The sequence below is a fragment of the Cryptomeria japonica genome, chromosome 8 (genome assembly GCF_030272615.1).
Source record: "Cryptomeria japonica chromosome 8, Sugi_1.0, whole genome shotgun sequence".
Lineage (NCBI taxonomy): Eukaryota > Viridiplantae > Streptophyta > Pinopsida > Cupressales > Cupressaceae > Cryptomeria > Cryptomeria japonica.
In genome coordinates, this window is record NC_081412.1 from 6,849,986 (window position 1) to 6,994,164 (window position 144,179).

Genomic DNA, 144,179 nt, shown 5'->3' on the forward strand with positions numbered 1-144,179 from the left:
AGATATGACTGAGAAAGTTCAGAAAGACATGCATTATTTCAAAGCAACGAAATGGATAAAGATAGGGAGATGGTTGCAAAAGGATAAAGTGGAAAATTGTAATAAGTGTTGTTCACACAAATAAGAGTCACATACCTATTATGACAATATTCATCATAACCTCCCTCAAAGCAGTCATAGTGAACACATACCTGATACCATTTTAAGCCAAGAAGATATGTATGATAAAATACACTTTGAAATAGAATATAGTAGTCTATTATGCCAGAGTATAGGATATGCAAAAAGAGCATTAATGCAGTCTAGAAGGCATGGACATTGAGAAAGGGGAAAATATGAATCAAACAAATCATCACATATAGGTTTGACACAAGCAAAAATCATGAAGATAATAGCCATTCATAGTAAAAGTCTAGTGCTTTGTAACAATGAGAGAGGGGTTTTTGAGAAGTAAATCCTAGTTCGAGGCAATCCTTCAAAGATCCCAAAAGAATGATATACCCTATGATAAATAAAATACAAAGAGAAATAAGGGTTTTGAAGCCACAACATATTGATTCTCTTATGGTTCTCAAATTAGGATTGATTGTGAAATTTGAGTTTTCTTTCATTGGCAATGTCGAAGGGAACCATTTTTGCAGTCCAAGTATAGAATTGCAACAATGAGAAAACATAAGAGTATGAGGATCCACAAGCCATTCATGAAGCATAGGGACCCACAAGCAATCTTTTGTATCAGTCAACACAATCTACGTCGTCTGAATGGTGATAAGATCATACTCATAGGGGTTTTACATTGTAAAACGTTTTGTCAAATCAAGGAAATCTAAGACAACAATCAAGACATATTGAGCATATGCTAATGTAAATACAATGCAGGCTATAGTCTTTTGGTAGCCTTTGAATTTTAAGAGAACACGGTGACAGTGATCATAATAGGACCTGGGTCATTCAAAGAGGAGACAATGGAAGCAAAAGATAGAGAAAGGACCTTTCTCCATATCAAGGATTGAGAAGCAACTACAATATAAGGACTGATTTGAAGACCATTTCAAGACAAAATAGTTATAAAGGCATCAAATCAGATCAAAGACAGAGGATCTCATCAAGATATACAAGGACAACATGGAGATTATAAAGATTACACTGTATGGGCAGTCATTTAATCAAGCACAAATTCAAAAAATAATGAAAACAAACCTCAGACAAAAGACTTGCAGTCATTTAATCCATGATTGGGTTTGAGAAGTGTCTCGGTGAAGACCATATTCACATTGTTTATAACAGTCCATTAAAGATATTATAGTCATAGAGGAAAGACTCAAAGCCATGAAATGGATCAACATGGGCACTTTAGGGAGAAGCATAAAAAGACCTTAATGCAACCACAATGAGCAATATTCCTAAAGGAGCATCTATATAAAAGGTTAGAGCAGCAATGAAAAATTTATGATCCCAGCCAAAGAAGATCATTAATGCATCAAAATAGAGATAGTCCCAGGTCTAAAAACATATTAAGGAAAAGTACAAGAGACCTTGGAATCCAAAAACCCAGTCATAATGATCATGTCAAAGAAGTCTATAGGTTAATGCCAAGACTTCATAGTCATGGGAGAATGTAAAGTACAATCAAAAGCAATGCAAAATTCAGTGGTAAAAAGACAATGATACAACATTGAAAAAGGATACAAAGAACTTAGATCTATTGATAAACAGTGATAAGATCCTGAAATTCTTGTGATGAAGATGATAAGGAAGGGGCAATACATAGTGAACTATTATAAAGATAGTGTTAGGATGCATTGAGAGTCTAAGACCAATAAGTACAAGAATAACATGATTCATACATAGAATAACAATGGTAGCATCCTACCTAAGTATAAGGCAGTCACAATGTACCTCTTAGTCCAAATATCAGTTTTGAAGCCTAGAAAGGTTGGGTTTTACCCATTCTTGATTTTAGGCCTTAAAAGGAGTGAGTTTTGAAAAGTTTATAGCAATGTTAAAAAGCCCGCATGACAAATATATGAGTTAAGGGCAATTTTGAGAGCATTACTAACTGAGTTACTTCAGCTATAATCCCCTTTTCAGGCAAGTTTCTAGTGAGAGAGGGTCATCCATGAATAACATCCACGTTTTTGGGAGGATTCTAAGGCCTGGTGAGCAATTCTACACCTAATTTGGAAGCCTAAATGGATTATATATTAGTAAAGATGAATTTTGAAGCCAAGAACAACTTGTTTCACTCAGTTTGGAACCTCTTTTCATGGGATTTTCTCTCATGTACAACCGCAAGGAATTGATCCACTTTCTTTGAGCTTAATCAACAATTCAAGAGCAGTTCTTGGAGCCATATCAACATGCCTTCAACAATTACCATCCAGATCAACAAGGAAGCATGGAAGAACTTTTGATTTTCCTTCATATACCCCATTTATCAACTTCAAAAGGGTCCTTCTTTGAGAATTTTCTTAAATGTAATCAGATACAAAACACATATGGAGGCATTTTATAAAGATTTTAAGAGTTGTTTCCAATCTTTGTAATCAGATTCTTCAAGATCGATAAAAGTTGTTGCTCTTCCTTCATGTTCTCTTGTATCAATTTCATAGTATTGTATATAATCATGAGATTCATTGTGGTTTAGCATGAATCCTTTAATTTCTATGCATCTTTACTATGTTTCAAGAGAGTTTCTTAAAGTTGACCAGGTTATATGTTGTGCAAAATCTTGTTTTAGACTTTGTTATTATATGAATTTCATCATCTATGCAAAATGAGATAGGTAGCCTACATATGAAATGTTTATGGTCCTTTAAGTTTGAATAGATTGTGAATAAGGTAGTCTTGAATTGGTCCCTTTGTAATCATTCCAAGCATTCTGGTGCATCAGCTCAAGTAGTTGTAGTTTTCATTTCATACGCATACTTGTTATCCCTTTTCCTAACAAGGCAAGTAGCTTAGGTGATATCTAAAGGGAACCAACCCTTTATCTGGAGGTCGACATTCACCATAGGATACCCACAACCTAAAAGTAGTCCTATTTGTTGAACTCTCATAAGTTTGGCATTAGGTGCAATCTCTTGTGAAAATAGGAAGAGAATAAGCTAATCTTCAAGCTTATGGACACCAAGGCTTCCTTGGAGGCTACTTTAGTAGCTCTTCAAGAACCTAAAACTCAGAGGGAGGAGCATTGTTTGAAGTTGAGTCTAGTGCACTCTACAAAAAATATGCCTCTTGGGGCAACCCTTTCAGATGGGCAACAAACTCAATAGGAGAATGAGAAGATGGGACAAGGGAGTGAAGAAGTTGATGCACTTAATGGTGAAATCCCAACAAAGACATGCTCATGTGAAGTTGGTGATAGTTACCTTGAGATAAATACCCCATCTAAATTAGCTATTGAGCATGTTGTTGATCTCAAATCAACACTAGAAGACAAGGTGGTATACCCTATTAGTAACGTGGATGAGGAAAGACTCCAAGAATTGGCACTTGAAAAAGTGGAGGAAATGAAATCACATGATACAACTTGCAACCTTGAGGCTAAGACTTCAATATGAAATGCAAATAAGTTTCAGTAGATTTCACCTCTTGGTGTAGTTTTTGAGAGTATGTACCCAACAGGGGAGCCAGTTGCTCAAGCCTTAGGATAGTTTGATAAGATTGAAAAATTCATTGAGTATCTCATACAAAACAGACCTAAGGATGGACTTTTTGTTGGCATTATGCATGAATTGATTATGTGTTGTCATTGATGTCAACACTACTCCGATCGAACATGGTTTTGGCAGAGGTTATCGGAGATTCTGCTCTGGTATGTTCAAATCTTTGGATTCGGTTTTGGTAGGATATTCGTGATGATTATATGCATGTCATATTCAGTTGGTTTGTGATTTGATTCTCTGAAAGTTATTGATTATGTTCTAGTTTTCCAGTTGCTATCCTTGGTCTCGGTTGATGATATTTGATGAAATGATTAAGTGATTTTGATCTGGATTCTAGAAATGTTTCTTAGCATATTGAAGGTGTTCTTGATCATGTCCCAATTATTTGGTGGCTTCTCATTAACTAGCGTGAAGATTTGGTGATTCTATTTGGGTCTGGTTGGATATTTTGTGTTATTGACACTGAGGGTTTTTCCCGGTTGGTGTAACGTGTTGCGATTCATCTTGGTGGGATTTTTGGTGGATGTAATTGCTTAGGAATTTGAATTAGGTCCATGCTATGTAATGTAAATCATAATATTGGTCCAGTGGTCGATTTTTCTATCGTGTGATGTAGTTTTTGTAATTATGAGTTGAGGGTTGAGGGTTTAGCCAACCTTGTTATCAAGGTCGATGATTTGTATATATAGGTGATATGTTTATGTAATTTGAGTGTTGGTATTCTGTTTGCATTATCAGAGAGAGGTAATGTGCGAACAAGGATATATCAATTAGCAAAGTGTTGTGGAGAGTTTGGTGTTGCAGGGCAGACAACCGTGCTTAACTAGAACTGTAACCAAGCATTAGAGATGTTACTTTCATAGTTCATGTCCTCTGGATTGTAGTCTATTGTTTATGTAAGTCAATGAGACTTCCCTTTTCTGTTGAGGACAGTCCTCTAGGCTGTTGGTCTGATTGTAAGTGTACTCCCCATTGTAATATTTTCACATACTACTGCAAAAAATTATCTAACTGTGGGTAGGGTTTCCCACCGTGTTTTTTTTCCCTTCATTGGTTTTTCCATGTCAAAATATTGGTGTTGTGTGTTGCATACTCTCATGGTTTATCTTTCATTGTGCTGTTCTTATTTTACTCTGGTAGAAGGTTCATAATCTGCAATAATTTCTTAACTTGTGGAAAACTTATTCACCCCCCCCCCTCTCAGTTTTCCTCTGGTTCATTCCAACAATTTGTATCAGAGAAAGGTCCTCTCTACAGAATCTTAACCGCTTGAGGAGATCTAATGGCATTAAGTTCTTCATCTAATTTCTATCGAAAGGAGAGTCCCAGATTTGATGGTACAAATTACACATTATGGAAGGAGCAAATGAAGATTCATGTGAGATGTCTTCGAGTTGAGATATGGGAGATAATAGAAAAGGATTATACACCTCATGATCCTAATTATGGAACTCCGACACCTGCTGATGAATAGAAGAATGTTGATAATGATGTCAGATCAAAAGAAGCATTGTTAAGTGCCCTATTAGATGAAAAGTTGTTGAATGTCATAGAGATGGAAAATGGAAAGCAGATCTGATTGAAGCTTGAAACTCTATATGAAGGCGACCAAGCAGTAAAGATTGCAAAACTTGAAAGTTATTGAGTGAGATATGAAAATTTAAAGATGAAAGAAGATGAAAGGATAAGATCTTTTATGGATAGAGTGAATGAGATTGTCATGGGAATCAAATGTTGCGGTGGAACAATTAATGAGGATGAGGTTGTTTCAAAAATTCTAAGAGTTTTACCTTTGGCTTAGAAAATGAAAGCTACTGCAATAAATGAACTTCGGACAATGTCAAATACCCCTGTTACCAGAGATACATTACTTGGGAAATTGGCTGCTTTTGAACTTGAAGAACTTGGAGATCAGAATGCTACTAAAATAGAAACTGCATTTAGAGCACTTGCCTCCGGTAAGCAGAAGATAGATTGGAAAGAGTTATATGCTAAAGAGATGCAAGAAATTGAAAAAAAAAATAGAGAAGTTGAAGAATTGGAAGTCGTAATTGATAGAAGAATTCATAAAGGACCGATTGGAAGTAAGTATGAAGGAAACGTTCTATTTAAATGTTTTTCATGCAATAAGATTGATCACTTTGCTTTTAGATGTCCTGAAAGAGTTGCAAGGAATCATGAAAGATTTTTGAGGAATTATAAACCTAAACCTGAATATCAGATCAAGCCTAAATATAGAAGGAATAAGGACAAATCATGTTACTATGCTGGTGATGATGATTTTGGTATTACTGATGATTCTGACAATGATGAACCTATAAGTGGATTTGGTAATGGAAGCTTAGGTAGTGGAAAAGATTGGGTCTTTATTGCTATCAAGGATGAATCTCCAGAACCTGTCAATGATACAACTCATACTGAGGAGAAAGCCCTAGTTGCTAAAATTGAAGAGAAAGATGAATGGGTTATAGACAGTGGTTGCTCACATCACATGACCTATGATAAGAGGAAGTTCCTAACTCTACAAGAATTTGATGGTGGACTAGTCATATTTGGAGACAACAAAGCATGCAATATCAAAGGAAAAGGAACAATATCCCTGGATGGTAAGACTAATATTGATAATGTTTATTATGTTGAAGGTTTGAAGCATAATCTCTTGAGTGTAGGTCAAATGGTGGATAGAGGATTTAATTTGCAATTCAAGGATGGAAAATGCAAGATTATCAATAGATCTGGATTGGAAATTGCATCCGAAACTCAGACCAAGGGAAATATCTTTCATTTAAACTCCAGTGAGAAGACTTGCTTGATTGCTCAAATTGACAAAAGTTGGCTATGGCATAAATGGATGTGTCATGTGAATTTTGATTGCATAGTAAAGATCAGTTCAACCAAGGCTATCAAAGATTTTCCCAAGATCATCAAGCCTCATAATCTGGTATGTAGAGAATGTCAAATGGGTAAGAAAGTTAGAACTTCTTTCAAAAACATACATGACAAATCTAATGAAATTCTTGATCTTATTCATGTTGATTTATGTGGTCCGATAAGGACTAGAAGATTTCAAGGAGATAGTTACTTTAGGTTGCTTATTGATGATTATTCTAAAATGACGTGGGTTGCATTTTTAAAATAAAAATCAGAAGCTCTTGACAAATTCATAATATTCAAAGCTATGGTTGAGGCAAAAACATGATTGAAGATAAAATGCTTAAGATCAGATCAAGGTGGTGAATTTACATATAGTGAATTCAATTATTTCTATGAGAAAAATGGAATCAGAAGACAATTATCTGCACCTAAGACTCCACAGTAGAATGGAGTAGTGGAAATAAAGAACAAAACTATCTTAGATGTTGCAAGGACAATGATAATGGAAGCTAAACTGCTTCATATCTATTGGAGAGAAGATGTCAATACTGCAGTCTATACATTCAACAAAATACACATAAAGGTGATATCAATAAGACTCCTTATGAATTATGGTTCAGTCATACTCCTACTGTCAAGTATTTTAGAATTTTTGGAAGTAAATGCTATATTAGAAGAGATGATGCAATAGGGAAATTTGATCCTAGATGTGATGAAGGAATATTTTTGGGTTATTCTACTAAGAGAAAATCATATAGATGTTTTAACAAAAGATTGCATAGGATAGTGGAAAGCATAAATGTCAGAGTGGATGAGAAAAGCAATAATAAGACTAGATCATATGAGTATGGACTGGAAGATGAGATTGTCAAATTAGAACCTGTGATGCAAGAATCAGATTAGAGCATTGATCTAGTTGCTCTGGTAACACCATAAAATTCCACAACAACTGTTGAAGAGCATAAAGAGTCAAAAAGTCAAGATAATCCAAAGACTCCCAGGTATGTAAAGCTAAATCATTTTGAATATCAGATCATTGGAGATAAGAGAAAAGTTGTAATGACAAGAAGAAGGTTAGCTATTGAAGAAGTATGTTTAATTTCTAAAATTGAACCAAAATCCGTTAATGAAGCATGTAAAGATGAGAATTGGATGAAAACAATGGAAGAAGAATTAAATCAGATAGAAAAGAATAACACATGGGAATTGGTTCCTAGGCCTAAAGATAAAAATGCTATTGGAACTAAATGGGTATTCAAAAACAAATTAAATAAAGAAGGAGAAGTTGTAAGAAACAAAGCTAGATTGGTTTGCAAAGGATACTCATAACAAGAATGAATTGATTATGATGAAACTTATGCTCCGGTTGCAAAGATTGAAGCAGTAAGACTATTTCTTGCCTTTGTTGCACACAAGAACTACAAGGTATATCAAATGGATGTCAAATTTGCATTTATAAATGGAGATCTTGAAGAAGAAGTCTACATTGAGCATCCTAATGGATTTTCACTATTAGAGGACAAGGACATGGTTTGTAGATTGAGGAAAGCCTTATATGGATTGAAACAAGCCCCTAGAGCCTGGTATGCTATATTGGATAAACATCTTTTGAAGCTTAGATTTAGCAAAGGTCTGCATATCACTCAGACTGATAAAGGTATTTTCATTTGTCAAACTAAATATGTGAAAGAACTACTAAAAAAAATTGGACTTGAAAACTCAAAACTAGTTGGAACACCTATGATAACCGGTTGTAAACTGTCAAAGACTAATGAATCTCCTAGAGTGAACTCATCTAGATACAAATCAATGATTGGTGGACTACTGTACTTAACTCAGACCAGACCGGATATAATGAATGTTGTCTCCATTGCTTCTAGATTCTAGTATGATCCAAGAGAAAATCATGACATTGTTGTTAAAAGGATTTTTCAGATATATTTGAAAGGAATAACATATTATGGGTTAGGGTATCTGAAGGATGATGATTTCAGATTATGTGCCTATATAGACTCAGATTGGGTAGGAGATGTTGATGACTAGAAGAACACTACAGGTGGTGTATTCTTTCTTGGGAAGAAGTTAATCTCATGGCTTAGAAAAAAATAATCATGCACTTCATTATCTACTATTGAAGTTTAATATGTAGCTATTGCAATGAATTGTACGTAGATCTTATGGATGAAGCAAATGTTGAAGGATATAAGGGTAAATTATGATGAGCCTATTATTATTCAATGTGATAATACATCTACTATTGATATGTCAAAGAATTTGGTATTTCATTCCAAGTCAAAACACATACCTATAAGATACGATTTCTTGAAAGAAAAGAATGATGCAAAGGAAGTTAGATTGGTATATGTGCCCACTTAGGAATAGATTGCAGATATTCTAACAAAACCATTGCCTAAAGATACTTTTGAATATATCAGAAATCAATTGGGGGTCACCACCCCTTAAGAAGAGATGCAGAGATGCATCAATCTGGTGAATTTATCAAAAATATCTTTTGATTTGGGTTGATGAGATGGTGCTACTACTCAGGTGGAGTAGTTAGCTGATTGGTTCAACCCTTTGTCATTGATGTCAAAGGGGGAGAGATGTCCATGTGAAAAATAGAAAATCATATTCTAGTTTGGGGGAGAGATTTTTGTTGTTTCTTGGTGTTTGTTGGCATTCCTTGGCACCTGGATGTTTTTCACATTCAGTGTTTCCATCAATTACAAAGGGGGGGATTGTTGGAATTATATAGGAATTGATTATGTGTTGTTATTGATGTCAACACTACTCCAGTTGGTTGCTGACCTACTCCAGTTGGACATGGTTTTTGCAAAGGTTATCAGAGATTTTGCTTCGGTATGCTCAGATTGTTGGATTTAGTTTTGGTAGGATATTCATGATGATTATATGCATGTCATATCCATTTGGTTCATGATTTGGTGCTCCAGAAGCTATTGATTATGTTCAAATTTTTTAGTTGTTGTTCTTCATCACAGTTGATGATATTTGATTAAATGGTTAAGTGATTTTGACTCAGCTTCTAGAAATGGTTCTTAGCATGCTGAAGGTGTTCTTGATCATGTCTTAATTGTTTGGTGGCTTCACATTGGCTAGCATGAAGATTTGGTGATCCTATTTGGGTTCGATTGGATATTCTGTGTTATTGACACTGAGGATTTTTCTCGATTGGTGTAACATGTTGTGATTCATCTTGGTGGGATTTTTGATGGATGCAATTGTTTGGAAATTTGAATTAGGTCCATGCTATGTAATGCAAATCATAATATTGGTCTGGTGGTTGATCTTTGTATCATGTGATGTGATTTTTGTAATTATGAGTTGAGGGTTGAGGGTTTAACCGACTTTGTTATCAAGGTTGATTATTTGTATATATAGGTGATATGTTTATGTAATTTGAGTGTTGGTATTCTGTCTACATTATCAAAGAGAGGTAAATGTGCAAACAAGGATATATCATTCAACAAAGTGTTGTGGAGAGTTTGGTGTTGCAAGGCAGACAACTTTTCTTAACCGAAATTGTAACCAAGCATTAGAGATGCTACTTTCACAGTTCATTTCCTTTGGATTACAGTTTGTTGTTTATGTAAGTCAGTGAGACTTCCCTTTTGTGTTGAGGAGTGTCCTCTAGGTTGTTGGCCTGATTGCAAGTGCAATCCTCATTGTAATATTTTCACATACTATTGCAAAAGTATTATCTGACTGTGGGTAGGGTTTCCCACCGTGGTTTTTCCCTTCATCGGGTTTTCCACGTAAAAATATTGGTGTTGTGTGTTGTGTACTCTCATGGTTTATCTTTCACTGTGTTGTTCTTATTTTGCTCCAGTAGAAGGTTCACAATCTGCAATAATTGTTTAACTTGTGGAAAACTGATTCACCCCCCCCCTCTCAGTTTTCCTCTAGTTCATTCCAACAATTTCAATGTCAAGCTTACAAATAATTAGGCTTGCACTAGGAGGGGTTAAAGCAAATTTTTTATAGTTACTTCTAGATAGAGATAATGTATCTTCAAGAGCTAAACAAGGTGAACCATACTTTATTGTGACTAGTGAATCTAAAAGTGATGATACAATATCTTGTGATACCAGTAGCCCCACTATCACTGAGGTTGTTAATGAAGTTAACACAAGGGGAGAGCATGATGAGTATGCCTTACTTGGGTTTGGTACATCACCTACACTTAATGATGCAAACCTTACACTCCATGCTTCATGTTGTGTGTCTCCGTATACATATAGTCAAATATGGAGTCCTATAGCTGGTTCAATACCTTTGTTGGAGCCTGTTCATGCATTCCATTGTAATTACCCAATGTGGCATGCATATTCCTTTGCATTCAGCCTACTTGTTGATGACTTGATGTTGTGTTTAATGAATAAAAGTAGGATGAATAGTTGGTATGAGATGCTCCCTACTTTGGAGGGGGCCAAATCTAGCAGGACTTCTATTTTTCTGCTTTGGGTTGATCACTATTTTGGGATATAGGTTAGAGAGGTAGTGTTGTGGTAGTTGGACATTCCACCTAAAGTTAGTTTAGAGTAATAGGATATTATAGATATTTGGAAAGGTGGATGGCCTTTTTGCTTGTGGGATCCAAGTGGAGCATTCCCATGGATAGCTATGTTTCACATCCCTATGAGATCATTCTCCATATTCATGTTGGAGAATACTTGCCATTGGATGATACTTTATATTATCCAGGTTTGTAATTGCTTGTGGGCAAGCAATCTTCGAGAAGGAAGGACTATAATGTCTCCTTTCTTTGAGTGATCACTTAGAGGAGATTATTAGCCTATGTTATTCCTATGGGTTAATTAGATTGATGAAAGGAAATAAAATAATTAATTAAATGTTAACAAGTCCCAATTCTTTGGGATTATTTATATTTAATTATTTTGTAGTTGGTCATAATTTATTTTATAAAGTGACTTTATGATAATGTCAATGACAAATTATAAAGTAAAGTCACTAGATGGAGGGAAACGTTAAAAAAAGAGAGAAATAAAATAAAGTATTACTTTTGAAAAGGAAAAGCATTATAAAAGGAGGAAAAAGTTAAATGAGGATTCATTCTTGAGTTGTTATTTTCAAAGAAACTTTTCCTTGAGAGCTTGAGAGCTTTAGCTTGCAAGTTCAGTAAACCCTAGGATGAAAACCCTAGAGGTTTTGGCTATTTGTACGAAAACCTAGATCAGCCCACTTGGTGAATTCATCTCAAGATTCACAGTTTCACATCATTAATCAGTTTTCATCGAGTATGTGTTACTTGATGGCATTAGGCATTTTATGATTTGTAACAACAACATTTATTTGTAAATAACAATACATTTCTATATCAAAGAATACCATTGGCTTATTTAGATTCTTTGTATTTCATTGATTGATTTTCTTGAAAATATATATTGTTCATCTTGCATGTTCAATCTTCATGTTTGCATGTTGGAATATTACATTATTATGAAACAAAACATGAGAAAAAATGAAAACCCATATTAGTTTTAAAGTAATATATGAGTAATGGCCACCTTATCATCCACTTGCTTGGCTTCCAAATTTTTCTTGGGGATAAACCATTCCTCCCTAATAGACGTGTCTTCCTCATCAATAAACTAAACAAATCTTTCTATATCCTTCTTAGCTTTGAGGTTTTTGAGATTTCCAACAGAAATCTATGCAAGTGCCTTTCTTGTAATATGAGTCATCAAAGGGCTATTTTAAAGGATGAAAAGACCCACAACAACATCCTTCTAAGGTGAAGAATTAAGGGTCCTAGGGGATTTGGTTTTGAAAAAACTCAAAGAAGAGCTTGGTTTTATGATAACATTAGGAGAAGTTTTTGGGTTGACCTCCAAATTTCTTTTCAATGTAACCTTGACTGTTGGAGATAAAAAAAATTGCTTTTAAAGTTCATCTCAAACCTTTGTGGTAAGTGCTTGAACTGATAGTGTTCTCCACCTCGCAAATTGGGTCATGATTGCAAAAAATAGAATGCATAAAAATAAATGATGATACATGCTGAGATAATAATTATTTTTAAGTAGCATTGTGAAGTCAATATAAAATCCCCTCGTTTTCTTAAGAACATCACTTTGCAAATCTTTAGCATGTGGCTTCATAAAAATATTCTATCCATTAGTTCTAGTTACCTTCCCATTTCAAAGAATTGTAAAATAATGATTTCGATTGTAATCTTTGGGAGTAAATGTTGTTGAATCCCTATGAAAACCAAGCACACCAAGAAACTTGATTCTCCACATAAGAAAATGTTGTAGATATCCTCAATATGTAATTGTAAAGGTTTTGGGATGCTCACATTGAATTAGGATAAATATTAGTGATGAGGTCTAATTAGAGATCCTAATGTCCTTAGATGGAAGTGTTATAATTTAGGCTTGCTAAATTGGAAATAGAGCCAAAATTTTGTGCTTATCATTACGCGCTATTAGCGATTGGGAATCATTTAAAAGAATCCCATTGAAGCAAAACTAGTAATTAATAGAACATTGGTTATAGGAACCTATGTGTAGGTATCCTTTAAGAAAACTTGTGAGGAGAACTGTGTGACTTCAATCTCATTTGAAAGAAAGTACATAGGTAGTCCTTTGGCAAAGGGTGCACTTGTACCTCAAGTTAGTAAGGGGTAGGTTAATTATTTCTCTTGGTCAATGTGTGTCTAGAAGGGTATAAAATACTTAGCTATTATCATTCACCATCCATCTCAAAATGGTTGTTGCGTTGAGTCAATTGCTACTTATTATGCCAGTAAGCCTTGGGCTAGATATGACCCAAGTGTGAATCTGTAGGATATTTGAGAAGTGACAAAAAATCATTGGATTGTGCCAATGATTGGTGTATGGGTTTATGCCAGGGATTAGTTGGCATTAACCTAGTTCATAAACATGAAGTTTGTTAAGGACTCTACCTTGGATATGATATGGTAATAATTGCACATGTAGTTATCCACTTTGTATTTAATGATAACTAGAGCTAACCATTCTATTGGGAGGGTCAGTCGGAAAACACCTAAAGCATGGAGGTGAACGATGCCAAGTGCTACCTAAAACTAGGAAGAAGATAGTTGACAATATCACTAAGGTCATTGAATGGTTTAGGTTAGAAGCTACTTCTTTAGCAGATAAACTTGTCGTCAATGGTCTATAAGTAGTTAAAGTTGGAATCCATTAGACTAGGGAGGTTCACTACTTAAGAATTCTCTCTTGATCCCATATGAAATTTGGGATGGAGGGTGCATCCTCAATGTAGTATGAGATACAATGAATCCTCTACCCAATTGATCAATGTGTACTTGACCTTAGTAGTTACTTTCATCTTGATCAATGCAAAACACCAAGAAAAATATGGAATCACGATGTAATGCACAATGCATCAACATTCGTTTTCTATTGAGATGCACTAGAATGGGGTGGGAGTGAGTCCCTCTCTTGATATGGATTGGGAACTCCTTGTACTTAAACCTATTGTGCTGAGGATGAACCTTAATGCAATATGGAATACACCAAATCCTCTTCACAGTTGAGCCTTGATTAAACCAATCACCATTTAAGCCTATGACTTGGGCCCTTCTAGGATTGTTCCTAGGATAACTTGTTGGTCCAATTGCTTTGGGTAGACATGAAAATGGTTCACTTGATTAGGTTTGTTGCATCCCACAAGGATGATAAAAAGGGAACGTTGGCAACCAAGATGGTACACATGACCTTTACAATTCACATTCTTCGTCAAGTATCTGGTTATGATTCATCATTGTGGTGTTTAATTTCATGGTACCGTAGTTCAATAAACTTAACAAATTTACTACTATTCAAATATGGTTATTGTATGTGTACATGTTGATGTTTTCTTGTAAAAATAGTTCTCTCATGGTTGGATTTTTATATGAAGATTCTAAAATCAACTTATTAATGAAGTTAAATAGCTCACAAAAAAAACATTAAGAAGTCTCGTTAAGTGTATATCCCTAATACCTTAAGATAAGACTAGAAGTCTTGACTATGGCTTGAGTTTTGTTGAAGGTATACCTTATAGACCTTCAACAATGAGATGGGATGACACCCCTAATAAATTTGGTGGCATAAGAGCGCCTCAATCTTTGAAACAAAATTTCATTAAAAAATACAAACTATTTCATTTTTATTATGCCAAAGGCATCTCTTATTTGAAATGGACAAAGTTATTTTTCAAAATCAATTGCTGCAACTTACAAAAGCCCTTGCAAGACGATTGAAAATGTTTGCACCATTGATCTTTTGTCCTTTGCAAAGTGTGACATAATGTTGTCATCTCCTATCTAAGATGGGTGACCTCATTTTTACCATCGACGGTTTATATCGTCCCTCATGCAGTGCCAGATGATTGCAGTCATCTGAACCCTACACCATCGAAATGTGCCATATTTATTGGACTTAATGGCGGAAGTGGCCAACTGTTATGTTAAATAGATATTATTAAATTCCTTTGTTCTTTGCATTCCTCACAACATGTGGACAATCTTTTTGCATACTAAGGACAATCCTCACCTGTCACAGCATGTGGACAATCTTTCATTGTAGTAGGACAATCCTCATTTGTTAGAGAATGTGGACAAGGCAATAAAATAAATATTTAAGATGTTTAAAAAGAAATGGCCCATCCAAATTCCGTCAGCCAATGTCCCTGTATGTTAGGAATCACAAGCAAAAAATATCAATTATATGCAGATAAATATTAAACATTGGAATAGAAACACAAAAATAATAACATGAAAGAGACAATATTTAATGTGGTTCACCCAATCTCGAGCTACATCCACCAAACAGAAAGTCCAATATTATTATCAATAAATCAAAAACCGATTACATTATGATTACATTGTGATTAGGCTCCATATAACAACACTGTACATTGCGATGTACCTATATTGCACTCTGCGGAATGAATCCACACAATGAAGTGTAAAATGAATCATCATCATTATGGCACAAATCTATCATAGTAATAGAAGGTGTATTCACTGATAAGACATATATGGTACGTAGTTGTTTTGCTCGAAAAAAACACAATTGATTGTTCATTTAAAGAGATGTGACTTGCAAAGATGCGTGCTTTAATTTGCATTCAAGGCGGATGCCTGACCAACCTAGGAGCCCTAGAAATATCTTGTTTTCCTTATTGTTATCCTTTACTAATTTCACTTGTAATTCTTGCGCATTTTCAAAGTGTCATCAAACAGGTATGTTTCATGCCCATAGCACTATCATGCTCAGTTCATCTTCCTATAAACTATTGTGTTCATTTCTAATGTAATTTCTATGCATACCGTTTCCAGCTTTGCATTCTTGCTTCCAAGTTACTATCGTTGTTTCACTTTGTCATCACACAGGTATTTTTCATGACTATTAACTAATAGTCTCTATGCTTGTTCATGGCAAAATACTGTCAAATTTCCTTCATATTTACTGTACTGCTTACTGTATTGCTCTAGTATTTATTTTTAAGTTAAAAAATGTAGAAATAAATTGAATGGACCATAGCACAGTCAATTAGTAGACAACTACAACTTAGCTTGGCTTTGGTTGAAATAACCTAAAGCCTTATATGAGTATAATGTGAACTTCCAATGCCTACAATCTTGATCATGAATTAGATAGAAAATGACACAGAACAACAAAAACATAATTGTCTTCTATACACAACAACTTGAAAAAAAAATTTCCAAACAGTGGGCCCATTCTTATTTTGTGCCATCCAATTTTTTTTTTCGGTTGTGCTCATTTTAAGTCTCCACTGCCAGTAGAAGATTGTGAATTCTCAAGCTCCACATCCTTAATGATTATGTTGGTTTCTCCATAGCTTCCATGAAAAGAAATTTAAACAAATATCCTACAAACATCACAATTTTAAGGAACTAGTCACCAAAATCTTGAATTAGAGCAGTTGGTAAACATTTCAAAATTACCTTAGCAATTCAATGGAATGAAAGTCAATTAGGGTTCTCACTTGTACACTAAAGAAGCCTGTACATTCAGATTAATTCAGAAAGATTTGCATAAAAGAAGATCAGAACACCAAAATAATGAAAAAAAAATCGCTTAAAAAATAACCATTCCATTTACTGAAATCTTAGGCATCCATTTACTGAAATCTTACACTATGTATTCATTTAGTGTTCAAACCCTATCTTTAGAAGCTGCAAATCCAGAGTAAAAATGCTTATAATATCTAATAGGAAGACATTTATATTGTTTTAATTTCACCCCATCTATCTGTACTATTCCAAACTTTGATTGAAATATATCGTGACAACACTATAAACTTTTCCCTATAGTATTTTATGGTCTTAAGAAACTTGGCTAACATGCTCCTCCAAACATGGATTGCATGCCAGTGTTTGATATATTCTAAAGAAGTTGCCATATCTAAAGTTTTTTCTAATTTTTTGTAATTTTTTTTTGTTTTTCTCCACCTAAATTTATTATATTTTAATTGTTGTTTTTTTTGTTTTTTTTTGCCCTTTGTAGTACTTAAAATTATTAAAAACTTCGTAAAGTATTTCTAATAAATTTATTTTTTGAATTATAATAATATTTATTATATGTAATAATTTTATTTATTTTTCTTTACATTTAAAAAAAGTTTTTAATTTGCTATCATTTAATTGTTAAATAAATTATTCAACTTTTTACATAGGTAATACCAAAATTTAAAAATCTAATATCATATTTAGAAATAATAATAATTAAAAAACTAATATCACTAGCTTTTAAAAAAAAACTAATATCAATTAACTTTAAAACAAAATCCAAGGTAACCAAAATCAAATGATATCAAATTTAATATTAAAAATTACATGTCAACAATAAATTATACTTATGGAACGTGATTTTTTTTTACTAGAGTGAAAAATGAAAGGAGCAATTAAAATGAATTTACTTTATATCAGATATAATATATAATAACAATTAAAAACATATATTAATAAAATTAAAAAACTATTTAAAAAATTACTCTACACCATCATTTAATTATGCCCTTTTCTTTTAATTGTTTGCCCTAAGATGGTATAACTAATTTATCATAATTAATTTATATTGAATATAATTTAAATTAAGAAAAATTTATTAACAAGTTTAATATATAATTATAAAGCTATTAATGTTTCATAAGTTGAATAAGAAAATAGATTGTTTTTAAAGTCACAGTGTTGATTAATGAAATATATTATTTCTAAGTGAAAATGTTGAATTAAGTGAGATTTTATTCAAAAATATTTATCAAAGTTGATGTTGCTTACTTTCAAATCCAATCCTTATTTAGTTTCAATCACACCTTGGTGTGCAATAGGTAGCCTAGTATTTTCTCTATAAGCTTTAAATTATGTACATTAATATTAATTAATATAAATATTGTAAATTATATAGAATTGTCTATATTATTTAAATATGATGAATACATAATTAATTATATATTTTGAACTCTAAATTTTTCTTTAAATTTCTTATATTTGTTTATTATTTCATATCATATTACATTTAACATAATATAACTTGTTTGGTAAATACAATTTTAGTAAATTTTAAAATAGTTTAATAAGTATACTCTATATTTTGTGTGTCCTTTCTCTATAGTTCAATTTTTTTTTTTTGTTAAACTAATTGTCAATTTGAATCTTTATTTTTTTCCTATTAATTGAGTGGACAATTATGTTTTGACATTTCATAATACTTCAATTAACAAAAGACATTGTTACACCTACCAATACTTTTTCCAAGATTTAGTACTTATACTTTCTCCTACTTCACTCTTGTCAGGAAATGGCTAAGTGTACAAATAGTCATGTAGATGTCATGGCTATGGAAGTTGAAACATGTTCTTCTATTAATCAATTAGAATGTCTTGGAACCAATGTCCAAAATCTTGCTTTGATTGTGTCAAATCTTTGCCATTATATTGTATAGAAATTCAAAATTACATGCCAAACAACACCTCTTGTGGAAGAATTGGACATAGTAAAACTTCAAGAGACCGTGTCAACATTCCAACCCACTTGCATCAAATTAGAGGGACTTTGCAATTTCCTGAATGAGTTATTTTGTGATGAACTCTACTCAATTAAGGGTGCCTCCAAAATCATCCATTTTTATGAGATGTACTTGAAGAATATGTGATTAGTTATTTCAACTACTTACAATGTAAAAACCCTAAACTTGTCTTTTAACTACTTACAATGTAAATAGCCAACACTTATAGACAAACTTCTATTTTGCTACTATGAAACCTACCTATATCTATCAATGTAAATTTTTGACACAATATATAATGATTGTTTTTTTAAAAGAGATGTTAATTTAATGAATCTCTTCTTAAATTCAATGATTTGTCATCCATATAAAAGTAGTGCATGTTCCATATTCTTCCTTTCATTACGTTATTATGTATTCTAATTTCCTAGATTATTACTTCCTTAGACATATATTTTTAATGTGATTCTTTGAGCTTCAACCACTCTTGAATTTTACAAACTAGATAATTTATAAATGTTTATTATTGTATGTTTGTTTCCTTCTACCAATTCATATTGGTTCATTTTAGAAAGTGTTTCTCAACCACTCTAAAATATTGCAAACTATGTATTTTATAAATGTCAATTTTACACAGTCTGTTACATCTACAAAAAATAGAAGCTATTAATTTTTTTTGCTTAAACAAAAGAAATACATAAACATATGCAATATACTTAAAAGGAGACATGGTAATATTCAACTTTTTAAGAGAATTTATTCTTGCAAGATGTTCGACAAATTGACGTATGTCCATACTATTCCAATATTATTTTTTCACTCTTGTTTGTTCACACATACACCTTACTAAATTATATATCTTATTTTATTGCTGGGCTATCCTACCTTCCATCAAGTAGCTCTGATGACCCATTGGAATCTTCTTCTACAAAACATTTCATACCAAACATGGACCTTTTCCAAACACTCACCATTAAAACATTAACAATTTTATCATGTTCTATAAAATGTTTTACATAATTCTATTTGACAAATTCGTGGTGTTTGTAACACTGTGTGAAGTGTTCAAAAGAAAGGTATAAATGAGGAAGATGCAGAAGATATGCAAATATGTTAATTATGAATTTGCTCGAGACATTCCAAACAAATTTCAAATGTAAACCTTATGTTTAATTCCATGATGTTTATAATTATATTGTGCATTCTCTACATATTTTTTTGAAAACACTACTAGTCATTTTGATTATGTTTCCATGCTTATATGCTACAATTTGTAAGATTTCAATTTGTAAGAAATGAACTATAATGGTCTAGTCACTCGCAGTGCTGTTATATTGGCAGAAAATCTTTTTGGAGAATGAAGGGGAGGCTGTTTCTCTAGTCACTCGCAGTGCTGCTAATTTTTGGCCACCGGCTGCTCCATTCAGATTAGTTATTGATTTGTTTTCAGTTTTTGGGCGATTTTTTTTTTCCGAATTTAGGCGTTATTTTCGCGATTTTTAGGGTACAAATCCCTGCGTTTGAAACCCAAAACTCTTTCGCGAGTGACTCACGACCATATCTGGCTCGCGAGTACTCGCGATTTTTCTGTGAGTTTTGATTCAACTTTCTTCCATTCTTCAATTTTTTGATTAAACCATCATATAATTCCACAGTGCATAAGGACTAAGTGTGAAGCTACAAGAGAGAAAACCGGAATAGACCTTAAATTTACAGAAGAAATAAACTATCTTAAGTTCACAAAGAAAGAAACTATCAATATTGAAATACTGAAATTTTAAAACAAATTCTTAAATACTGAAATTTTAAAACAAATCCTTTACTTTGTAAGAGTTCTTCCTTCCCCGTCCATTCGATTTGGTAGTGACTAGTGTATTCACATTTGTTTTACTGTAAATGGGCAGTCCATCAACCAAACATGGAATGTTTCATTTGGTGGCATCCAAATTTAACCCAATCAATAGGGAGATCAATTATAACTCTTAGCGTGGAAAGAGAGATAAACTAATGGATCCATGTGACGTTAAGGGACAAGCTTCTGAAGTTGCAGTTGAAAGATCCAATAAAGCCGGTGGAGTGGGTACATCTGAAATCTCTAAATCATTTGTTAACATTGACACAACATTAAACATGGATGGTCGCTTAGTAGGAGAGCCTTGAGTGCAAAGAAGAGCATTGTGTATAACTCTTAATATTTCTCTTTGCTTGTTTTCAGATAGAGTCCCTAACTCCAGTTTTGGATCAGCAATGCTCAAGCTCTCGTTTGTTTCATATGAATTCCAAGCCTGCATCAATCGAAATTAGATTAACATCATCAGGGAGTGTTGCAAATGAAATTAAATAGTTTATTTTGTTATTTCCCAGGTAAACTATATAGGAAGATTATTGGCGGGGCAAAAAATTACATACAAAAATTTCCATTTGCAGATTTCAACCTTAAAGCTGAAATTTAATTCCTTAGTTCTAAAAACCTGCGACTCGACTATTTTCTTGGAAATCAGGTTCAGCAGAATGTGATCAAATTCTGTGTTTTAACTGTTGATCAAGAAAACGTGGATTTAGGTGTGCCTTTTAAGCTTTTCTAGTTGAATGCATTGATTTAGCTTTTATGAGTACTGGTTCAAAAGAATCTTCCTTTTAGCTCTCATTACTATCAAGTATCATGTCTACAAGGATTAAGCACCAAGATTTCCCAGAAGAACACCTATTAAGTGACTGAATTATAGAATTTCACTCACATCAAACCCCTCAGCTTGCCAATCCATTTCCAAAACCTTTAGAAAGTGTTGTCTTATAAACCGATTGTTATGGAGCTCATTAGCTCTTCCATTTTTATATGTACTGTCTTGATGCAGACAACCTCTATTGCTGCAAGTTAGATAACCCTATTGCACGTACAGGATTGAAAACAGCAGAATAGAAGACAAATACAGTGTAGATGAGCAATACCAAACAAAAGTCAAGCAGGCCAGTATCAGAAATGAAATACAGTAAAGATAAGCAATACCTGAACAACTATCAGGGAAAAACACAGAACTCTTATTATCAGAAAATGAAAAAACCAAAGGGCTTTTTTTTGTCTCCTCGCTAAATAGACCAAAGTAGCTCTAAATGGGCCTAGCAACAGATAAAAATCCTCTCTTTTAGCTCCTCTCTCTACAGGTCTATCACAGCTAGTTTCTACCATCTACCAAAGTATTGATGCTTGTTTGTTTTTCTCCGAAAAACAGGGTACTTTCTACTACTACTAATATTGATAAAAACGTCCCCTTCGCCACTCTCTCCTCCAATATACCCCCGCTTCTCAACCAAACTAACAATACGGGAAAAAATATCTAGTTACTCCTAGATTCAGTTGTGCATCATCCATCCCACATTCTAAAATTCTGAATCTCCTTGTCTAGAGTCATATTGTGGGGTTATTTTGTTGTATTTAATTAACTCAGCTTCTCCGATCTAGGTATTATAGGAATCCAGTAGGCCTTCCCATTTAACGAAATATATTTTATATGCCCTGGTCTTTTGTAGGAGCCAATTTGGTATCTAACACTCTTTCAATCTGTTCTCTTTTCTTCTTTGGCAGTTACTAGGTCCAGTTCTTGTCCTGTCATGTTGATTCAGTCGTCTTAGTAGTGTGTGAAGAAAGGTCAGTCATATTAGAGAGAGGACTGATTTCCAAATCCTCAGGAATGTCAATCACATAAGAATTGTTATTTATCCTCTTCAAAATCATGCAAGGCCTGATTTTCTTGGGCTTTATATTGTTGTAAGTGCCTTCAGAATACCTCTTCTTCTGCAAATGTACTCTAACCATATCTCTTTCCATCAATAAATTCCCCCTCTTATGTAAATCAATATTTTTCATAAATTATTCATTCATTGCCTATGATTTGTGCCAAACCTGTTGATTTATCTCTTGAATGCTCCCTACAAAATTTGTAGCATTTCAGTTTACTTGTGGGCTTACTGGTAGATCAAATTAAGTCCACAATTCCTTTAAGATCTACAGCATGCATGGTTTGAAATGTACATTTACCTATAAACCTGTTATTCTAGGAATTATAAGAAAATTCAATTAGGGGTAGAACCAGTGTTCCATGGGGACACGCTCCCCCAACCACTAACCACTACTGTTGCCTCACCATTTTCTCAAACAAACTAAAAATATGGGAAGAGACATTTAGTTAGTCCCAGATTTGGTGGTGCATCGTGTATTTACAATACATCAAATTGTCATATGACTTTTTTCGGAAGCACCAATAAAATAGAATGTAGATTGAGGAGAGAAACTAATTACATGAAAATAATTAAAACACTTAATTATACTTAAAGAAACAACACATAATAGTATCTGCTAGCTACCCTCTTGAAGCTCAGCGAGCTTACAGCTTCGCGTGTTCGACTCCAAATGCCAATGTTCTATCCCCAAGGATACTATCAATGTCTGCCTCGAAGGCAGATCATTCTCTAAATGGCATTTTTAGACTCGATCTTTGGGACACATTTCACACTCCATGATGATCAACATTGGATTGTACTTTTTAGTTAGCTAGTTTCATGATGATCAACATCGGATTGTACTTTTTAGTTAGCTGTTTTGATACTTCACGATGTTGTAGGTGATTTTTTTTTCGGTAATAATCTACTTGTATGGTCATTCTGGTCTATTTCACTTATTTGTGGACACCAGTATAAATTTTTATATTATAGAAACTAATATTATAATTTATATTATTGTATGTATAATTTTAATTCCAATAGATTCTACAACATGTCCACCAGATTAGTGCTGAACATCATCTCATTTCATATGTTGCGGCATAAATTTAAGAAGCATACATACCCATTGCAAAAGAAGCTCCATGGGATGCGGAAGTCCAGTTTTGCTGCACTTCTTTCCACTCACAATCTCTAGGACAATCACTCCGTAGCTATAAACATCTGCTTTTTGTGTTAATTGGCCATGCACAGCATATTCAGGAGGGCCGGGCTTAACCGGCACACTCGAAGCTTTGACTGCTTCGGTGTGTCAGGTCCACTGAGCTGACATTTCCCGTTCACAGCGTTCCCGTTTTCAGATTTTTGGTTTCCACCGTTTCTTTCAGTAACGACCGTTCCCTCCCGTCTGTCCGGTTTAAATAATAGTCACCGTTAACTTCTGAATTTGAAAACTCCCCGCGCAAAAGTTTGAAAGCGTTGGATGGCATTAAAGAGCGGGCACTCACATTGTTTCACCGCCGTCATGGAAGACTTTTGTCAGGTGTAAAGATTTCCATCCCTGCTAGAATGTCTATGCCAGTGGTTTCTGCAGCAGACAGAAGACATGGGCATGCTCACGATGCTGTTGATAAATGGGAGTTTTGGAACAGGGTATACGCATCCATCAAAGCATAACAAAAGGGCAAAAACTTTCAGATCTTACAATGGGAAATACTTTGATAGACATGTATCCAAAATGTGGAAGCATATGAACTGTTTGACCAGATGCCTCAAAGAAGTATGCTAGCATGGAACTTATTTGATTGCAGGATATGCACAAAATGGATTTCTCGAAAAAGATTCAACAAATCTCAACCAAATGCAATTAGTAGTTGTAAACCCAGACCCTGCAACCTTTGCCAGTATCTTCCCGGGCCATACGAAAATGGGAGCTTTACGTATGGACATCCCCAATGGGACACTGGAAATGAATTTTGTCAGATGTTGTAGCTGCAGCTACCCTGATAGAAATGTATGCAAAATGTATAAGCTTCGACAAGGTTCGTGAACTGTTTGACATAATGGCTTGAAGAATTATTTGAGAGAATGCTATCATTCAAGATACGCAAAAGGTGGAAGCATAGGTCAGGCACGTGAACTGTTTGACAAAATGCCTCAAAGAAATATGTCGTCGTGGAACACCTTGATTGCAGGCTGAGGATGTCTTCTTAGGTTTATGGCGTGCCACAGCAATTTTTGAGAATCTTAAATATTTATATTTTATATTCAATATCATGAATCTACTCTTAGTGTCACAAATAATATCAATTTAAGCAGATCTATGGCATTCAAATCTTTTGAGCGGAAGAGTACTCACACGAGCAATGTTGTCAACAATTGCTTCTATGCTATCATACTCTTATTCAAAATGTAATATTGTCTTATAGCCTTGGTAAGTTCCTTTCCACTAATGAGGGTATAGATATTACACACAAACATGGAAGAGATGTCAATGTTGACATCTTGTCAAATAAATCCTTTGATGAGATCCATGCCAAGCTCTTCTAAAATGACAACCAAGATTTCACCACCTTAGAAGAAGGATTATTTTCTCAATCTAACTTTATTGATCTCCACAAAGATGACCATCTATTATAATTCACCACGAGGGTGAATTAACAACTCCATTGTGAGTTTATACTACCACGAAGAGCCTAGAAAGGAGAAAAATAGTGAAACAAATGACTATCATATAGCTAAGGAATGAGAAGCATCTAACAAAAAATAAATAGGCCAAAACCTTCTTCAGCTAAACCAAATGTGGGAAGTATCACTCCAATATAGGAATTGATTTGTACATGATGCCAAGGAATGCTCACAAAACCAACATCAAGATTAAATGTGTTATTAGTACCATATCTTGCTAAGGCTATGCCAACCATTATACCAACATGTGAAAATTAAAGATGTTAAACTACCTAGCATCACACAAACTTCATTCAAAGTGATGTTTATTCTCTAACTAATTGAGCATCTTTTATATATACATAAAATGTTTACCATGAAATTGTCTTGAATTATTATTGTGTTAGTGATGCGCGATTTAAACAATAAGAAGCCATACAAAAGAGTTTCAACTTCTACTTCATTCTAAGATTGATTCTCTCAATTATCATAGAAGCCAACTTTTTCTGATATTTTCATGAGGAACCTCCAATTACTACATCATATGATTTGCTAATATTAAGCTTGATTATTATGCTTTTTTATTTGTATTGAAAATTGAGTAATCGATTCCATGTCTAGTGTTGATATTTTCAATGATGGATCTTTTTAAGATTAAGCTACTTTAATCTTGGGAATTTAGAAAAGGGAGCACTATTTTTAGATTGTGCTTCCTCGACTTCAAGAGGATTTTATATAGAGTGTTACAAAGGGATATTTTTTGAAATTCTATAATAGACTCGAGGGAAGCATTCTTGGGGATTAGTATAATAAAAGTACAATTGAGTTCTTCTAGCACCTTTATATCTGTACGCTTCACCACAAGTCACCACAACTTATTTTTTAGCAACATAACATTCCTAGAAGGAGGCAACATGAAATCCATTAGACATTAGGGCTTTATTTGAGCTTACTTACATGGAATCCAAATTGATCTCCTTAGTGAAAGGTTCTATTAAGATTTTTTGACAATCTTCACTTGTAATGATGATGGGAAGAAGTCTCTTATCTTCTCAAAGTTTGAATCCTCCTTGCCTCCAAGTGATTCACTAAAAAAAATATTCATTCAACCCTAATAAGTTTAGGCTTAGTGAGAGATTCCCTTCTATTATATTTCATAGGATCGATTTTTTTAGCTCCCTCTTTCCCTAGTTAAGTTTTGAAAATGTTTTATGTTCTTTTCACCTTTAGCTAGGTAAATTTCTCATGATTTCTTTTCATTCTACGTATTTGGTCCTTGCCTTACCTCTTTGTTGACCCTCCTTTAATATAAAACATAGTTTATATAACATCAACACATTTTTGAATTATCAATGTTGGCCACAATATAGTATAAAGCCCAATACCACATGTAACATGTCGTCAAACAAAAATAACATGCCTACAATTTCAAAGCATTAAATAATGAAGAAACCTCCATGTGGTAGTCAAAACTTATCATCAAGGGCTCAATAAATTCATATAAATATTATTTTATTCGATTCAAGCTATAAATCACTTGCCACATACATGAAAATAATCCCAGTTATACATAGCTATCCACTTGATAAATGCTATCAAACTAATTGACTAACTTCTTTCTCATGAAATCCTTCTCAAATTTTAATATGACACTAAAAAATCATAACTAAAACTATTCCCAAAACTATAAAATCCAATTTCAAGTTTCACCACATAATAATAACTACAACTAACAAACAAACAATTGATTAAACTAAAAAATTCCACTCTTTCATAATGATTCAATATTACTACATTGTGTAGGGATTCTCTTACATTAATTTTTCTAGAGGCAATGAGGCTCATAACATTCAAAGTTAGGATTTTCATTGTAGTAGTGGAGCCACTTCCATGTACTTTGGTATTTTTTAATGAAAATTTAGTGTAGATTGAGAACTAGATTTGATCTCTTCAATTGTGACATCTTGAACTATCTTACAACTCTTTCTTATTTTTGTTGAGAAACAAGGTGAAGAAATCTTGCAATACTAAATTTGCTATGTGATTACAAATCTGAAATAAACATGTAATTGTGCCATTCAACATAAATATAAAAACAATCATACAAAAGAGGCACTAGATTTACGTAGAGAAACCCTTTTAGGAAAAAAAATCCATCCGAGAATAAGGGCAAGCATATTATTATTTTTCAAAAGAGATAACACCACAATATAAAGTTCACTATGCATTTTCAAATGATCTCGAAACTACTTGGAAACAATGTGGAAGTATTATTATTCTTCAATGAGGCATTTGGTCAAACAGTTCATATGCCCTGTCTATGCTTCCACATTTTGGATACATGTCCAAAGTATTTCCCATTGTAAGATCTAAAAGTATTTTCCCTTCTGTTATGCTTTGATGGATGAGTATACCCTATTCGAGAACTCCCATTTATCAACAACATCATGAGCATGCCCATGTGTATTGTCTGTTGTAGAAACCACGGACATAAGCATTCTAGTAGGGATGTAAATCTTTGCACCTCACAAAAGTCTTCCATGACAGTGGTGAAACAATGGGAGTGCCTACTTTTTTAATGTCACATCCAACACTTTCAATACTAAAAATTACACAAATTGATAATCAATATAATGTTTTGTTTGTTTTAGTGTGTTAATAAGGTGATGAAATATAGAAAAAATAATAGAATGTTGTTTCTATTCAACTAGGCATAGATTTACTGAATTTACTTAAATGATGCAACTATAGCTAAACTAAAAATTATATCGTAATGAAGATCCCACAAAGGGCTATACAATTTTATTTACATAAAAGAAAACTAGGTTTTGTAGGTATGTTTTAAAAATATATAGTTTTCTAAGCTCTATTAGAGGATAGATACTTAGTAATCCTTACATAACATGAACAATTACTTTATTATTTTGAAAAGATACTTCATAAAATATTGTGAATATTTTACAATCTTCTAGTTGATTAACTAATCACAAATACATCTAGAAATGAATATGCTACAATTGGATACAATATATCAAGGTTGAATATGCACTTTGCCTTCAATCTTTAGAGGTTACAAGGAATTTATTACAAAATTCAAACAAACCCACTTGAATAGACTATCAAAATATAATACTCAAAATGGAACTTGAAACTTGATGGCTTCATATGAATACTTTCTTCCTTCTATTGGTTTTGTAAACACTCTCTATCTTTTATTTTCATTCCCTTTATAAATGAGATTTTTCACCTTAGGTATTCCCAAAAACTTACTACCAACTCGAAGGGGGCATGTGAATTAGCATTAAACACATAAGTCATTTGATTAATTTTTTGCGATAGTTGTCCACATATTTTATACATTTATTCTCCTTTGATCACTCGTACAATCATGTTGAAATACAATTCAATTTATGTGCAATGAACAAAGAATACTTTTTCACTAATTTTCAACCATTATCAATATTAATGGGGATGGGATTGAAGTATCCAGCATGATAAATCACCCATAAAATCTATAGAAATTGTCCCAATATGTTATGTGGCATTACTCCTAAAGACTATAATTGTCTTAATATAGGAGAGTTAGGTGAAATAGTAGAGTATGCCTATAGTTTACATGTTGTTGGAAAGGGTGTAATCTTCTTATGAATAGTGCTCTTGAATAACATAACTTTGTGACCTTAGAACCTTTTTCCATACAAGAAAGGGCACCTCTCTATATTGAGGGATTCTTTGAAACTTAGGCATTTGGAACCAAAAAATAATAATAAAGGGGTCTAAGATTAAAGAATTGTATTATTGATTAATTTCATAAGAGATTAAAGGCATTTAGGACCTTTCAAGGTTTTTGACAATTTCGAGAATGAGGGCCCATCAAAAACATTATTTGATCTAATATGAGTGTTGGACTAAGATAAGGCAAGAGTAACAAAGGAGATAAAACTTAAACCAATTATAAAAATCAGCAGCCTCAAATATTAATACCAAAACTCCTTAGGTTTGAATAATTTGGATACCATAATTCTCTAATGCTAATTTGTCTTCCCATATTATTACATTAATTGTGTTCCTTGATCCTCAACATTAATGATAATTCCCTCTTCTTTTGGTTATACACACAACCTCCATAAATTTCTCCAAACCTTAGAACACACACTTGATATCCATGGAGAAACTCATCTCCATTACCTCTTAATCTTGGTCATCATACCACACATTTGCTAGAAGACTATATGTTGCCACAGGTCTTGCAACTTTGCCTATTGCACTAATGGCTTTAGCTATTGGCATTATTCTTCTTACTAATTTCTTCCAATTACCTACCACATTATTCCGTAAATCAAACTTGTCATTTGTTCTAGTTTCAATATTAGCAATATTACTAAAATTTTGTCTTCAAAAAACTATATCTAATGCCAATTAATGTTGATTGTTTCACTTTTAGTGCTTTATTAACAACCCTATTCGAATACCACTGTATTAGAGGATATTTTGTTCTCTCTCAAATGCATTCATTCCAATCTAATGCAACCTCTACCAAACACACTAGTTGGAGGTTGTTCACACATGCATATCTTCTGCCTAACATTAGAGTACTAATAGACACCTGCACACTCTTTTTTTTTGTGAACCAACTCTCTTATGGGTCACCTATGGAGTCATATGCTCACAAGATTTCTTTATGAGATTTCAATAGATCATTTATATTGCAACACACCATATTTCTATTTTGGGATTATCATTTTCTCTCATAATAACTCAAGCTCTAATACTATTTGATGTTGTCATACAAAAAAATATATTAAATATTTATTCAAATACACAACCCTAACAAATAGATAAACACATGAAGAAAAATAAAGTATACAACGAATGCATAAAAAATAATATCTAATAATATCTTATGCACGATATATACATGAAGCTGCTAAACATGTATATCTTATGCATGATATATACATGAAGTTGCTAAATACACAACCCTATCTTATGTTTATATCTTAATAAAATTGTGTGAGTTTGCGACATTCTATAGTACTTGGAGTGTTAACTTGCAAACTTACGTCAGTAACTAAGAAATAAATAAATTATATTGTAGTCCGCAAATGGTAAACGAATCGCAAAGGATGGTGAAAATACAGGTAGCTTAGAATAGACAAGAGGAGCACTTAATTCATTTCCAAAGGAAATGTAAATCAGTTAGCTAATAAATTACATGGTTCCACCCACCCTAGTTGTAAGATGTGTCTTATCTTCTGGGAAAAAATTGGCTAGTCCAAAATCTGCTATTTTAGGTTGCAGGTTTTCATCAAGAAGGATGTTGGGAGTTTTGATATCTCTGTGTAAAATGGGAAAGTGAGATTGTTCATGCAAATATACAAGACCACGAGCTGTGCCTGTTATTATTTTGAAACGATCTATCCATTTGAGATAAATTCCCCCCTCCCCTGTTTGTTTCCAGAGTTTCAGTCACCATGGAATGAGAGTATGAAATATTATACTTGGAAATCAATTTTTTAAAGAAGCGACTTGAACTCATTACCAAACAAATGTTGGTCAAGGTTCCTGTTTGGCATAAACTCATAAACTAGGAATCGCTCCTGCCCCTTATTGCAACACTTAAGCAAACGAGTGAGATTTCTATGAAGAAAACCACTAACAATCTTAATTTCTGTAAGGAATTCCTACATTGCTCGTGTTGAATGTGTTACAAAGGGCTTCTTAACATCAATCTCTTTTCCATCTTTGAGTGTCCCCTGCAAATAAGTTCATGGTTCAATCAGTAAAACTGTTAGCGCATAACTTCTGTTTGCTCCATAATTTACGGTGAGATCACAAGTTCGTTGCGTGTTTTGCATTTAAGCTAACAATAGAGAATTAGAGTTTAGCTCACTCGCCTATTCCATCCACTCCAACGATTTTTGCATGATTTATGTTCATGCGTTGGTTTTTTCTTTGTATAAAATAATGCTTTGGCATATTATAATCTATATAATGGTTGATGAGTTCTTTGTTCTGATTTTCTCGCAAGTTTTGCTTTTATTTTCTAGCTAGATCTTTTCTCTATTTTGCAAGATTAGCTGCAAAATTTTATATGGTATTAGAGCCTGAGAGCTAGGAGGAAGGAAAAATTATTTGCATATAGATTTCTAAAGAATGGAAGCTGGCGTAAACCTTTGTTTCTAGAGCATGTTCCTTGCTTCCTTTGTTCATGCTCTTGTTTGCATGGCCCTTGCCTTCATCTTCTCCTTTATGACACATCATTTCAGTGGACCTATCTTGTTTCTCCTTTGTCATATTATGAGGGAAATTTTCTACCGTTAGTGCTAATGCTTCTTGGTTTTGTTTCAAATTTGATCCGTTCACTATTGGCACCTGTATTTTCGACTAGCAACTTCTTGCATGGTTGAGTAGTGTCATTGTGGTCACTCGTGCAAATTAATGTGCCATGTGCATCTTTGAATGTCAGATGTTTTGCCTTTGTTTGCCATCTGAATATTGTTCGAGTAGTGTCATTGAGGGTACTCATGCAGATTCTTGATCTTGATCATCATCTTGGCTTGTAAGGAGGTTCTTCATTCAACACTCTGGCGGTCATCATTTGATAGTTGTTCACACTTTTCTTGTATCTCAAAGGATATTCTTTTGCACTTCATATAGTTGCATCTCTTGTAATTTTATTTTTTATTTTTTTGGGGGGGGTTTCGTTCCCACTAGGTTTTCCCCCTTTCCTCTTATTAGGTTTTATCCTTTCTTCTATGTAAACACATATCTCTCCTTAGTTAGGATTAAGGAGGGGGTGTTAGCATTAGTTTTCTACACCACCATCTTCATGATTTATGGGAAACCATCAATTGCATGGTAGTAGTGCAGTTGCTATGTTTAAATTAACTAATGCAATTAATTTTCCCCATGAATAATAAAGATGCAACAACCTGTTCCACCTCTTTCACCACAAGTTTTGTTTTTTGCGGTTGTTTTGCCCTTGTTACCTCCACAATTCCTTTCTTTTGTGGTGATGGTTCTCTTTGTATAAATGCACACATTTGCAAAATGGTTAATACAATGAATTAATTTAGTTTTCATTCATATGCAAATTCATTTTTCTACTTTGTTCATTTCTTTTGTTCTTTGCTCTGTTTTCTAAGTTTTGTTTCTTCTTTGAGCTAGGTCTGTATTTTGCTATGCAGAAAATTTAACATGGTATCAAAGCGAGATTGCTAGGAAGAAGAAGCTAAACACGATTATTTGTAGGCAGATTTCTGAAGATTAACACTACCTTGGAAGCTAATGTAGATCTCTATTTCTAGATGCATGCATATTCTTTGCCTAATTTTTGCATGCTCCTTTCTTTTTTCTCATATTGATTCTTTAAAATTGTATGTGCTTTGCGAGCAGAACATGATAAAGATCTGGAAAATTTGGGGCTTTGTAAAAATTCAACTTTTAGAAAGGTTCTATGGGGTTTTTCTTAATGCAATAATAAAAATAAAAGATTAAAATTGCTATGCACTCTTCCTTCTATTGGTAGCCAAAAGTTTTCTTTGTTCTAAATTCCTGTCTACATGAGATTCCAATGTTGCAACTTTGTTTGCTCCTAGAGATTCTTTCTAGCAGGGTTCCTGACTACATGAGATTCTAGAGTCGCATCCCGAGTGCTTCCAGAGTTTCTTTCTAGTGGGACATTATTGAGCAATGGATATACAATGACATCATCCCAACCAGAGGTCATCTTTGCAGTTCTTCAGTTTGGAGCACATTTTTGCAGATTCATATCTTCCTGTCTTTAGATGATCAGTTTCTGTATTCAAAGACCATGTACCTATTTGTTCATCCATTTGAGAAATATAGAATATGTACAACTACATTTTCAAATTATCCTAGAGGTACTCATGCAGTGGTTTCTATGATTCTGATACAATCCTATCGAGTGTGGATTCATTTGTAGTTCTTCATCAACTGTTGCAACTTTCTTTTATAGTTTCAATAAATGGTTAGGATTTTTTCTCAATTGGGTTTTCTCCTATCTTCTTTGTAATTGCGTTCCTAATCAAGCATTGTTGTTAGGACCCCTATCTCTCATATCTCTCCTTAGTAAGACTTAAGGGGGGTGTTAGCGCATAACTTCTGTTTGCTCCATAATTTATGGTGAGATCACAAGTTTGCACTGCAATCAAACAGATGTTGCATGTTTTGCATTTAAAATAACAACTGAGAACTAGAGTTTAACTCACTCTGCCTATTCCATCCACTCCAACGATTTCTGCATGATCTATGTTCATGCGTTGGTTTATTCTTTGTATAAAATAATGCTTTGGCATATTATAATCTATACAATGGTTGATGAGTTCTTTGTTATGATTTTCTCTGCAAGTTTTTCTTTTATTTTCTAGCTAGATCTTTTCTCTATTTTGTATGATTAGCTGCAAAATTTTACAAAAACATCTTCTAAATATCATCGTTTACTTGAAAATTTAGCACCGCCTGCTCCTTATCTAGCAATCTGAAGAAGCAGATGTAAGAACATAGAAATTTAGAATATTTTGGTGATGTATGTGTAAGCTATGTAGCTGATGAGTGACATGAACATAAAACACTCGAGAATTACTACTTTGGAAGGCAAGAAAGAAGGAAACTGTATTAATTTCCACGAGTAATTGAAATAGGTCAATGCGATATCAAAAATAATAAATAAGGAAGAGATGGGACTCTGATTTACATTAACTTGAGTAGTTAACTAATGGGAAAACACACTAAGAAGAGTACAACCATAGCAAGTAGAAGAAGAAAAAATGAATTGTTTATATAGTCTACTGAACCTGCCTTCCAAACGGCTAGGAAGAATTGAGTAATAAAAAATTATTTTGTTTTCATGTTTTACATAGTTTTATGTACTTTCATGGTGTATGCACTAAGGTGTTATTTGCACACAACTTAGGAAAGTGGTGGAAACATATTCCAAATATGTCTACCGACTGCTTAAAGTTTTACCTTATAAACTTCACCAAATCTCCTTGCCCAAGTTTGTTTGCAGCATATAAGCCTCCAGTTGCTTCTTGAAGAACTTCATAATTGTAATTGAAATTAATAATTGCAAGCTCTATTTCGTCAGTACCACCTAAATTTTCACTTTCAAAATGTTAGAACTGACAGAAATGGCAATTGTAACTAACTAATGAACTAATATTTTTTCAAATGTGTACATACCTAGACCTGTACCTGATTTATGTCTTCTTAGCTGTCTAATGCAAAACCTGAAGAAGAAAAAGAACAAGAAACATAGGAGAGCTGCTCCTCCTATGCTTCCCAAAAATATGGGTATCAGTTTTTTAGATTTTCTTCTTCCTCCAGTGGATATTAATGTTATGCCACATGTTAGATTTGTTCCAGGGTCTACTCTATTAATTTTTTTGCATTGCAGAATACAGACCTAGCTATGAAGTAAGAAACAAAACTTTCAGAAAATAGAGAAGAAAAGCATAGCTGCAAGAATGAAATTATATTAATTCATTGTGTCTAATTTACAATCTATGGAATGCATGATTTATACAAAGTTAACCACTACTTTCAAGGAAGAAATTACGGAGGAAACAAAGACGGATCTGAAGAAATGAAGGCAGATCTGAGGAAATGAAGGCATAACAATTGCATTAAACAAATCTTGCAGTGAAAACGACAGTAATAACTTGTTCACCTTCGTGATCACCATAAGGCTACTGGAGAATCCAATCATCAGTTTATTACCATAAACTAAGGAAAAGACTGGAGTCAGATTCATGAATTATGGAGGTAATAGAAGTGGTTACACTAACACCCCACCTTAAGCCAAACTAAGGAGAAAAGAGGAAAGAGGAAAGAGGGAAAACCCAGTGGGAATAAAACCCCCCCTCAAAATTACAAAGATGCAATTATAGGAAGTGCAGAAGAAAATCCTTTGAGAGACAAGAAAAGTGTAAAAAATTATCGAATGATGATAGTCATAGTGCTGAATGAAGAACCTCTTGAAAAGCCAAGATGGTGATCAAGATCAAGAATCTGCATCAGTGCCCTCAATGACACTACTCAAACAATGATCAAATGGCAAACAAAGGAAAAACATCTGACATTCGAAGATGCACGTGGCACATGAATTTGCACGAGTGACCCCAACGACAATACTCAACCATGCAAGAAGAAGCTGCTAGTCGAAAATACAAGTGCCAATAGTGAACTGATCAAACTTGAAACAAAATGAAAGAAACTATTAACACTAAATAGAAAAACTCCTTAATATGACAAAGGAGAGGCATGACAGGTCCACTAAAAAGATGTCTCACAAAGGAGAAGACGAAGGCAAGGCCCGTGAACAAAGGTTTACGTCAATTTCCATTCTTCAGAATTCTTCTTGCAAATAATTTGTCCTTCCTCCTAGCTCTTAGGCTCTAATACCCTGTTAAATTTTCTGCATTGCAAAATACAGACCTAGCTAGGAAGTAAGAAACAAAACTTCCAAAAAACAGAGAAGAAAAGCATAACTGCAAGAATGAAATTGTATTAATTCATTGTGTCTAATTTACAATCTATGGAATACATGATTTATACAAAGTTAACCACCGCTTTCAATGAAGAAATTATGGAGGAAACAAAGGCAGATCTGAAGAAATGAAGGCAGATCTGAGGAAATGAAGGCATAACAACTGCATTAAACAAAGCTTGCAGTGAAAACAATGGTAATAACTTGTTGTTTACCTTGGTTAGGATTACATACGAGCATGCAAACATAAGATCACCGTAAGTCTACTGGAGAATCCAATCATCAGTTTATCACCATAAACTAAGGAAAATACTGGAGTCAAATTCGTGAATTACGAAGGTAATAGAAGTGGTTACGCTAACATACTCCAAGTAGCTGACAGTAATATTTGTAGCTGTCATCCCTCGAGGAAATATCCTGAGGGCTATCACATGCCGCCATATCTAGACTTATAACAGTTTCTATGAAGCCCTATCCAGAAACAATGGCAGTGTGACAGAAAGAACTGATCATCCATAACCAGAGGGAAGCCTTGAAGGAGATTGCAGAGTTGGTGGATACAAGGTCTGGTTGTTTTAGTAAGTCCAAATTGAGGTAAGACCCTGCACGTCCATACATGTAGTTCCTGTACAAAGATAAGTAACCACTAATACGGTTAATATTACAAGAGTTGGAGCCTTTCAATCATGTCTAATATGTATAAGGATCCAAATTCAAATTCCTACAGTTCTGTGTGCATACCTCCTTGTAAACCAGTTTGGTCTTTTGGTATGGATTTACATTTAAACCTAATTTAAAGTTCTAATGAATTAATTCAGAAATTTAAGTCCTAAATATAACTGAGCAAACTATGTCAGACGACACTTTCTATGCATAGGTAGTGTTTGATTCCCTTTAAACTTGAGATTATAGATCAAATTGAGTAGATTTCTACCTTTTGAAAGTTCTATAGATTATAAGTTCATTACTTTCACAATTAATTTAATTTTGTAGTAATATTGGCAACTAATGAAAATAGATCAATGAACTGCAAGTGCAAGAAAACTTGCCAAACTTAATTGTAATGGACCACGCGCATGATAACTCCTTCCATCAACGCAGGGATAATCAGTGATCGTTTGAGGAGGTATTGGAAGTCTGAGCAGTAGATGGACCTTCCCTGCAACCTTCTCCACAATAGTCTTTGGTGTTTCCATAGGGTGTAAACCCAGCTGAGGTAGATTCCCATAGAGATCATCTTTATCTATAACCAGGTAATAATTCTAGTCTAGAATGTAGTCATCCGTTGTGTTATACATGTAAAAACAATTTTGGGTGATTTTTATATCTGTTTAGTCAAGCAGGGCAAGTGAAAATATTTATTGAAGCTTTTTAATCACTTAATCAATGATACCAATCAATGATATCTTTTATTGTAGAGAGGATCTATTAATTAATCAATGATATCAACTTTCCACATTCTATACAGTTTCTTGCTTTGACTTTTAGATTTAAGTGTGTAAATTTTTGCATCAATTTTTGCATCAATCTATTAATTGAATATGTTCAATAATTGTGATAGTATTTATTAGATCAAGACAGGATATTTATACATTCAATTTTTTTACTAGCTTTACCAATCATATATAGAATTAAAATCTTTGAATGAAATTTCTATTGTTTTACATGATTATATAAATCTTATTTTTCTTTCTTTCTATTGATCTATTATATTGCAAATAGTAGGAAAAAAATTAGATTTTTTATTTTTTATATTACATTTTCAATACATTATATCATTAAATTAACCAATTCATTCAATTGTGTTAACATATGTCAATGGAACAAATAGCATAAAAAAATTAATTAAATGAAATATATTATTTTACATTTGAAGAATATTAATAAATAAATATAAAAGGATTTCACAAACATATACATTTTCCCTTCTGTACATCAACCGTGGCGATATTCATGTTTGACCGTATTTTCTAATAAATGGGTAATTGAAGTTTTTTTGTTTTAATATTGTGGGGTGCCACAAGCTTATTGGCTGAAATGGATTATATAGACATGGTCAAAGGTTTTTATTTAAGTTTTATAAATTAAAATATTTAAAAATAATTTTTTAAAAGGTTAATTTATTAATATTATTAAAATAGATTTTAGTGTTGAATTATTATATTCATGATAAATAAATCAATTTATTTAAAGGAAATTTAATTAATATTCATTTTGATAATGATTAATTTTATTTTTTAATTGATTAACATTGGGAAAGTCATAATTGAAAGATTTCATTTCTAGTTTGAAATAAATTTAGATACAATATTTTACTTATAATAGATGGAAGATTAAAGCAATGAAAAGACCTCATCCTATTTGTAGAAGAATATAAACACAATATATTAAATACCTACATTATAAAATTTAAAATTTGAAGTTAAAGATATCACCTCAATATTTGAATTATATAGGTTGAGATTAATGAGCTATCTAAAGACTATAATTATTATGAAAGTAAAATAAATTAATAATAAACAAAATGATCTAATATTTGCAATATTTATGTTGAAGGTATGAAGAGACATTCGAGGCTCCAAAAATATTGCAAACCAAAGGGTTCTATTTGATTTGCTCAAACCATAAACTTTGTTGCCATACCTCAAATCTGAAAATGCATAGAGTCCACATGCATGAATAGTTCCCTCATCCATTCCAACAAATTAGTGGCCCTTATTTTTCTTACATCCATGACTTCATTTCATATAAAAAATTTATTTAATTTTAAAGTTTTTGCCTTTTATTTAAAACCTGATAAACACTGTGAAACTCAATGGTATTCAATATGTTTTTTTTGCTTGATAATGTGTGTTTTTTATTCAAAATAGAAAGAAAGTACATCCACGGAGATTCTAAACTTCTAGACAAAAAGAAAATTTCGCATTCACAGATTCAGACATGAATATACAAATCCCGTGAAGCTACACTATTGCTAGAAGTGAAGAAATAAAAGTATACAAGCCAAACAAAACCAAACCATAAACAATTTTACTGTGATGGCCAAACTTTTAGGCAAAAATGCACCAATTTTTTAATTTTTTTTAATAACACTAAATTACTCGTAATATACATTCAATAAGATGTGATAACTTAATTAGTTTTACTAAAAAGATATCTCAAGTGTTAATATGAATGGGTCTCTAATATGAGCGATAATTTAAGTTGTTTAATTAGAAGGCTTAGAAATTTTTATTTTTTTTCCAAAGCGATTAATTAATTAGTTAATTAACAATATTTTTAATTATTTAACATTTACAATAATTCCAATTAACTAAGGCTGAATAATTTAAACCTATGAAATCAACACAACTTTAATAATTAATTATTTCGCTCAATTAGCCATCTTCAATTTTGGTTAAATTTAGAGTTAATATTGCATCCTTATAATATTTAAATAATTCCAAAAATATATTAAATTAACATTAATAAAATTTCATTGTATTAATTACGCCGAAGGCATCTCCTACTATAGAATGTACAACTTGAATTTTGAAATCAATGGTGGAAACTGTTCAAGAGGCTATGCAAGATGATACAAGCCATCTTGACCGTGGATTTTCTTTGTTTGTCATTGGTTGGTATGACCTGCAGTGTACCTTCTTTTACAGCTTCAGAACACCAATCTTGTTTTTCACTAGGCTCTTCCTATTAGCCACCCAAACAATGATCTTCTCAGCTATGTTGGCATAACAGATGCCAAGATACCAGTTATTGCTTCCATTTGGGCTGAAAAAACCCAATTCAAATGTGCCATTCTTTGAAATTAAGCTAGGTGCCCAAGGAAAGAGATTTTCCATGCGTTTGTATATTTGCTTCACTTTAACCATCAAAGAAACACAATGGGAAACTAAAAACAAATTATATTCTTCTCTTTATTTGGCCCATGGTAGATGGAATCTCCAGAGCAACCCACATTGATTTTCCCAAGATGGAGGTGAAGTAAATCCAATTTCTGCAAAAAGTGAGCATGTGATTGATTTTCAAGATATGTAAAGAATAAACAATAATGTAGTAACAATAAACATTAATTACGTTCAATTGAAACACTAATAAGGAAACAATAGTGTAGTGATTATTGTTTATATTAAAAATTAATTACGTTCAATTCAAACACTAATAAGGAAGATGCTTAGATATGCTTTCCACGTTCTAATATATTCATATCCTTCTCATACTCATAAAATCATGATATGACTTACAAAATTGAAATCTTAATAAATTTTATAATTTTAAAAATGCTATTGTATACCTTTTTTAATCTGCTTCATTCAATTAAAAAGTTTTGAAATCTTATTAAATTTCATTTAAAGCTTTTGTTTTTTTGATGAGTTATTTCAGTTGATTTTTATTGATATTTATTTAAAAGAATTTATATGATTAAAAATTATAAAATATAAATATAATCTATAATATAATATGTATTTTTGTATAATAGAAAATAAATTATCTATAATATAATTACAAATTATATACTCAACAACTAATAAAACAAACAGACAGTTGTGATTTGTTTACAATCCCTCTATAAAAAATATTCAATTCATAAGGATCAATCCCTCTATCAATGTTTTTTTACAATCTAAATCAAATATGGAGCATTAATTTATTGAAAAGACCAAGTTTGGATGATATGACAATTTAAAGATATTAAGCATATTAAAGAGCACAATGGCACACTTAACATGAGTCCTCCATATGAACAAGCTCTAGCCCTTTATCTCCCTCTCTCTCTACCCCTATATCTCTTTCTACCGTTTGAACTCATCTATAATATAAATATATACAAAACTCTAGATTTTTTTTTTCCTAATTGACCTGCCATTCCTCTTTGGCGTACCCATTGCACACTAAGGTGCAATTGCTAGAATTAATTAATTAGGCAAATAAATGTAAAGTTCTCAAATGTCATTAAATTAACTAAATCATTAATTATTTTGCCTAGTAAATTAATTCTTCCATTATTGATAACTGATCCCCTAAAAAGATTTAAATAACTATATACAATAAAATTATCCCCTTAGAGATTTAAATAATCATCTATCATTAATGAAATTCCCTCCTAAATAAAAGTACTCATTATATCATTATAAAATTACTTTGCCTAAAATCGAGGGAATTTTTCCCCATTAACTTTATTTGAATTTCAAAATAAACCCCTCTTTTAATATTATATTCTTTTTAATGGGATATCCCCTTTTATATTTTTAACTTACCCTTTTAGGTTTCTTCTAAAATGATATATGAGATGGGATTATCTCATTTCCATCCCCTTTATTCCCTTCATTACTTTGTCCTAACCCTAAAGTCGGATTAGGGATTTCTTTTTTTGTTCGTGTTACAGGGAGGGAGGCCATGGCCGAGGTCATGGCAGCCATGTTTCCACACAGTCGACGGTGAAGAGCCCAAACCCGGGCAGCAAAGTGTAAACCGTCGACGACAAAGAGAAGGGGAGAGGGGAGGCAGAGGGAAGGCCCTGTGGGCTTGCAACATTAAGGGGGTGTGGAGAGGGTTTCGGCTCCCCAACACCCATTCGATATTCATCAATTTTTTGTTTAATGTTTATTTAAAAAAAAATAGTTTATTTAACTGTTAATATGATTTTGTTTATATATATATATATATGTTTGTGTGTGTGTGTGTGTGTGTATATATATACTAGATTATTATAAATCAAAGATTAATATAATATAAATATATATATATGCATTTTCCAAATTAATGGAGGATTTAGATGATCATATATATATATATATATAAATTCAAAAAAAATTCATTCAAAAGTAACACTATAGTGAAATATCTGTTTCTTCTAAAGTTGTTTCTTCTTATTTCTAGAATGCTAATATATTTTAACAACATTGAATTCTCTTTATAAAAAAAAACAAGCAATATATCTTCATGCAACAAATGAATAAACACAATTTTAAATATGAAGAACATTTTCTATGATTTCTTTCTTTCTTATCTAGAGGACAACAAGCAAAATGAAATAACAATGAATGTATAATAATAAAAGTACGTTCCCATTCTCAGACCCTAGGATCATATTGTAGACACCTAAAATTGTCCTGTCTAATTAAATAAATATTTTATTTATTTAATTACTTTAGCCTAATTCTTCTATTAATTAAATAAATCTTTATTTATTTAATTAATTCATTTATCCTCTTCTAGCCTTATTTCTCATTTACATTTATTTATTTAAATTATCCTTTTCCTAAATTAAATAAATATCTTATTTATTTAATTGGTCTCATTTCTTCTATTAATTAAATAAATCTTTATTTATTTAATTAATTCATTAACCTTTTCTACCCATGACACATGTCATTCATCTCTTAATTCCTACACTACCTACCTCTTTCATTATTTTATTATTTCTTCCACCTACCCTCTAATCCTAGCCGACCTCCTTTTTACACCTCTCAATCTTATCCCTCCATTTCATATAGTGTCTTCTATTTAAGGAGATGCTTCCTTTATTATCAAACCCTAATTAGCTAATCGACAATCTTGAGGACTCGGCTACACTACGATCCTACTTGCAACCACATTCCGTTCTTTGTTGAGCTCTTGTGCATATAAAATCTGAGAGCAAATATATCAAGCAAGATCAATGGAGATAGGAAGAATGGAGATCAAAACCCTATTGGACATGTGATGGTATAATCTTTGTGATTTATTTGATTTGCATTGTCTTAGGTAATCTTCATATGTTATGGTGGATCTTTGTTGTTGTTAGGCTAGGGTTTGGTGGTTGAATTCATTTAGCCTTTCAATATTGTTATTATTGTTATCCATTTTCACCATATACATTTTGGCACCCCCGGTGGGACTCTTGTCCCTTTGCATTTAACCTCCTTGTTGCAGATTTTGCGTTTTTGAAGTTGCAGATCGGACATTTTTGACAATATTTTTTGTATTTCCGCGTCTATGTACATTCGGATCGCGTTCCTGATTTTCTGGTGCGTCTGCAACAACCTAAATTGCGTCTGTGTTATTAGCGACATTTTGTTTTGCAGGTTGCGGAACCTTGTGTTTTTGTCCTGAAGTCGCGTCTATGAGGTTTCTAGCCGCGTCTGTGTTCGAAAACTGCGTCTGCGTTCGGGAGACGTGTCTGTGTCTCTCAGAACCGCGTCTACGTCACAGAGCCGTGTCTGTGTAGAGGGTAACCACGTTTGTGTTCACCAGTTTTGAATTTCGGATTTTTCATTGATTTAGTTTTTCGGATTTTGCATTTAGGGTTTCAGATCTAGTTTATTTGGAGCTAACATTTTCGAATCTAGCTAACAAAATTGGTGCAACTTGTCTTGAAAGCAAAACATTTTGTTGAAGGCCCCTTTTTCACAAAGTCTTTTGGGTTTTAAAATTTACCTAACTTGTGTGCTTGCAGGAAGGGGTGATTATTTGAAACAATTCAAACTACTAACAACTCTTTGTTGCAGGTCTTTGGCAAGGGTTTTTGATTTTTATTGTGTGCCTTGTTTTCATAGACTAGCAAACACTTCCATTGGTGCACTAAAATTGAATCATTGTCTTTTGTGTCTTGAGCAATAGGCTCTTTTTGTTTAATCTTTAGAGGGCCTGTCTTCTTGTGTGGTCATTAGGACTACTAGTGAGAAGAGAATGACCCAAGTGGTAGCGAGGAAAACCCACCTCTTTTAAACCACTATAATCAAATGTATTCATGGTGAAAACTATGAATAACGTGTGCTGATTAGTTCATACCGACACTATGTCTCCCCATAAACCCATTTGATCAAATTTATTTGATCATTTGTAGGGCGTAACCCCTACTGGCTGGGAGCCTTCTGTATTTACAGAGCTGAAAGTACCGCATGTATGGCCACATGAGTGGATGCCCTTACTAGCACCTTTTTGTTTTAGAAGCCCAAATCCTTCTAGTTGTTGGGGCAGGAGGTCGGACCTCTGGTAGCGGCCCACACACATACGGTTCTTAGTAGAGATACAAAGTTCGCCATAAGGAGTTTTCATGGGGATTGATGCTTGGCTGACCCGAGAAGTGAGTGCCGAGGGTGGAGCTAGTGAGGTCAAGCATCTAGTATCCGCTTTGAATAGCGTAGCCTCGGGGGTAAAACCCTATGTGGGATCAACAACTATTGTCTTGGCCAGCCATAAGAATTGTGCTTGACTTATTTTAAACATTCAAACATTCAAGACTAAACAACAAAACATTGTGTCTTTTGTGTCTTCAAGTGTATGCAAAAAACATTTTTACATCAAACAACACACTTTTTTGGAGTCATTTTGGAGTTTAGACACTTGCAAACATTGAGTCCTCATCAACATTGTGTCCTCTTGTCACGAAAAAATAGTCGAACAGTCAGATTTGGTCACAACAAAACAACTTCACAGATTGGAAAAATTGCACAAAAGTTGCAGAAACGCGTCTGTGTCGGGCATAATCACGTATGTGTCATCTAAGCGCACCTGTGAAGAGCAGAATCACGTCTGTGTGTCTAACAACGTCTATGTTAAACAAAGACACGTCTGTGTCGGGGAACCGCGTCTGTGAAGTATACAGGCGCGTCTGTGTCTAGAATTGCAAAAATTTTCACAGTCCAGCAAACAAAAGAAATCAGTTTCAGAATTCTTGAGCTTCCTAGGTCATTTCTCCAGGGTTTCATTTAGCATTCAACCTATTTTTGGGTCTCACACAGTCCATCATTGCTTTACATCTCTCATTACATTCACAATTGTCTAAACTTGAGTCAAAAGGTCACTTGCTTGTCCTCATCATACTTTGTCAATACACTACATACAACTACACTTTGCTAAGTGGTCCTTCATCAAGGTTTCTTACCTTTGGGTCTCATTTGGTCTTACTTAGAGTCAAGGTCAACTTACCTCATCAAGAGAAACTATCCTCTCTTTGGAAGCCACACCTACTCTACTACATACATATTTGGTCTTACACTTTGGACATTGCAAGTACACTTCAGATTCATTTACACTCCATCCAATTCTTGGTCTTCTATAGTTTTTCCATTTTCATCTAGTCTCACACATCTTGGTCAATACCTAGTTCATGGTTGAAACCCATCTTCAAAAATCTAGGAGAGAAGCTAAAGAGGCTCAAGAGTCCGCAAACATGAGTTCTTATGAGTATGACAATGATATATTTTTCAATACTGATCATAACACATTACCTGACATGGATGTATATAGAAACATTCCAAATGTTGAGAACACGGACACTACAAACAACAATGCTACACACAATGACAATATGGACAACTTTTCAATACATTCAGCAGATGTGGAAGAATCCATTATGAATCCCAATTTCAATCGGTTGGTTGAGGAAATAATGAGGAGGGATAGACAATACTTCTTACAAATGATGGCACAAAGTGGAGCCAAGATACCTCATGATTTTGACATGTCTCAAATAATGGAAAATCGACCTTTGCAACAAACTCACTCCAACATGGATCAAAGGAGGCCTAATAGTGGAGGAAATAGAGGACCATATATGGTACCTGAATCACCATCATCTTTGCTTCAAAAACCAGAGGTCCCACACACACATCGTCAAGCATATGATACTCACCTTCGCAGACCATTATGGAAGTCTTATGCAGACAGATATGCTCAATCACATACTCAAGTTATGGATCAACCAAAGCAATTGGATATTCAAAGGCATGCTCAAAATTTGGACACAAGGAAACCCCGTGTCAAATTTGGGGGCAACACAATAGAACATGACATGCCTGTAGAGTATGGTATACATGCACAAAATAGATATGGTGTTCCTCAAAATGAATCTATACCAAGTGCTCCATTTATGCAGCATCACTATAGACCTCCTCCATATGAACATGTATATGATCAATATCATCCATATATGCAACATGCTCCTCCTCAAATTGGTGCCTCAAACATGGGGTATGCTTCAAGAAGTCGATCTCCACCTAAGAGCAATTTGGAGCAACAAATCAGGGACTTACAAACGAAAATGGAGGACATAAATACACCAAAGCCAACATACACAATGAGAGACATATGTCCTTATCCATTTGACAAGAGCATTCCAATGCCTCCATTTCCTACACACTTTGTGACGCCTAAATTTGATAAGTATAGAGGAAAAGGGGATCCTAAGGCACACATAAGACAATTTTTCACAGCTTGCATTGAGGTAGTAGTAGAAGAGACATATTTGATGAGATTATTCCCACAAAGCTTAGGTGATCAAGCTATGGAATGGTTCTCCCAACTCCCACCTGGTATTAAGTCATGGGGTGACTTGGCAGAGGAATTTATTCAACATTTCTCCTACAATATAGAGACAGACATATCAGTCACTACTTTATGCAACACCAAGCAAAAAGAGGGAGAGTCTTTTGCATCATTTTTACAAAGATGGAGAAATCTAGCCAGCAGATGCTCTTGTGAAATTCCACAAAAACAAATGGTAGAGATGTTCACACAAAATGTTAACAAAGACATTGGCTATGATCTAAGGAAAGCTTGTTTGTCCACCTTCAGGGACGTTATTGAAAAAGGCTTAGCAACAGAAAAGGTCTTAATTGAGCAAGGGGTCTAAAGATATTTAAGGAGAACAAAGATGACTTTAAAGGAAAAGACAAGCCAAGATTTTGGAATAAAAACAAGAACACAGTCAATGATGGTGTTGTTGATGCCAATACAGTGCGACCCAAATTCATCTTTTCAGGATCAAGTTCTACAAACAATCAAGTGAATACTCAAACAACTTCCAGATCACGAAGGAAATACACCCCATTGGGAGAACCACTTGAGTCAGTCTTCAAAAAGCTAGTGGCGAATAAGGTAATCACAGTTCCAGATTTTCCTCCATATGAACCAAAGGTTAAACCAAATTGGTGGAATGATGATGAGTATTGTGAATTTCATAAGAGCAAGGGTCATAAGACAGGAAATTGTCATCGACTGAAGAACATCGTGCAAGATCTCATTGATAGAGGTGACATTGAGATTGAGGGACACTCATCCAATCAAGAACATGAGATGTTTAAAGAACCATTCCCAAAGCATGACAAGGGAAAAGCTAAAGTCACAGATGATCAAGCGAACTATACTAGAGCACCTTACAACTATGATTCAACTATCAATCATATCTCAATGGACAATCATGTCTCTACTATTATCATCAAGGACAAAACTCCTGAGAGTTCTACTCAGAGACCCAAGATTGTCCTAAGAGGTGTTGGATCTTCTTCTGAACCTACCTCTGAATGTCATGTTACAACTCGTCGAGGTAAAATTACTTTGCCAGGTGCCTCCACTAAAAACACCACTTCTTCATCAACCAAACCTGAGTATGACCTTGTAGAACAGTTAGGGAAGACACCCGCGCTCATCTCCATCCTTGAGCTCTTACGTATATCCCCCGCTCATAAAGCTATTCTTGACAAGATCTTGAGAGACACCGCCGTTCCTACTGATCTGAACGTGGACCAGTTTCAAGCCATGGTGGGATACCTTTCCATTCCACACTCCCTTACATTCACAGAAGCCGATGACGCCTCTGTAAGTCAGCCACATAATGCACCATTACACATTGAAGCCTTCATACACAAACATAGAATCAAACGAGTCCTGATAGATGGAGGAGCTGGTCTAAACATTTGTACATTGAGCACCATTAAACAATTGGGATATTCTGATAAAGTTGTGAATTCAAAAAATCAAATCACCATCAAGGCATATGATGATGAAGAATGCTCATCCAAGGGCACAGTCACCTTACCTCTAAGAATTGGACCAGTTACAAAGGATGTGGTTTGTCAAGTCTTGGATCTGGATCTCATGTATAATATATTGCTAGGACGTCCTTGGATTCATGAAATGAGGGCAGTCCCATCGACGTATCACCAATGCATTAAGTTTCCTCACAATGGAGTCGAGGTAATAGTTAACAGTGATCCTAATCTGTTCATATATTGCAATAACCTGAGATCACATACTGAGACCATCATTCCCAGTAATCGTGAAGCTGTTCCTTCTTCGGCATACATTGATTCTGAGTCATTAAAACCTTCGACATCAAAGCAAGGTGAGCTTAAAGGAAAATTTCAGGACAAAGGCATGGGAGAATACACTTTAAATCAGACCATGTACTTACGACAAGTCATGAGTTCTCCAAAAGAATATGGAAGGCCACATCCTAACAAGAAAATAACCATCATGGTACTCGAATGGGACCCTACTATCTTTCAAAGATGGGGCGAACTGGAGGAAGAAAACTTATACAAAATGCTATACAAAGACATTGAAGATGACACACAAGGTCACATCAATATACCCTATGAGAAATATGGCAAAGGCTTCAAGATTCTACAAAAATTTGGGTATGATGGAAAAAGCCCTCTTGGGTTACGAAAGGAAGGTATCATTGAACCTTTACAACCTGAATTGACTTTCAAAAAGGAATGCTTGAAAGGACTTGGTTTCTTGACTTCCAAGGTCCACACTAAACAGACAGAGCAAGCCTTACAAATAAAAGCTGCCAAAGTTCAACAAGAGGATCGCTATTCCACAGACTCCAATGAATGGGAATAGGGTTCAGACAAATCCTCCAGCGACTACGAGCTCACCGAGACATTCAGAGAGCCAGATGAACCCACAAAAGAAGAGGAATTTTATAAAAAGTTCAGAGTTGGTCAAGAAACAACCTATGAGGATGCCACACAGTCTTTGTCTCAAGGTTCTAGGTTGAAATCACATAGGATGAGAACACCTGTCCCGGAATGCGCTACTAGTGATGACAATTTGGATTTGCTCGCAATTGAAGCTAGTGAGGAGAGTGCCATCGATGACCTCGACAATTACCTTGATATACCCGAATATAGCCACATCTTCACTCTTAGCCCTGCTAACTCCGAAGACATTAAAGGCCTTCCCCTTGTTCACCACCAACTCATTGACTGGGATCATGAAGGACCAGCACAATTTGACACATTCCAAAATGATGAAGCTATTATTGACTATCTGGGCATACGAGACGACCTTCCCCCTGGGGACCATAAAGCAGGATACACTATAGAAATCAACAACAGGGCATATTTTGGTGAGGGTGTCGGACCTTCCAGTCGCAAAAATGTGAAAATAAGAACAAATCAAGGGTCTTATGGCGAAAACCACACTGTGGCGCTGTCTAATCCCAAAAAAGTAAAAAGAAAGGACGTATCTGAGGGTGAAAACCTCTCTGAGGCACCCGAAGATGGAAGGCTCGACATTCTCCCAGCATCATATGAGGAAAAGTCATCCATGTTGGTAGAGGAGACTATTAAGACAAACATTGGTACAGAAGAGGTTCCACACAACATATTCCTGGCTAAATCATTGACAGAATCCGAAAGGTCAAAATTCATAAGCTTCTTCAAAGAACGACAAATCAACTTTGCATGGTCATACGCTAATATGCCTGGACTAGATCTGGATTTGGTAATGCATCATTTGACAGTCAAACCGGGGGCAAAGCCAGTGAAACAGAAATTAAGAAAAATGCATCTACAAGTGGCATTACTCGTCAAAGCAGAACTTGAGAAATTATTGGATGTCGGATTCATACACCCAATTGATTATCCTGAATGGATCTCCAATCTAGTACCTGTCAGTAAACCGGATCGCATTATCAGAATATGTACAGATTTCAGAGACATCAACAAAGCTTGTCCAAAAGATGACTTCCCATTTCCAAATATTGACTTGATTGTTGATCTCATAGCAGGTCATGAAATGTTATCATTGATGGATGGATTTTCTGGTTATAATCAAATAAGGATCACACCTGAGGATCAACACAAAACATCGTTCACTTGTCCTTGGGGAACTTTTTGTTCGAATGTCATGCCCTTTGGGCTGAAAAATGCAGGTGCTACATATCAAAGAGCCATGACTACTATCTTCCATGATCTCATGCACGTAACGGTGGAAGATTATGTTGACGATCTCTTGGGTAAATCAGTGGACAGAGATACACATTTGGACATACTTTCAGTCATCTTTGATCGGTTGGAAAAATACAAAGTAAGATTAAACCCTAAGAAATGTGTCTTTGGAGTAATCTCCGGGAAGCTCCTAGGATTCATTGTGTCCAAAAGAGGAATCGAAGCCAATCCAGCAAAAGTCAAGGCCATCTTGGAAATGCCACCACCCAGAAATATCAGTCAACTTCGATCCTTACAAGGCAGACTCCAGTCCATACGAAGATTCATAGCACAACTTGCTGATAAGTGTAATCCTTTTCAGCACTTGCTACATAAAAACATCAAATTCAAATGGGATGATAACTATCAACAAGCTTTCCAGACGCTCAAAGATTACCTGCTGAATCTGCTAGTTCTGATGCCACTAGTTCCAGATCAACCACTATTACTATACATATCAGCTACTCCAACAGCACTGGGGGCACTCTTAGCACAACAAAGCACTGAAGGCAAGGAAAAAGCAGTGTACTATATCAGTCGCACATTGGTGGGATACAAGCTAAATTACACACCAATTGAGCGTGCATGTCTCACCGTGGTCTTTGCCTCACAGAAATTACAACATTACATGCTTACTCAAAAGACTAAGTTGATTGCAAGGATAGATCCGTTGAAATACCTTCTCAACAAAGCAACACTTACTGGGTGACTAGCCAAATGGGTGATGATCTTGAGTGAATTTGACATCGAGTATGTGGACAGGAAAGTAATAAAAGGTCAAGCCATCGCAGATCAATTGGCAGATGCCCCCATGATTGATGATGTTCCCCTAAGTTCAGAATTTCCAAATGAGTCCATTTTAACAATGTCACAGACAAAACCATGGCAACTATACTTTGATGGCTCATACACATAGCATGGGGCAGGAGCGGGCATCCTCTTTATAACTCCTCAAGGAGACTCTATACCAAAATCATACCGCTTATCATTTCCTTGCACTAACAATATAGCGGAATATGAAGCATTAACAACTGTATTACGAATTGCAGTTCAGTGGAAGATCCAGGAACTTCATGTTTTTGGGGATTCTCAACTTGTCATCCGTCAAGCAACTGATGATTACCAAACAAAAGATGAAAAATTAATTCCTTACAAACAAATGGTGGATGACTTGAAACAACACTTCACAAAGATAGATTTTGAGCAGATACCAAGAGAGCAGAATCGCGCCGCAGATGCCATGGCTACAGTTGCTTCATTGATCGATCTACCTCCAAATGAGACCTACTATGAGTTCTTGGTGGACAACCTTTTGGTTCCTTCATATGAGATCACTCCTACTGAGATGATATGTGTTGTCGGTCCCAAGTCCCAGTTATATGGTTCCATCTTCACATACCTTCGCGATAATACCCTACCTCCTGATCTATCAAATAACCAACGTCGCACCTTCATTCGCCAATCATCTCGTTATGTCATTTTAGCTGATATCCTATACTGGCGAGGTGTAGATGGCACTCTTCTTAGATGTCTAGAAAGTGACGAAGCTCAGATTGCGTTACGTGAAGTGCATGAAGGGATATGTGGTCCACATGCTAGTGGTCCTACCTTGACCAAGAAACTCATCAGGACTAGATATTACTGGCCTAATATGGAAAAAGACTCATATCAGTTTGTCAAGAAATGTAAGCAATGTCAAATTCATGGAGACCTCATACATGCGCCAGAACAAGAACTACAACCACTTGCGTCTCCTTGGCCCTTTTGTCAGTGGGGACTCGATCTCATAGGCAAGATTCACCCTCCTTCTTCTAATGGTCATAAATTCATTATCACTGCCACAGAGTATTTCACAAAATGGATTGAAGTCATGCCTCTCACACAAGTCACTGGAAAACAGATTGCTGCATTCATCCTTAACTATATCATTTGCCGATACGGTATTCCTGTTTCCATTATCACTGATAACGGGCGTCCCTTCAAAAATCATGATGTTCGTGAACTCTGTGACCGCTTCCATATTTCCCATCATTTCTCCACACCATATTACCCCCAAGGTAATGGCCAAGCTGAGGCGTCTAATAAAAAAATCCTTAAAATCCTCAAGAAGACAGTTGACGACGCTGGTCGTAACTGGCATATCCAACTTAATCCTACACTTTGGGCCTATCGCACAAGTGTTCGCACACCTACAGGAGCTACACCCTATTCACTTGTCTACGGCACTGAAGCCATCTTGCCTATTGAGGTCGAGTTACCCTCTTTATGGGTCTCTTTGCAAAACATCATCAATGATGAAGACTATAGGGTCTCTCGCTTACAAAAACTTGAACTGCTGGATGAAGGGAGACAAATTGCTTTTAATCATCTCAAGGCTTACCAACAACGAATGAGTCGCAGCTACAATCACAAAGTCAAGCCTCGCACATTTGAGGTAGGTGACTTGGTTCTCAGAGAAAATCCTAAAAATCAACAAGACAGAGAGAAGAATGGCAAGTTCGAACCAAATTGGCTTGGTCCTTACATCATTACAACAGTATATGGATCTGGGGCATATCAGCTCTCAACTACAAAAGGTGAACCTTTGGAGGATCCTATCAACAGCATGCACCTTCGCAGGTTCTATACATAGCTCTTCAAAGTATCCTAATTCAAAAATACAAAAAAATAAAAAAAATACAAAAATACAAAAAAAAATCAAAAAAATTCAAAAATACCAAAAAAGTATAAAAACAAAAAAAATTGTTACTTGGTGAAAACCTGGCAAACAGGCGCCTTGTGACACAAAAAAAATCAAAAAATCAAAAAAAGTAAAGAAAAATAATTTCGTCCAACGGTGAAAACCACTTCGGTGGCGCCCTGGGCAAGTACCATGGTGAAAATTGGGTCACCAGCGCCATGCGTAGAGACATTGCTCCTCCCTCCTTCAGGATCCACTTTCATCCTTTCACTTTGCACACACTCACGACCAATTCATCCATAATAAACTTACCCATTCCCATCATGGCTTGTTATTGATTTACCCAAGATTGGTTAGCCATTCATAATAAATGTCACAACCCTTCTTTATCACCTTTTGATTTAAATACAAAACTCTATTATATTTCTTTTGGATAAACTATTGAATGAATATTGTAAAGGAATAAAAATAATAATAAATCACACACACACATGGGAAATATATATATATATTTTTTAATTGGTTATTTAAATTCCCTCACCCAAATTAAGGCACATGTTGTAGGAGGAATAAGAAGCTTCTAGAGGCTTCTCCACCACCTTGCATGTAACTCCTCCCACTAAGTCTAATCATTTTGCATGAAGGCCAAATTGGGAGAGAATCTCTTTGTTTTCAATTAAAAATTAGGTAGTGGAAATTTGAAATTTTTTTATATAAAAGATGTACAAGTTTCAAAAAGAGTGGTTGGCTATTCCATAAGAAATTCTGCAAGTAAAATTTTCCTTTGTAGTCAATTTTCATTTTCAACTAAGATTTTGTTGGGAGGACTTCTCTTCAAATTTGGAGGATCAAGGAAGATTCGTGGAGGACTCTACACCATTTTCAAGCACCCAGGTTCCTTTCAAATTTAGTTTCGTGCATCTTATTCTTGTTGCAGATTAGATGTGATTAAATTATTGATGAGAATGAGATTCATTTGTTTCAGATTTTGATAAGAATTAGTTTCAGTTTTTGATAAGAAGTAGATTAAATTATTTAGGAAATTAGAATCATTTGATGAGAATGAGATTCATTTGTTTCAGATTTTGATAAGAATTAGTTTCAGTTTTTGATAAGAAGTAGATTAAATTATTTAGGAAATTAGAATCATTTGATGAGAATGAGATTCATTTGTTTCAGATTTTGATAAGAATTAGTTTCAGTTTTTGATAAGAAGTAGATTAAATTATTTAGGAAATTAGAATCATTTGATGAGAATGAGATTCATTTGTTTCAGATTTTGATAAGAATTAGTTTCAGTTTTTGATAAGAAGTAGATTAAATTGTTGATGAGAATGAGATTCATTTGTTTCAGATTCTTGATAAAAAAATTAGTTTCAGTTTTGATAAGAAGTAGATTAAATGGTTTAGGAGATTAGAGTCATTTGATGAAAATTAGATTCATTGTTTTCAGATTTTTTTGATAAAAATTAGATCCATTCATTTCAAATTTTGATAAGAATTAGATTCATCCAGATTAAATCGTTAAAATATCTTATTAAGTTTTAGATTTGAATTTAGAACTACCTTCATCTCCTTTCTCCAAAATCTTTTCTCTAGTTTATTGATTTAAAGTCTGAAATGTATTCTTTTCTCTGGTTATTGATTTAAAGTCTGAACTGTGTATTTGAAAGGATCTTGCTGTAATCAATCTCTCTAAGATTTCTCATCTTCTGGTTTTCTAAATCCTCTGTAGAAATACGTTTAACATTTCCCCTTTGTGAAAGATTTTCCCTGTGTGTATAAATAAATTATCTCTTTCTCTGTGAATAGATCTCCCTATGTGAAGAACAAAAGAAATGAAAAAAAGAAGAAGAAGAACCTCTCTGGTTACTGCTTCATTGTATTTTGTCCCTGAAATTTAATCTGTAATTATTATTATTATTTCTAACAGACCTGTTATCTACCCTTCTCTGAGTGATTTCAATAATTTAAAAATACAATACTCCTGCATCAAAAATAATAATATATATAAAAACATATATATTTATATACATATATATATATATATAAACACAAAAAAAAAGAGGGAAATCATTCAAACTTTAAGAAAATCCCTTAAACCTCCGTAACGCATGGCGTTTAACGCAAAAGGACGTCGGCATGTAGGACAGTTACATTGTAACCGTCGCAGGGGTACGGAGGGACCCGCGGGTCCCCTCATCTCTGCGGACCTGCACATGCAGGGCCGTAGGGGTGATGGGACCCGTGGTCCCCACCCCGCACCCTATTTACTACCCAAAGTAAAATAAGTTATTTAATTAAAAAAAATTTTTTCCCCTTTCTAATTTGTAAATTGAAATTTTAATTTGGGGTTTTTCAATATATATAAATTAATACCCTATGTCAATTACTATTAGTTATTTAGTTAAAAAAAATTTTTAGTTTGATAGTAATGGCATTTAGGAAATAATGCTTTTTTTTTGTTGTTTTTTTGTGTAAACTTTAAGATATCGTATTTCGACTTAGAAAAAAATTGGGCTAATATGTAGCAAGTTCATAATTAAATTACCCTTAGTAAGTTTTAAAATTGTAGACTATATCCTCTTAAAATTAAATTACTCAACCCATTAAGAATCATTGGGACACTTGATTGGTCTTTAGAGATTAACTTACATTAATACAAATGCTTAAATTTTATCGTTATTTTGGACTCGTTAAGTCTTCTTACATCATGCAAGTTTCTCATCGATTAATTGCTTTCATTGATGGTTCATAGCATGCGAATTATTTATGGAATAATTACATCTTTCATGCAATTACTATTATGCAAGTTTCGTGATGGTCATTATTATGCAAATTACACTTCAAGTAGTTACTTCAATTATTTACGCTTTCATTTTTGTTATTCGTAGTTAGAAAACTAAACAAAGGAAGTTGGAAAACCAAAACTAGCAGCGTTCGGTATATATGGTGCCTCTGGGTCACGCTTACGGGTAATGCCATCGTGTTGAACTACTGCACTTAACGCCTAATAAAGCTGCATTAACGATGTCTGTGGCATCGTCCCTATAAATCGTCGAGGAGTAATAAGGGACATTTGGAAGTTAAAATCCAAGGGGCGGGTAATCCCTCTTGGATCGATAATTTAATAAGATAACTTTTAAATGATTTTCACATCCGTTGAGATACACCATAGTAAACCCCTTTTTAAGGATGGTCAAGTTAAATACCCTCATGAAATTTACTTTCTTTATTTATTTAATTCATCTCGAAGGGATATGGGTGATTTGCAATTGGGTGACGCTCATGATAAGTATTAGGGTCTAGTTATTTTGTTTAGGCCACAAGCAATAGGCCATTTTGAGCCTTCGCTTAAGCGCTACCATCGTGGGTAGCAACCGCAGAGAAACTGTCTGGGACACTGACCCTAGAAAGGGTTGCGTACCCACAAATCAGTTTACATCAAACCATAGATTAGAAAATAGAACTACACATTTTACGCCTTGATCCCGTGCCGAAGCGAGTATGTAGGCAGTCTTGGGATGGAGTTGTCTCTCGTACTCAGGCGTTCGTGGGTGGGGTCTAGGCTTGGTTAAGTAAGAATCCTAAATGAAAAATAAGATAATCAATTTGTAGTCACATAAATCTGTCCACTTAATTAAATGAATACTTAGTATTTATTTGATTATTTAACCATCAATTAATAATTAATTAAATTAATATTTAATTAATTCATCTTAACCCTATTCTCCTATTAATTAAATAAATTATTCAATTTATTTGATTTAATTCACTTAACCAAATTCAGACCATTAATTAAATAAATAAATCATATTTATTTAATTAAATCTTCTCTCACATTTAAATAAATTAATATTTATTTAAAACCCCCAAAATCCCACCTCTCACATTTAAATAAATAAATCATTTATTTAAATCACCTTTATCCTCCACCCACTTGTATTTTCCTACAAAAGCAAGTTGCACAATTATTTTAAATAAATAATTTATTTAAAACACCTTTATCCTCCACCCACTTGTATTTTCCTACAAAAGCAAGTTGCACAACTATTTTAAATAAATTATTTATTTAAAATCCTATTTATCCTCACCCACTTGAAACCTTTAATGGTTTCCCTTAAAGTATTCAAACTTGATGGCTTTAAAGTCTTCAAACTTGATGGCTTCCTTCTATAGTCTTCTTAAAGACTTTAATGGTTTTCCTTAAAGTCTTCAAGCCTTTAATGGTTTCCCTCAAAGTCTTCAAGCATTTTAAATGCTTTATCTTCTTTTTCTCATTTAAATAAATTAATATTTATTTAAATATTTATCCAAATTCAACTTACACCATTTAATTGAAATAAATGATTTTATTTTAATTGAAAATACCAAAATTTCTCCCACTTGCATTTTCCTACAAAATCCACTTGTATGCCTAAACCCCTTCTAGATTCTTCTAAACCCTTCCTAATTAGCCTAATCCATCCCCTAAATATTGTCACATTCCTAAGCAAATTGGAGTCACTTCTCAAAGACTCCAAAGTCTTTGAAAAGCAATTAATGCTTTGTGTGTTCAACAAATTAACCCTCAAAGTCTTGGATAACCTTTGAAAGCTTTCAACCTTCAACCACTTAATCCCCAAAGTCTCCAATAACCATTAATGGTTAATTCAACCCTCCCACATGGTTAAAACATTTGTTTTGACTCAACCTCTACCCAACCCAAAGGTCTCATCAGGCCATTAATGCTTTGACCATGATTATCTTTTAATCATTTGCACAAAGGTTTATCCTTGGATTAACTCTTAATCCAATGGGTGATCCTAATTTAGGCTTGACCCTTACCTTCTAGATAACCATGAGGTCTTCTCAGGCCTTTAATGCCTCCAACCTCTTCTCTCAACCCAATCCTATGTTGACACTTGTCACCATTTTATTGGTGCCAATTGTGCACATGGATCCCCAACTTTCAAGCTTGGCCCTTGATTAAACCATTCAATCTTAACCCTTCATTTCCCCATTTCTTCTATAAATAGAACCCTTCTCCTCAAGCAAAAGGAGAAGCATTTAGAGTATTGTTGTTATACTGGCATTAGCATAGAGCTTTTTCATAGCATCACTATCTACTCTTGCATAGTATTTGCTTATCATATTCAACCATCTTGAATCTCCATATGGCATCCATGGCTAGTGCTAAAAGCTGAGAGCTACACTCATTTGGGACTTGGAGAGGAGAGGAACAAGGGAGGAGCAACTATGAGCATCTTGATTAGCTATTTCATTTTATGTTTATATGCTTTCTATTTCATGCTTAATATCTCTCTTGATATGCCTGTTTAGGATAATCTTTTGTTGCTAACACTAACGTTTGTTTCTTGTGCTCTTGTGTGTGTTGCCATCAAACAGATTTTCTAATCCTTTTTGCAGAGCATCATTTGGTGAACCTGACGTGAATCGAACACGCAAAAAGAGCAACTTTTTTTTTTAACCAATAACATGTTTGAATGTTGAAAATGTCACACAGGTTGCGCTTTTGACACTGTTTTGGTGCGTTTGACATTATTTTGGCGCTATTCACTCTGTTTCAGTGCTTTTCCCTTCTCTGTCTTTCCCTTTCTTTTAGTGCGTTTGTGTTAAATAGTGCCTCTGTTCAAACGCAGACTAGCGCTATTGTAACAAAACGTTGTACAAATCACCTTGTAACCAAAAAAAAAAAAAACCAAAAAAAAAAAAAAAAATTAGGCTTGTAGAAGCCCACCAAATAGGCGGATTTTACTAACTATTTTTCTCTTTTGTGCAGATTTAAATTAGATTAAAAAGTAGATTTATATTTTTTACTAACTTGTTTTTTGAAGTTGGTTTTAAAAATGAATTCACTTTTTATTTTGGTTTAAAATTAACTTCACATTTCAAATTTGGGCTTTTAAAAAAGAATCACACATTTGTTTGGGGCTCTTAAAAAGAATTTCATTGTTCAAAGGTAAAAAGAACCACAAACTTATACAAAAACAACTTTATTTTTTTTGCAAGTTAGGAAACAAACTTCGTTTTGGTGCTTAAAATCAACAAGGCAAATTTTATTTCTTGCATCAAGATAAAACTCACAATCCACACTTCCATTTTTGGTGCAAATAAAATTCACAATCAACTTGTCTCATTTTCAAAGCAATTTTCCTTCAAAGCAAAACGTGTTTTTCATTAAGTTGACCAGGATTTTCAAATTCTAGTTTACTCAAACAATTGCCTTTGAAAATTAAAAAGAACACCATGATTGTTGGAGCAACATCTCCAAATAGTTAGATCACATTGCAATGACAGATTAAAAAGAACAAGTGTTTTTCGTGCTTGGCACACTTGTGCAAAGAGTTGGTCGAGTGGTCCTACTTCTAACACACACTATCCTCTCCCTTGGCTTTCGTGGTCCTAGGTGCAAGAGAAAGGTGTTAGTAACGCTCAAATTTTATCTTTTTAAGAGAGGCCTGCCAAGGGATCGATACTCTTGGGAACGACCTCGAGCGGTAAATCCTTCGAGCCGCTATAGAAATCAGGTGTGAGCGAAAGCTGTAGCCTTGGGTATAGCTGTTCCTACAGTGTAACTGGCCGAAAGGACAAATGGTCCCCACCACCAGTTACAAGGCTCTTAAGTGAGTCACTGCAGAATGAACTTATGTCCAAAGCCATCGAACATGACTAAACACTTTTAAGTAGTAGCCCACCTGTTCTATTGATTGAGGATATTTGAGGTATAATTTAGTGCAAGAGCATAGATGGTTTTGCTCCCAAGATACTCACCATACATATTTCCTTGAGTAGAAACATAGCTTTTTGAAAGGTCACTTGTGACTTGATAAAAGTGGTGACTCCCCCATCATAGGGATCATCTATTTGTTATGCTCGCGCAAGACTTAGTATATCACATCCTTACCTGCCACGGCGGGATTCATAAGGTATGTAGTACCAAAGTCGAAGAAATATCAAGATGTGGGCTAAATTTATCACAACTGGCCATTTGACCATAAGGATAAAGAGTGTTTGAAGTGTGTTCGTTTTACAGACCTAGTGCAAATTGAGCCGACTTCAGGCTTTGGAATTACACCTTAAAATAAATCTAAAGGAAGGGTCAAAAACAAGTCCAAGGATTGGGTTGATCTAGACCCATACTCATTTGTGCCTTTGAGGCTACAATCTTGTGTTTGTGTGCTTGCTTTGTTTTCTTGTCAAAGAAAAATCAGAAAATCAATCCCAAAAACAAAGTATTCATCCAACATCTATCAACACAACCAAAAATACCAAAAACAAAGTACAAACAAACACAGAGTCACCACTTTTATGACCATTCTTCACATCTTGCGAAAGAAGAAGTGTCATCAGAATATTACCTTAAAAAGAAGACCATTGAGCTCAAAGGCTTTAATCAAAAGAAGGAAATTCTTCTATATCAATCGACAAATCTTTGTCTCCCATAGAGTCTTTCTACATCGCATGCGTCTATACCTTTAAGGTAAAACAAACGAGTTTGATTCAGAATCATTGAACAGTAGAGCTTTTATGCAATATAGAGCTCTGAGTTATCACAAAAATCAAGGAGGAAAGATTAATCCCAATTTCTTCCCAAACATCTGTATCACCTACAACACAGCTCGAGAAGTGCCACCAACGCCTGAAAGGGAAGAGATAGAGTTTGTCCCATTTGTGACACAAAGTTTTTATTGAAAGATTGAAGTTGAAAACAAAAACATCCATCATCTCACTCATACATCATCACTTCATCATCAATCCATCCCAAAACTCTCAAAACATTAAGAGTTTCTTGTCCCACGATTCCTTTTTAGATATTGCTTGAAATCAAACACATCACATCACTTTTTAGATTGTTTCTACATCTAGGATAAGCTCATCCTAAGAGACACATCTACGCAGGTTAAAACTAGTTCATGAGTGAATCCTCTCATTGCTAGGTAGTCAAAATCTGTAACACATCTCAGATTTCTCTACACCTTATCACATCAAATCTTATCAAAACAAACAAGCAATTCAAAGAAGGAATTTCGGTTGCATCTACCTTAAAGTGCTAGAGATCTACATACCACCAATCCACTAAAATCATCAATCCTTCATCAAACAACTCATCATCATCTTCAATCAACTTCAACACAAACTTGCAAACAAAATGGCTCAAACCCGATCGCGATCAAGGCAACGAGAAATAGAAATTGAGGAAGAAGAGGACAACCTCAATGAATTTCAAGAAGCACTTGGAGGAAATGTAAATGATGAAAACCCAAGTAGTCCCACTCCTTCAACAATCGAAAGGGTTCAGCATAACCCTCACTTTAACAGATTATTTGATGAAATTCTCAGGAGCAATGCGGATGCTCACTTCTTAAGACTTGCTCAAGAAGGAGCCAAACTCCCCTCAGACTTTGATCTTGCCCAATTAAGACAAGCATCAGAAAGACAAAGTCGCCATGAGGAGGAAAGACGTAGAGATCCCATCAGATATAACATCCCTCGAGGTAACCCACCACCTCCTCCTCCAAATGAAATGGAGATGTTGCGGCAACAAGTCGCGAATCTCGCCCAACAACTTCATAGTGGTGTTAAGACCAATCAATTTTCACTTAACGACATCTGTCCCTATCCGTTTGATAGGAATCTTTATATGCCACCCTTTCCACGCGGGTTTGAAACACCCAAATTTGAAAAATATAGAGGAAAGGGGGATCCCCGTGATCATGTCCGAGAATTTCATTCTGCTTGTCTTGAAGTAGCTTATGAGGACACATACCTAATGCGCCTTTTTCCCCAAAGCTTGGGAGGAACAACCACATCATGGTTTTCCCGACTTCCAAGTGGCATTAGAACATTTGAGGAACTCATCCAGAAGTTCCTATCTCATTACTCTTATAATATTGAACGCGACATCACCATGGCTGATCTATGCAATACCAAACAAAAACCAGGTGAACTATTCTCAGTATTCCTGCAACGATGGCGCCAAATGTCTAGCAGACGTTCTCTTCAGTTACCTGAACGAGAACTAGTGGAAATTTTCATTTCCAACTTAAACGAAGAAATGGAATTTCACCTGGATGTCAAAGACACAGACTCCTTTAACGATATGATCACCAAAGGTATAAAATGTGAAAGGGCACTCATCAAGAAAGGACTCATCAAAATCTTTAATGAACCAAAAGATGGTCCTCGCCCGCGATTCAATAGTGATAAACCAAACTTCTGGAACAAGAATAAGAATATCGTCAACGATGGGGTTGTGGATGCTCGAACTATCCAAAATGCACAACCTGTGGTTCGGTTTGCAGGACAAAATCCTCCACCTCAAAATAACACAAATGTTCCTCTTAATCAAGGTCGCATCACATCTCAGGATGAACCAAGACCTCATCCACAAAAACAAAAACGCACTTACACTCCCTTAGGGGAACCCATTGAAACAGTGTTGCGACAACTCCTCTCTCAAAATTTGGTCACTCTACCTAAGCTATCAAACTATGAGCCTCAAGTCAAACCAGCATGGTGGAAAGATACTGAACACTGTGAGTTCCATCAAGGAAGAGGACACAAGACAAGTAATTGTCACCGATTGAAAGATCTCATTCAAGATCTTATTGATCGAGGAGAAATTGAGATTGAAGGACATGATCCAAAAACGACAAATAATGATCACCTGATGTTCAAGAATCCACTTCCATCACAAGATCAAAGGGGTCCTTCCACTTCCAGGCGAGGCACCGATACCACTGACTATACGCAGGCTGCGTATAACTACACTGTAAATCACCTATATGATGCCAGTGAACAAATTGCAACTATAACCTTCAAAAATCCCAACTCAAATTGCAATGTTGTTACACGTCACGGCAAGGTCACCATCAAGGCAGCTCCACAAGGCACCACCTCCGTTCCAAAGCAGTACAATCTTGTGGAACAATTAGACAAAACCCCTGCACTTATATCCATTCTAGAACTATTGCGCCTATCGCCATCTCATAAAACAATCTTGGATCACGCACTCCAAGAGGCGTCAGTCCCTGCAAACCTAAACACGGACCAATTTCAAGCCATGGTTGGAACTCTAAAGTCATCACCTTGTCTCACTTTTTCCGAAAGTGACAACTCTTCGTTCCAACAACCTCATAACGCCTCACTCCACATTGAAGGCTTTGTCAACCAACACAGGATCAAGCGAGTCTTGATAGATAATGGAGCAGGCCTAAACATTTGTACACTACAGTTGGTCACAGCATTGGGATATGCAATAGAATCAGTGGATCCTCGCAAGAAGATCACCATCAAAGCCTATGATGATGCAGAGCGTTCATCCAAAGGAGCTGTGGTACTACCAATCCGAGTGGGCCCTATGGTAAAACACATAATTTGTCAGGTTCTGGACCTTCCTCTGCCATATAATCTATTATTAGGGAGACCTTGGATACATGCCATGCAAGCCGTTCCATCTACCTACCATCAATGTATCAAGTTCCCACATAATGGTGCAGAGATCACAATCCTGGGTGATGCAAATCCCTTTGCATTTTGCCATAATATCAGCCATCAACCAGAAATTACTGTTCCTAATAATAGGGAAGCCATTTCCTCCACATCATATGTAAATCCCGCCTCTCTTGCCAGTTCAAACACTCCTATACCCAAGCAAGAAAAGCGTAAGATGAAATTCGCAGAGGAAGGTCCTGGAGAATACAACTTGAGTCAGCTCTTTTGTGTGGGACAAATGCCTACTTCTCCTAGAACACATGGTAAACCACAGCAGTTGCTCCAGCAACCACTAATCACGCCAGCATGTGCTTTGATGCCTTTCGTCCTTGGAAAGAGTCAAGAGGAAGAAACCCAAGATGAGGACCTAGCGGACTGGATCTATAAAGATCCCATCACCACTGACAAACCGCAAGTTACACTTCCTACGGAACAATATGGCAAAGGCCTCCTCATTATGCAAAGAATGGGATATGATGGTCAGAGTGCTTTGGGATACTGCAAACAAGGACGACACGAACCTCTACTACCAGAATTCAAGCCCAAAGGTAATACAGGCCTTGGCTTTGAAAAAGAGATCCTTCCTAAACTCAGATTCAAAGGAAAACCCAGCAAACCATTTTGCCCACCTACTGCAAAGAGGATACCTTTCATAATCAAAGCACCATCAAGCACTATCCCCACTGCCCCCTCAAGGCTCACAAACCCACCACAACCATCTACAATACCACTCATCCCATCAAACGAACCAGTAATCCTATCAGCAACACCATTTGTAGCAGCAACTATATTGGAACCCGCAGCAGCATCTATGGCACCAGTAGTTCCAGCAGAAGCCACTGAGTCACCATTACCGATACTTCTAGTGACAAATCCATTAAACCCCATCACAATTCCTGCAGCACCGATCACTACAAGGATACATAAACCAATCACACCTGCCGTGTTTAACTCCAAAGACATCCCAGTATGGTATAGCAATCGGATGCTGGAGAGTGATTCAGAGACCGACTCACATGAGTGGGAATTCGATTCAGTGCAACTTAACACTTCAGATGAGGAAGACACATCACCACCTCCACCCCGCAAAGACATCCCTGTTTACGGAGAAGCACAGATAAAGACCACTTGGGTACCTGAGCTGGAAACATCTTCCACAGACCCTACGTCTCATCCTACGCCTGATTCTGACAGGGAGAGTACCATCAATGACCTTCACCACACTGTCTTAACCCTCACTGATACTTCTAACGAACTTAACCTAATCGATGAAGTAATGTCCATTATCCACCCTGAACTCATCGAATGGAACCAATCAAATCCCCCATGTCTTGACCTCTTCCAAAACGATGAGGCTATCATTGACTTTTTGGAATTAAGGGATAATCTACCAAGCGGGGATCACAAAGCTGGATTCGCCATTGAACTTAATAGCGCAGCATACTTCGGGGCGGATGCCAAACCCTTCAGCTGCAAAAATATAACATTAAAACATGGATCTTCCAGTGAAAACCACACTGTGGCACTATTTGATCCAACAAAAGTAAAAAGAAAGAGCGTATCCAACGGTGAAAACCTCTCTGAGGCGCCTGAGGATGAAGGGTTTGACATTCTCCCTGCTAATACACAACAGGAACGATCAACGATCCTCATTGAGGAGACCAAAGAATACAATGTGGGGACTCCTGAAAACCCTCATATCATACATCTGGCATCTCTTCTCACTCCAGAGGAACAGCCTCAATTTATAGAGTTCTTCCAACAGCGTCAGATCAACTTTGCATGGTCATATGCAGACATGCCTGGGCTTGATCCTGATTTAGTCATGCATCATCTCACAGTAGCAAAAGGAGCCAAACCTGTCAAGCAGAAGCTTCGTAAGATGCATCCTCAGATTGCCGTGCTAGTCAAAACAGAACTCAAGAAACTCCTGGATGTTGGTTTCATTAGACCAATTGATTATGCAGAATGGATCTCCAACATTGTACTAGTTGGCAAACCAAAAGGGGGCATCCGCATTTGTACAGACTTCAGAGATCTGAATAAGGCATGTCCTAAGGATGACTTCCCTCTACCAAATATCGACATCATAGTAGATTTGACAGCAGGACATGCCATGCTTTCACTCATGGATGGCTTTTCGGGATACAATCAAATAAAGATCGCACCAGAGGACCAACATAAGACAACCTTCACATGTCCATGGGGCACATACTGCTGGAATGTAATGCCTTTTGGTCTAAAGAATGCAGGAGCGACCTATCAAAGAGCAATGACCACCATCTTCCATGACATGATGCATACTATAATGGAAGATTATGTGGATGATTTACTAGCAAAATCACTTACTAGAGAAGGACATCTTCACATCTTAGATAAAATCTTTGATAGACTGGAACAATACCATGTTCGACTCAACCCAAAGAAATGTGTCTTCGGAGTGACCTCCGGGAAGCTTCTAGGATACATTGTCTCAAGCAAAGGTATTGAGGTCGATCCAGCAAAGGTTAAGGCAATCATGGACATGCCACCTCCAAGGAATATCAGTCAGCTAAGGACACTACAAGGACGGCTTCAATCCATCCGCAGATTCATTGCACAATTGGCTGATAAGTGTCACCCCTTCACACACCTGCTACACAAGAACATCCGCTTTCAGTGGGATGACAGATGCCAGCAAGCATTTCAGGCACTTAAAGACTATCTCATGAATCCACCATTGTTGATGCCACCAGATCCAAGTAGACCATTGTTACTTTATATCTCAGTGACAAGTACAGCATTAGGTGTATTATTGGCACAACATAATGCAGAAGGCAAAGAGTGTGCTGTATACTACATCTCTCGTACACTGGTTGGCTATGAACTCAATTACACACCTATTGAGCGAGCTTGCCTAGCAGTAATCCTGGCAGCCACTAAATTGCGGCACTATCTATTAACACACAAGGTACAACTCATTGCAAAGATTGATCCACTCAAGTATTTACTCAGCAAAGCAGCATTGACAGGTCGCTTGGCCAAATGGGTAATGATTCTAAGTGAATTTGACATTGAGTATGTGGACCGTAAAGCTATCAAAGGTCAAGTTATTGCAGATCAGTTGGCTGATGCACCTCTCATAGGCGATCATCCTCTCATTTCCAATTTTCCAGATGAAGAGATATTCATGATTACAGAAGCACAGTCATGGAAATTATACTTTGATGGTTCATACACTAGGCACGGCTCGGGGGCAGGCATTCTGTTTATCACACCTCAAGGTGATAGCATCCCGAAGTCTTACAGGCTCACATTTCCATGCACAAACAACATAGCAGAGTATGAGGCCTTGATCACAGGACTCAGATTAGCCATACAATGGAAATTAAAAGAACTGCAAGTATATGGCGATTCCCAACTAGTCATTCGACAAGCAACAGATGCGTATCAGACCAAAGATGATAAACTCATGCCATACAAGCAAATGGTGGACAATCTAAAGACATCATTTACTACTATCACTTTCGAGCAGATACCAAGAGATCAGAATCGAGCTGCTGACGCTATGGCTACCATCGCATCTCTACTAGATCTTCCACAGAATTCAACACGCTACGAGTTCTTGGTAGAACAGCTTTGGATTCCCGCTTATGATATCCCCGAATCCGAAATGATATGTCGCCTTGTCGGTTCTGAATCCCCATGGTATGGTGAGTTCTACACTTATCTCCGTGATCACACCCTTCCTCCCAACCAATCAAATAATCAACGTAAAACCTTCATTCGCCAAACTGCTCGATATACCATTATTGCCGAAACCCTATACCGACGTAGTCTTGATGGTACTCTCCTTCGATGTCTGGAACAAGCTGAGATAACAAAGGCTTTGGAAGAAGTACATGAAGGAATTTGCGGGACTCACTCAAGTGGTCCATCACTAGCCAAGAAGATCATGCGAGCTGGATACTATTGGCCATCTATGGAAAAGGATTCCTACTACTTTGTCAGGAAGTGCAAAAAATGTCAAGTTCATGGCGACCTAATACATGCACCAGCTCAAGAACTGCAACCAATCACAACACCATGGCCTTTTTGTCAATGGGGTCTTGATCTTGTGGGTAAGATTCATCCATCTTCATCCAATGGCCATAAATTCATTATTACTGCCACTGAATATTTCACCAAGTGGATCGAAGTTGTTCCACTTACCCAAGTCACCGGCAAGCAGATCGCCTCATTCATCCTCAATTACATCATCTGTCGGTATGGTGTGCCCATGTCCATCATCACAGATAACGGTCTTCCTTTTAAAAATCAGGATGTCCGTGAACTTTGTGAGAAATTTCATATCCAACACCGCTTTTCCACTCCCTATTACCCACAAGGCAATGGTCAGGCCGAAGCATCCAATAAAAACATATTGAGGATCCTAAAGAAGACAGTCAATGATGCCGGCCGTGATTGGCATGTTCAATTGAATCCAGCGCTATGGGCATATCGAACTAGCATTCGGACCCCTACAGGTGCAACTCCTTATTCATTGGTCTATGGTGCTGAAGCTATCTTACCTATTGAGGTCGAGATACCATCCTTACGAGTTTCATTGCACAATCTCATCGATGATGAAGCATACAGAGTATCTCGTCTTCAGGACTTAGAGTTACTAGATGAGAAGCGACAAGCTGCATACAATCACCTCAAAGCCTATCAGCAGCGCATGAGTAGAAGCTACAATCACCGAGTTAGACCTCGTACATTTGAGGTAGGTGATCTTGTTCTTCGAGAAAATCCTCGCAACCAACCAAACAGAGAACATCAAGGCAAGTTTGAATCAAACTGGTTGGGCCCATATGTTGTCACTGCTGTATTCGGGTCCGGGGCATATCAGTTGGCTACATCAGAAGGCGAACCGCTTGCAGATCCAATCAATAGCATGCACCTCAAACGGTTTTATACCTAAGGTGTACAGAGCATCAGGCTCCCCTACATATCAGAAAAATACCAAAAACATTCAGAAAATTCCTGAAGAAAATACAAAAACATTCAAAAAAGTAAAGAAAAATCATGCATCCAAACGGTGAACAACCACTCCGGTGGCACCTTGGGTAAGTGCGATGGTGAAAACCTGGCAAACAGGTGCCACTCGTAAAGGCAATGGCTCTAGTATCTTTCAGGCTCGTTGTAATCACATTCATGCACACATACATCCATCCATCCCAACCATGGCTTGTTATTTGATCTACAATTAAGAAAGTACTCCATGCGTCTAGCATCCCACCTTTTTATAGTCAGGTCTACAAACTGGGGGCAATACCCTTACCCTAGTGATGGAAGTGGATTCTACATTGTCTTATATATCATTATGCTCTTCATTTAGGCAATCTTCAGAAAATATCAAAAACATTCAAAAATGACTCTCAAAATACCAAAAACATTCAAAATTGTTTCACAAAATCCAAAAAAAAAAAAAAAACGTCAGAAAACCCATCAAAAATCACACAAAAACATGGCAACACATTGTACATATTCATCCATGCAGATACCAAAACAAGCATTGACAAATACTCACACAAATGACCACTTATCACTCGACCAAAACAATCAACATCAACAATCAAACTGTCTTTTCAACAAGGATGCATCCTTCCTTACCAAAACAAAGACAAGACGACATTTTCTTTGACAAGAAAATTCTATTAAGCTATCAAATACTTGGTTGATTTGTGAGTTCAATTGTTTGTTTATCTGTATCAGAATCTTTTAGCATTGTTTGTATCGTTTGTGCATTATTTCCGATGAAGTTCTGGGGCATGTACTAATGGTGTCTACGTGGGAAGTTCACTAAGCTATGTGATCATAGGCAAAAATGTAGTCATAGATCATTACGGCTTGCTGACTACAGCGTATACCTCGACCATATGAGCATGAACCATTACCAAGGATCCATATTCTTTATTCTTTATGTATATATTGTTTGTTTGCAGGTACAATTCTCTTTCTTTGGTTCCTCCTACCTCATCCAAATTGGATAAAGGTTTTATCTCTTAGTATGGTATGCACTTGTCTCAGGATATGATCAGCCTAAGATCAAGGAGGACGTTCCAAGTCATGCATGAAAGGAGATAATCCTTATCTGTTCCGCAAGCAATACTCTGGTCAACTTGATCCATTATATCAAGTTGCTTGTATTGACTTGCTATATCAAAATCCATGTAAGAAATACTCTGGTAATCTTGAATCTATATGTCAAGTTGCTTGTATTTTCTTACAACATTTTAAAGCTCAATGATGAAAAATAAAGCACCATGGATCGTCATTCCATCTCATTTGTACATATTGCATTTCGTTGCATTCCACCCATCCATACATTCATAATAGCTGCATATCATGCATACATAGTCATAATAATGCATACTCTATTTTACTCATCTTCTTCCATAGGACTCGGTCCTAGTCCTCCATATCTTCTATCTAACATCAAATCCCCCCTCACCCTCCCTATCTTGATCATCAACATCATCCTAATCCCTTCATCGCTTCCCATCCTCACTCATCCACAAAATTAAGCCAGTTACTCTATCTACATAGATACATCGACTCCCACACACCTAGACTATCAACAGATACTCTGATCAAGTATCTTCGGGTCTCAACAGGTAATCGATTATGGTAATCCTAGACTACATCAGGCATTTATCACAATGACCTAGTCTCAACGGGGCTGCCATGATTCCCCACAACCATCCATCACATGCACACACTATCAATTGATCAACCAATCAAACACAATCCATCGGACAATTACATCAATTGTCTACGTCTCAACGAGTATTTTGCTTCATATACCTTGACTTCATCGGGCAATTACATCAATTGTCTAAGTCACATCAGGTCACTTTGATTCACTTACTCATACTTTATCATGTCCAAACGACCAACTGACATCAACTGTCACGCTTTGACTTGACCGGGGCAATTAAATCGATTGCACCAGATTGTCCAACCAATTTTGATCAATTGTATAGCATCAATCCAAACCCCACACTACATCTGCTATGTATCTCTTGCATGACCTCAGGGTACTCGCTGGCTTGTTGTTTCTTCATATTCACTCCATTTTCTCCCATTCTTTCATCATTAGTTCTAATTTCTTCTATTCTACATCCCCTCCACTTTTCATCCTTTTTCGAGAGACGCCCGATTTTTTTTTCAAAAAAATTCGGCCCATCTCTCGAGGGGGCATACCACCCATTAAATTTACATTTTATGGGGCATTTCTTCACACCTATTTTTCTTTCTTTGAAACGACGCGATAAACTGCACCGTCTCAAAGAGGGGCAAATGTAGTCACATAAATCTGTCCACTTAATTAAATGAATACTTAGTATTTATTTGATTATTTAACCATCAATTAATAATTAATTAAATTAATATTTAATTAATTCATCTTAACCCTATTCTCCTATTAATTAAATAAATTATTCAATTTATTTGATTTAATTCACTTAACCAAATTCAGACCATTAATTAAATAAATAAATCATATTTATTTAATTAAATCTTCTCTCACATTTAAATAAATTAATATTTATTTAAAACCCCCAAAATCCCACCTCTCACATTTAAATAAATAAATCATTTATTTAAATCACCTTTATCCTCCACCCACTTGTATTTTCCTACAAAAGCAAGTTGCACAATTATTTTAAATAAATAATTTATTTAAAACACCTTTATCCTCCACCCACTTGTATTTTCCTACAAAAGCAAGTTGCACAACTATTTTAAATAAATTATTTATTTAAAATCCTATTTATCCTCACCCACTTGAAACCTTTAATGGTTTCCCTTAAAGTATTCAAACTTGATGGCTTTAAAGTCTTCAAACTTGATGGCTTCCTTCTATAGTCTTCTTAAAGACTTTAATGGTTTTCCTTAAAGTCTTCAAGCCTTTAATGGTTTCCCTCAAAGTCTTCAAGCATTTTAAATGCTTTATCTTCTTTTTCTCATTTAAATAAATTAATATTTATTTAAATATTTATCCAAATTCAACTTACACCATTTAATTGAAATAAATGATTTTATTTTAATTGAAAATACCAAAATTTCTCCCACTTGCATTTTCCTACAAAATCCACTTGTATGCCTAAACCCCTTCTAGATTCTTCTAAACCCTTCCTAATTAGCCTAATCCATCCCCTAAATATTGTCACATTCCTAAGCAAATTGGAGTCACTTCTCAAAGACTCCAAAGTCTTTGAAAAGCAATTAATGCTTTGTGTGTTCAACAAATTAACCCTCAAAGTCTTGGATAACCTTTGAAAGCTTTCAACCTTCAACCACTTAATCCCCAAAGTCTCCAATAACCATTAATGGTTAATTCAACCCTCCCACATGGTTAAAACATTTGTTTTGACTCAACCTCTACCCAACCCAAAGGTCTCATCAGGCCATTAATGCTTTGACCATGATTATCTTTTAATCATTTGCACAAAGGTTTATCCTTGGATTAACTCTTAATCCAATGGGTGATCCTAATTTAGGCTTGACCCTTACCTTCTAGATAACCATGAGGTCTTCTCAGGCCTTTAATGCCTCCAACCTCTTCTCTCAACCCAATCCTATGTTGACACTTGTCACCATTTTATTGGTGCCAATTGTGCACATGGATCCCCAACTTTCAAGCTTGGCCCTTGATTAAACCATTCAATCTTAACCCTTCATTTCCCCATTTCTTCTATAAATAGAACCCTTCTCCTCAAGCAAAAGGAGAAGCATTTAGAGTATTGTTGTTATACTGGCATTAGCATAGAGCTTTTTCATAGCATCACTATCTACTCTTGCATAGTATTTGCTTATCATATTCAACCATCTTGAATCTCCATATGGCATCCATGGCTAGTGCTAAAAGCTGAGAGCTACACTCATTTGGGACTTGGAGAGGAGAGGAACAAGGGAGGAGCAACTATGAGCATCTTCATTAGCTATTTCATTTTATGTTTATATGCTTTCTATTTCATGCTTAATATCTCTCTTGATATGCCTGTTTAGGATAATCTTTTGTTGCTAACACTAACGTTTGTTTCTTGTGCTCTTGTGTGTGTTGCCATCAAACAGATTTTCTAATCCTTTTTGCAGAGCATCACAATTTAATTCAATGCATACTCGGAAGGAATCCCATATGGATTCGCTTGACTTCCCGAGGCTTTAAGCCAAATTTCAAGGCGGAATTCAAGCTTGTGTTATTTTTAATTACTCCTAAGGACGGCGACCTCGATGCATTCTTGTTAGAAGAGTGTAGTACTTAGTGAGTGGCTTAGGGCCCGAACGGTCTCGATGAGTCTAAGTCTCTGGCCAGAGCATCTCCTATCCCATTTGGATGGATGCCTACCCTGTCTGGGTAGATGCCTATCCCGTATTGGATAGATGGAATATTACGTCCCGTATGGACAATTGCCTAACTCGTATGGTTAGAAGCTCATCCCGAATGGATGAATGCCTAATCCTAAGTGGATGGATGCCCAGAGTATGCAATTGAATCAAACATAATGAAAAAAAAAATAATACTCAATTTTTGTGGAAATTCAAATTTGGTGGGTTATTACAATAAACCTCCCTTTCCATCTATAATAAATCAGATCCTATCTGTGGTTACGGCAAATCCTATGTCTAGTGATGGGTGTGGAACTGAGAACATCACATGTTTCAAGGAGTACAGTTTCTTCCAGCTTCCTTCAGTCTATTCACGCACAATCCGCAATAAAGTTTCATCTTCTCCGCAATAAAGTATCAGTTTCATGGATTCAGTCAGTTTTAGATGAGACACAACAGCAACAATGGGCTTCAACAAATCAAATCTTTCAACAGACTCAGACAACATATGGTTCAGTGCTATCTATCCTTTTTGTGAAAGTAAACATTGTGACCACAATCAAATAAGACTTATACAAGTGACAAGAGACACTAAACTTGAGGACTACAGTGGATGTTGGTGTCGAGTCTTGGTTTTCTTTTGATTTCATCTTTTGGTGACATGTCTTTTAGCTTTTCTGGGATGTCTCTGACTAGAGATTATATCTCCATGATGTCTTTGACTAGAAAGACGAGGATGGGGTATCGTCACCTATTTTTGTTTGTTGTCTGTGGATTGTCGTTTAGTAATTCTATGACTTGTCCAAGGATATGAGGACACTATGAGTCTAGTGTGAACTAGGGCATTCCTTGTTTGTGACTGTCTTATCTCTATGCAAACAGGTACAATGACTTTCTGGGTCGAACATATGCCTCGATTGTCATAACCTACTTGCCATAATAAAGCTTAATGATGATAACACACAAGAAGCTCTTTCACTTTCATATCTTCTATCTTTCATCCCCCTTTCTTGACTGACTTCCATCATCCTTCTCGAGTCCGCGTAGCCTGCTATCACATGACTGAGTATAATGACACACCAAAAACATTTGCATTTCATATAGTTTGCACCTGCATTACCACATATAAGCATTTCATACAGGCATATAGATATCACAATTGCATCACATCCTGCACACAACACCTGTTAGCACAATTTACATTTGCATTATCATATTCATCTGCATTACATACATTCACATTTGCATCATGCATACACATATAAAACATAAAAGAACAAAAATATTGCATTGCATCATATATACATATTTGCATCCATATTTTAAACATCACACAAAACATACATCATAAGAACTTCTCATCACATAGGTACACATGCATATAGCTGCTGCAAAAGTGAATCATCTAATATATATAATCAAAAAGTGTCATGATACAATGATGTCCAAATACATATGGCTACAAAAGCACCCGTAGGTGTCTACATCATCATATAAAAAATGGTACAAAACTGATACAAAGGGAGCCCTCAGTGGCTATGATGAACTCCCTCCCTCGGAGCTGCTAGCCTCGGTGGAATCTAAGCCCCTGAAGGACCCGCCCCAGGATCATCCTGCCTGTCCCCTCTATCTGGTGGTGGTGGAGGGCCCATAACCCCACCACTCGATGCCTGTCTCCTCTGACTCCCTCCCGTAGTTGTCGTTGTACGCGACGGTCTATGGAAGCTCCTCACCCATTGATCTGCTGGCACTGCACCATAGTAGAGGTCCCTCCAGTAGGCTATCTCCTCTCCTACCCGCAGGACATAAGCGTATCCTACCCCTGCATCCTCAGCTGCCTGTCTCCCTTCCCTCAATGCTGTCTCAGCCTCTGTATAGCGCTGGATAGCCTGATCCCGCTCCTGCTCAGTATCTCTGAGCCTCATCCTGAGCCGATCCCTCTCCCTCTCGAGCTCTTGGATCTCATTTGCCTGGCCTTGGCAGATCTCCCTCAGCTCTAGCAACTCATCCTCCTCTGGGTCGGCTCCCTTTGCCTCTGCCTGTGGCTCCCCCTCTATGGGTGCCTGACCTTACACCTGTCCCTGTACCTGTCCCTGTCTCTATACCTGCCTGGGACCCTATGCTGCTGGCACCTGTAAAGGCAATCCACCGCGACCCCTCACCACCTGAGCCTGTCTCTCCTCTCCACCCTCCCTCCGAGGTGCAACCCACCGCTCTCCAACTACTCCCCTCCTCCTCCGTCGCCCCCTGCCCCCATCACCTCCACCATCATCATCATCTCCCCCCTCGTCTCCCTCCAATGCCTCTCCTGGATCTGTCAACCGTGGGAACGGATGCTCTGCCCAATAAGCTGTATACTCGATATCCATGTCGGCATCGTCAACCTTTGGCCACATGTCCCAGGGTAGGGGCATCATCTCTGCTAGCTGTGTGAGTGCCTGATCATACGACAGCAACGGCCCAAACTGTGCCTGATCTCTAACTGTGCGAGCATACATGCCTGAACCTCGAGGCATCCTCTGAATCCGGCCAAACTGTCGGCAAACCCTGTCCACCAGCTGTCTCTCTAACACATAGGGCATCTGCCCAATTAGATACCTGCTCTGGAAGGTGTAAGGCAGCTCCACTGCGTCATCCTCCCACTCCTCATAGCCCAGATATGGTCTCCATATGACCACATCGATATCGTCCAGCACTCGCCGCCAATGCTCTAACCTGCCAATCCGCGGCTGTGATGTGATCATGTCATACAGATGAATAAAGTTGCGTCCATGACTTCTGCCCCTGAAGTGTATCGGTCGAGTAACCGGCAGATGCTCATAGGCCCATACCTGCAGCAGTGTCACTCCACAGCCCAATCCCACTGACCCGTGATAAACAAACTGGTGAAGCTCGTAATACAAATGGGCCAGCACACATGGTCCCCAGGCATATCTGGTGTACTGCATCAACAGTGTCTCTAGTGCTTCTCCCCAACCCACAACCAACCCCCGTGTCGCCCTATCCAGACACAGGAACCCACTGATCGCTCCTCCGATCACTGTTGGCAATGCTAACCCTATGGCTGTCATGGTGTCCCATGCCACGTGTCCTGCTCTCATCTCCAATCTAGGGTCCTGAAATACCCGTCTCAATGCCTCCCTGTCTCCTTCTCGATCGTATGGGATCAGATCTCCATCGATCGGCACCCGCATAATCCTGTATACATCCTCCAGGGTGACTGTCATCTCCCCCATCGACAAATGGAACGTGCACATCTCAGAGTGCCATCTTCATATGTTATGGTGGATCTTTGTTGCTGTTAGGCTAGGGTTTGGTGGTTGAATTCATTTAGCCTTTCAATATTGTTATTATTGTTATCCATTTTCACCATATACACATATTATTAGATGAAAGAAGATGAATTCCCAAGAATTGGTTATAGCGTCACTTTATAATCCACTCGAGGTGAGTTTCACATGCTAAAAATTTACGTGCCATGGTTAAGGATAATAATGGTTATCATAGATGAAACTAGGGAGAGTAAAATCCCACACTAAATGTTTTATAGATATCAATCTTGTAAATGTGACGTGAATGCATGGATATGAGAAGGAAATGACATGAATTGAGCCATAAGTTGATGCAAGTAGCCATATGTCCTAAATTAGCATTGTAAACACAACACATGTACAGGGTGGTTGCAAATAAAATGACCTTGCCATCACAAAAATAGGCACTAGGTTGACACTATCCTCAAGATGATGAAAGCAATGAAAATTTGAGAGTACGAATACACCTTCACTCCCTGGAGTCCCACAAGTGACATCTCCTAATCTTTGCCAAAAAATGGAGGTATAGGTGGCCACCTCATTAGTAGCTAAGTTGGATAGTTGACCTGCTTCTCCATTGGCCTCACAAAAAATATGATTAACGATCACATTAGGAATACATTCCACATATGTTAAGGCCTCCTCTAAGATATTTTGTGGTTTCCAACAAGGTGTAGACTGCTTACTTAATCTATTTATAACACCACTGAATCCACTTCTATTTCAAGGTGGGAGATTTGATGAGACACAAATTTTCAAACCATGAATGAGTGCTTCAAATTTTGTTTCATTATTGGTTCCTAGAACCAAAGGGGGAGAGGATGAGAATAACTTTTTTCTTTCGAGATTGCAAAGAATACAACCAACTCTAGAAGGTCCAAGGTTTCTCCTAAAGGCCTCATCAAAATTCAATTTAACCCATCTTGAATTGGGTGGTGTCCATGTTGCCTTAACTCACAAAGAAGAGGAATCAATGCCATAAAACCCATTAACAAGGGGAAAAAATCATTACTATCACCATTGATATAGTTACCCTATATGTTCATTTTTTTTTTCAATTTAAAATGTCAAAGTATGACTTTTATGATTAATGTGATAAACTTCATTATGAGGTAAAAGTTTGAATTTTTAGTTATCCTTGTTAGTTAAAGAAATGTTCAGGTAATTTAATCAAATGTTATTCTATTTAACCGAGTGATGCCCTTATGACTATAACTTTAAAGGTGATCAATTTCATCAACATTAAATTTTATTAAGCATTAAATGGTAGATGAGTTAGTTCAGTGCTATGTGGGTTAATCATATTATTAAATTGTTTTGGTCAATTGTTTCAATTTTTTGTTACATATGAATGTCATTTTATTTTTCTATTTACCTATTTTTAAAAATGTATATTGATAAACAAGAAATGTCACAATTCAAGTGTCATACATGCTTAAGGTGTCATGCATGCATAAGTCTAGATTATGAAGTAAAATGATCAATAATAGTACCCAATATACAATAGACATCGAGTTATTGTAGAACTCACTAATTATTGCTAAAAGGTATAGGTTTAACTTGTGTTTGCAATGCTTCCTTAGAAGCAAAACATACTTAAACTAATGTATAAGTGGATAAATTTGTGGACAATTTAAGCTCTTCTACAATTCATCCATTCAATTTTTGTTAACAAAATTGCTTAGCTATGACATCAATCACAATATAATGAAAAAATTGTTTATAACATTATTGTATTTGCACTCATGAAGTATAAACTTTTTTGACACGATGTGGAAATAAATCATCCCAAAAATCTCTCTTAATTTGATCCATAACAAAATTAATGACATTATCCATAAATTTCTAAGGTGTTATTTTCGTCATCCAATTTATCCAAAATTTACATCATTTTATTAATTTACAAGGCAAATTCTCTCAATTTTTTATTGCTTAATTACATTTTTTCTCACATTTGAATTTATTAGCATTGACCAACTAAAGATTTCCTTGAATTCAACTTAAATATATAATTTCTAGAGTGAATTGAAGAGAGCCAAAAGACTAATAATCTCATAAACAATTGATTAAATTCCCAAGCACAAAAATAACTCAACTACTATAGACCCAATTGAAGAGAACCAAAAGACTAATGACCTCATAAATAATTGATTAAATTCTTAAACAAAATAAAAAAATTTAAGACTACAAATTTCACTCCAAGATTCGATTCACCTTAACACATTAAATTTATCACTCATAATTATAAATTCATCCACACCCATAGACCTCTACCACTAAAAATTTAAATGATTAACCTCTCTACTAATAAGGATCATAAGTATTTGAGCTAAAGATTGTAGGAATGCATTCAACCAATAAAAATATGAGTAAATTAATTATTAAATAATTTCTTGTTATGTCGAAGATGTATTACATTCACATAATGGATGCTCAAATATGTGTTAATAAGAACTAGAAGCATTAAATCTGACGTGTTTGTGATGCTTAAATGCATGAAAAGTAAAAAAATATTTTATTTATTTTCTCCTCTCAACTACCACTCACTCTAAATTTAACTATTAATCAATTTTGTCTATCTCAATCACATAATGGATGCACAAATGTTAATAAAAATTAGAAGCATTAAATTTGTTGTGTTTGTGACACTTAAATGAATGAAAAGTAAATAAAAAAATATTTTATTTATTTTCCCCTCTCAACTACTACTCACGTTGAGTTTAATTATTAATCAATTATGTCAATCTAATATTATAATAATAATTTAATATTTATTACAATATAATAGTATAATTAGTTTTTAAGTGGAATAATGAACAATATGATATCTTTCGGCGAACTTTACCTATATTTCTCTAAAGATAGGTATACTAGTATTTAAGTTAAGTCATATATACTAGCTAAAAAAATTCATTAGTTCAATTAAAACAACAAATTTTCAACAGATTTTTAGTAATCAACTTATCATGCATAAATTTCTAAAGTTGAATATGAAAATATAAAATATAAAATTGATAGCCTTTGAACTTGCTCATAAATACAACCTTTGAAATGAAAAGTGAAAAGTTACAAGGAATAATAAATTTAAATTCAAAAACAATAAATTTTGACTATCATTAGAAACAAAACAAATAAATAAATAAATATTTTCTAGAAATTATTGTTTTCATCCTCATTATAATCAATATATTAAAGCTTTTCTCACATTTACACCTGCCCTATTGCAAGACAATTGGAATAGACCTTAAGTGATATCTTGCAATAGAGAACAAACTCTAATAAAAGAGATATAAAACTAAAAGAGAAATGCATATGAATGTAAACCCTAACAATATCTTGAAAATACTAATTCCATTAAAAAGTATATATTTAAAGCCTTAAAATAGTGAAGGTGTAAATCCTAAAGCTAAAACCTTTTGTTGGTGTAAGATTGAATGTGTTCACCAAAAATGTAAATGAAGATAACATCTTCTAAACTTAATATATACTCATCCAATAAAATGCATAAATAAATATACATGAACTTAGATTAATAAATTATAACTATAGAGTTGATAATTGAATGAAATTAAATGCTACGCTAGAAAATTAGAATGCATACGAATTTTAGGCACTTAAATTTAAAAACAATAGGTGGAGGATAAATTTGATGTGACATTGAACATATATGTCTCTACACTAAAAATGATTCCAAAATATTTAGACCATCTCATAAAACTATCATTGGTCTATCTTCTACACATTGAATCCACACTAATAGATCATTTCTATATTAACAAATCAATTTGATAACACATGGAATTGATCTTGCTAAATTCGTGCTTCTACTTTGTACTCAATCTTGAATTCTAGTCCTCTCTAAATGTTAATGATTGGTGATGTTTATAAATGCATAGGGGAGTTTGTATAGAATCCACGGGTTGTTTGCTCCTAGGTCAACCCTCTTGATAGAATTGACTTTATAGTAATGGAAAATATTGAGGACATGAAGATTGACTTTATAGTAATGGAAAATATTGATAACATGAAGATTGACTTTATAGTAATGGAAGATATTGAGGACATGAAGATTGACTTTATAGTAATGGAAAATATTGAGGACATAAATATTAGTACATATAAATATTCATGTCAATGAGTACCAACTCATCTCATGATAGGATAGAGATAGGGGAGAGTTGACAAAAAAAATATTTTTGAACATTTTTGTTTCTTTATATTGAAGTATTGAAGTAATAGAAAATTAGTTATTTCTATTCTTGCAATTTGTATGCAATTTATTTGTTATGCTATCCATGAATCTTGGGTGGAGTAACCCTCATATAGTGTAAAAGAGAATGTGTTGTGGGTGTGTTAGGGAAGTCCCCTACATCATTTGGTCACACATGGGGTAACTTTTTTGGGAAAATTCATCAACAAGCTTAGTAGATCGATTTATTCCAAATTAGAGATTGTGGAATTCATCTCTTCGAATAGATTACACAAATAATTTTGGGGGTCTCATTGCTTTTCTCTTCCTCATTATCTTTTTTGTCATCTTACATAGAATCATTGGAAGCATCTACAAATATGAGATTAGGGGTTGGGCAACCAATGATTTTGTCGGATCTCCTTATTCTCAACATAACTACCCCCAAACTAACTTCCATACCAATAAATTGAGTAATAGCCACCTTCCCTAACTACCCCCAAACTAACTTCCATACCAATAATTTGAGTAATAGCCACCTTCCCTAACTACCCCCTTAATAGTTGGATCTCCTTATTCTCAACATAACTACCCCCAAACTAACTTCCATACCAAACTAACTTCCTCGACTTCCAAATTCTCCTTGGGGATAAACCCTCCCACCCTGATAGACATGTCTTCCTCATCGATAAACTAAACAAATCTTTTTATGGCCTTCTTAGCTTTGGGTTTTTTGAGATTCCCAACATAGCTCTTTGCAGGTGTCTTTCTCATAATATGAGTCATAAAAGGACTATTTTAAATCTTTTTACGGTCTTCTTAGCTTTGGGTTTTTTTTAGATTCGCAACATAACTCTTTTTGCAAGTGTCTTTCTTGTAATATGTAATCAAAAGACTATTTTAAATTTTTTTATGGCCTCCTTAGCTTTGGGTTTTTTGAGACTCCCAATTTGCAAGCGTCTTTCTTGTAATTTGTCATCAAAGGACTATTTTTAAAAGGACGCAAAGACGAGCACAACAACATCTTTCTAAGGTGAAAAACTAAGGGTCCTAGGGTATTTTATTTTGAGTAGACTCAAAGAAGAGCTTGGTTATATGGCAACATTTAGAGAAGATTTTGGGATGACCACCAAATGGGGGAAATTTTTTTATTTTGAGAGGGATGGGGGAGGCGTAACATTAGCAGGGCTCTATGCTTAACTTGTAGGTAGGGAATCATTACGACAGACTCTAATGGGTTTCAGTGGGCATAAACATAAAAAAAATTTGTATAAGTGAAAATTATCCCTTGATAGAGTGGAATCTAGGCTTTGTCAAGGTTTTTAGCAACCATGTCCTTAGCTTTTTTTATTGAGGATTCCAGTGAAGAAAGCAGTATAAGGAAAAATTGAGACAAATTTTATCTTGAAAATTATTCAAGAGATAAAATGATAATGGTAGTTGTTGTTTATATGACCTTCTAAGGTAAAGTACTTCATGATCATGAACATACCTTGTCTGGGGGAGGAGGAAGTATCTCCCTTTTGAACCCACCATGTAGCTTCTTAGGAGCTTCACCTTCCTTGAAGAGTAGAGCCATGTTCTTGTTGTGTAACATGCTCTATTGCTTTCATTTTTTACCTTTGCAAGAAATTATTGCAGCTTGGGAGATGATCTCTTCACTCAATTCAAAACTAATCCCTCCCATTGGGACCTCCTTGTCATTCCATGCATTGGCAAATTAAATGGAGAGGTTTCATTGTAATGATTTAGGCATCCCAAAAAAGGAGTTATACCTCCTCTATAATAAATATATTGAAGGATTCCATCGAGCCTTTAACCTCCTCATAGGAAACCTATTCATTTTGTAGCTTATCACCACTCATAATGGTGATCTTGTTACACAAAAATGTAGGGTGGTATCTAATAGTTTTAAAGAATTGTTGAGATGGGTGTTTCTACAACAGTTTTCATAGAACCTTGACTGTTAGAGATAAAAAAAATAGTTTAAAAAAAATCTCAAACCTTTGCAGTAAGTGTTTTAACTGGTAGTTCTTCACCTCATAAATTGAGTCATGATTGCAAAAAAAAATAAAGTGCATAAGAATAAATGATCATACATGCTTAGATAATAATCATTTTTAAATAGCATTATCAAGTCAATATAAAATTCCCTTGTTTGCTTAAGAACATCACTTGGCAAATCTTTAGCATGCGACTTCATAAATATATTTGATCCATCAGTTATAGTTACCTTCCCTTTCCAAAAAATTGGAAAAGAATGATTTGTATTGTAACCATTGGGAGGAAATGTTGTCTAATCCTTATGAAAACCAAGCACACCAAGAAACTTGATTCTTCAGGTAAGAAAATATTTTTGATATCTTCAATATGTAATTGTAAGGGTTTTGGGATGCTCATATTGAATTAAGATCAATAATAGTGGTGAGGTCTAATTAGAGATCCCAATGTCCTTAGATGGAAGTGTTATAATTTAGGCTTGCTAAATTGGGAATGGTGTCCAAATTTGGTGCTTGTCATTATGCACAATTAACTATTGCGAATCATTTAAAATAATCCAATTGAAGTAAGACATAGTAATTAATAAAACATTGATTATAGGAACCTATGTGTAGGCATCCTTTAAGAAACTTTGTGAAGAAAACTATTTGTGACTTCAGTCTCATTTGGATGCAAGTACACATATAGTCCTTTGGCAAAGGGTTCACTTGTGAATTAGGATCAATATTAGTGGTAAGGTCTAATTAGAGATCCCCATGTCCTTAGATGGAAGTGTTATAATTTAGGCTTGCTAAATTGGGAATGGTGTCAAAATTTTGTGCTTGTCATTATGCACGATTAACTATTGGGAATCATTTCAAATAATTCAATTGAAGTAAGACATGGGTAAGTGCACCAAGATGGTGAACAGAAAAGTGGCTGCATGCCAAAAAAAAACCAAATTTTTTATAACCTGTGCGGGTTCTAAAAATTCAAAAAAGTGCTAGGCTTGGTAACACCAAGCCTAGAGAAAAAACAATTTAAAAAACCAAAAGTTCGTACGGGTTTTTAGGAACATTTTTTTTTAATAAAAAATTTAAAGTTTCTCAAAACCCGAATAGGTTTTGAGAAACATATTTCTTTTGTGTAGGCCATAGGTTTTGGCCATTTTCAATGCTCAAACCCATGGAACAACAACAAGGAGAAGCAAAAAAACATAGAACCTGCACGGGTTTGCGACTATTTGGGTTTTCCCAACATCGAGAGCAATTTTAAACAATGGCACCCCGTTGAATAGGTAAGATTTAATTTCTTTGATTGTTTTTGTTTGCATTTTAATTAAAATAGGGTTTTTTAATTGATTTAAGTTTTTTTTTTAGTAATTTGATTTCAGATTCTTCAAGCAATCCCCGAAAATGAAATAGACAACAAAGACCTCCTCCTGCATAAGAGCAACAAGAAAACCCTCAAAATCCTGAAAATGCTGCTCCTCAACAACCACCACCACCCCGAAGCCCATGACATCCTCCATTAGATCATGTAGATGCCACACAAGAGGATCTCATCAATCATCTTACACAAAATAGTGCCCAAATTTTTATATTGGTGAATAGGTTGAGGACCTCTAGGCTTGAGCACCACTCAACCCTCGCTAGAACACTAGAAACAATGGCTAATAGTGCACATGAGGTATCTAGGGAGGTTACGAAATGGGGTTCATCGAGGGATAGATGTTGAACATTTTATGCGGATGGGTTGTCATATGATCAAGTGAAGAAAAAGGGCATAGGTAAAGCTGACATATGTGCTTTTTTCACCGATCCTGTTACTAGTAACAACCTAGAACTAAATACGACTCGGTTTCCTATTCATTGGTGTGTTCATGCTAGGTTGAAAGAAGCTTTTTGGGATAGGTGGTATATGGTCTTTGGCAAACCACCTTGTAATAATTGGGAGGTGCCTCTATATTTTTTTAGAAAGTTGTATTGTGAGTTTATCCTCAGTGAGAAGCCAAATTACTTTGACATCCGACAATTTCAGGGCAGAGGGAGAGGCTCTGTACAGGATAGACCTAGGGCCCATAGGGTGGTAGACCCACAACATAGGAGGCGTACAACTCCTAAAGCCATGGTTCATGTCACTATCCCTATATCCTTGAAGGAGTCTATGGAATTATAGACTCTTCAGGCAGCTGCATCATTGACTGATGTCATTGTTCAGCATGGCACACAGCTGGTCGGAGCAGAGGATGTACCAACACCTGCAACACCTCCTTCATCAACAACACCTCCTTCATTAGCAACACCTCCTTCCTCAGTGACACCTCCTTCATCAGCAACACCTCATGCATCATTTGGCACGAGCTAGCCCATTTAGCATATGTGCCCCACCTTCCAGGGTGTATGTTTTGGTGTAGACACTGATGCGGATGAGGATGGTTCAACATCTCATTTGTGTACATGTTGCGGGAGTAGATCCCATGCTTCCATTGTAGAGGATGTGGCCCTCACCGACAAACTGCTCAATATGTTGTACCCTCTCTATCAAACACAGTTGCGTTTAATTTTGTTTATGACATGTTATCAATTAAGTGATTAAATCTTATAAAAAGAAATGAATTTTTATTTTTAGAACAATTTAAAGTGACATAAATAAAATGCATTGTAGGGTGCAATAGGTGGTGGGAGTACACCAAATACTATTCAGTTGACGCCACGGTCACGAGTAGTTTCGCCACCAGAGGTAAAGATTTGTAAATTTGTTAAAAATATAATAATACATTGGTTTCAAAATGTATTTTGTTAATTATATGTATCATTACTTGGTATTTTGTAGGGGTTATCAGTGGCTGAGATGTCCCAACTTGATGATATCACACTTTTGGCCATTGACTTTGGCCAAGATAGCTATGCGGTACCATTTAGATTGATATATTTTTTACTTAAGTGATATATTAAATACATGCTCTTTTCCCTTATGTTAATTTTTTTTTGTTAGTTTACCCCACCTGCCTCGAGGACATCTCATGTGAGAAAGCCATCCTCTAGCACTCTGAGGCAGAAAAAGATATCCTCTCGGACACCCAAACAATGGAAGGTAATTCACTACAATTTAAATTCAATTGTTGAAATGTATTATGATTAAACATGTATATGCAGATATTGATAAATTCACTTAATTTATTTGTTCTATATACAGAAACATATGGGGTTTACAGAATTAATGAATGCACCTGATGTCGATGAGGTTCAGTAGAGGGAAGAGGTGATATCTTCATATTCACTTTGGATTGCATTCTTGCTTGTTCGAAATAACTAAATCCTTTTATGTCTATATCATATGTTATCATTTTTCATACAGGAAATGGTAATAGCTGCATCAGATTCGACTAGGCCACCTGAGGTTACAAGAGAACTATACGAGGCTTCGGTGTGCATTTTTTCTACATATGTTAAAAATATTTGTTTTATCTAGTTTGTCAAGAACTTTGGGTTATTAACTTGTATGATTGTCTTTAAACTATTACAGCCCCCTTCCAAACTTCCTACTGTTATTTTACCATTCCATTTCAGTAGAAGTCCTACACGTATATTATGGGATCCAACACGACGAAGGGAAAAGGTATGTCTGTCTTAGACCAACTCCTTTTCACTAAGTGCACAACGGATTTGAAACCGTCTAGTTAACTCCTTTTGGATCACTTACCATGGATATAGGAAATGGTCGTAACTAATTCATCTGTGACTTTGCCTCCTACGACCACAACACATCCATTTGAGGCTCCGATATGCTTTAGTTTTTTAGTCTATTCATTTTTAGTTATTATTTTTTATTTGACATATATGTTATTAACATGTATCAATGTTGTTTTACCAGTTACAACCTCCTTTAGGACATCCCACGGATCCTCAGCCTCACCCAATTGCAGAAGACAGAGATGAGGTAATCAACATTTGAACTTCAAACAATTTAGAGTTCAGTATTTAGTTATTTTTATGTTATATTGAGAAAATATATCTGATTCGACATTTGAATTGTCCTTGTGCAACCACCTGCAGAGCCACGTACTACTTCGAAGGGGCTCGATTTTGATGATCCGCCACAATCATAGATACCAATAGAGACATATAGTTATAGTTGTGGTCATTGAAGGACCAACTTTTTTATATATTTTTACATTTGTATATGTATATATCGACTTTGACAGACATTGCATATGCCACATTTTTGTAACTATTATTGATTTGGCATCTATGCCATTTTTTGATATGTACATGATTATTGTTCATTTTGATATATATGAAACTTGATATTCGATCCAATTTGTTCATTGATATATATGAAACATGATATTCGATCCAATTTGTTCATTGATATATATGAAACATGATATTCCTAAAACTTAGTTATTTGCTATTGAAATGTGATCAAATTTGTTCATTGTGTATATGTCTTGAAATGTGATCCAATTTGTTCATTACTTGTAGCTCATATGGCATATACTTTTAAACTATCTATTGCTCATATTGTGTATACCCAAGTACTGATATCGGTAATGCTGATATTGTGTATTTTGATTGAGTGAATTTTCTTTGAGTCCTTCGTGCATGAAGAGATTGGAGTGAGTTTATCTAAGGATGAGTTGTCTTAGGTAAGGTTTTCATTTAAATTTTATTCCATAACAAGTCGACCTTAGGATAAGAGACACACCTATTCATCCAAATCACCTATAAAAGAAGAGTTGAAGCACTTATGGACAATCTGTGTGAACCAATGGGGTCGTGTTGTCACTGCCTAAAAAAGCTTCTCTCAGTTTCGAGAAACTCGATTCCATTTTCTTGTGGTGAGATTTTTTCTGTCGCATCAAAAACTGTCAAAAATATCAGTGAGAGGTGGCAAAATAGTGCATATTTCATTCTGCTTGTTGTGGGAATGAACCGTCAATGCGAGCACATCTGGGTCACTGGGTTTACGCTATGTGTGCCCTTATCTCTCTCCCCAAGACATCTGATCATTACAAGCCACCTCGTAGCGACGTTTTCCCTTGAGCTCTCAAAGTGGAAAAAATGGTCAAACTTTGACATCACATAACTCAGAGACCGTGGCACTTATGGATGATCCATGTGAACCAATGGGGTTGTTTTGTCACTTCCTAAAAAGGCCTCTCTCGGTTTTGGGTAACTCGATTCTGTTTTCTTGTGGTGAGATTTTTTTGTTGCATCAAAAGCCGTCAAAAATCGTCAATGAGAGGTGGCAAAATAGTGCATCTTTCATTTTGCTTTTCGTGGGAATGAATCATCAGCATGAGCGCATTCGGGTGGCCAATTTTATGCTAGGTGTGCTCTTGTCTCACTCCTCAAGATGTCCGATCGTTACAAGCCACCTCATAGCGACGTTTTCCCTTGAGCGCTCAAAGTGGAAAAAATGGTCAAACTTTGACGTTGCGTAACTCAGAGACCGTGGCACTTATGGATGATCCATTTGAACCTATGGGGTCATGTTGTCGCTACTTAAAACATCCTCTCTTGGTTTCGGCCAACTCGATTCCATTTTCTTGAGGTGAGATTTTTTCTATCGCATCAAAAACTGTCAATGAGACAAAAAACAACAACAAATGATCATGATTTTGTTGTAATCTAAAGTAACAATGATAAAATAACTTCAAAAACAATCCAATATATGAGACAAATCAATCATTCCAAAGCAAAAGTGATAAAAAAATATGAAAACCTGACTGTTACTGTCTCATAAAATCATGTGTAGAAGCAGTGGGGCCTTCAAACAACTTGGAATGCTATTTTTAGGCCATTGGGACTAAAATATATTAACATTTTCCCATAACCCATACGGGTTATAGAAAACTTTTATGTCAATGCTCACAATTTCTCATAACCCTATGGGCTATGTAGAACTAGAAGTTTTGGCCTTAGTTTTACATAACTGGTACATGTTATGTAGAACTAGGAAAAGGAGAGAGAGAGAGAGAGAGAGAGAGAGAGAGAGAGAGAGAGAGAGAGAGAGAATAGGGGATAGGAAGAGAGGGAGATTGGGAAAAGGAGTGGGAGAGAGGGAGAGGGGGAGAGAGGGAGATTGGGAAAAGGAGAGAGAGAGAGAGAGAGAGAGAGAGAGAGAGAGTACAATGAGGAGAGGGGGATGGATGGACTGGGAGAGAGAGGGAGATTAGGAAAAGGAGAGGGGGAGAGAGAGAGAGAGAGAGAGAGAGAGAGAGAGAGAGAGAGAGAGAGAGAGAGAGAGAGAGAGAGAGAATAGGGGATAGGAAGAGAGGGAGATTGGGAAAAGGAGTGGGAGAGAGGGAGAGGGGGATAGAGGGGGTTGGGAAAAGGAGAGGGGGAGAGGGAGAGAGGGAGAGAGAGAGGGAGATTGGGAAAAAGGAGGGAGAGAGGGAGAGAGGGAGAGAGAGGGAGATTTGGGAAAAGGAAAGAGAGAGAGAGAGAGAGAGAGAGAGAGAGAGAGAGAGAGAGAGAGAGAGAGAGAGAGAGAATAGGAGGAGAGGGGGAGGGAGAGAGAGAGAGAGAGAGAGAGAGAGAGAGAGAGAGATTGGGAAAAGGAGAGGGGGAGAGGGAGGGAGAGGGAGGGAGATTGGGAAAAGGAGAGGGAGAGAGGGAGGGAGAGGGAGATTGGGAAAAGGAGAGAGAGAGAGAGAGAGAGAGAGAGAGAGAGAGAGAGAGAGAGAGAGAGAGAGAGAGAGAGAAGAAGGATGAGGAGAGGGGGATGGATGGATAGGGAGAGAGAGGGAGATTAGGAAAAGGAGAGGGGGAGAGGGAGAAGGAGAGAGGGGAGAGAGAGAGAAAGAGAGAGAGAGAGAGAGAGAGAGAGAGAGAGAGAGAGAGAGAGAGAGAGAGAGATTGGGAAAAGGAGTGGGAGAGAGGGAGAGGGAGAGAGAGAGATTGGGAAAAGGAGAGGGGGAGAGGGAGGGAGAGGGGCAAAGGGAGAGAGAGGGAGAGAGAGGGAGATTGGGAAATGTTACCAAAGTTTTGCACATGCAAAATTTGGTGCCCTAATGAAGCCTTGCATTCATTTTTTTTTTTTGAAAAAAGGCCCAAATCATGAGCAAGAAATCAGAAGTACATATTTTTCTAACTTGTTTGTTTCATGTGCAGATATAGGAAAAAACAATGAAGCATGTGGGTTAAAATGGGCTCCCACAAGGGTTGAGCTTAGCATGCTATAGATCACAGAGACTTTATGCTTCTTTCCAAGAAAGGCCTGGCTTATCAAGCTTGATTGGGACTCCAAAAAAGTCATGCTTTTGAATTTTGCCCTATCGGCAAGACCTACCCTGATCAGCAAGATGTACCCCGATGAGCAAGCACATCATGAAAAGTTATATCAGCTATCAAAATAGCCGGTTCCAAGTCATTCCGAAGACCCGATATGAAGGTCTAGAGTGCTAAAGGTTGTATCAGCCATCGGAATGAACCATTTCATATCATCCCGATGACCTGATGGAAAAGCCAGGGCATGAAGAATAATTATCCCACATTGGTAGTGTAGATGGAGTGTATAGCATTTAAAGCTTAGATCACATGTAACTAAAGTGTCAAATCTTGAAAGATTTTGACAAGAGGTGGCTCGTCGCCCAATGGACCCAGCATGCACGCGCATCTCAATGCGTCCTAATTTTATGACCAGCTAGTGGGAAGAGACTAAAGAGAAAACAAGTTGTAAAAGATCAACAGTGATGCGGGTACATCAACGGTTGTCGCTATGTCGCAATGAAAAGATGATCACTGGATATCTCATACGACTTGGCGACTGATGACATGGCAGGGCAGAGATTATAAGACCAAGGACAGGTGGCAGTCCAGTGGCAGGTGACATGGCATGGATGGGTGACTTATCGAGCAGATCATGGCCGCGATGAGTCCCGAAAAGGTTTCATCGAAAGCTCAGTTCCATCAACATCAGATGAACTAAGGATAAGATCAAACAAACTTTGGCATCGGTAAATCCCTAAAAAAAAAAGTTTCATCGAAGGCTCAGTTCCATCGACATAGGAAAAAAAATTGAAAAGATCAGAAGTAGTTCCACTGAAAAATAAGAAGCATCGATGAAACTGCGAGTTTGATGAGATGGGTAGACTATTCACCAAAGGAGTAGTTTGACTGAAAGAATGAGATCCGACAGAGCAGGACGCATGGCCACTTGGTAGACAGGTGGTTCCTAGGTGGATCTCTGAAGCTAATCAGGAGGTGACATATGTTGATGCGCGACATAAGAGAGAGGATCAGCCAAAGTTAAAGCTCAAGCACTTTGGATGAAGATCAATGCATGTCGCTATATCGTATGATGAAGGTGCTCGATAGTTATTCCCTGCAAATTGGTGACTGATGATGTGGCATTTGAGATGGTCATCTAGGTGGGCTAAGAACGAATGAGGATGTGCCACATCATAGAGAGTAGATGAAGAACCAAGGCAGACCAAGTCCAGTGGCAGGTCCAAGTGGCGGGACAAGGTGGACCCATGAGTGAACTAATGGTTGACGCGTGGTGACACCGTGGCATAAGAGAGACCCACTCAAAGTAGATCCGCAAGCAAATCAGAGGCTGACATGTGGAAAAGATCTACAGATGAGCGGATTTCTATTTTTTTTAAAAAAGCCAACTTTGAACTTCAAAGTGGTTGAACCGGTTCAAGTGGTTCAATGGTTCAAAGTGGTTCAGTGTGTTCAAAGTGTTTCAAGCGGTTCAATGGTTCAACCGGTTCAAAGTTCATTATCGTCGCTCGTCCTCATGGGACTCGGTGAGATGTGGTTTCTGTGAAACTTGGCTTTCGATGACTCTTGCAGACTGTTTGCCGAAGAGACGATTTCGTCGAAAGACTTGCCAAATAGAGATAAGAAAGAGGTGGGCCCGCTTCAGAGTGTTAAAAAAAATTTAAGTGAAGCCCAGGTGGATCCACGGATAAATCTAAATGTAGCATGTGGAAAGGGTCAAGTGACTAAGTGAGCCCATTTTTTCAAAGAGCGACTCAGGTGGGGTTTTAAAGGTCCAACAAGTCTAAAAAGATCCAATGGTTGTCGCAATATCGCAATAGAAAAGTGCCCGAACATTAATCACCGCGACATGGCGACAAGCCGCTAGCAGTTCCGACGGTTAAAGAGAAAATCTGACGGTTAATCCAGGTGGTTAGGGTAGATGGTTAGTGACTAAAAAGGTAAAAATCCAGCAGGTCCTGACGGATCCGATGGTGGTCGCTATATCGTGGCTTGAAGTTGCTCGATGGATATCTGTCTGGAGTTGGCGACAAGCAATAAGTTTTCATTCTGAGTGGTTAGTGAGGCCGTGTTTAGATAAAGGAGCAAAGACCCCAGAGTCAATTAGAAAGTGCCACGTGACAGAGTGCAGATAGAGATCAAAGATGATTGGACGATCAGGATAGCTGCTCGACTAACTTACCATTGACCCGATGGATTTGATTTCAAAGGTCGGGAGAACTGGTCGTCTACACGGTGAAAAGCCCGCCAAGCAAAGAGTTAATTCCTGCATGAAAAAATTAATTCAGACATTGATCGATTGTCCAAAATGCAAATGTTGCATACCATTGGAAAGCTCACGAGATAGGGAGATCATATTTTTCAACCATTTTTACCAGAAGTTTCAGGATGAAGAGCAGTTGCCAGTGAATACATTTGATATTTTCAATGGGATTTCTTTTAATACAGTCTCAGTTCATTTCATCATGCAGATTTCACATGGGGATAGCTATTTTTCGCACTTAGACATGCAAATTTTCAAACAAAGGGTTCTTCTTTTTCAGTGAATCTTTGTTAGGCAGGACTGGCAACTCCATATGCAATAAAGAGATTTTCTCTTCATGCAGAATTAGTGGCAATCCTTTTGAGCAATAAAGATTGTTATTTTACAGTATTATGCATGAGTTTTTATGCCATTTTTTGTGGGCAGATTCGCCCAAGGCTTTTCTCATGCAATATTTTTAGGGTTTTTGAAGGGGATTCATTAGAATTTCTATATATTTTCTTCCTCCTTTTTTCCCTCTGGTTCTTTCTTTTTTGCATACACAATTTTGCAAAAAGCATTGTAGCTCAGCAGCATTTGAGTTTTGTAACAACATACTCCTTTATTTTCAGTAATATAGCAGCAGATCACCTTCTTGGTATTTCTTGTCTAGTGTTGAATGAATGATTTGATGATTTCCTGTGATTTTTATCCTCTAATTTGTCTCATTCAGTCAATTTGTGGTGCAAGAAAATACATCTTAGTTGCAGGTTCTACTTTGTGTTAGTTGATTTTAATTGCTTGAAGTTGTGAAAACCTGTTGTTTTCCTTCCCACATGCACTAAATTCATACCTTTCTAGAAAATATTTATGCATCTACATGTTCAATTGAGTTGTGAGATTCAAAGTTACTTGCTAGAAGATTTTTGTGAGTTAAGCAGGTTTTAGATCTCAGATAAGATATTTGGTGCATCACCTTCATTAGAATAGATTTTTATTACACACAAGCCTTCTATCCCTTTTTATCCCTTTTCTTATCAAGTATTTACGAGAGATTCACCAAATAGGAAGCCGACTTGATCTCGAGAGATTCACCTTCACTTTGAGCAACACAGGGACTCGAAGGTGTTTCCATGTTTCATAGGATTGCTTGTTTTTTAACATAGCATCACGGGTGCAATCCTTAGTGACAACAGGAAAAAGGAGGGAGAGAGGGAGATTGGGAGATTGGGAAAAGGAAAGGGAGAGAGAGAGAGAGAGGAGGATAAGAGAGAGAATAGGGGATATGAAGAGAGGGAGATTGGGAAAAGGAGAGAGAGAGAGAGAGAGAGAGAGAGAGAGAGAGAGAGAGAGAGAGAGAGAGAGTAGGGGATAGGAAGAGAGGGAGATTGGGAAAGGGAGAGGGAGAGAGGGAGAGAGAGAGAGACACACACACACACACATAGAGAGAGAGAGGGATATGAAGAGAGGGAGATTGGGAAAAGGAGAAGGAGAGAGAGAGAGAGAGAGGGGGGGGGAGAGATAGAGGATAAATTGGGAGAAAGGGAGAGGGAGAGAGAGGGCGAAGATGGGGAGAATAGGATAAAGAGAGGGAGAGGGGGAGAGAGAGAGTATAGGAGAGAGAGAGAGGGAGAGAAAGGGAGATAAGATAACGAGAGGGGGGGAGAGGGGGGAGAGGGGGGAGAGAAAGAGAGAAAGAGAGAGAAGGGGGAGAGGGTGAGAATAGGATAGGATAATATGTGAGAGAGAGAGAGAGAGGAAGAGAGAGTAGGAGGAGGAGAGGGTGAGAGACATGAGGTAGAGAGAGAACAAGAAGGAGAAAAGGGTGAGAGAATCAAATAAGAGAGAAGTGTGAGGGGGAGAGAGATGAGATAGAACTCAAGGAGGATAATTAGGGCTCAAAATAGACAAAGAAAATGATGGGGGAAGGAATATGAGAGAGAGAGGAAAAGAAGAGATACATGCATATATACAAACATATATCTATATCAATATATGTATATATAACTATGTATATGCATATATACATACATAAACACATATTATCTAGGTATGTCTAAAACATTTGTAGTATATACTAAGTTTACAAACATACATTATTATGTCTTCATAACCCGTACGGGTTTTGGGAAACAAAAAAAATGTTTTTAGTTCTTCATAACCCATACAGGTTTTGTGAAACAAGAAAAAATATTTTTAGTTTTAAATAACCCATAACCCGTATGGGTTATTTAAAACTGCGAATAGTACTTTTTGTTTTTCAAAACCCGTGTGGGTTTTGGCTTGGTAAGAGGGTTGGAAAATGACCCTAAGGCTTGCAAGCCCATTTTCCCCCATTTTTTGGCCCTTTACATGTTTTTTCATCCTCCAACATGATTTCTTGACTTCATCGTCACCAAGTTTACAAATGATCAAGTGGACATCTCTAAAATTGCCACCATAATCTCACACATCTTAGTTTTGTGACCATATAATTTTTTCTACTTTTGGACAACATTAGCATAGTAAAGTTTAATTTTCTTTATGAGTGCCTTGACAATCCTCACAGACATATGTCTACCATTTTTTTAATAACTTTTGATATACTTGACCAAATTCAAAATAATTTACATATTATTGTTCTACACTAGATTATATACACTTCAAAAAAAAAATTGCACTTTTTATTATTTTGATGCAAGTTATGCCCAGCGCACGAACAGGTACCAAATTTTTAGGATGCGGTCACTTCCAAAAATAATTTAAAAAAAAAAAACTCAACAGAGAATTACAAAAAAATACACAAATTCTAGATCTCACTATTACCTATCATCCTACCAAAGGGTTTTGCAAAATATTAAATCTAACTATATATTTTGTGCAGTGCACGAAAACAACTATGTTATATTTTTCTGAAAAAATCAGGAATAGTTTTTTGTGCATGAAAGGTTTGACCCTCTTAATATTATGTAATTTTTAAAAAAATTAGTAGTTTAGAAACTAGATTCAGAGTTCTACAATTCTTATTCTTTTCTTAACTCCTAGTTTTGAGTGCATGACCTTCAAATAGCTCTTTGAAGTTCAAGTTTACTTGTTTTCGGAAAAAGAAAAAAAAAGTGGCCAGTTATACCCCCCTTTTTGTTCACCATCTTGGTGCACTTACCCACATAGTAATTAATAAAACATTGGTTATAGGAACCTATGCGTAGGCATCCTTTAAGAAACTATGTGAAGAAAACTATTTGTGACTTTAGTCTCATTTGGAAGCAAGTACACATATAGTCATTTGGCAAAGGGTGCATTTGTGACCTCAGGTTTGTAGGGTGTGGGTTAGTTATGTTCTTGGTCAATGTATGTCTAGAAGGGTATACAATACTTACCTAAAATCATTCACCATCCATATCAGAATGGATTCTAGGTTGAGTCAATTGATACTTATTATGCTAGTAAGCCTTAGGCTAGATATGACCTAAGTGTGAACTTCTAGGATATTTGACCAGAGATGGACAATCATTGGATTGTGTCAATTTTTTATGTATGTGATAATTCTAGGGATTAGTTGTCATTAACTTAGTTGATAGAGGTGAAGGTTTTCAAGGGCTGCCTTGGATATGATATGGTAATGATTACACAAGTCTACCATGTATGTAATGATAACCATATCTAACCATTGTATTAGGAGGGATGGTAGGCAATCACCTAAAGAAAGAGGGTGAATGATGCCAAGTGCTACCTAAGATTTGTGAAGAAGATAGTTAACAATATCACTAAGGTCACTGAGTGGTATAGGTTAGAAGCTACTTCCTCGAAGTATAAACTTGTCGCTAGTGGCCTATAGGTAGTTAAAGTTGGAATCCATTAGACTAGGGAGGTTCACTATTTGGAAATTCTCTCTTTATCCTATATGACCTTTGGGATGGAGGGTGTATCCTCAATATAGTATGGGATACAATGAATCCTCTACCCAATTGATCAATGTGCACATGACCTTAGTAGTTACTTTCATCTTGACCAATGCAAAAGACTAAGAAAAAGATGGAATCATGACGTATACACAATACATCAACATTAATTTTATATTGAGATGCACTAGAATGGGATGAGAGAAAGTCCCTCTCTTGATATAGATTAGACACTCCTTGTACTTAAACCTAATGTGCTAAGGACAAACCTTGATGTAATACGAGATACATCAAATCCTCTTCACAATTAAGCCTTGATTAAACCAATCACCATTTACACCTATCACTTGGGCCCTTTTAGAATTGTTCCTAGGATAACTTGTTGGTCCAATTGGTTGGGGTGGACAAGCAAATGGTTCACTCATTTGGGTTTGTTGCATCCCACAAGGATGCTAAAAAGGGAACCTTGGCAACCAAGATTGTACACATGTCCTTTCCAATTCACATTCTTTGTCAAGTATCCAAAGTTATGATTTGTCATTTTGGTGTATGTGTACATGTTGATGTTATATTGTAAAAATAATCCTCTCATAGTTGGACTTTTATATGAAGATTCTCATTTCAAACTATCAATGAAGTTGAAAAGGTCTAAAAAAATTCAATAAGAAGTCAAGTGTTGAGTGTATTTCCCTAACACCTTAAAGAGATAAGACTAGAAGTCTCGATCATGCCTTGAGTTTTGTTGAAGGTATAGCCATAGACCTTTAACAAATGAGATGAGATCATACCCTTAACAAATTTGGTAATATAAAAGCCCCTTAATCTTTGAAACAAAATTTCGTTAAAAAATATAAACTATTCCATTTTTATATTCCAAGTTGGAGAAGAGCACCAGTAGTTGAGAATGTATGAATAGTTGTGAGGGTTGTTGATACTTTTTGCTCCAATAATAGTACAAATAACAACTATTGTTTGAAACATACAATATCAATTTTTGTGTGTTTATATATTAATAATTACAATACATTGTACCAATAGTTGTGACTTCAAAGTTGTTATTGCTATGAAATGTACCTTTAGTTGTAAAAAGCAACCAATCACTTGATGCCACATCAACTACACAAGTATAGGGGCCTCTTTTACACGACTATTGGTCTCACTTTTTTTTTGGGCTGTTTTGGACACCTTGACAAAAAGCATGTTGATGTGGCACCATACTTGATAATGTGGCCCTAAAACCTTAATTATAAGCAGAGGACTTGACAAGTAAACCGTTGTAAAAAAATGGGAGTGATTTGAAGTTTTCACATAGGATTTTGAGAAGCTCGAAGTTTGGGTGCACAACTACTGGGTCATCAACCCTACAAATAAATTAATTATTAACTGAGACAATGAGAGATTCACCCCTAACTTAAAAAATTTGTAAGGTTAAGGCTTTAGGTTCTTCCTATGTAAGTCCAAAGTTTAACTCTCACCAATTAGGTTTACTTGATTGTTGGCCTAATTGATCTAAATTTGCAACCCAAAGATTTATAGAAGAGACTTGCCTTGAATTGAGCTAAAAATTAATGAGGAAAAAAAAAATCCTCCAAAAATAGGCACTCTAGAAGGGATGCAGCTATTCTAACTCCAAAATGGCACGCTAAGGGCATGTGAAAACTCGTGTTATTGATTTTTCAATTTGAAAAATCAAAACAGGAATTAATTCTACTGATCACAAACAATCGACCATCTGTAATTTTCACAAAAATCAATAACATAACTTGATTACTAATGCTGTCCCATTTTGAAGCCAGTTTAACCGCAAGCCTCTAGAAGCCCCTCTATCCTTTATCCTTTAGACAATTAGTAAGGATAGGCTACACCAGGACGTCTATTCTGGTGTAGCCGCATGAGGAAAAAAATGTGGAGAATGAAGGATATGTCGTAATTTAACAATAAGGTTCCCGTTAATAAATCAGTCAGTGAGGTGTATAGCTAGGTAAGACTGATTTAGCTTCAATTATTATTCATTGATTTCCATTGGGCTTTGAAATTTAATAAATGCCAACTGAGCATGTGAGTGGATCAATGCAAACTGACCTGATAAATCTGCCTCTGATAAATTATGGTTCTGACAATTGTCTCAATAAATTAGACTGTATGTAGCATCATTATTACTTACTGTGCTGCTTTTACATTTTTAGTTCTATACTGAATATTCATGAGTGGTTTTGCATTGATGTGTAACATTTTATGATGGAGGGCTTTAAAAAAAAATTAGTGGGTGTGAAGTTTTTTAAGAATATTTTAAAGTTGGTGGTCTCATGAATTTAGTAGTGCAATTTAGCTAGTCTAAGCTTCAAAATTTAGGGAAGCTCGGGACCTCATAAAACATGCTCCAAATAAAATATTAATAAATAAACATAATTTTTTCTATTTTGTTTGGTGGGAATCTAATATACAGATGATCATCGACAAGTGGCAGAAAATATTTTCAAGTTGGTGGGACAACTTTTTGCCCCACTCCAATTCCACCAGCGGAAATTTGTAGTCCTAAAAAGTAGGGGCTGCTATTTTTCAAGAAAAGATTCCAAATAATTTTGTAGCATAATTTTTTCTGGTTCACGAGACTTCCCACTCCATTCTCAAAACTCTCAAGGACAACTCCAAATTGGAAAGCTAATAGTGTGATGTATGTTAATTAAGTCGACTAGTTTCCACACTCCATGAAGATATGTAGTAGATTTTTGAATTACACTGCAAGCAAAAAGTTTCATCAACGTTTCAGATCATGTAGTTCATCAGAATGAAAATTAGACACTATACAAATCTTTTTTATCAACATTTCGAATCATACATCATATTTTTGTGTTATCCCTTCAACACAGACCTCTGATCGTTGTTTTAAAAATAATAAATAATAAAAATACATATGCTCACATGGATCACTAAAAGAATGATTCGACCATTAAATGCTTTTCGTATAACATTTTTCCTCTTTTATTTATGCCAACATTTACTACTCTTCTACCTGGCTATTTAGCAATTACCAAATTCTTGAAATTCAAAAGGCCATCAGGCATTTCCTTTGGTCTGATGGCAAGGGAAAGAAAAAGTTTCATGCTGTGAATTGGGAGTGGTGTCACACTGATAAGTCCCTGGGTGGACTGGGGTTAAAGGATCTTAAGCTTCAAGGTATTGCTCTTGCCACTAAATGGATCCTTCAGTCATTGGAAGGTGACTCTCCTTGGAAAGTGCTTGTTAGACACAACATTGAGAGAGGTTTTCCCAAGGAGGCTAAGTCCTAGAAGAACCTCCCTTTTTGTGACCTTATTTGTGGTAAATTTCCGGTTATGGTTCAAGGTTCTGCCGTCTTTAAGTCTATCTGGCATGCCTAGGACCATGTCCGAAAGTTTCTCACCAATAAGAATTTTCATAGTGATCATCAAATTTATGGTGAAAGGTCCATTTGGTGGAACTTGAGTAGGAACAATAAACCCTTAGCCCTCTACCAGGGTTTCTCGACCAAGTCTTGGGCTAGAGCTGGTATCACTCAATTTGTTGATATTTTCAAACATGATCTGCTTATTTCTTGGGATGAGATGAAGAGTAACTTTAACTTACCTCAGTTTCAAAAGAAGACTTATAACTTAATTGTGGAAGCCTGTAAAGACCTCCCTTCGACTTGCGATGTGGATTCTCATAGATTTCTTAAATGTAAATGGCCTGATGGTACTGTCTTAGACCAACTTAAAGCTAAAAACATTTATAAAATCATTAATCATAATGACGATATTATTGCTCATTTGAATAGATTCTGGTACTATTCTTTTGATGTTAAAATGTGGAAAAAAATGCTGAATTATATTTGGAAAAGTCTTGTTGAGCCCAAGATCCAATGTTTTAAATGGCTCTTGTTAATTGATAGACTTCCTATTAAAAGAAATTATCATACTAATTTATGTAATATTTGCAGGCTGCCGGATACTGGTAGACATATCTTATTTGATTGCCTATTTGCTAAAGAAATTTGGAATTTTTTTGGTATTTACTATCCCTTTAATGTGACTATTATTGAAATTGTTACGGGTCACATTAAAGGGCTTAGTAAGGATGCTAACTTCTTCTGGAATATGTTGTCTTCTAACATTCTTTGGCAGATTTGGAAGTGCGGGAATGAGGAAAAGTACCAAGGTAAGCCAAGGGTTCTTACTGAGTTTTTTCATAAACTCACTCATTTTAAAATCTTCCTCCAGGTTCAAGCTACCATGATTATTGAGAAGGATAAAACTCGAAGGTTCCTTGAGGATGGTCAAGCTACCCTTTTCTTCTATGAGCTCAATTATGGATTCCAATGGAGAAGGACTCTGGACAACTTACGGGTGTTCGATCATACTTGCCGGAAGCTGAGCCAGGCTATCAGAAAGAACCACAACACTAAACAGGAGCAGATTTTGATGCTGTCCCAGAATCAGGAATAGAAAACTATTGCTTGGATGGAGGGCCCTCTTGGTTGGTCCGCTTGGGTGGACATCCACCTTGATCTTCTGCTCTAGCTCTTTTGTTCCCTATTTTTCACTTTCGATGTATCTGAGCTTTCCTCTTTGTAATAGTACTACTGCTATTTTGATGTGAGGCCTCCTTTCAAGCTCTTGTTGGTTGTACTCTCTTTTTTGATCTCTCTATTTTAATATAAAAAAAGTAGAGAGATGATGAATGCAATGAAGCAAGCATGGCATCTTCTTTTGCAGGAGTATAAATCTAGAAGAATATTAAAGTGGGCATAGGAAGTCAAACTGAATTCTTTATGCTTGGCTCGCCACAAAAACATGTGTATTTTATTATTTTGATGTTATTGGGAATAGGAAAGCGGTGATTCCACAGGGATACTACTCTAATCCACCATTAGTACTAAAATTTTAGAGTTCATATGAGAATGGGCCATGTTACTTATAATTAAAAATGACAGAAAAAAATATTGTTTTTTGAAATGGTAAAAACTTGTAGATGGTTATGTACTAATGGTTTCTTAAAGTAAAATTAAAAAGAGAAATATAGACTGTTTGTTTCAAATTTTGTGTTTATAATATTATGATAAATTTTCAATGCAGTCTTGTAATTTGAAATTTTTATTTTAAGAAAATTTTTAATTTCGAAGTCATTAAATGTGAGAATTCACAATTTCAAAATCCAAGACTTAGTAATACCACAATTCATAAAATCTTTTATATGTCAATTATTCTCACTTGATGGAAATAATATTTAGTCAATAAGCATTTCAATATATTTCTTTTGGATTTGATCATGTAGATTTTTTGTTGCTAACATTTTAGATCTCTACGATAGCAAGAGATCAGAATTGATTGAAGAGGAAAAGAGAATATATTTAATAATTATATATGCATACTCATAAAAAAAATCTCTCACATGCCAATTATTCTCACTTATGCAAATAATATTTAGTCAACAAGTATGTGCATCTATGTGTCTTCTTGCCATGTGTCTTTTATGTGTATGACCCCTTTTTATCTTGGCATTATGGATTGATAGTATCCTAAGTTTTGGGGCTATCACATCTCTCAACTTGGAGTCATAATGTCCATTTAATATTTAGATAGAAATATTTTGGCTTCTTCGCACATTACTGCATGTATGGGTGTAAGCTAATACCCCCATTAAAGAGGGGTAAATGTAGTGTCATAAATTGTATACCCTTGGCAATTTCATCTTAATTTAACACTTATTTTGGTGGTTGTGCCTAAACCTATTTGAATGTGCTTGTCCTCGATTTGGATTTGCAATATGGGTCACTCTAGCTAGGGCCTAACCGTTTGTGTTTCCAAAAAAGGTAGGTTGTTAGCACCCAACACTATTGTCCTCCCAATTTGGCTCCAAATTTAAGTATTTGAATGTCAATATCGGGCCTTTAATGGTTGTATCTTATTGTCGACCTATCTTGAAAAATTGTTTGTGAAAAGGTGCAAGAAACATATTAATGTGACTCCCTTCCACATTTGGAAGTCCAATTCTCTACCCATCCAATCTTGTAATCAATTATAATGATCAAGCAAGAAATTCAATTTAATTATTACAAAAGCGCATATTTAACAAGCAAAGAATGTTGGCAACAATGCAACAAACTAAGACAGGGGGGGTGTGAATCAATTTTCTCAAAAACTTACTGCAACTTAAACTACAAATCAAATCTGATAATTAAAAGTTTAAAGCATGAAACGACACCACATCAATAACACACATAGCAACAATATTTTTGACGTGGAAAACCCGGTTAAGGGAAAAACCACGGTGGGAACCTACCCACAATGAGATAATACCCTATTAGGAGTACATGAAATATTACAATGGGGAATCCACATGCATTCAGGAACATTACCTAGAGCTCACTTCTCAAAAAAGAAACCTAGAAGGGCTACAACCCCTAAGGAAGGTTCACTGCCTTACAAGAAGTCTCACTGACTTACAAAAGCATTCAAATTACATCTGGAGAATCATGAACTGATGAAATAGCATCTCCACATGCCTGAGTACAGTTTTGATTAAGCTCACTATCAAATCTTCTCTGCCACACACTTCTTTGCATAACTTTGCACAATCTCCCTATCATTGAATGATTGATACAATATTCACACATAGGGGTGAACTCACAATACTGGTTCCCACTTTTTGACCAACTTTGACACTTAGATGAACATTTTGAAAAAAACTTCACTTTCTGACACCTATAACTTTTAAACCGTTAAAAATTTGAAGATGATGTAAACTAGTGATTTGTAACATCTTGTTTGTAGATTCTAAATATATTTTTTTCTAATTTTTTTAAATAAAATTTTATTGATTTTTCAATCTCCCTCGAAAAGTAGTTTTTTACAAGATCAACATTTTTAAGAGTGATGTGCATCTTTTAATGCATAACTTTTTTTCTATAAATGATAGAAACTTAATTCTTTTGAATTGTTTTTTGTAACATCAATAGCCATGGCATGCAATTGGTTTGATAGTGATATGTTGAATATTTTTCATTTTATTTAGTTTTGAAGTTCGACTAATTATAATTTAGATATAGATGCATGTTTGAACACATAACTTGTTCTACATGTATCAAAATTCAATTTTAATTTTTTTGTTAGAAAGAAGACATCAATACTTAGGGAATAGATATTTTTCAGAATTTTTGAATTAGTTTACTATTTTTCCCAATGCATTGAACAAAGAAGTTCATGCTCGGTGAAAAACCTACATTCATAAGAAATAAAAACAAAATATATTAATAATTATACTATTTGGAAAGCTTATAATAAGGACTAAATAATTTATTTTTTTAAACTTCTAAATGAATTGATTTGACCCCCCAACAACTAATGTAAAATTGGTTTTTTATCAGCATTTGATAGATGCAAAGGAGACTCCATTGCAAGCATGATTTAGAAGTCGAGAGGTTCTATCCAACAAATTTTGATCGAAGAGCCTTTGATCTAACTCTCTTCAATTAATTATTTCAAATGGGACCTCTTAAAGCTTAAATCATTATATTTTCTAAAAACTATATAATTTCAATAAAAATCAGGATGTACCAGAAAGTGGGAACCAGTATTGTGAGTTCACCCATAGCATATTACCTCTCAACGATTATTACATTCATTTATACAAGTCATCAACCTATATTTCAAGGTCGGCTAAACCCTCAACACAAATTACAAAACAATAACCACACATGCTACAACAATACATGCGGGCCAAAATAATGTTGGTTAAGACATAGTCTGGACCTAAACAACCACTGCAAATATGAAACACCTCCAAGAATTATGCCTCGATCATCCACAACACACCACCATATCATGAATGTCGCATAACATGAAGAACATCACCAGACAGGAAAAATCAATAACGTGCACAACAATCAATGCAGACCGCAATACACATGGAACATGATCTACAAACATTAACAATCAACGTGAATTGCAACACAACAACCTCAACAACTTAGATTACTAGAATCATTATCATCTCTCTACCAGAGCTCAATAACACTAACACAATTGATTGTCAACCTGAAAGATTCACTTGTGGATTTCCAATCATGTACCAATCGAATTGAGGACACACATCAACGTCCAGAATATATCCCACACATTTGCAACTAAAGATATTACAAATCTGGAGCAATATGGAGCACGAACCAGAATATTGAATAACAAGAACAATTGAATATCAACCACGATATCAGACCTCATAAACTGATCAAATCATTATGCAAATCATTAAAATTTATGTTGAATCAGCTAGAGATAAGTATCTCAAAACCCATTAATCTACTTCATCTCATCTGCAACACATAGGCTAAACCAACTCATTCCATCTGTCTGCAACACAGAAACAAAGAGAGAACATATTCAACATATTCCTCTATCCAACAATTCTCCACATATGTTGACATCAATGACAACATATCAACCAATGCCCAAAAATCTCTAACAAAGAAATCTAAAGGTTGTCATCAAGAATATGAAACATCTTCAACTGTCAGTGTTATCATGATACATTAATATTTTGTATGACTTTATGAGAGTACGTCTGCATCACCTTGCATGAGATCTAAGCAAGGGTTTTATGCCTAAGCTAATCATTTTATTTTAAGTTATTTATTTGCCTCTACTTCCATGATGGACCACGCTTTTTATCATCATCATCATTGCTATTGTGGAGGTGGGAATGTACTAACATGGGGCTTGACTTAGGTAAGCCCTCATACAACAAAAAGATTTTGTGTACAAATGTAGATATGGAGATTGACAATGATCATGTTGCAAATGGATAGAGTAGACAATGACAAACAATTCTAGACTTCATAGAGCCCCAAACCCTAGGAATATAGCGCCCACTGTTAGTGTCCTCTTGGTTTTGACTAAGTTACTAAGGACAACAACCTAGTGACCTTAACATGTGATTTATGACATTGCCTTTTGCAACCACCTGCTCTTGGACTCTAGTGTCCAATGCCCCTATATCCAATCAACCCCAGATTGCAGTCACAAGTTCTTGTTTGCATTCCATTTCTAGATCCATCTTTCTATTTTGCATTTCTATTCTAAGTTTCAAGTATTCTATCAATCTTGTTCATAATTTTCTCTTTTAACCTAGTTTAGTACACACCTTCAATGAATCCCTAATAATAACCAAGACTGTTTAGCTCTCCCTTGAGGACTATAGTCAATCCCATTCACACTTGTTTTAATAATGTGTAGTGTTAAGTATATTGATTCTAGGTTGATGCACGGGTTATACTAAGATAACATTTTCAACATATTAGATGTAATAATTGTAATGTATATAAGAAGATGTATAGAAATAAGTTAAGTAAGATCAAATATATGAAAATGTATGTAAAAAAATACATAAAATTTTTAAAAAATAAATTAACTTTCACAAAATAATTACACTATTCATTAACATACAACTACATCAAACCGTTTTCTCAATAAAAACACATAACCAAATAAAATTTAACCCAAACATACATATTTATGTTTATAAATCATTTATCTAATAATAGACCATTTCTTTCTCATAGTTGTTAAATGGACAAAATCTTTATTAAAGACAAATTAAAAAGTTCAAATTTATTATAAAGAAGCAAAAGTCTTAACTAAGTAGGGTACACTCCAATTTTAAATTGTTTATTAATACCTAAAGCTTTAGAAAAAGTTGGGAAGTAAATACAATCTATTCATTTAGACAGTGCTCTCTTAACTAACAATCAAGACCATTAATTTAACATTTTACTACCATATAATTATTGAATAAATAAGTTCTAAGAATAACAATGCACTTACACCTTACATGCTATATATTCTCATTCTATATATAATTTAGGGCTCTTCAACGTGGGAGTTAAGTAGGATAGAGGAATGGGGATTTAATAAAGAGATTGAAAGTTGGAAAGTTCTAAGTCAAGTTTTGTTTTAAATTGATTAAAGTATAGATTGTGAAGGGAAAATCTAATAGCTATTACATTGTTATTATAATTTTTTAAGGTTAATTGAAAAATTAATTAAATATAAGTTAATTTAGATTAATTCAATATAATTGAAATTGATAATTTGATATTTTTTTAATGGTTAAATTAGGAAAGTAAATGTAGTAGAAGGTGGTATTTAGTTTGTGGATATTATGCGTCTTTGAAGAATATTTTTTAACTGTTAGATATTTGATCATGAAAGAATACTCTATAAATAATGACATATTTTAGAATTTGCATAGGGTGTGTGCTCTATCATATGATAATTTTGTGGGTTTAGGATAAGTTTGTGGTCACGAACTAGTCCTCTATGTCTAAACTCATCCTCGAGCACAAAAGATTTTTATTCTTTGCCAAATGTTTAATTTTTGTGAGGTTGGTAGTATTTAGAAATATATTGGAAGGATTGACTCACAAGGAGACAAGTTCTCCTAGGTCAATGCTTGCAAAATGTGTACATAAGATGAAATAGTTGCTAAGGGCCCTAGTATGTAGATTTCTTACTCCTTTTCAGTGTACTAAATTAAAATGTGCTCCCATCAATTGCTTCCATTGCGCTAGGATGAGATAGAACATGTGTATTCTAGATGATTAGAAATTATTGTATTGATTTTTTGTAAATACAAGCACATAGCATCAAATTTTACAAAATACTTATTTATTCAACCTAAGGTAGGAAGGTGAGTGAGGCTAGTAAGCTAAAGTTTAAATTTAAATTTAAATTTTTAGAAAGAAAGCATACAAACTTGTGATTGTAGGGTCAACTTATGACTATGAAAATATCCTTATATAGGTATACACCTAGATCCATGTGGTTAATGGGTTACATGGAGATAGGTGTACAAATAACTATGATAAATGCATAAAGAAGGAGAGTGTATAAAAGTGTGGTTGTTTATAAGAAGCTACAATGTATTCAACCTAAATATAAAGGTGGGTTGGATTTGTTGGATCCTAAGACATAGGGTGTTTGTTTAGCACCTAAATGGATTGTAAGAGTGACGTCTAGTGATGAACAATAAAAATCCTTTTTGTCACCACATTAAGAACGCTACCCTGAATAATAAGTGGCAACTAACAAAATTTTACTTGCTCCCTTTTTTCATATCAAGGCTTCATTCCCATTGCAATTTATTTGGAAGGCTTGCCAACAAGGTTGCAAATTTCTAAACTAGAAAAAAGAATCTTTGCAACATGGTTTTAAGTTTGGTCTTCTTCTATATGGTGGAACAAACATGTGCAATATCATGGACAACCATTAGTTGTTACCTTTCTAAGAGAAGCTCATTATCTATTCAAAAAAGGGGTGCAACAATTCCGTGATATTTGGAACTTCAAATCCATTGATTGGAATGCGTAGAAAAACATGCAAAATGTCTTTTTTCTTAAACACCAGGTATAAGGAGTTTATGAACTTTGTTAAATCATTGGTTCCTATTGAGCTTCTTATGGAGATTTCTACACCATTAAAATGTAATTTTTTAAAATATTGGATGTGGCTAGACAAATATTAGTTTAGTTATTTCCCCTTGAATAAAATATATCTTAAACTTCTTCCTAGCATGAATTTAAACCCAAGACTTAATATGAAATGGAATCACAATTTTTAGGGAAAAATGGAAGAACTTAAGTGCTCAAATCTAGAGGTCTAAAGCGAAGGCTTGTGCTCAAATATTAGCATGAAATGTCCTTCATTTCAAGCTTCCAATCTTGGATAATTTTTTTTTTTTGAAGATTATGCCAACGAAGTGTCCTTACTATCAACATACTGAAAAGTTGAAACATATTTTATAGAAATGTTCCTTGTTAAGAAAAAAATGGAAGGTCATAAGAACTCAATTACCTACTATATTTGATCATATGTCGAGTTGAAAAAAGCCTTTGGTGGGCAATGAACTTCATGATGATGTTATTGCTGACATTGTGAGACAAACTATCTTGGTTAATATTTGGAAAAGTAGATATTCAACCATGTTTTCTAGTCATATTTTGCATCAAGAAACTAAAATTCTTAAGTTCTACTATGACATTATGCTACAATTTGTTTCTTTATGTTCCTATTTGGAAGAAGATGGAAAATATCACAAGCGGTTGGAGAAAATCAAGTACCAATTTTTGTAGCTATCTAATAGAGATATCCGTTGTGCAAGATAACGTCAAAGTCCATTTAAGTTCAGACTATATTAGCTCATTCTTTGAAGTTATGTTTATGAGGTTGTATGGTTTCAACTTTTATAGGTTGTGCTTTAAATGCCATTTGATGCTTATAGACAAATTTACATTCTTCTTATTTGCAACTCCTTTTTGGACTACCATTCTTTATGTATTTTATTCAACTTTGTTCAAGATATTAAAAAAGAATAGAGTAGGGGCTAATTTAATAAGGTTTATATGTGTTTACAAAGATAAATAAGCTAGGATAATCAATGCAACTTTGTACGAGATCATGCAATTTTACAATACAAAATTTATAAAGACAACTCATCAAAATAGACATTAAACTAAATGACAAATGGAATTTATATGCAAATTTTATGATGTGGTAGCACCTAGATCCATAAGAAATCCTTCATTAAGCAAAATAAATTCCTTTCTTTCTTGCTTGTTTGATTTCTTGTTTGATTTTTCTTCCAAGAGTTGAGGATCATTTTGTAGAGAACTCTAATTAGTTGATGGCCAAGTGATGAATTCTTGTTGAAGAAGGGCCATATGTATTATGGATGCCACATTTTGAATTTGATGAAGATCCAAACAAAATTTAAGAAAAATTTAGTAAGTTATTCAATTGTGAATCTTTTACTTGTTACTAGATATTGTGAAACTTTCCTAGTGTCTTAGATGCCACATTTTAAATCTGGTGAAGATCCAATAAAAATGAGTATGTTATCCAACTGTACAACTTTTTCTTTTTATTGCATACTGCAAAACATTCCTAGTATCCAAGATGTCACATTTCAAATTTTGTGAAGATCCAATAAAAAATGAGTAAGTTATGCAATTGTGAAACTTTTTCCTATTACTAGATGTTGGAAAACTTTCCTAATGTCCTAGATGCTAAATTTTAAATTGATTAAAGTATAGATTGTGAAGGGAAAATCTAATAGCTATTACATTGTTATTATAATTTTTGAAGGTCAATTGAAAAATTAATTAAATATAAGTTAATCCAGATTAATTCAATATAATTGAAGTTGATAATTTGATATTTTTAATAGTTAAATCAGAAAAGTAAATGTTGTAGAAGGTGGTATTTATTTTGTTGATATTATGTGTCTTTGAAGAATATTATTTAATTCTTAGATATTTGTTCATGAAAGAATACTCTACAAATAATGATATTTTAGAATTTGCATAGGGTTTGTGCTCTACCATATGATAATTTTGTGGGTTTAGGATAAGTTTGTAGTCACGAACTAGTCCTCTATGTCCAAATTCATCCTCGAGCACAATAGATTTTTATTCTATTGTGTTCAAGATTATACATGAGAGTTTAATAGGTTTAACATTGGAGTTGGACACAATGAGGATGATTCCAAGAAGGTCTCTAGGTATGTTAATGGAATGCATTACTTTATTCAAGATCATATTAGCATGATAAGGGTTACCAATGTAGAAGAGACCTATTGATATGCATTAAAATTGTAGAAAATATTTCTAGGAGACATAATAGTTCTAGTAGAAGAGGTAGAACATCACAAGTTAGAGGAAAATCTAATCTTGAACATGGATATCGAGATAAGAAAGGAGAAACAAGTACTTCTAAAACCAATACCCAAGGAGGAAGAGACATAAGTGATTACCCTTAAGGTAGAAAAAATTTGGAAGAGGAAGAGGATTTAGTAGAACATGTTTCCAATGTGCACATGCTAGAGATAATGCATTTCATTATCCTTAAGTACAACAAAGTAATGGAAAATGGAATGAAACAAGGGTTCACATTGCATAGCTTCACTAAGATGTGGAGATTTAAAAGATGGATAATCCCTAATGTTGAGGAGTATTCCTAAGAAACTAGAAAATGTATAAAGAAAATTAGAACAAAGATGAAATCTATTTAGAACAAGATGTAGGTCTCAAGGAAAATATTGCAAATTCATTGTAGATAGTGGTAGAACTAGAAATCTAGTGTTAGAAGAGATGGTAGATAAACTGAAATAAAAAAAGATAGAACATCCAACTTCCTACAAGGTTTCCTCATTGTAGAATGAACATTAGTGTTGGTAAGTAAATAATGTCTAATTAATTCTTAGTTTTTGGATTTCACTATGTAAGCTTTATTTGCATCAATGTTTTGGATCATATTGAATGATCCATCATTAGGATGAAAGTTGGATCAATCTTGATGGTGGATCATTGAATAAGATATAAAATGTTAATGCAAATAAAGCTAACACAATGAAATCCAAAAACTAAGGAATAATCTAATGAACAGTGGAAATCTAATCTCTCTTAATGTCTAATTAATTTTTATATTAAAAATTATAAATATGAGATATTGCGTGATTGTTAGCCTACTTTCAGTACACCCAAATTTGAGCTTTCCTAGTCTTCCATATCTTATTGAACCATCATAAACACATTTCAAACCTTTTCCAATACAAAATATAGGCCTCGCCAATACCATCACCTTATAAGAAAGATGTGAGAAGGTCATTATCATGCTTTGTTAAGGTTGGCAAGAATAATGTCAGAGGCGGAACGACTTAAATCACACACACTAAGCTTATATTTCTAGGCTTAAAATTTTTAAACACTCAAATTTGACTAACATTTTTTGGCTTAATATGTTGCTTAAGGTGTGTGGTCACATTAAGAATACACTTTTCAGCTTAAAAGTGTTAAACATTCATAATTGACTAACATTATCTAGACTTAATATGTTGCTCAGTGTGTGCGATTTAAGACTGGCCGTCCCATATAGAAAAGATATTGCATGAGGAAGTGAGATTAAATGATAAGATGAGCTTGGCATTGCAAATCTACATTGAATTTCAAATAAAGTTGAGATCGTTGGTAGTCCACACAAATAATTTTCAAGACTCGGATAGATATATTGGTTGTTAGGTGAAAATGTCTCCAAGAAATATCACTTCATGGGGTATAACTACTGCGACCCTTAAATGTACAAAATAAATTTATCAATCAAGCTTTAGAAATTGCAAAGAAAATACAACCAATGGGAATTTGAAAAATTTATGGGAGTTTTAATTCCTTTTGGCACACTTTAATGGTTATAAAACTATTATCAACATCAGATGGTCAAAGTGTTGGGCATATTTATAAAGTTTTGAATCAAACTTCAGAGTCCAAAAAGAGTTTTAAAACTCCATTGTTTTCCCAATACCATGCTACTAGTTTTGAAACCATTAGTTTGGTTTCTGTAATTGTTGTGAGAACTATAAAAAAAGGATGGTAGTGTAAAAGTTCATACAAACTTCAAGAACTCCATAACCACGACATAGGCACATAATGATTAACGTTATCATGGCTGCACAAAATATAGATAATGAGCATTGATTAATTTTAGATCAAAGCCTTGCAAGTAGTGTATACTCCCATTTTAGGTCTCCTTACATTTGTGTCGACAGAGATTTCAAGTTGTGGGCTGAATTTATTGCTGTGAGCTTTGAGCTTAGGTTAAGAAGTGTTTGAAGTGTTTTTGATTGTGTTAAGACCTGTGGAAATTTTAATCTCTTGAGTTGGGTCAACTTACCTATTGGAATTTTTCATCTCCTAGGAAGCCATACCTTGCTTAAGTTATCAATTTGTGGCTATCTATCATAGTCCTAATCTTACCATTTGGATCACCATCTTAGGATCTTGTAAGACAACTTTATACTTTTTCTCAATTAGTGACATTATCTTAGCTTCCCTCATCAACCTTGTCATTCCTTTCCATTTCATCCAAGCCAGGTCATTTCAATTTCATGATTGAAACCCGAGCCCAAAGAATTAGAAAATAAGTCGAAGAAGCTGCAATATCTCAAGACATGGATACACAATTATGAAGAAGAACAATTTTATAACACCAAATTTTTTGAGAACCATAGTAAAATAAAAGATTTGGATAATGAGTCTCTAACATCAAAAAAACTTCAAGATCATATGTTCAACACTAGATTCAACAAATTGCTTGATGCAGTTTTTAGAAAAGATCTCCAAATTATTGATACATGATAATTCAAGATGGTTCTAGAATACCTCATGATTTTGATATATCACAACTTTTGGAGAAAGACCAAAATCTTCATAGTGGTAGAAATGGTGGATATGGATATGAGCGTATCCATGTGCCTAACTCACCCTCATCCCTTTTACAAAACCAGATATGCCTATCCACACACGTGCTCGTTCAACTCATACCCGACAGAATCATTAATAGTCTCGTGCTAATGACCTTCATGGGCAAAGAAATACCCATGCATATACTCAACAACAAGATGCTAACCAAGATTATAATCATGATAATACACATACTAGATGACCTCATGTTAGATTTGATGAACATATCCAAGAACATGCCTACAATACCAATTATGTTCATGGTCATGATGCTTACACTCATCTAAGGCTTAATACTCAACATCAAAATCATATTCTTGGTGGTTCGTACAAAAAATTATGTACCTCCTCTACCACCTCCCAAAGACACGCATGACCAATACCATGCTCATGTACATCCTCTCGTTGGATATTACAATAATTACATAGCTCCTCCTCTTGGTGGCTTAGGCATTGGGATACATCAAAGGAATAAAATACCACCTAGTGGTGATTTGCAACAACGGATGGTTAATGTGTGAACTCCCATCAAGAACTACACTATTCAGGAGATTTGTCCTTATCCCTTTGATAGGAGCATACCCATGCCACCTTTTCCTTCAAATTTTGTTGTGCCTAAATTTGACAAGTACAAAGGAAAAGGTGATCCTAAGGCACACATTAGAGAGTTTCTCATGAATTTTATAGAAGTGGTACATGAAGATTCTTACTTAATGCATCCTCTTCCATAAAGTTTGGGTGGACAAGCCATGGAATGGCTTTCACAATTTCCGCCTGGATTAGTTCATGGGGTGATTTGGCTGAAGCATTTATCCTACATTTCTCTTATAGTATTGAGTGTCAGGTTTCCGTAACAACTTTTTGTACTACCAAGAAATGAAATGGCGAGTCCTTTGCATCATTTTTACAACAATGAATAAGTTTGGCTAGTCGTTGCCCTTGTAACACTCCACAAAAACAATTGGTCAAAACTTCTATATAGAATTCAAATTGGGATATTGGATATGACTTTCACAAGTTATGTTTATCCACATTTCAAGAAGCGGTTGAAAAGGTTTTATCCATTGAGAAAGTTCTTCTTGAGCAAGGCACTATCAAATTTTTTAAGAAAAATAACAGACGATTTTAATCCAAAAGAAAAACCTTGTTTTTAGAACAAAAATAAGAACATAGTGAATGATGGGATTGTAGATGTGAATATGGTCAAACCTTTGGTATGTTTTCCCAGAGCTCGCTCATCTAAAAATCAAGTCAATACCCAAAGGTTGATAGGACCTACAACACATAGAAAATATACATGTTGGGAGAACCAATTTGTTGGTGAAAATTATGTCTCATAATTACACTTTACTTAAGTTGACTTAGGGTAATGCATTTGATAGTAGTTTGCATATGAGACACTTAGGGAAGTGTGCAAATAGGGAAGATGCTTGTAGGAGAAATTCCACCTTTTGTGGTGTTATCTTATTATTACATTCCACCTCTTTGTGGAATAATTTATTATTTCTCCTACCTACACTCACCTACCCTTGTTTCTCATTGAGACACATGTCATGATTGTGTGCTCGCATATCCATATGGCCTTGCCTTTATAAGCAGGCTCATCTTTATTGTATGTAATTTTGGTGATCTAGTTGATGGTATTTTGCATTTTGATTAGAAAATAGTTTATTCTTGTCAATATTTTGTCTCTCTTATTGTGTTATTCATTGAGCTCTTGTCTTGGCTATTTTTGACAAATTCTTACATGCTATCAAAGCCATTGGGGTTTCATTGAGTAGTCTACAGGACATTTTGGAGCATTTGATTTTTCAGATCTAGGGAGATGCACAATTTGGGGGCATCCTATATCAATTTCGACCTCACCATTAAGACCGGGAGGTCATTTCCATGAATTTTGAGTATAAATTTGCCTATTTTTGGTGAAAGTGCATTTTGGGGCATTGGAAAAAAATTACCCTATCTAGTAGTATAGTACAAATTTTGTAAAAAAAATATACTAAAATATTTTTGCGAATTTATTTTAAATTTTTTTTTTTTTATAATTCGCAGTTTTTTATTTTTAATTTTTAAAAAGTTTTATTTTATCAATATATATATATATATATATATATATATATGTATGTATATATATATACATATATATATATATATGTATGTATATATACATACATATATATATACATATATATATACATATATATCTATATATATATATATACATATATGTATATATATACATATACATATATACATACATGTATATATATATATATACATATACATATACATATACATATATGTATACATATACATATATATATACATATATGTATACATATACATATATATATACATATATGTATACATATGTATATATATATATATATATATATATTAGGGGGGGTTTAACCCCCCTGCCACCATACTTTGTCGTTACTCGTACCCTGCACTTTATTTATTTATAGGCATCATACTCTATCTTCTGACCACCTATTGTATTTCTACTGAGCCCATGGCACTCACTGGTTTTGGCATGCCTTGCCAGTCGCTCGTAGTTTCCTCGGCCATTGTTGCTCGTCTTCCCCATGCCAACACTCTCCTCCTGACGCTTGTGCTTCTGTTGCTCCACCCACACTTTGTGCACCAACTTTTACTAGCTATGCTTCTTTATGACCATGACTGTGACCCCTCTGATGTCATAGTGATTTCCTTTGCCACACGACCTGCATTGATTAGCCCATGTGGCCACATCAAAAATCCTCTGACAACACCACATAGGTGCCACATGCCCTCCAACCGTTCGTTATTGCACACCACGTAGCCACCAAGTGGTAGACACTCATTGCCCATAGATCTGACACACGCCAACTTTTGATTGCACCACATAAACAACTACTTGTTGACTCAATGGCAAGACATCACAATAGTCTCCAGTTAATGATCCTGACACCTGCATAGTCAGATTGACACACTAGCCTTTCATACGACATGTGGTAGATATTTATTCATCCGTATAGACACAACAATGTGCCACATGGATAGTTCGTACTTCCATGTCAGTGGTCCATACTTGCCATGTCATCTGTAGTATGACACATGTCATATTTAGATTTAGCCACGTCATCAGACCATACTTTACGTACAAGCCACACATGCATGGGTTTTTTGGCCACGACGACCATATGGGCATCAAATTTAAGCAAGTAAAAAGTTGATGTCAACACTGCATCAACCCATTTTTGAAAATTTTTACCCCCCTCTCATTGATCTTTTTGGTTTTGGAGGCTCATAACTTGGTCATTTTGAGGCCTTTTTAAGTGCAATATTTTTTTATTTGGGATAATTTTTCATGCTCTTCGCAATGGTGTGGTTATTTTTTGGGGAGGGGGGCTTGGTTCTTTGATTGAGTGAATTTTGGGGGGTGTCTTATGTGATTGTGCCTCTCTCTATCTTGTGTTCTTTCATTTTTGTTGCTATGGGTTCACCTAAATTTCCACTTTTAACTCCACATAATTATGCATCATGAAAAATCAAAGTATGGAGTAAGCTAATGTAAAATGACTCATTCATTTAAATGGAACAATGATAATGCCAGCTGATCCTAAAGCTAATGCTAATGCTCAAGTTGAATGGCTCATTAAAAATTCTATCACTCTTGGAATTTTGAGAAAGTATGTATTAGATGACCTCATTTTTAACATTGAGAAATGTACTACAGTCAAGGATGCTTCAGATATCTATGAGAAATCGTATGGTCAAGTTGATGAGATTAGGGACTACAAGCTTGAGAATGAACTCACATTGTTGGATCCTAAGGATTTTTATACAATCCAAGAGTATGTCATGAAGGCAAATGACCAAAGAGCAAAGCTTAAGGATTGCAACATTGACAAAAATATGCTCAATTGGTTTACAATTTGTTAGACAAGCTTCCATCGAAGTATGCAACCTTTGTTTCTAGCTTTCACATCCACCGGTTAACTCAAGGTGCCTCATACACTCCAACATCATTTGATGCATTCATAGGGATGTTGATACATGAGCAATCAAATTTGATCAAGATGGGGATTCTCAAGTCTTCAAAGTTCCAAACTTTGGTGGCTAATAAAGGGAATCAAAGAAGTCAAGAAAAAGGCAAGAACCAAAACCAGTTTAAGCCAAAGCCACAACAAGATAGAGCACAACCATCCTCTCCACAAAAAGGTAATTTTTCATCCTCACCTAAGGGGAAATCATATAAGGAGAAGCTTTTTTGTGCATATTGCAAGAAGTTAGGATATGATGAACAACATTGCTATAAAAAGGATATTGATGAATTGAAACATCTTCTTGAGAATAATAGAATTTGTTTGCCTTATAGAATGTCTACTTCAGCTTTTTCTTCCAAAGAAAAGGAATTTGATAGAGGAAAGGATCGCCATTTTGGGATAAGTAAAGGACAAGCTCTTTGTGCTACTACAAGTCATGATTCAGGGAGATGGCTTCTTGATTAAGGAGATTCTCACCATATGACATCTTCACAATCTATGTTCTCTTTATTTGAACCTTGCAACATGGCATCAATTTTGATGGGCATTCATACATATATGAGTGTGATTGGGAAATGATCTATTGCTATTGGGGATAACTCCTTCAATGATGTGTTTTGTGTACATCATTTAACAAACAATATCCTTTCCATCTATCAAATCACTCATGGGGCAACAAGAAAAATTGTGGAGTTCAAACCTGATTCAATTATCATTAGAGATTTGGATAGTAGAGATATCATTTCAACTAGGGTGGTGGATCAGGCATCTCGATTGTACTCCTTTTAACATTTTGGTCCTATTGATAAGGCTGATTCTTCAAATGATGATCACATTTATTGTGTTGATTTTGATATGAAGGAGAGATTTGGATACTTGAACTTGGGTGTTCTCCCATGTGATCCAGTTATTGAACATTACATTTCATCTCCTCCTATTGACATCACGTCTACTATTGCACCTAATGATACAAATCATGCTATAGTCTTTCCTTCTTGTAATTCAATGCAACAGGATATACCTTGTCTGAACTAGATATAGTTCCTTGGGATGACTACTTGATAGACATTGTAGTTTTGTTTGTGGAGTCCTACATTGCAGATTTGGGAGACATCATTGATGATATTCATCTTCTCTTTGATGGAGATGATCCTTCTTTAGTTGTTGTGAGGGAACACTCTAGCCCTATTGTTCATTCTCTACATGATAATTCTTTTGAGGTTGACATGATTGTGGATACTTATGTACAACATTTGGAGGTCTCTTTATCCTTAGAGGAGACAAGTGAGTCTTTGTAGCATGTTCTACAATCATCTTCACTAGATCTTGGAGTTTCTTTTTTAGTAGTATGGGCAAGTACACCTGATTTAGAGGGGGAAACTTTCAACATCGACACGAGGACACTTGAGTTGTTTTTAGAGACTCTATACATCTTGAGTTTTTTCCTACATCTTCCCTTCTTGGTTAGGGAGACTTCATGGATACACCTTTGGTTTTGTTTCTTCGTAAGGGAAGGAATATTGTTGATGATTGTGGAGCAGTTTCTTCATTCAGTTTCAAGATTCTACATTGAGAGGGCGCGACTTGGTCTCTCTTCTTCTCTCTTATGGAGGGGACTTTTTCCTCACATGGGGTTTTGTCCTTCTCATTCTTCTTTGACAGATCTTGTATATTTTCTTCTTCCTTATGGGGGGATTTTTTTCGCACGTGGTTTTCTCCTTTTGTCTGTTTGTGAGAGATTGCATTGCATTGCTTGCATTTACATTTGTACATGGGTACCTAACATGGCCTCATAGTCAGGACCTATATTGCATTGTAGGCTTTAGTCTACATTCCCCTAAGTTGCACTTAAGGGGGGTGTTGGTGTAAATTATGTCTCATAATTACACTTTACTTGACTTAGGGTAATGCATTTTATAGTAGTTTGCATATGAGACACTTAGGGAAGTGTGCACATAGGGAAGATGCTTCTAGGATAAATTCCACTAAATTTGTGGTGTTATTTTGTTGTTACATCCCACCTTTGTAGGGTGATCCACCTCTTATGGAATACTTTATTATTTCTCCTATCTACCCTTGTTTCTCATTTATCCACATGTCATGATTGTGTGATCACATATCCATATGGCCTTGCCTTTATAAGCAGGCTCATCTTCATTGCATGTAATTTTGATGATCCAATTGATGGTATTTTGCATTTTGATTAGAATACAGTTTATTCTTGTCAATAATTTGTCTCTCTTATTGTTTTATTCATTGAGCTCTTGATCTTGGCTATTTTTGACAAATTATTACACAATTCAATCAACATTGCAAAAACTTGTTGCTAGAAAGCTCATTACAACACTTGATAATCAACCATTTGAACTAAGATTGAAACCATTATGGTGGAATGCCAATGAATATTGTGAGTATCATGAGAGAAAAGGGAATAAGACTAGTAATTATCACAAGATAAAAAATGTTATTCAGAATCTCATTGACAATGGAACAATTGAAGTTGAAGGTCACCTGTCCAATGAAGAACATGTGATGATTAAGGATCCATTCTCAAAACATGGCAAAGGAAAAGATCATAAAATTGATGCCAATAGAAATGCTAATTATACTAATGCCTCTTATGAGTACACAATGAATCAGATTTAAAAAATGGACCATCACATGTCTACCATAACTATTAAGGATAAAACCCTTGAATGCAATGCTACCACTTGCCGAGGTAAAGTCATTTTACAAGGTACTATGTCCAAAACTACTTTATCAACCAATAAAAATGACATTTTTGATCAACTTGGTAAGACAGTAGTCCATCATTGCAAATATCACCTTCACATAGGCTAACCTAGACAATACTTTGCAAGAAAATTTTGTGCCTATTGATTTGGGCATGGACTAGTTTCAAGCCATGGTTGGACATCTTTCTACCTCTCATAGTCTTACATTCACCAAAGTAGATGATTCATCCCCACACCAATCACATAATGAACCATTGGATATCAAGGATTTCATCCATAAACATTGAATAAAGTGATTCTTGATAGATGGAGGAGCAGGTCTTAACATTTGTACCTTGAAAGTGGTTCTAGAATTGGGATTTTGTAAAGGAGCTATAGACTCTACAAAAAATATAACATTCAAAGAATATGATGGCAAAGAGTGCTCATCTAAGGAAACAATCACCTTTCCACTCAGAGTGGGGCCAGTAGTAAGAGATGTGATTTGCCAAGTTTTGGAACTTGAGCTCACGTATAACATACTTTTTGAATGACCTTGGATACATGCTATGAGAGAAATTCCTTTAACATATCATCAATGCATCAAATTTACACACAATGGAGTGGAGGTTATAGTTCAGGGCCTAACCCAAATCCATATCTATATTGCAACAACATTCATCCTATGCTTGAAGAAATGATACCTATCAATTGTGAAGCTACTTCATCCTCATCATATGTTGACCCTAAGTCACTAAAGGCTTCCACTTCTAAGCAAGCTAAGATTAAAGCTAATGTCAAAGATAAAGGAATGGGAGAATGCAAATTGCATCAATCCATGTATCTTAGACAACTTATGGACTCTCTAAAGTCATATAGTATACCACAATCATCACAACAAATGTCAAGAGTAATCTTTAAATTGGATCTTACCACTTTTGCTAAATGGGGTGAAATGGAGGAAGAGGACCTTTATAAAATGTTATGTACAAAGATCAAGAAGAACAATTAAATGAAGCCCGCATCAAGATACCAGTCAAGAACTATGGAAAAGGCTTCAAATTTATACAAAAGATGGGATACGATGGTAAAGGTCCCGATGGATTACAAAAACAAGGAATTGTGGAACCAATTCAACCAGACAAATACATAGACATCATAAGTATTTTCCCCAAAACTTCATTGGAACAATGCGTAGACCAAAAAAAAAGATACCCTGAACCATAATGGTCACTCTAAATCACTTGTGGGCATACTCGAGTAGCATAGGAACATGATATAACACATAAATTGATATGAGCCAATCAACCAAAAAGACTCTTCTTACCAAAAGATGTGTCTTCATGACTGTTTTCGAAATGTCTCCTAGTTAGGATTGTCGTTTCATTTTTGGTATAGGATTTTTTATTTCTTCTCTTGTTTGGGTATTTAATTTGTACGCTTGGTGTTTTTTCATGTCCGACCTAGTGTTTGCCCACTATTTGTGTGAACAATAATTAGTTTATTGAAGTGTTTTTGATTGGTATTTTTGTGATGTTTTTGGATTTTACAAATTTTCCAATGTTTTTAGTTTTTCTTTAGGATGTTTTCAAGTGTTTGATAGTTGGCATAAATTAACTCTGTGAGCCATTCGATATTCAAGATCCACTCCCATCGTAATGCAAATGAAGATCAAGCCATAAAGGTTTTTTTGGTCCTCACACTCTAAAGAGGATGGAAGAAAAGAATAAAAGAATAAAATAATTCCTTGAAGTGACCCTTTGTAAGAAAGCATATGTGGGTTTTCTTTCTGAAAGGAGAAGTGATGCAGAGAGTCTTGGAGCTTTGTTTGATACACCTTCTTGAGTGACTTGTCCTACTCAACCCTTTAACTACTCAAGTCCTTCCTATGGCACTTAGTAGGGGTTATGATAATGAGACCTCCAAGGTTTGAACCTTCTTGAGTTGACTCCTAGGTATAGAAAATGGTTTCTGGACAATCAACTCCACCACTTGAGGTTTCCACCTTGGTTACTCACACACTCCTCTCTTGGCTCCAACCACTCCTGCAAGGATCTTAACACACAACCACTTCCTATGGTTTCCCAATGCATCTATTAGTTATCTCCAATGTATTATGAGGTTTAAGTCTCACCAAATCCATCGCCTTAGCTTCCTAACCCTTCTAGGTCTCTACCTGCACCAAAATAGGCCTAATTGCATTAGCCCTCTCTAGGCGGTTTTAGGGTCTTAATTTGTAAAATTCCCAAACAAGACTAGGAGTAAATCATGGATTTGAGTACCCTTTTGGAATTTACAGACAATACTAGAAAATTGCATCTGGGTTATCTGTACAAATGGGGTTTCCAATGCTGCACTATTTTGAAGGGTTTAGGCCTAACCGGTGACTTGGCAAGATGGGTCTAAAACTCTTCACCAGTCAAATCTCTTGCTCAAAAAAATTTAGGAAACTTAAAGGGAACTCAGAGGATTTTTCATTCATGTGTCACTTGGTCCTGCACCAATCCCCATGTGCTCATAGATCACACCTTTCTTGCTGTCCTAACTCACCTACTCCCAGCGGTGAGCCTAGGGCTTCATTTTTTCTCCTCCTTCTGGACCTACAACACCACAAACCCTCTTCTAAATCTATGTACAAACTCTAACCTATAAATCTTAGTGATTTCAACAGGTGCCATCTCTTGCTCTTAAACCCTACTTGCAAGGATTTTGCTCCTAGTTGCAAAGAATGGAAGTAATCTCTACAAGTTAGGACAATCAAACCTGAAAATCAACCTTAAAGAAGAAAAATACAATGAATACTTGGGATTACAATGGATTTACATGATCTAGTCTGTACTAGACCGTACAAGCAATGAAAATAAGAGTAAAACTATCAAAAACCGATGGATATAAGGTTGCTTCACAAACCAAAAAATTTCTCTTACATTTCCAATCCTCCAACCCATACAATGAAGTTAATTTTTGGCTTATATTCTCTTGTTTTATTCAGTTCAACCAACTTTTAACGCCTAAAACCAAAAATGCAACTTTTGCAAGAAATTGCAAAATGTTGCTCAACAACTTTTGACAACTTTTGGCTCCAAGATGCAACTTTGCATTCTGATGCATTTTAAGACTCCTGAAGGTCCTCAAACACCCTATAATACCTAAACACAAGAAATTATTTACCCCTAATACATGAATACATTCATCTGGATTACTTTACATGTGAACTACCTAAGCATCTCACTTCTTAGGTTGTCAGCATCCTGAACATAATTGACTCAAACCAAAACTTGGACAACTCAACCATGACTCTACCGAGTCCTAAATGGTTGGTCCATTATTACATCACAAAGATAACACACAAACTTGAATGAAAACAAAAAATTAGATGACCTTTGAATAGAAAACCCTCTTGTATCATGTATTCTGAATAAGAGACATGTGAGGTGTTAGAAAAATCAGTACAAACATTATATATCTCTACAAAATCCTTATCATCCTTGTAGAGGTCCTTTAACTCACTCAACCCACACTTTGCAATTGTATCTCATGCATAGTCATCACTCTCCTACTTAGTGCATCTGCTACTTTGTTGGCTGTCCCTTTCTTGGGTTTGATAGTGAATTAATAGGAGTGTAGGTACTCAACCCACTTTAGGTGTCTTTGGTTCAACTTCTCTTGCCCATTGAGGAAACTAAGGGCATGCTTGTTAGTGAAGACTACAAATTCTTTGGGCAGAAAGTAATGACGCCACTTTTTCAATGCTTGAACCATTGCATACAACTTCAAGTCATATGTGGAGTACCTTTGCTTAGCTTCATTTAACTTTTCTGAGAAGAAAGTTATAGGATGTCCCTCTTGGCTTAAAACTGCCCCTATTGCCCTTTGGCTTGCATCACATTCTACTGTAAACAACTAATTGAAGTCAGGCAATCTAAGGGTAGGCAGCTCTGCTATCTTGGTTTTCAACATTTCAAACCCCTTATTGGCTTCCTCTGTCCACTTAAAGTGACACTTAATTCCTCCTTTAATGGTATTGAGAATAGGAGCACAAACATGGCTAAAGTTTCTCACAAATTCCCTATAAAAAAGATGCCATTCCATGAAAGATTCTAACTTCACTTATGCCCCTAGGGATAGGCCAATTAAGTATTGCTTCTACTTTACTTGGATCCATCTTTAAACATCCACAAGAAATAACAAAACCAAGGTATATGAGCTCTGTTTTCAAAAACTCACATTTTTCAAGGTTAATCTTGAGTTGAGCCTTCTTCAACTTCTTCAAAACCATCTCCAAATCCTTGAGGTGTTCCTCCTTGAACCTGTTGTACATCAAAATGTCATCAAGATACACAATAACAAATCTACCAATAAACTCAACTAAGACTTCATTCATGAGCCTTTGGAAGGTACTAGGTGTCTTGGTGAGGCCAAATGGCATCACCAACCACTCATATAGGCCTGCATTGGTTCTAAAGGTTGTCTTCCATTCATCTCCAGGTCTGATTCTGATCTGATGATAACAAGACTTCAAGTCCACCTTTGTGAAATAGCTTGCACCTCCTAGATTGTCTAATAGGTCCTCAACCCTTAGCATGGGAAACCGGTACCTTATAGTAATCTTGTTGATTGCTCTAGAGTTCGTGCACATTCTCCATTTGCCTCCCTTTTTAGGCACTAACACAGTAGGAACAACACGTGGACTCAAAATCTTTTTGATAAACCCTTTTGTCTAAGAGTTCTTGCACTTGTTTGGTGATCTCTTCATTTTGACTAGGTGTCATTTTGTAGGCAGCTTTGTTTGGCAGATTGGCCCCTGGTATTAAGTCTATTTGATGATTTGCATCCCTCATTGGAGGCAAGGAATCAGACATGTCATCCCCTATCACTTCTTCATATTGTTTGAGTAGACCTTGCACCTCTTGAGGCACTTCACTCATTGGATCTGCCTTAGCTTCATCTCTAGGCTTCAACACTATAGCATGGCCTTGATGGCCTTCTTGCTTCAATACTTTGAGAAACTCTTTTCCTCTCATCAGCATCACATTGGAACCTATTTTCTTTTCCTCCTTTGGATCAAGTAGTGGATCCATTTGGTACTTCTTCCCATTCTTGGTGATAAGATAGTTGTTCTTCTCCCCATCATGAGTAGCTCTAACATCATATTGCCATGGACAACCCAACAACAAATGAAAAGCATCCATAGGCAATATTTCACATAATAATTTGTCCTTTGATCAACCAAGACATGTTGACCCCGGTTGAGCCATGATACCTTTTCAGTTTGAGTTTGTCCACCATTTCAACTAAGACAATGTTCTCAGTGGAACCTGAATTTACAATCACTTTACAAATCTTCCCATGTGACCTACAAGTGGTCCTAAACAAGCTTTTCCTTTGTGGTAGCTCTTGAGCTTGGGGTATCTTGAGCATTGTTCTCCTCATCATCAAGTTTTCTCCATCTATCACTGGCCCTGCCTTGCTGATTGAAGAAGTTACACTTCGAGTGTCCTCTTGCAACAATTGAGTTCTTCTTTCCCCCATGTATGAGATTGTGGAGCTTGAGGCTTTCCCCAGGCACTTACTCATGGTATGCCCAACTTGATTGCAATGATAACACCTACTGATGAAGACTGTATTTCCTCTTCCTAAGTTTCCAAACCTACCCCTAAAATTGCTCCTTCCTCTATAGGATCTGTAGATGTATAAAAATGACCATATTCCTAAATGAATATTTAATGTTCATTTTATTCTCATTCCTCTATTTAGTTAAATCTAATTTAATTAAATTATCCACATTCCTCTATTTAAATTAAATAAATTATTCAATTTATTTAGTTAAATTCACTTAAGCCTTTTGTATCATTTAATTGAATAAATCATTTAATTTAATTAAACTCCTTCTCTTTACTTTTAATTAAATTTACATTTAATTAAACAGTTCACTCCATTTAAATAAATCTAATTTATTTAAATTCCCCACTTGCAACCAAATTGAAATATAGCAATTTATTTTAATAAAATCCTATTATCCCTCACCCACTTGCATTTTCCTACATCTCCCACTTGCCTCCTAACCCCCTTCCTAAACCTCTTCTAGAATCCCTCTAATCCTAATCAATTAACCTAAACCCATCAATTATCCCCTTTCCCTAAATTTGAGGAGGTCACTTCTCAAATTTTGAAGAAAGTTTTCCAAAGGCATTAAAGCCTTTATGCCTTCAACAAGCTAACTTGTTGAATACCCCCAAATTTGGAAGGACTCTTACAAGTTTGTCCCCAAAGTCTTTCAAACCATTAATGGTTAACTAACCCTTAGTGGCATGGTTAGAGACTTTTTGCCTAACTCAACCCTCATCTAGCCCAAGGGTCTCATCAAGCATTTATTGCTTTGACCATGTTTATCCCTTTAACCTTTGCACAAGAGTTTACCCCTTGGGTAAAAGCTTTATCCAATGGATAACCTTAACCTAACCTTAACCCTTACCCCCTAGGGTAAGCATGAGGTCTTCTAAGCATTTAATGCTTCCTACCCCTCCTCTCAACCAGTCTTATGTTGACAATTGTCACCATTTCATTTGTGAGAATTGTAAACATGGATTGATAACTTTCAATCCTAACCCTTGATAAGCTCCTCTAATCTAGACCCTTCATTGCCCTATTTTCCCTATAAATAGAGCACTCATTCCTCCCTTTTCATATCATCCAAGTCTTTAGTATCACACTTATACTTAATTTTAGCTTGCATCTAGCCTCTCTTTGTAATAGGAAATAATCTAATATGCATTTTAGAGTATTTCTATTATCATTAGTTTAAATCATTAACTAGTGTATCATGTTAGGATAGTATTGCTACTACCCTTGTCATCTTATAATCTAGTTTAACTCATTTTGTAGAATCATGCATAAATAGGATGCATTCATGTTAAAATCAATCTAAAGCATCCCTTGTTCTTGCATTAGTCATCCCTAAGTCACTTTGCTCAGTGGTCTGAGAGCAAAGACATTGGCTTGAGGGACCTTGTGAGATAGAGAACCATGGAACCAACCTTGGGAAGTTGAGCTACACCATCATAGCTCCATAACTTGCACCAATAAGTCCCTTGGAACCTCATTTTTTGCATTTTAAGTTTCATCGACCCACTTTTCCCGCATATAGGATCCTCTAAATGCTCCTCTCTAAGAGTCTCCACTGCCTTCTTGGCCTTCCTGCTCTTCATTTCTAGGTGATTGCTGCCCTCTACCAAAGTTTCCTCTACCTCTGAAATTTTTACCTCCCCTATTTTTGTGATTTTGTTCACTCCTCCTTTTGATCTTCTCTTCTTCGCTTAGGGCCAACTGAAAACACTTATGCACAGTGTCTGGTGTGAGGATACTTATCTCATCTTGTATCTTCTATCTAAGGCCATTCAAGTACCTGGCCAAATTCTCCACTTCATTCTCATGCTTCTAGCCCTCAAACTGAGTTTGTGGAATTCTTCAGTGTATGCATTGACATCAACTCCCTTTGTTTTAGATTTTGTAGTCTCTTATGGATTTGAACTTCATAATCTCTTGGAAGGAATTGTGCCTTAAGTTTGATCTTCATACGCTCCCATGAAGTGATCTTCTTTTTGCCTTCTTGTATCCTTTCTTCTTGCATCATATTCCACCAAACCAATGTTGATCCTCTCATTCTTGATTTGGCCACATTGATTCTTTTCTCTTCTGCTACCTCTTCGTAATCAAAGTGATTATTGAGAGCCTCTATCCAATCTAGCAACTCTTCTCCATTGAGGTTTCCTCCATATGTGGGTAATCCATCCAAGTTGTCTTTAGAAGTGGATTTGACTGCATCCAAGAATAGCTTTTGGTCTTGAGGCATGACTACTATTGTTGGTTCCTCTCCATCTTCCACTTCTTCATCAGTCTCATCACCCCATTTTGTCTTAACCTTACCCTTCTCCTTCTTAACCTCTTTGGTTCCTCTACTTCCTTATGCATCATTCAATCCTTCTATCATCTCTGCCACCAACTGTTGGATGGCTTCTGGAGTCATTGCCTTTGGAGGCATTGAACTTGCTTCTGATTCTTCACTATCTCACATACACCAAATCTTTCAAAGAATGGCTCTGATACCACTCTGATGTAGAGAGTCTTGGAGCTTTGTTTGATACACCTTCTTGAGTAACTTGTCCTACTCAACCCTTCAACTACTCAAGTCCTTCCTATGGCACTTAGTAGGGGTTATGATAATGAGACCTCCAAGGTTTGAACCTTATTGACCTGCCTCCTAGGTATAGCCAATGTTTTTTGGACAATCAACTCCACCACTTGAGGTTGCAACCTCAGTTACTCACACACTCCTCTCCTGGCTCCAACCACTCTTGCAAGGATCTTAACACACAACCACTTCCTATGGTTTCCCAATGAATCTATCAGGTGTCCTTAATGTATTATGAGGTTTAAGGCTCACCAAATCCACCGCCTTGGCTTCCTAACCCTTCTAGGTCTCTACCCGCACCAAAATAGGCCTAATTGCATTAGCCCTCCCTAGGTAGTTTAGGGTCTTAATTTGAAAAAGTCCCAAACAAGCCTAGGAATAAATCATGAATTTGAGTACCCTTTTGGAAGTTACAGACAATACTAGAAAAGTACATCTGGGTTATTCGTACAAGTGGGCTTTCCAATGTTACACTATTTTGAAGGGTTTAGGCCTAACCGATGACTTGGCAAGATGGGTCTAAAACTCTTCACCAGTCAAATCTCCTGCTCCAAAAAATTTGGGAACCTTCAAGGGAACTCAAAGTATTTTCCATTTATGTGTCACTTGGTCCTGCACCAATCCCCATGTGCTCATAAATCACACCTTTCTTGTTGTCCTAACTCACCTACTCCCAACAGTGAGCCTAGCGCTTCATTGTTTCTCCTCATCCTAGACCTGCAAAACCACACAACCTATTATAAATATATGTACATAGCCTAACCTATAATTCTTAGTGATTTCAACAGGTGACATCCAAGAATGCCTAGGTTAGAGCCATTTTCTTGCTCTTAAACCCTACTTGCAAGGGTTTTGCTCCTAGTTGCAAAGAATGGAAGTAATCTCTACAACTTAGGACAATCAAACCTACAAATCAACCTTAAAGAAGACAAATACAATTAATACTCAGAATTACAATAGATTTACACCATCTAGTTCATATTGGACCATACAAGCAGTAAAAATAAGAGTAAAACTGTAAAAAAATGGTGGAAATAAGGTTGCTTCACAAACCAAAAAATTTCTCTTGCATTTCCAATCCTCCAATCCATACAATGAAGTGAATTTTTGGCTTATATGCTCTTGTTTCATTCGTTTCAACCAACTTTTAACGCCTAAAACAAAAATTACAACTTTTGCAAGAAATTGAAAAATGTTGCTCAACAACTTTTGACAACTTTTGGCTCCAAGATGAAACTTTGCATTCTAATGCATTTTAAGACTCCTGAAGGTCCTCAAACACCCTAGAATACCTAAACACAACACAATTGACCCATAATACATGAATACATTCATCTGGAGAACTTTACCTGTGAACTTCGTAAGCATCTCACTTCTCAAGTTGTCAGCATCCTGAACACAATTGACTCTAACCAAAACTTGGACAACTCAACCATGGCTCTACTGAGTCCTAAATGGTTGGTTCATTATTACATCACAAAGATAACACACAAAATTGAAAGAAAACAAAAACTTTCAACTTGGAGTGCTAGGTGCCCTACACCAAGAAGGATTTTAAGGATTTGTACGACAAGTGGGAATTCATTAATGGAAAAGGAAGTGACCCTTCCCTAATCCCTTGGATTAGGAATGTGCATCTGATTAGAGGTGGGTTGGAATGATTAGAAGAAAGGTTAGGGGGCAAGTGGGAAAAGTTGGAGAAGGCAAGTGGATGGAGACAAATTAATTAAATAAAAATAATGTTTAATAAATTGCATGTGCAAGAAGTGGATAAAAGGTTAATTAAATAAATACCAGATAATTTATTTAATTTGTGAGGAAGAACATGGATAACGTGAATTGATTAACTAAATGATGTTTATTCATTTAATTAATAGTTAGATTGTGGTTTATGAATTAATTAGATAAATTAAATAATTTATTTAATTAATAGAGGAACATTAGTAGAATGAATTAACTAAATATTAATTGAATTAATAGTTGAATGATGGTAAAATAATCAAATAAACACTGAATATTTATTTAATTAAGTGGACATAATTGGGTGTCTAGATAAAATGATGATATGGGAAATGGACAATGTTAGTTAATGAATAGAATTCTCTCCTATTAGAGCCCAACCATAAGCAATGAGACAAGAATTTATACATTTCCAAGTATCAATAAAGAAAGATTAACAAAGAAGCAAATGTAGAAAACAAACAACCAAATGAACTTCCCCATTTGCTCCAATGTCTTTGCTCTCCCTTGTTCTTCTCTTCCTCGAGGTCTTGTTGTTATTTGAAGTGTGCTCTCAACATTGGCACAAGGACAAAATGACGAATGAGAGAAGTGGTTGATTATGCAAAGTTTTGTTGAATGTTCATACTAACACCAAAGATAGTGGTACTACTATGACAATTGAATACAAATGCTCTAAGATATGCAAAATCTTTACAATATGCTTGCTAGCAAAAAAACTTCCTTTTTTTTAGAATGAAAATGGGAGCTCCTTTTTATAGGAAGAATGGACTAATGGATGGTCAAGATTGAATGCCTTAAGAAGGCTAGGATTGACTCCCATAGGCTTGGGTCGATCAAAGGCTTCTCAACCTCTAAGGTGTTGACAAGTGTCAACATGAGAAATCTTGAGAGGAAGATGGAGTGTAAGAAAGATCAAGCCATAAAGGCTTTCTTTGTCCTCACACTCCAAAGAGGATGGAATAAAATAATAAAATAAATCCTTGAAGTGAACCTTTGTAAGAAAGCCCATGTGGGTTTTCTTGCCAAAAGGAGAAGGCTTTTAAAGCTTCGTAAAACAAGTGGGAAGTCATTAATGGAAAAGGAAGTGACCCTTCCCTAATCCCTTGGATTAGGAATGCGCATCTGATTACAGGTATATTAGGAATGATTAGAAGAAAGGTTAGGGGGCAAGTGGGAAAAGTTGGAGAAGACAAGTGGATGGAGATCTAAATTAATTAAATAAAAAGAATATTTAATTAATTACATGTGCAAGAAGTGGATAAAAGGTTAATTAAATATATACCAAATATTTATTTAATTTGTGAGGAAGAAGAGGGATAATGTGAATTAATTAAATAAATGATGTTTATTTATTTAATTAATAGTTAGACTGTGGTTTATAAATTAATTAGATAAAGTGAATACTTTATTTAATTAATAGAGAGACATTAGTTGTAATGAATTAACTAAATATTAATTTAATTAATAGTTGAATGATGGTAAAATAATCAAATAAATACTAAATATTTATTTAATTAAGTGGACAAAATTGGGTGTCTACATTTGCCCCTCTTTGAGATGATGTAGTTTATTGCATCATTTCGAAGACAAAAAAGATCTAGCATGATACCTACCCCCTTGAGAGATGGAACAAAAAGTGTTGAAAAATCGGGTAGTCTCTGGAAAATAAAAGGCCTTGGTATGCAAAAACATCAAGGGTTGCAAGGTTAGGGCTAGCACAACCAATGCTAGGGGTTTCAGGGGCTACAAGATAGGTGGGTTGGGTTCATTTTCACCTTGAGCAAGTTTTAAATTTAACACTATGATGTCAAAAGTTGTTGCGCATTTCCTTAAAATGCCTCTGGTATAGTCAAAGCTTGATAGTTGATGTTTGGTTCACTTGGATAGGATGACGTCTGAGTGTTTGAATCAGTTTAACCTATTGAGACTTAGGCAATTGATATAAATGCCTACTTGAGTCTAGGTTTTTTAGTGGAGTTACTAGTTAAGATTTAGGCAATTGATATAAATGTTTGTTTTGACTATGTGTAAGATGTTTTGAGCAATAGGCTTGTTTGTTGAAGTTGATGACGGTGTTTGTCTTGTTGTTTTGCTTCGTTTAGGAGGACCTAGATGTGCTACAGTTGCGCGAGAGGCATCCATAGACTTAGGTGCCATAGGAGAAAATGTCAGAGATAGAGATTGATATTATTGTTACAATCAGATTATATGTGGAGGTGGTGGAGTAGCAGCCTTCGAGTGATAGTGATGGTGATGGTGATGGTGATGGTTGGTCAAGAGATTCGATACGGGCGGCACCTATATGAACATGGCATTCCAGAGAGTTAGAGACATGTACATCATTTGTATTTAATTTCCATAGCTCATATGTATAAATGATATACACAGATATTATTTTATGAATGCAACAATGAGATATGTACATATGAGATGAAATGGATGAATCTTTTTCTTTCATAGTGTTTATTTCCTCATTGAACTAATTTGGGATTGAACTTGACCAAAGTATCAAAAAAGAAGGTCGAGTGTTTCACTTGTTTCCATAAGACAAACACATTATAGACAAGGAATATTAGTCTTTGTTTTGGGTCGTATGCTTATGGTTGAGGTATACGATGTAGTCAATAAGTCCCCTTTGATTTGTAATCCATTTTTTATTTTCATAGGATCACCTAGCTTATTGAACTTCCCATGTAGACACCATAAGTCTTTTCCCTAGAACTTCCTTGGAACAATCCATAGACAAAAACAAAGAAGATATATCCTGAACCATCATGGCCACTGTAAATCACTTGTGGACATTGATAATCCTAGAGGATCTGATTAATTCTGAGATGGGGGCAAATCAGTATTAACAAAAAAAGAAACTTTCAATACCAAAACAAACTTATCTCAAATATGAAAACATTCAACACTTAAACCAAATCTTCATAACAGATTTCCTTATCAGATCTAGATAATCATTTCCTCTTATACAAACTTATTAATCAAATCAACCAACAATTCAATATCAGATCAACAAACACAGTTACCAACTTATTAACTGATAAAAATGCTTTATCAATCATATAATCATCAATACTGCCAACCACTTTAAGATCTCTGATAAACAAACATAAACTATTTTTATTGGTTATCAGAAATAAAACATGAATATCACAAGAAAAGCATACAACACATGAACACCATGTTTTTCACGTGGAAACCCAAATAAGGAAAAACCATGGTGGGAATTGGTACCCACAAATATTTATTACTCTTTCAGAATGTGCCCTGTTAGGAGCCAAGTCTGATTAGAATCTTATAATGATGCCCTGTTAGGAGTCAACCGATTAAGGGATTTACCTGGTGCAAGAGCACCTAGTTTTGCTTATACTCTCCATTTTTGGTATTTTTCATTCTTAAGTGTCTTGTTAGCTTTGGAATGTTGTCATAGGTTGTTTTGAGTCATTTCAGAGATGTTTGATCTCATTTTTTTCTTGAGAGATCAAGTTTTGTTTTCCTAGGGTTTGAGTTATCAGTTTTGTGCTCCTAGGCCAAATAAGGCTAAAAAGTGGAAAATTGCCTTATAGGCTTAGCCATGCTTTGGGAAGAATTGAAACATGTTTAGAAAGTGTTTTTAATCATTCCTAGGTGATTTTGGAAGGTTGTTTGAGTTAGGTTGCTCAAATTTTCACTTGGAGCAACAAAAGTTGTCATTCTTGCTTGTAAAATTTGTCATTTTGGACACTTTTTGTAAAAAGAAGACAAAAAAGCCTTATGTCCATACAGGACTTGATAACTAGCTTAAAATTCTATTTATATGCCTCCCTCTTCTTGGTATAGGGTTGGATTTTTTACTTTCTATCATAATCAAATGAAAGAGCAAGCATTTTTCTAACTTTTCTCATCTTTTGAACTCCATTTGGATAGCAGTCCGTACTGGGGATTATATTTTCTATACTGTACCTTTTGGAGAGTGGATCTATTGTATATTCAATTCTCTTTATGTAATTAGTTTTCAGGTTGTGCATTTGGAAGTTGGTTTTATAAAATTGTTTTCATTTTGCTCCTTGACTGCCTTGTCAAGGGTTTTGGACTCCAAAATGCATCAACTTGTCTAAATCTAGGTTTGGGCTGCCATGGGTAGCTTAGAAAATTTGTATTGCATATGTACAGTGCATATATTTCATATTTTGGCCAGGTTTGTGCAAACGAAGTGCTTTTGAGTATATGCTAGGCAAGTTGGAGATGGATTTGGCTAGCAAATGTGAACAAAGATCAAACTTGTTTGTGCTCAAAGGTCAATTTGAGTGAAAAAACTTAAGACAGAGGTCTGCACTAGTCTCCTTGGAGTTTTAGAGGCATTTAAAGTTCCAAACAATGTTTACTTTACCTTGTAAAGGTGTTGAGTTGTAGCTGGCAGCGAACTCCCTGTTTTGGGAATTTAATGACTTTTTTAATCCAAAATTGCTTTATGAACATGTCCATGCTTTGGAATCTTGTGACAAGTGTCGACAAAGTGTTTGGAGGTTGTTACATACTTTGGTGAAGTTTTCCATGAAGTTCTAATTTTTCAAAGTGTAGATAAAACAGTGAATTAGCAGTGACAGTGCATGTAACAGTCATTTTATTGCCCTTTTCAGTTTGTATGGAAAATGTTTGATGTAATGTCATGTAGGGAAAAGTTGCAGAATAGTTTGAAATGATGTGTAAAAGTTTCTAGAAGAGTTTGGAAGCTTGGCTTGTGGTGTAGGAGAGACTTCCTATGTTGTATGAGCAAAACCCTCTCAAAACCCTACTTCTTTGCCTCAAAATGTTTATAGACATTACACTACCTTCTCAGGAGCTAAAACCATAAAAATCCTTGAGTTTGGATATTTTTGACACCTTCCAAGTTAGGTTCCATAGTGGTTATGACCATTGTTGCACTATACAAGAAAAATTCACTCCAATTAGGCCTCCACGGGTCAGTAGCCTTTTAGCCCTGTTTTAACTAAAAAGTTGAACCCGATTGCCTCAATGGTGTTAGAACCTTCCAAACTTGTGAAAAATAGTTGAAAGACACTCAAGGAGCCTAATTCGATCAAAATTGATCATTTAGATACGATCTTGAAATGTGGACCTATGGTGGAGGGTTTGAGTAGTATTGAGGAAACAAGCTAGAACAGGGGAGTGTAACATCATAATGGGGTGGTTGCTTGAGAAGAGGTGTGGGTGTTGAAGATTGACATTGCAAACACTAAGTGAACACAAAGAAAATCATGTCCTTTGAGTCCTTTTTAAACCAATTTAGACTTATTGAGAAACTTCTCACTCAATCTCCCTATCATAGTGGTATCAGAGCCTGAGAAAGATTCAGGTGAAAAGAGAAAACAAATTGACTTAGGATCAATAGAATCCTTAGAAGCAAACATGGTTGCTAACACTGAGTTAGCCAACAAGGTCGAAGACCAAGAAGAAGAAAATAGAGCACTCAGGGAGAGGTTGGAGCAGCTAGCAATAAAACTAGTTGCAGTAGAAGTTAAAACTGAAGAAGTCAATGATAAGGTAGGAGATAAGGGAAAAATGGTGGAAATAGAAGGTGAGGTTCCCATACCTGACCCTATTCTTGAGGAAGAACCATTCTTGAAGTCTTTGAGAGCTATGAGTGGTAAAACCTTAGAGGAAGTGGCTCTCTTTAGTGGAAAGATGGATCTTGATGCTCTTATAGACTGGATTGAAGGCCTGGAAAACCATTTTGAATGTGATGGAATAATTGAAGCACAAAAGGTTAAAGTAGCAAAATCAAGGTTAAGAGGGGTAGCCTTAACTTGGTGGAAGTTCATCCAGGAGGAAAGGGTGAAAGCAAGTAAGCAACCAATAGCCACCTGGAAAGCAATGGTAACCAAAATTAGAGAAACCTATCTTCCTGAAGACTATGAAATCCAACTACATAGGAAAAGACAAAACTTGAGACAAAAAGACTTGGATGTCATTAGCTACACTGAGGAATTTCAAAAACTATGCATGAGATCCAAGGTAGTAGAGGGTGAGAGTATAAGAGTAGCAAGGTATTTGAATGGATTGAGATGGAACATACAAGAAGAGATGAGTTTGTTATGTCCACAAATAGTTCACAAGTGTTATCAACTAGCACTCAAAGTGGAAGAGAAGAATAAGAAAAAGAAAGAATAAAGCAACAGAGGAAGAGATAGGGGAAGAGATGGTAGAGGCCATAGAGGAAGTTTTGGTGGAAGAGGAGATCAAAGACCCAAGAGAATCCAAACTTATTGAGCAAAGTGGGGATTCATATAGCAAGAGCAGCTATAGAGGAAGGGGATCTAGCAACCCAGGTAGAGGTAGATCTAGTGGACCAGGAAGAGGGTCCTACTTCTCCACCATGAAATGCTACAATTGTCATAAGTTGGGGCACCCTGCCTACAAATGTCCAAAGAAACCCACTTCATCACAAGGAGGTGAAAGAAAAGTGCATTATGTGCAATAAAATGTAGCAAGAAGCAAAGCTCATGAAGTGAGATTAACATCAGAAGATGGGGAGAGTTTGATGATGAGAAGAGTCTTGATGAAGGAGCCAATCAAGGAGGAACTTATTCAAAGAAGGTCATTGTTTAAAATTAAGTGCAAGATCATGGGAAAGGTATGCAAGGTGGTCATTGATTTAGGATCCACAGATAACATAGTTTCAGAAGAAGAAGTGAGGAAACTCAAGCTAGAAAGAATCCCTCACACACATCCCTATAGAGTCACACGGTTGAATACGGAGCAGCATGTTCTTGTCAATGAACATTTATGGGTAGAATTCACTATATGAGGGTATCAAGATAAGTTCTTATGTGATATTCTTCTAATGGATGCTTGCCATCTACTTCTTGGTAGACCTTGGCAATTCGGTAGGAAAGCCATACACAATGGTGGAAAGAACTCCTACTCATTTGAGAAGGATGTTGTTACATACAAAATTGTCTATAAATGGAGAGAAAGAGGGTAGCAGGTCAAAGAATCGGAATGTTTTAATAGTGAATGAGAAAGAGTTTATTAACACACTTGAAGAGGATGAAGGAGTGGGATTTGCACTCATAGTGACACCCAAGGAAGAAAAGAAGGAGAAGAAGGTTGAAATACCACAAGAAGTGCACCAAATACTTGATAACTTTACAGAAATTATAAGGGATGGAACACCTGCAACCTTACCACCTCCTAGAGCCATTAGCCATCAAATAGACTTCATACCAGGAGACTCTTTACCAAATAAAGCAGCCTATAAGATGACAGCTAAGCAGAACAAAGAAGTGGCAAAACAAGTGCAAGAACTCCTAGATCAAAATTTGATAAGGAAAAGTATAAGTCCTTGTGCAGTACCTACAGTTTTAGCACCTAAGAAAGGAGGTACATGGAGATTATGCACAAATTAAAGAGCCATTAATAGAATTATCATGTATTGTGAAGTGCACTTGTTCCTGCAAACACAAAACACTCAATAGATCATTACAAGCATGGTTAATGAATTTAAATCAATGAAAGATAAAACCATAGCTAATCGATCTATCGCCTCCTAGTAAATGCGAGTATGAATTTTGCTCTCAGATTTGATTAGGCAAATTCCAATGACTTGACTACATCTAGATGGAGGATTTAAATGATGAATATGCATGATCTAGCAATAATAGCATGATTAAGCTACATGAGTTCATGATTTATCTAGAAAATTAAGCTAAGATTTAAGCTAAAATTGAGCACTATAACATTGCTAAAATGATAAACTAGAAGCTAGATGCCTATAGTAACAATGCATAAGATAAAAATAAGATGGGATCAATTATGGACCAAAATGAGATGAATTGGGACCCTTTGTGCTCCAAAATGGGGTCTATTTATAGGATTTCCAAGGCTAGGGGTGAGGTTGCAGGAATCAACGGTTAAGATTGATTCGAAGATATCAATGGTTAAATTGGAGGAGGTTGGCGAAGGGGGTTGGATTAAAGGGAACACTTGTCATCTCTATGGTGACAAGTGTCAAGAGGCTTCTAGAAGAGGTTGGATGAAAGGGAACACTTAGTGACAAGTGTCACAAAGCTTCTAGAAGAGGTTGGATGAAAGGGAACACTTAGTGACAAGTGTCACAAAGCTTCTAGAAGAGGTTGGATGAAAGGGAACATGTGGGTAAATGGAATGGGTTAGGTTTAGGAATGGTTGGGTTGGGTGGTTAAAAGTTAGGAGAATTTGAATTTAGAAATTCAAATAATAGGAAAAGGCTAATTAATTTCAACAACTCATAATTGATTTGTTTTAATTAATTAGGGGATTAGAATAAATGATTTTGATGGAGAAGAATTAATTAATCAAAGGGGATTATTGAAACGAACCTATTAAATAAATCCTTAGATTTATTAATAAGTAGATGAAAAGGGCGGATTTAATCAAATTGTTGATGAATTCAATTAAATTAGGGAGGGAGATTAATTAAATAATTGCTTATTCAATTAATTATCTTCAAATCATTTTTAGGTGTATACATTTTTCCCCTCTTTGAAGCGAGGTGTGATGACGCATTGATTCAAAGAATAATCTCATTTTGATGATAGTATTGGTTTGATAGAATGCCCCAACTCTTGATTGCTAAATTCCGGTATGATGATGCCCCCTCAGGAGATCAATTGAGATAATTGATCTTTGGGGTTTTGCGAGATTGATATCTTGATAGATTTTATTTCTACAATTGTGGTTGATGAAAATGCGAGTTCTTTGATTAGCTTGATTGCTTAGATTGATAAGATTGAAAAATCTTGATTGATTAGATTCAGTCTAGTTTCAGGAATGACACCTCATGTATAAGATAAAGATGATCAAAGCGTCTGGTTTCAAGAAGGATTCATCCTATATAAAACATGATCAGAGCGTCTGGTTTCAAGAAAGATACATCTTGTATAAAACATGAATCAGTCAGATCTTCTGGTTTCAGGAAGGATACATCCTGTATAAGACATGATAGATCGATTAGGTTTGACTGATTAATTTGATTGAATAAGGTTGATTAGATAAAGAACTGACAGTTTGTTGATATCAAGTTGCAAAAATATTCAGATATGTTGATGTTGATTCTGGTGAGGAATAGCATAAGATTTTCACTAGGTCGACAATATCTGAAAAAGATATGAGTCATCAGTCTAATTGCGTATACCCTTGTGATGATACTTTGATGATTCCTACGATAGATTTAACCTTGGATAAAAGGAGCATGTGGGATCCCATGCAAGAATGAAATGCAAGCTAAAATTAAACCATCGATGGTATAATTAAACCATGATGACCTGAGCACTATTTTCCTGGATTTTGATATAGCAAGTTAGCACAACCATAGAGGTATAATTGAACTGAGATGACTTGAGTGTTGCTTGCGTAAAACAGACAGTATTAATCATTTCAATACGCAAATCGGAAATGTCTTCAATGATCCTCCAATGATCATGTCCTGAGACAAATTTGCATATATTAATGATTAATTTTCAGATAGTAGACAAGAAAAATATCATGCTCCTTCCTTGTTCCTCTAGTCAAAGACATCCTAGAGTTACTCAGAAATCATGATAGCAAAAAGCAATATAGAAAAAAATTGAAAAATCATGTTAAAATCATTATCCAAAAAGATATTATCCACTGAAAAGTGTGTGATGTGCTTAGATTGACTTTGTGATAGATTGATAGTTGATAGTTGGACTTCATGTTCAATGTTGGATGTGTCTTAGTTTTCACTTGATAAGAATTGTCTAACTATTGTTGTACCTATTTGATTAAGCTTAGAATGATCAAGAGGTTTTCCCCCTGCTAGGTGTAGGATTTTGCCCCAAGCCTAGAAACAAAGTTGTTATGATATATCTAGTGATGGTCAACGCTGATGAAAAATGAATGAATGCAAGCGGGAAGATGCATAAACTAATAGATGGAAGAGCTAGCAGACAGATAGCGCCTGTTTGCCAGGTTTTGACCATTTGTTTTTATTGCACTTTTTCTCATATTTTATTTTATTTATTTATTTATTTTTTTGTTTGATTTTTCTACTTTTTCAGACATAAAACTTCTTTAAATGCATGCTATTGATAGGTTCCTCAAGTTGATCTATGTCCTATGTTGATAGCTGATATGCACCTAATCCAAATATTGTTGTAACCATAAATTGACCTAACCAGTTTGGTTCAAACTTTCCTTTCTTTTCTTGATCTGCCTGGTTGCATGGGTTTTCCTTTAGTACTAGTTCTCCAACTTGAAAGACTCTTGGTTTAACCTTGTGATTATAGTTCTGACACATTCTTTGCTGATATACCTTTAGATGATCAAAGGAATTTTGTCTTCGTTCATGGATCAGTTCTAACTCTTGCAATCTAGATACTCGTTGTTCTTCATCTAGGATGAGTCCTTTTAGTGATACACATAGAGAGGGTATCTCTACTTTGATTGGCAATATTGCTTCTAATCCGTATACAAGAGAGAAAGGTGTGGCACCTGTTGGTGTGTGGATACTGGTATGGTAGGCCCATAGAGCAGGGTTCAATTGAATATGCCAATCTCTGCTAGCATGATTCACTGTCTTTTTGAGGATTTTCAGAATAGTTTTGTTAGATGCTTCTACTTGCCCATTCCCCTGTGGATAATAGGGTGTAGAGAATCTGTGCTGGATTTTGAACTTCTCACATAGCTCTTGTACATCCTAGTTCTTGAATGGTCGCCCATTATCAGTGATAATAGTCATGGGTATTCCATAGCAACAAATGATGTAATTCAAGATAAATGCAGCAATTTGTTTTCCTATGATATTTGTGAGAGGTACAACCTCAATCCATTTTGTAAAATATTTTTTAGCTACAAGGATGAATTTGTGTCCATTAGATGAGGAAGGGTTTATATTTCCTACCAGATCCAGACTCCATTGCCAAAAAGGCCAAGATGTTGCTAAAGCATGAAGTTCTTGTGTTGGTGCATGAATCAAATTCCCATGGATCTGACATTGTTTGCATGTTCTAGCTATCTGAAAAGAATCTCGTTCTATAGTCGGCCAATAATAGCCCAAGCGTATGAGTTTTTTCAAAAGGGTAAGACCACTTGAATGAGTACCACAAATGTCGTTATGGACTTCATGTAAGGCCTTCTCAGATTCTTCTTGTTCGAGACATCGTAAGAGAGTACCGTCTAGACCTTGTTTAAAAAGGGTATCCGCAACGAGAGTAAAATGGGAGGATTGGTGAATAAAGTTTCTCTTTTGGTTTTTTGATAAGTCGGGAGGTAGGGTGTTATCTTTCAGGTATGTGTAAGTTTGGCCATAGCGGGATGAATCATGCCCAACAAGGTGACAAATAGTTTGGGAATCCAAACAATTATGAGTAGGGTAAAATAATTCTTCCACCGGGAATTCATAATGCTGTTGATTTTCTTGTGTTTGAAGTAGAGAAGCAAGTGTAGCCATGGCATCTGCTGCTTTGTTGTCATTTCTTGGAATCTGCTGAAAATTTATTTCTACAAAGTATTTCTTGATATCATCCACCATCTTTTTATAAGGCATCAATTTTTCATCTTTTGTTTGATAATCATTGTTAATTTGATTGATGACAAGTTGAGAGTCTCCAAAGACTTGAAGTTGTGTAATGTTCCATTCTATAGCCATTTTGATACCTATTACCAAAGCTTCATATTCTATTGTATTGTTGGTGCATGGAAAGCTTAATTTGTATGCTTTTGGGATTGAATGACCTTGTGGTGTGATGAATAGAATACCTACTCCTGATCCGTGCTGTGTATATGAACCATCAAAGTATAATTGTCATGTCGTTGTGGTGACTATTAGGATATCAGCATCGAAAAACTCAATCTATAAAGGATGATCATCTTGAAGTGGTGTCTCTGCTAGTTGGTCTGCAATGACTTGTCCTTTGATAGCTTTTCTGTCAACATATTCAATATCAAACTAGAATCATGATCCATTTCTCTAGTTGTCCTGTTAATGTGGCTTTGCGGAGCAAATACTTCAGAGGATCGATTTTAGCTATTAACTTGATGGAGTCAGATAGTAGATAGTGTCGTAGTTTTTGAGAAGCAAAAACTACTGCCAAGCATTCTTTTTCTGTTGGTGAATAGTTGATCTCATATCCTACTAGTGTTCTGCTAATGTAGTAGATGGCTCATTCTTTTCCTTCATTGTCCTGTTGTGTGAGAAAAACTCCTAATGATGTTTTGGTAGTTGATACATAGAGTAATAATGGCTTTCCTAGAAATGGTGACATTAGAATAGGTGGTTGCATGAAATACACCTTGATCTTGTTGAGTGCTTCCTCAAATTAATGGTCCCATTTGAAATGAAGATGTTTGTGCTGCAATAGATGTGTAAATGGTTGACATTTATCTGCTAGTTGAGCCACAAATCTTCTGATTGACTGAAGTCTTCCTTATAGTGATTTGAGTTGACTGATATTCTTGGGAGATGCCATTTCTGTGATTGCTTTAACCTTAGCTGGATATACTTCAATTCCTCTTGATGAAATAATGTATCCCAATAGCTTTCCTGGAGTTATCCCAAAAGCACATTTCTTAGGGTTTAGTCGTAGCTTGTATTGTTCTAACCTGTCAAAAATCTTTTCCAATATCTCTATATGTTCTTCTCTGTTGTATGATTTAGCCAATATTGCATCCACATAATCTTCCATGAATGTATGCATCATGTCATGAAATATAGTTGTCGTAGCTCTTTGATATGTAACACCGACGTTCTTTAGTCCAAAAGGCATGACGTTCCAGTAGAAAGTACCACATGGACATGTGAAGGATGTCTTTTCTTGATCTTCGAGTGCTATTTTGATCTGATTGTATCCAGAGAAACCATCATTAGAGAAAACATTGAGTGTCCCGTAGTTAAATCTACAATGATGTCGATGTTAGGCAAAGGAAAATCATCCTTTGGACATGCGTTATTAAGATCCTTGAAGTTTGTGCATATTCTGATGCTTTTATCTAGTTTTGAAATAGGAACAATGTTGGATACCCATTGAGGATAAGCTACAGGTCTGATGAATCTAACATCCAATAATTTCTTTAGTTCTGCTTTAACTAGAAGAGCAATATGAGGATGCATCTTCCGTAATTTCTGTTTAACTAGTTTGGCTCCTAGATTAACATTTAAGTGATGCATAATGAGCTCTAGATCCAACCCCGGCATGTTTGCATATGACCAGGCAAAATTGATTTGTCGTCGTTTGAAGAATTCCACATATTGTTGCATCTCTTGCTCCAACAAAGAAGTTGCTGGATGAAGAATCTTTGGTTGCTCTGTTGTGCCAATGTTAACTGCCTCTGTTGGTTCGATCAAAATGGATGACCTTTCTTGATAGTGCTCAGGTAAAGTGTCAAATCTCCCATCTTTCGGTGCCTCAAGGATGTTTTAACCATTAGATGCGTCCTTTGTTTTTACTTTTTCTCGATCTAATGTTGCCAAGAGATGTTTTTCAGCATTAGAACTGATATTGTTTTCTTTATTTTCACTTTTGCGACTAGGAGATTTGGCACCCACTTGGTTGGAAGATGCGTTGTTGAGATTCCTGGTGGAAGTTGTTACGGGTTCGATTGCATTAAGATATACAAATATGGCATGGTCATTTGGAAAGGTATCAATGGCGGTATGTCCTTCATTTTCCCAATCAATAAGTTCAGGGTGTATTAGAGGTAAGGGATCTTTAGGTTGGGGTGTTTCGAGGGTGTTTATGGTAATGATTGATGTATCGAAGTTTTTAGTATGTATGTCGACATCTAGAATGGTACTCTCATTAGAATGACCTTGCATAAGAAGTTCCTAATCGTCCTTGGTTAAGTCCAAGTTAGCCGAATGTGATTCTAATTCAAGTGAACTAGTTCCTAACGTTTGTCCTGCATACGTGTGAACTACATCGACTCCTACATCTTCTTCAAAGCAATTTTCTTGAGCTGACTCTTCAGAGTGGTAGGAATCCCATTCCCATTCATTTGAATCTATATCACTTGTAGCTTGCAATCTACAGATTTGTTCATATAGCATTTCTTCTGCCTTTCTGGCTATATCTTTCCTTCTTTTATATTCAACTTCTTTAGGACTGAGATTGAATTCTATCAATCTTGCTATGAGCTCTCCTTGATTAGTATTAGGTTCATGTTTGTTTTGATTGAGATTTGATGTTGCTTGAGAGATATCATTGGTTTGTTGCTCTTGTTGATTTGAGGATTGCTTCTTTTGCCATTTCGTGTTTGCTTGTGCTTGTTGCTTAACTGATTTTTCTTCCCTTTCAATTGCTAGTTGTTCTTGTCTATTTTCATATTCTTCTTGTTGTTGGTTAGAAAATGTGTCTTCCGGTAGAGTGACTTGTCCATACCCTAAACCTATTTTGTTTGTAGCCTACTGAGTATGAAGCTGAATAGGTCCTGAGATACCTTCTTTTCTTTTTCCTATAGGGCCTGTTCCAGTGTATCCCATCCTTTGAAGAATGTTGAATCCTTTTCCATATTTTTATGTAGGTATTCTGACATTGTTGACCTTTTGTTGAACTTCTTCATCTTTGTATAGCCATTGTAGCACATATTTGTCTTCTGTCTCCTCTGATAAGGTTCCAACACTAATGAATGCTCCATCAAATATTGGAAGATGTTTCATAATTGGTTGTTGTTTAGAGTTTGATGGTTTTCCAAAGGATTTAGGAGAAAGTGGTAATTGTGATATTGAATATTCTCAATTCCCTCGATCTCTTAGTTGCATTTTTTTTCCATGCTTGATAAAATAGATGCAAATGATTGTTCCTTGGATTGTGTATTCGATGGTGTTGCTTCCCTATTATGAGGAACAATTATTTCTTGAGCCATTTTTATATTGCTGTAGTATTGGAATGGATTTGCATCTACAGAAATTGTGATTTCTTGTCCCTTGTAGGGAAATTTGACACATTGATGATATGTTGATGGTACAAATTGTAAGTCATGTATCCATGGTCTCCCGAGGAGTACATTATATGATAAGTCCAAGTCTAGAACTTGGCATGTTGTGCCTTTTTGTAGAGGTCCCACTTTGATGGGTAGTATCACAATTCCCTTGGAGGAACGTTCTTCTTCATCATAGGCTTTTATGGTGATCCTTTTTCCAAACATCAACTGCATCTTCTGAATATCCTAAGGCATGAACAAGAATCAATGAGCAAATATTTAGGCCAGCTCCACCATCTATTAGAACATGCTTAACTTGTGTTTTTTGAATGAGGACTTCAATATGCAAAGGAGCGTTGTGAGGGTGTTGCAAGGACATGTCGTCTTCTTCAATGAATGATAAGAAATGAGGGGTTGTGAGGTGTCCCACCATGGTTTGGAATTGATCGATATCGAGATCATTGGATATGATGGTATCTACTAATGCTCGTTCCAGAATTTCTTTATGTGTGGGTGAAAGCTTTTAAAGTTCTAAGATTGATATTTGTGCGGGTGTTTTCTGCAATTGTTCCACTAAATTGTATTGTTTTGTTGTGGCAGATGATGTGTTTGTTGTAGGACCTGACAAAACAACTTTGGCTTTGCTTCTTGTTATAGCATGAGCATGTTCTTGATTTTGTTTTTCTTTAACTACAATCACATTCACCACATTGTCATATGTATGAGCATAGTTTACCTTCGCTTTACCCTTACCATTATTCGTTGTTGATGATTCACCTTTTTCATAGTTTGGAAGCGGAGTCTTAAAAGCTGTATGAGATTCATTTGTTGTATGTCCATCCACAGTTATTACCCCATTATCAATTAGGTCTTGTATGACATGTTTCAACTTTTGACAATTATCTATGAGATGTCCCTTATTTCAATGAAAATTGCAATATTGATTATCATTCCACCATGGTGGTTTTATTTGAGGCTCGTAGTTCCTTTCTTCTAGCAAAGAAATCAATTTGTTTGCGATAAGTGTTTTTAATGTTGACCCAAGGGGTTCACCAATGTTTGTATGATCTGATTAAGTATCTATGTCTGATTGCATAAAAATGCTAATAGTACAATGCTTAACAAATTGAAATTAGCATGTACATAAATGTTTAATTACAAATAAATTGAAGTGATGAAATAGAAAAATTAGAGAGGAAAACAAAGGAGACACAAACAATAGGATTTGATTATGGAGTTCACCACAAGGTGACTACGTCTCCAGGTCTGCCCAACTGGGTGAGACCGATCCAATTATGCTCCAAAAATGAGTTTACAAAGAGTTACAAAGCCACTCCTATCCGCACACCACCACTTTTTGAAGTGCGGGAGTGAAGTACCAAACTCCACAATAGCTTCCTCTCGCTTCACCAAAAAATTCTCTTCAGATGATAATGAATTACAAAATTCTTTCTCCAACAAG

General features: G+C 35.6%; 1 protein-coding gene across 1 annotated transcript; it reads right to left on the reverse strand.

The window, feature by feature from the left end:
• Positions 1–20,562: 20,562 nt before the first annotated feature.
• On the reverse strand, positions 20,563–24,394 carry LOC131857353 (cysteine-rich receptor-like protein kinase 42). The gene is made up of 2 exons (XM_059209786.1): positions 23,424–24,394; positions 20,563–20,865 (listed from the first exon to the last, which is right to left on the reverse strand). Exons 1-2 carry the CDS (start codon positions 23,442–23,444, stop codon positions 20,563–20,565), a joined length of 324 nt encoding a protein of 107 aa, XP_059065769.1. The 5' UTR covers positions 23,445–24,394.
• Positions 24,395–144,179: the final 119,785 nt, after the last annotated feature.

Bases quoted from the DNA above. Each gene is read 5' to 3' on its own strand.
- LOC131857353 (XM_059209786.1), bottom strand. From the start codon at position 23,444: ATGGAGCTTCTTTTGCAATGG. The intron at 20,866-23,423 runs GTATGTATGCTT...CGATTGATGCAG, and splicing joins TGGAGCTTCTTTTGCAATGG to GCTTGGAATTCATATGAAAC.